Here is a 144,179-nt window from a genome sequence, read left to right as displayed (position 1 = left end):
CATAAACTCCACATATAAACCAATACATTTACACATGAAAACCAAGGGAATGAATTTATCATTAATGAATGCAAAAACCGACCAGATATGGGATTACCACATTCCACCCGACCACAGATTAGCTGAGCCAAGTCTCTCTTCAGCCAATCACCCCTGTGCCATATTCCAATGATGAATGTGGGACTCATAACCAACCGAAAAGAACCAAACAAGCATGGATGCTACCAGAGTTCTCCACCTACACCGTGAGGAATTTGAGTGCCTCCTAGTCTCTTAGGATTTACCGTAATCCACAGTTTGATCCAAGGATCACTAGGCCCTACACCGAGACCCACTCTCCAAGCTTTACCATACATCCCATCCTAGGACTACTAGGCCCAACAAACTGCAATCCACCTCTTGGCTTTACTGTATATCTCGCCATTCATCGGCAAGGATTCCTAGGCCCACCAAGGCACACAATCCTGGCTTTACCGCAACCCACAGTCTGGCTCAGGGGTTACTAAGCTAGTGGCTTTACCGTGATCCACAGTTCGGTTCAAGGACCACTAGGCCATGTGTTTGTCATTTCAGAGATCCACCCCACTCAACTTTGAATCCATCTGGAAATCCAGCTCAACCAAAGTATGAGAACCCATCTCATCAAGGCTATCAGGAAATGACAAGGCTAGGCAAAAGAACATTGTCACACCTGGCAAAACCCATGCCATGACAGAAAACAACCACATGCAACACCATGCATGCCAAATCTAGCAAGGAAAATACACATGCAAATCGATACCTGCAATTAATCATATTGTAGTTGCTTGATCATGCCTTACCCTGCTTGATCTTTGCTTCCTCTTTCCTTCTTTTCCTTTCTTGCTCCAATTTCAAAGTGCTCAAAGAAAACTCCAAGTGACCAAGAGTGAGAGAGAGAGAGAGAGAGAGAGAATAATGGGAGAGCTTCAAAACTAAATTGACAAAAGGTTCCTAACTGATCCTCATAAGCCTTTTTATTAATGAGGCCTCTATTTTCTTCATTTTCCTTCAATTTCCGCCTCACATGCAACCTGTGACCTTTCACCTCCTTTTTCTCCTAATTTCCATTATTTTCATAAATAAATGTGGCAAAAATGTCATTTTTGCTTTCCAAAACCTTAGCAATTGCCTTTTCCAATTTCCTTAGCCATAAACAACCAAATGAACACCCCCTAGGATGTCTTGCCCAACATTCAGCTTGGAATGAGTGTCCCATCAACCATGGTTCTTATTTTTTTTTTTAACTTTTATTACAAGGAATTTTCACCAGGGTTGTTACACTGATACCTTAATGTGTCTCAGGGGAGGCTATCTTGTCTACATAAGCAATCTAGTTTAGCACAATATAACTTCACGACATATCAACTCAAAAATAAATAAGGTCATGCTATCCATAATAGTCACTAGCTAACATGTTCACATCATAAACTCATAAACATTTGCCATTTATGCATAGCAATCACATATGTACGATCAATCTATATTAATACAACACAATGTCACAAATAAGTCGACTCATACCTGAATCTCATAACCCTAACCATCTGCATAGGCTAATCCAATTTAGCATGGTACATATAACATCAAGATCTTAATGTAATAACCCTAATAATTAAGTTACTAACATATAACAACAAGAAGTTAACATATAACATACTCATCAACAACATATAGCATAATCATCAAGTTATGTAACATAAAACAACGAGCAATGCATACAACCATAAGTTACTACCACTCATGACTATCTGACACAAGTGCATATGACTACACTGGTCAACTAGCATCTATCATGTATGTAACCATAACATCAATAGACATGAAAGGCTTACATATAACCATAATGAATACAACAATCCTTAACCTACATACCTGCATGCCCAACATACAAACCTATATGACGATATGCTCTTGCCTCGAGGTCCAATGCTGCAACTTCACTTTAATGATCTGCATCTCCTGCCCTATCTCAGCCAACACATCAACATCATAAAACTAGCATAATCATGATGACCTAATTGTATACAATGATCTCACAATGCATGTATGACCTACCATACATGCATAACAAATGCATATACAACCATACACTCATGACGACACATCCCACAACAATGCCCTCAACCTTCATATGGTGACATCACTACAACCATGATCAACACCATGTAAATGCAACACACACATGGACTACAAGCATAATATAAGAACCAATACTAATCTATTAGCGACCACCCGACAATACTCAGCTATGTGAGGTGCTCTATGTGAGATGCAGTAGGAACCAACCATTGTTCCATGTGAATAACCCTATAGGGCCCATCTAAGTCGAGTAAGTATATAAAGCCATATATTTCTCTTATTCAGTGGGTTAATTAAGCCATCAAGCAGAAAGCAAGAGAGAGCAGGTAGGCTTGGGAATGAACATATAATATTATTTTCTAGTACTGACTTAACTTCTTTCGTTCAAGAGTGAGCCGTAAGGGTAAGCTTTACACCTCAATGGGGATGTCTTCCCTCCTTTGTAAGAAGCATGGATCAACTGCCCCTACATTCGTTAGCAACCCAACCGACATGAATGCATGACCAACACACTGCCCATCCAGTCTGAGGGGCGAACCATGCTCTGATACCACTTTGTGGTATTAGATATGACCCAAAGAGAGCACAACCCGCTCTAATACCACTCTGTAACACCCTCCTCCCATATCTACCCAAGTAACTGGCTAACCAGGGTAAACATGTGGCAAGGGGCTACTATGATATGATTCAACCTCCTAGGTGTCCTTAAGGAATTGGAATCGACGGAAACACATCAAACGTACATTCCACATCATAAACAACACTCCCAGGAACCATCCTAATCACACAGGTATCATGCCCCTGGGTCCCACTGAGTTTTTAAGCTATTAAACCTCTGGACGCTCTCATGCTATGGGAATGCCAGCGTCCAGAGAGCTTTGGATGCTCCCACAAACCTGCATGCCTACGTCCAGGGACTATTTCCAGCAGACCTGCGCCACAGTGCGCGGGATTTAAGGCACTTTTCAAGCCTAGAATTCCAGCCACTACCCAGAACTTGTTGTAACTTTCAGAATCCATTAAACACGCGATGATAAGACTAATAAACCAAAAACTAACTCCAGGACTAGGCCTGACCATCCCCAATTGGGACTGACATTCTATCAAACACTTGGAATCAATGCAATATACAAGTCTAGGATACAAGAGAGAGCATGAATGACTGAAAAATCTTATGAAACATGACAATAAGGATCACCACCTTCTCCCTTGAATTGTTATGACATCAATTACGTCTTGCATACATTGTCCTTCCAGTTACAAGTAAATACATGAAATAACCATGACAATAACCAGTCATATAACCATGCTTATAACCATCATTAAACCATGAAAATAACAGTGAGATAGAAGCCATTAAATCCACATATAAATAAGTACAAAAGCAAGATAACTTAGCTTTTATTAAGCATAGGTAAATCCAACCAGGTTCGGGACATCCACATACCACCCGACTGTAGATATGGCTAAACCAAATCTTTCTTTTAGCTAGTCACCCTCGTGCCATATTCCACGCAGGAATGTGTGATCTCATGGAAAAACAATCCAAAAACAACCAAGGGAATCCAAAGGTTAAACCACCTCCACTCTCACCAATTTGTGATCAAACCAAAACCAGTGCTTTGATCACAAAATCGAACCGAACTTGGAATTCCATCGGGAATCCATCACTATCCTTGAGGAATTTTTTGTCTCCTTGTCTCTCAAGCTTTACCGCAATTCAATCCCAAATAACTAGGCCCTAAACCAAGACACATCCCTCAGGCTTTATGGTGTATTCCACGAAAACCGGTCAAGGGATTCCTAGCCCTTTTTTAATGAACCTTGAGACCACCTCTGCCCCGAAATCCGAAATCCATTAGGCAATTCCAAAGCTCAAAACTGATATCAACATCCCAACACACCATGGAATTCGGAAAAAGGTAAGGCTAGGTTGAAAACCATTGTCATAACCTTGCAAAACCATACCACCAACAACAATAGAACCATACACCAACATGCAAATCCATGCATGTCAAAACCAGATAGGAAATCACACATGCAATATGTTACCTGCAAGTATTCCTGATGAAGCTGGTTGATCCTGCTCTTCCTTGCTTGATCCTTGCTTTCCTTCCTTTCCCTTTGCTTTCTTTTCCTTCTTTGCTCCATAACTAGAGTGCTCCAAGAAAATTCTAAGTGTCAAAGAGTGAGAGAGAGAAAGAGAATAGTGAGAGAGCTCCAAAATTGAACCGACCAAGCTTACACTAACCAAAAGCTTAAATATGACAAAAGGTTCCAAACTAATCCTCATAAGCCTTTTTTATCAATGAGGCCTTTATTTTCTTCAATTTCCATTATTTTCCTTTGATTTCCTCCTCACATTCAACCTGTGACATTTCACTTCACTTTTCTCCTATTTTCCTTTATTTTTGTAAATAAATGTGCAAAAAATGCCTTTTTGCCTTTTTAATGCCTTTTCCATTGCCTTTTTCAATTTCCTTTAGTCATAAACACTTCTCATGATGCCCACTAGGATATCTTTGCCTAACATTCAGCCTGGAATAAGTGTCCCTTAACCGTTGTCTTATTTTTCCTTTATTAACTTTTATTACATTGAATTTTCACGAGGGCTGTTACACTTCTGATGTGAGGAAACCTTAGCAAGAGATGGATTGTCGGGAAAGGGGATGTCGAGGAACTTGGAAGGTGAGTGACTGCATAGAAGGGGGTTACTAGATTGCCTAAGGTACTGTGTAGCAGAGAAGGGAAGGTCAGGGAATGGATTTGTTTTGGTCATTAACATTTCCAAATGGAATTAGATGCACATTGAGAGTGTGCCTTGGAACAATGAGTTGATAGTTGTTCACTAAGAGAGCAAGTAGCGCAAGGATTGTAGTGTTGGACATTGGATGCAAACTTTGATTTTAACAGTGGATTCTCGACTTCCTGGGAAGGAGGTGAATCCTGGTACTACTTTTGAGGGTGGAGGTGTGAGCCTTTGGATTCCCTTGTTACTGATGCATGCTATGTATCCTTCATTGTTTTCTGGTTAAGGAAAAGCATTTTTTGTATATGTACATATTCAGGTATGATTGTTATTGTAAATATAGTAATGAGTTGTGTTATAAAGCTCCAGTAAACGCTATGATTGTCATGTTTTTCAGCCAGATGTCATTGTAAATACTGGAACGAGTTAAGTTATAAAGCTCCATAGGTAGTATGTTTTGTTGGTCATAGGTGTCATTGAACACCGAGGACGGTGTTCCCCTTAGGGAGAGGGGTTTGTAACAACCTCGTGTTAAAAGTTAATGTAATAAAGTTAATAAAGGCAAAATAAGACCAAGGTCATGGGACATGTATTCCAAGCTGAATGTTGGGAAAGAAATTCTAGTGTGTGTTCATTTGGTTTATTATGGCTAAGGAAATTGGCAAAGACATTGAAAAGGAAAAAATGCTTTTATTGGCACTTTATTTATGAAAATAATGGAAAATAGGAGAAAAGGAAAGTGAAAGGTCACAGGTTTGTATGTGAAGGGGAAATTGAAGGAAAAATGAAGGAAAATGAAGAAATTAGAGGCCTCAATGATAAAAATGCTTCTGAGGGTTGGTTCATTGTCTTTTCAAAGGTTGGAACTCTCTTTATCCTCTCGTACTCTTGCACACTTAGAGAATTCTTGGGGCACTCTAGCATTAGAGGAAGGAAGATAAAGGAAGGAAAAGGAAGCAAAGGGAAGAAAAGATCAAGCAAGGAAGATTTGGATTATCAAGTTGCATGTATGGTTTCCTTGCTAGTTTTGGCATGCATGTGTGTATTTTGTTCTCTTGTTGTCATTGGCATGGGTTTTTCCAATTGTGATAGTGGTTCCATCCTTGCCTTGCCATTTCCGGATAGCCATGGTGTGTTGGGGTTCTTTCATTTGGTTGAGTTGGATTGTCGGATGGTTTTGGAACCAGGTAAGGTGGTCTTAGGAAAATTCCCAAGGGCCTAGGAATCCCTTGACCAGTAAAGGTTGGATGGATACACAGTAAAGCCTAAGGGTGGAGACAAGAAAATTCCTCGAGGTATTAGTGGAGAAATTCGGAGGCATCCATGCTCGTTTAAGACTAGTGATCCCTTGACCGATAATGATGGGATTATGGTAAACCCTGGTAGTGTGTGTTCTTTGTTTGGGCCTATGAATCCCTTGACTGGTAATGGCAGGATACATGGTAAATCCTGGTTGTATATATGAGGGTTCAGGCCAAGAAATCCCTAGACTGGTAATGACAATATACACAGTAAAGCTTGGTTGTATAGATGAGGGTTTCGGGCCTACAAATCCCTTAACCGGTAATGGCGGGATATGTGATAAACCGCAAGGAAGCCTTGTTTATTTTTGTTGTGAGTCCGACGTTCATGCTTGGAATATGGAATGGGGATGATTGGCTAAAAGAAAGATTTGGTTCAACCCAATCTATGATCGGGTGGTATGTGGAAGTCGTTGACTTGGTTGGATTTTGCATATGTTAATAAGAGATCTTTTCCTCTTGTATTTTATGAGTAAATGTACTTGTTATTATGTGGATTTAATGATTGTTCTATCATTGTTATTTATCTAGTTATAAGCATGGTTTATGACAAATTCAAGGTATGGCTCTTATCATGTTTTTACTTGTAAATGACTGATTAATGAATGTATGACCTAATATATGATAATGCAACTATCGAGAGAAGGCATCATACCTTCCTAATGATTCTTAGATAAGTATGAGACCCCTATGTTTAGTTACGTAATTATGACTTGTAGATTACATGTTCGTGATGTGTTTGACGTAATTCCTATCATGGTCAGGCCTAGTTACTTCAAGTCCTTGATTAAGTTTTGTGTTAGAGGGTTTGTCCTTGTTTCATTTATCATTCTGGAAAGTTTCATTAAGTTTTAGGTAGTGCTTTGGAGACTAGTCCTAAAAAAGTGCCTCAGATCTCATGGTCGCTAGTACAAAATTGGGTGAAAAAGATTGCAGTCTCTTCGTTGCACGCTTATGCATACCACTGGAGGGTTATAATCAAATTTTTGTAGTTTTGTGCCAGTGTTTGGGAGTCCAGGATATTGAAAAAGAGGCTTAACTCAGGGTTTGGGTACATGGAAGGATGGTTTAGCCCTTGGGGGTCCTGTAGCACTTGAGGAAAGTTAGTAAGGTTTTGGTTTTGTTGATTCCACTTCCTTAAGGTAATCTAGGAGGTTGAGTCATATCATAGTAACTCTTTATCACATATTTACCCCAGTGGACCAATGAACTTGAGTAAGTGTGGGAGGAGGGTGTTACATATAACCAGGATGCGTCTGTCACAAACCGGTCATAAAATCAACATAATAACCTACTATGATGATCTAGAGAAACGTGTGGTTTCTGAACCAATTGAGATGACCCAAGAATTCAGCTATTTTGGTTTTGCTAGTCCTTGGGAACAAATGGCGCGTAATGATGAATCATATAATGAATAATATAAGGAAATACATGTGTTCATTAATCACAATAAGAAAATAATTCATATTAACATATGCAAATGCCAACCAAGTCAGGGACTTTCGTGTACCACCTGACCATAGATTGAGCTAAACCAAATCTCTCGTTTAGCTAATCACCCCTGTGCCATATTCTAAGCATGAATGTCGGATATCATGGGATAAATCAAACTAGAACCAGCCAGGGCTTCTAGAGGTCAAACCACCTCAACCCTCAACCATAGTGATTTCACCTAAACTAGTTCATAAATCACTAACACCAAACAATCTTGGATGCCTCTAACTTTCTTCACCATACCCAAGGAAATTTTCTTGTCTCCACCAATTTTTCAAGAGTTCCAGGAGAAATCCCATCTCCACCCTTGACCCTTGGGAATTTCCCGAGACCACCTCATTAGGATCCAAAGTCTATTAGTCATCCAAAGCTTAAACCAAAACAAGGAACCCACAACACCATGGCTATCCAAGAAATGGCAAGGCAAGATTGAAAACAACTATTAATCCAAGCAAATCCCATGCCAATGACAACAAAGCAACCAAATAACCAAATACATGTACCATGCATCCAAATCTCAACAATGAAATCACACATGCAACCTATTACTTGCAATGTCTTCCTGTTGTAGCTACTCTTCCAACCCTTCCTTGTGCTCCCTTTCTTTCCTTTGGTTACTTGTTTGCTTGTGTCCAAGTGCTTCCTCTCTCTTCTCCTAGAGTTCTCTGAAAGTGATCAAAAGCTAAAACTAACAAAGGTTGTCAACTGTTTCTTAGGTGCCTTTTTATCATTGATGTTCGGTGTGTCTTCCTTTTCTTTTCCTCTTTTATTCCCTTTTTCTTATTTTCTCTCTAATTTCCCTTGCATGCATACTCTTATCCCTTCATCTTCCTTTTCTCCTAATTTCATTTATTAAATTTCCATTTATTGCCATTGATAATATCAATTTCCATAGCTATTAATTAACCGCAAGTGACCCACAATGTGATGTTTTCCTCCCCATTCAGCTTGGAATACATGTCCCATGACCTTGGTTGATTTTTTTCCTTTTTACATGGAAATATAACCCAGGGTTGCTACAAAAAAGTATTGAATGCATGTCATCAAATGACATAGAATGTCTAAAATGAGGCAAAAATAATTTGCACCTACAATTTCCTCTTTGTAGTGTAGAATTCCTGCAGAAACTCCGATAGATCTAGAATTCTAGTTCAATTAAACATAAGTAATTTGTTGATATTCAAGAGAGGAGAGAAAGAATTTGCTCCATAAAATCAATGTATTAAATTAATGAACAATAGTAATACATGAGCAACCAAACCTCTAATCCCAAAGGGAGGTGGTTATATAGAAATTGCCAAATCTAGAAAACTAGGAAAAAACTAGAAAAGGCTAAGAAAAGCTAAAGGTAGGCCTAAAATAGCAACAATGACTCAAGACAACCTATGCCAACTATCAGCCATGAGGAAAGCATGAGGAGGGGCGCATTTCCCAAGGAAGGCAACTTTAAACATGCTAAAATGGTCTGGGGAACCAAATCCCTTGATTTAAGGGGGAATCTTCATGTGGGGCGCCAATCCTCAAATAACTCAAGTGGATGAGGTGTGGTTAGGTGTGAACATGCACTTAGATGTCTAAATGGTTTAGGAAAGTGGTTGGACCAATATTTCCATAATATTAAGCCTTTAAAGGAAAAAAAACAAGGGAAAGTTGGTCCACCGAGCTAGTTTACCAAAAACCAAGTGTGAACATGATTTTTGGTTCATGTGGCTAAGTCAAGGATACAAAGGGTCTACTCAGCTGTCTCCACCACTCCAAGCATAGCTCTCAGTTCTGAAAATTTCTTTTCAGTGAAACACTTGGTGAAGATGTCTGCAACCTGCTACTCAGTGGGGCAGTACTGTTGTAATATGACTCGGTCACATATAAGCTCGCGGATGTAATGCATGTGAATCTCGATGTGCTTGGTCCTTTGCCTCTGAATTGGATCAATCGATATCTGAATGGACCCTTGATTGTCACAAAATATGACAGTCGGAAGTGGATACTGAATACCAAACTCGGAGAGAAGCCCCTGCAACCAAACAGCTTGTGTAGCTGCATTCACTACACCTCTATACTCTGCCTCGGCTGTAGATAAAGAAATCGTGGATTGCTTCTTGATAGACCAACAAAAAGGCCCTGAACCAAAGTTGAAAACATAACCAGAGGTGGACTTGTGGTCTGTACCATCGCCAACCCAATCAAAATCTGTGTACCCAATCAATGAAAGTGGGCAATCTGCAACATAAAAGATACCAAAACTGGAAGTACCTTTCACATATCTAAGGATTCTCTTTGCAGCTTTCCAGTGAAGCTCATGGGGCTCTTGCATATATCTGGAACAAACTCCTACTACAAAAGATATATTAGGTCAGGTGTGAGTAAGATACAACAAACTCCCAACCAATTGTCGATACAGTGTACTGTCCACCAAAGGTGTAGTACCCGCATCCTCAAATCTGATCCCCGAAAGAAAGGGAGATGTTATTGGCTTGCATTCTGTCATCTGAAAGTGGACAAGTAGATCTGATGCATACTTAGACTGTGCCATCTTGATCCCTGAAGTAGACTAAGAAACTTCAAGACCAAGAAAGTAGTGCAACAGTCCCAAATCTGTCATGGAAAATTGATCATGCAATGTTGATTTTGCCAAATCAATAGCTGAGGTAAGGTTCCTTGTCATCTGTAAAACATCTGCATAAAGTACTATCAGCAAAAGAGAATCATCTTGTTGCAGTAAATAAACATTCGGATTAGATTTGCATCGAATGAATCCAATGGAAAGCAGGAAAGAATCCATCTTTGCATACCAGGCTCTGGGAGCCTGTTTTAGGCCATACAAAGATTTCTTTAATCTGCAAACGAGGGAAGAGTTATGAATGTATCCCTATGGCTGCTCCATATATATCTCCTCCTTGAGATCTCCATGAAGAAATGCACTCTTCACATCCATGTGATGAACTTCCCATCTGCGAGAAGCAGCAATGGCTAAAACTAGTCGAATGGAGTCCATTTTTGCAATAGGTGCAAATGTCTCTGTGTAGTTTATGCCATGTACCTATGAGTATCCTTTTGCAACAAGTCGAGCTTTGTACTTGTTGATCTCACCATCTATAGCAATCTTTGTTCGATAGATCCATCGGCATCGAACAAGCTTTCTTCCTTTCGGAAGTGGAACCAAGTCCCATGTGTTGTTTTCCATGAGAGCAGAGTACTCTTCATCCATGGCAGCCTCCCAAAGCAGGTTTCCAGTAGCCTTAGAGTGTGACTGTGGATCTGAACCAAGTGTCATATAGCAATGTATGGGAAGCAATGGTTCGGTGGCAGCCAGGGCTTGAGGAGCCCCAAAAAACTGTGATCTAGTCCTTCTCGCATCCGCAGGATCACCAACTAGTTCACCCACATCTTGCAGGGTTTTCTCTGCCCAAGTTGGCAGCTGAGTTGGAGTAGCCATGACCTACTCCTCATCCTCTGAATCAGACCTAAGAGGCTTCTTTGATGGCTGCTCTGAAGTGCTTGAAGAAGTTTCGGACTCCTCCTCATCAGTGGCAACAAGCGGTTCCTCAACAGGGTCTGCTAAAAAACATGCAATGATTCTTCTTCAAACTTCACACTTCGAGCTACAAGGAACTTTTCAGTGTGAGAGTCCAACAATCTATATCCTTTGACACTATTAGGATATCCAACAAAGATACATTCAACACTTTGAGGCTCCAAAGCCTTCCTCTTATCTGTTGGAATGTGAGCCCATGCTCGTGAACCAAAAATGCGAAAGTGCAACACTTTTGGTTTCTTACCAGTCCAACATTCAAATGGAGTGGTGCCTTTGAGTGCTTTGTGAGGAATGTGGTTCTAAATGTATGCTGCACAATTAATAGCTTCAGCCCATAGATTAGGAGCTAATGATTTGGACTGTAGCATACAATTGGCCATCTCTTTTAACGACCGATTTTTCCTCTCCGCGACACCATTCTGTTGTGGTGTATATGGCATTGTGTGTTGTAGTTGTATACCTGCATCAATACAAAGTTGTTGCACATCTTTGTTGACATACTCCCCCCCCCCATTATTAGTACGGAGTATCTTAATATTACACCTAGACTCATTCTCAGCATGTTCTTTAAATTCTATAAAGCATTCAAATACTTCCGATTTTAATTTTAGAAAAAATACCCAAGTAAAGCGAGAGAAATCATCTATGAACGTGAGTACATACCAAGCCTTATTGATTGAAGGTTGTGGGAATGGGCCCGTGATGTCACTGTGAATCAGCCCAAGAGGTGAAGAAGCTCTCTGTGCCTTCCCTTTGTCAAACTTTTTCTCCGGATGCTTGCCAAGAATGCATCCTTGACATACACCGCTTGTGAATTTAATAGTGGGCAATCCTTCTACCATGTTTTCCTTGTTGAGTTGATGCAAGTACTTATAGTTTAGATGGCCAAATATTTCATGCCATAACCTACTGATATCATTAGATTGTGACAGAAATACAGTGCTAATAGATTTAGGAACAAAGTGGGAGAAGAAATACAAACGAGAACTGTGATCTGCAATTCCATGTGCAAGCTGTGAGCCCGTGGAAATGTCGGTAATCACTGCAGAGTTCGGAGTGAACTCCACCTTCCTTCTAGAGCCGGAATGAGTGATCTGATATATCGAGAGAAGATTTGTGGACAGAGAGGGAACATGAAGCACATTTGTGAAGCAGCCCCCTTCAAGGTCTACAATTCCTTCTCCACACACCTTTGCGAGTGTGGCATCTCCCAAGTAAATTGGGGATTTGGTGCTTTCTTCGATGGAGGAAAATTCATCTTTTGATGCAGCCATATGGTTCAATGCACCTGAATCAAGGATCCAAGCTGATGGAGTGGATGTGACAACCATTAAAGCATGACCATCTCGTGCTCTCCCTCTCCCATCTCCCGTTCTATTATCATCCTTCTTCTTTGCATTCTCGGGCATGGTGAGATTGTGCTGCTGCAATTGCTTAGCCATCTCATCGATTGTTTTCCTCATGCAATTTTCTTCAGGATGAAAACCTTTGGAACAATAGCTGCAAAGTGTTCTTTCCTTCTTCTTCTTACCCTTAGGCAAAGAAGAGCTCTCTGAAGATTGTACGGGTCTCTCCTTCTTCGATTCATTAAATTTACCCTTCCCTTTTTGCTTGTCTCTTCCATTGCTCTTTGGAGCATCAGTAGCCGCAAGTGCTTGGTTCTTTGAACGCTTGATGGCACCCATTTGGACTAACTTAGCTTGTTCTTGAGTCAATGCTGCAATGAAGTTATTCAATGGAGGCATTTTCCATTTTTCCTGAGTCAATTTAGATGCTTGAACGACGATACAAATATGCAATATTCAGGGCCTAATTTCGATAGAATTGAAAGGATGAGTTGATCTTCCTCTTTCTTGACTCCACATGCATCAAGTTCAACGAGGAGGGATTTAAAATTGGTGAAGTATTCTTGCAGGTTGTTGAAATGAGTTGGACTGAGGGATATGAGTTCATTCTCCAATTGATGCACTCTCATTTCATCCTGCTTGTCGAATAGTCCTTCCAATGTGGTCCAGACCACATTGGGAGTAGTGGCTCCGCTGACATGAAAGAGGAGTTCTCTGGAAATTGATAGGCATATCAGCCCAATTGCTTCATCTAATTTATTGAAATACTTGATCTTCTCCGCTGCAGAAGTCGGTTCAGTCTCCATTCCCATTGTTACCCTGTAAAGCCCTTTGCTTCGGAGGAGCAGAGTGATCTCTGTCTTCCATTCAAAGTAATTGAAAGGATTTAGAACGAGTTTTGTGGGCTGAGAGAGATGATCCATTGCTTCTTGCTGCGCCTCCTGATGATCTATACCTGCAAATAAAACCGTGTACAATCCACTAGATTCGAACTAGCTCTAATACCATGTAGAATTCCTGCAGAAACTCCGATAGATCTAGAATTCTAGTTAAATTAAACACAAGTAATTTGCTGATATTCAAGAGAGGAGAGAAAGAATTTGCTCCATAAAATCAATGTATTAAATTAATGAACAATAGTAATACATGAGCAACCAAACCTCTAATCCCAAAGGGAGGTGGTTATATAGAAATTGTCGAATCTAGAAAACTAGGAGAAAACTAGTAAAACTAGAAAAGGCTAAGAAAAGCTAAAGGGAGGCCTAAAATAGCAACAATGACTCAAGACAACCTATGCCAACTATCAGCGACGAGGAAAGCATGAGGAGGGGCGCATTTCCTAAGGAAGGCAACTTTAAATATGCTAAAATGGTCCGGGGGACCAAATCCCTTGATTTAAGGGGGAATCTTCATGTGGGGCGCCAATCCTAAAATAACTCAAGTGGATGAGGTGTGGTTAGGTGTGAACATGAACTTAGATGTCTAGATGGTTTAGGAAAGTGGTTGGACCAATATTTCCATAATATTAAGCCTTTAAAGGCAAAAAACAAGGGAAAGTTGGTCCACCGAGCTAGTTTACCAAAAACGAAGTGTGAACATGATTTTTAGTGCATGTGGCTAAGTCAGGGATACTTAGGTTAAAAAATAAATGTAGACGTTAGGATTATATTCCAACATGTAGAAATTTCCCATTCTAGAAAATCAATATTTCTTCACAATAGTTTTAAATCTTTCATTGATAAAACAAGTGGTAAACTATATCTCGGTCAACCTTGATCATTTCAATATTTCAATTATAATTTTTATGTCGTGAGGCGTTCCCTCTAAGAAGAACTCCCTAGGTTTCCAGTTTGCACTCTTATGTACCGTTAGATTTATTGTTAGACAGTTGAGAGTCCTTCCATTGTTTGATCTCACTGTTTTAATTGTCAACCGAATCTTAATTTGTGCAACCGTATGAATTCTCAAGAACATAAGATTTATAATCATTTTATGGGTAACCATAAGAAATCCCTTGCCAGCAAGAAGGTAGTTTAATTACACTGTAAGGCATTTCCTTTGAGAAGAACTCCCCAAGTTGCCGCTTTTCACTCTTATGTAGCATTAGATTTATTGTTAGACGATTGAAAGTTCTTCCATTGTTAGATCTCATTATTTTAACTGTCAATTGAATCTTGATTTTTGCAACCATATGGCTTCTCAAGAAACATAAGATTTATAATCATTTTATGGGTAACCATAAGAATTCCCTTACTAGTAATTGCATTTGCTACACTCGTGTCGTTGCTATATCTCACAATTAAAGCACTTTCATGGCTGGGTTCGTAACTGCGAATTCAAGAACATTGATGTAGTGATGTTATTGTTGCTTGTGCGACCAGATAAGCATCGAGAAAATGGAACTCTGCTTACCCTATTGATATTGGCCTTTCGATTTGCTACAACATCCGTATACAATGATAATTAATGCAAAACTTAATTTCTTTGGTTATGGATTTACATGCATTATACATTAATTTGTTTTCAATATTTGTTGCAGATCCATGCATTGAAGTATCCTTGGGTGATTGATATTTCTGCAATCTAGAATCTCTGATCAATGTTGTTGCAGGGATGAGTGGTCTCTTAACACTCCTCTCGTGTGTTGCCACATCAACATGGTCTCAATCAAGGGAAGGCAAGGGATATGTTTTAGATTTAAGTCTCTCAACGAACCTGTCAACAATTTTGTGTTTCTTGAAGCACAAACTTGGTCACTCTGTCTGCTCAGAAGAGAAACATTTTGTTTGTGAATAGTAGTACACAACTGTGTGAGCACACCTTTTCCATTGGGAAATATTTTTTTTAAATAGTATAATTTTTATATATAAACATTTCAATAAAGAAAATAAAAATAATATGTATTCATCTATGTGATGGTTGACATAATTATATATTTATCACGTGCTTCTGTTGTACTAAACCATATTCATCTTCCTTTGTCCAAACATATCGTCATGCTCTTGAACAATTATTTACATTGTGTTAATGGTTGGGAAAAACAACTCAGCCAAAAATTGCAACAAGGCGTCTACAACGAATATATATCTATATATATATATATATATATATATATATATATATATATGAGATGTTTAATATATTACTATGCATCACAATTTTCATTATTCCTTGTCTAATTATATCAAAGATATCATTATGTTGTTGATGAGAATTATTAATCCCGTCAGATGAAGAATATTTATGTTATGTTGATGGTTAGGAAAAAAACTCATTGAAAAAAATTCAATAACTTCAAATAAGCACTTTTTACATAAATCACTTCTTTAATCTTAATATTTATAAAAGAGAAAGAGAGGTTATTTTTCATTTTGTAATTTAAATCTAAAATATAATTAAAATTGATTAACAAAAATAAATTTAATGTAGATATCTATTTAATAATACTATATAGGCAATTATATAATGATGATTATTAATTCCCGCCAAGACCCATATGTCTATGGTACCTTCAAAGGTAAGAGATTAATTCTTTAATATTTTGTTTTTATACTAAAAAACAGTTATGAAAGTGTTCAAAATTACCACAAATTTTCCAATTTAAAAGGAATTTTTGTCTAATCATAGTTAATTAGTAGATTTAAGTCTCTGAACGAACTTGTCAACAATTCGTGTTTCTTGAAGCGCAGACTTGTCACTCTATATGCTCGGAAAATAAACATTTTGTTTGTGAATGTGTAGTATATAAACATTTCAACCTTTGTGTTAATGGTTGGGAAAAATATCTCAACCAAAAATTGCAAAAAGGCAACCCCTTGGATGAATTATTTTTGTTATGTTAATGGTTAGGAAAAACAATTCAGTTAAAAAAAAATCAATTACCTCAAATAAACACTCTTTACAAAAATTACTCTTTCAATCTTAATATTTATTAAAAAAGAGAAATTATTTTTCATTTTGTAGTTTCACATTTTGTGGTTTATTTTGCATATTCATCTTTGAAATTAAAATTTCAACATTTTTCATAAAGTTTATTTAAATTTTAATTATTAGGGTATTTTTAAATTTCAATTAAATAATTCTCTTATAAAATATACTTGTTAGACAATAATTTTCATTTAAATCAATATGATATGGAAATACACTCAAATGTATATGATATTCTTTTAATTTTTTCAAACATTACAAAATTAATAAAAAAAGCAGTGGATCCGGATACTCTATCCCCTGCAATCCTCGGCGGATACCTTTCTTTATCACTGGAAACAAATAGGTCACTATCAGGGTATTTTTATATTTTCCCATTTTCTTTCTATTGTTTCGTATGTGTTATATGTACACATATATATCTCCCACGCATGGGTTGGATGCAACGAGTGTTTAGATTAGAAGCACAAAAGTGAGTGATGGTCTTTGGTTCGTTTGAAATTTTGTAGCAGAATATATATAATAAATGTGGAATGGTGATTTGTATAAAGTCACTGTTCAGATTCGAAATACAAAAAGTAAGGTTACAGATGGTTGCTACAGGCCATCATCTAATAGATTTGAGTATTGTTGTTGAAGAGTGTTTGTTTCTTTTGTCTTGACCCATATGAACAGAAAACATGTCTTCAGAAGCAAGGGAACATGTCTACAGATGGTTGCTACAGGCCATCATCTAATAGATTTGAGTATTGTTGTTGAAGAGTGTTTGTTTCTTTTGTCTTGACCCATATGAACAGAAAACATGTCTTCAGAAAGTTTTGAACCCAGGTCTAAGCATTGCTATTGTTTTGATCTAACCAGCTGACCACAACCTGCTTGACATAGTGTGTTTTATATTTAGTGATAAATTCCTTGATTTAATCTTTCTTCAAGATCTTTATCACTGGAAACAAATAGGTCACTATCAGGGTATTTTTATATTTTCCCATTTTCTTTCTATTGTTTCGTATGTGTTATATGTACACATATATATCTCCCACGCATGGGCTGGATGCAACAAGTGTTTAGATTAGAAGCACAAAAGTGAGTGATGGTCTTTGGTTTGTTTGAAATTTTGTAGCAGAATATATATAATAAATGTGGACTGGTGATTTGTATAAAGTCACTGTTCAGATTCGAAATACAAAAGTAAGGTTATATGGTCTCTGTATATTGGGGGTGAGAGACAGAAATAGTGATTTGTATAAATTCGTTTCCATGGCCATAGGTTTGCACTATTCAAGGTAATTTTGAAGGGTATTAGCATTTTTGGTGTCGTTCAACATTTAGATAAAAATATTAGCCAGTATATTTGATATAGCAGTGAACTGGGAGTGCTCCACCGATTGTCATGAAGAGAGTCATAAGATACACCAATATTATATCACCCAATGTCAAGGGTAAATTATGTCTGCTTGTAGGAGTTTAATTAGGTGAGGTTTAGGGATCTGGTTTTGTGACTGTAGGGGCGAATGAATCAACAAAGGAGTTTGTCTTTGTAGTTTAAGACAAACTGACTATTTATTGTTTTTTATTTTGCCAGACATTTCACTGTAGGCATGGGAAGGCATATCTCTTTAATACTATGCTGCTGAATCACACAATTGTGATTAATAAAGGTTGATGATCAAAATGTGTATCGCGTTTGAACTTGACATTTTTATAAACTTAAATTATGTCCCCATCAATATGATAGTACGTGTCATTCTTGATCAACGACATCTATTTCTTATGCCTACTATTCCCTCCGAAAGCTGCCATAGAAAGTCCTAATGTTCAAGTTGATAGATTGATTTTAACATTTTCGATGTCTTCCGTGCTTTTCTAGGCAAGGACGGAACGAGCCTTAGCAAGTGATCTGGCATTTTGTGAAGAAATAATTGTAATTAACATCAACGTATTGCTAAATCAACCTGAGATGCAGCGTTGCATATGCATTAAGATTTCAGCTAATACACATTGTTGTTTTATGTGGGTGTGATAATAAACATTTCAAGCTTGCGGATTGCAATTTTGCCATACGTGTATTTTTTTTCCTGTTTTTGTCTGTAGTTTAAGACAAACTGACTATTTATTGTTTTTTATTTTGCCAGACATTTCACTGTAGGCATGGGAAGGCATATCTCTTTAATACTATGTTGTTGAATCACACAATTGTGATTAATAAAGGTTGATGATCAAAATGTGTATCGCGTTTGAACTTGACATTTTTATAAACTTAAATTATGTCCCCATCAATATGATAGTACATGTCATTCTTGATCAACGACATCTATTTTTTATGCCTACCATTCCCTCCGAAAGCTGCCATAGAAAGTCCTAATGTTCAAGTTGATAGATTGATTTTAACATTTTCGATGTCTTCCGTGCTTTTCTAGGCAAGGATGGAATGAGCCTTAGCAAGTGATCTGGCATTTTGTGAAGAAATAATTGTAATTAACATCAACGTATTGCTAAATCAACGTGAGATGCAGCGTTGCATATGCATTAAGATTTCAGCTAATACACATTGTTGTTTTATGTGGGTGTGATAATAAACATTTCAAGCTTGCGAATTGCAATTTTGCCATACGTGAATTTTTTTTCCTGTTTTTGTCTGTAGTTTAAGACAAACTCACTATTTATTGTTTTTTATTTTGCCAGACATTTCACTGTAGGCATGGGAAGGCATATCTCTTTAATACTATGTTGTTGAATCACACAATTGTGATTAATAAAGGTTGATGATCAAAATGTGTATCGTGTTTGAACTTGACAATTTTATAAACTTAAATTATGTCCCCATCAATATGATAGTGCATGTCATTCTTGATCAACGACATCTATTTTTTATTTTATTTTTTCAATATATATTTATGTAATGAATGGGATCCATCCAACTTGTATCTTTTACCATTTTACTAATTCATCATCAGAATCAATGATATTAGTACAAACACTTGTGATATGAGTACGTATTCACTATATATTCACTATGAAGAGATCCTTTTTCACTCATATTTAATCCTACCTCTAAATAATATGGTTTGTAAGTTCAGATTATATATATTTTTAAGTTTCAAAGTTTCAGTTTTCGTGCTCTGAGTTTTTTTTAGTTTTGAAAAAAAATCAGACTTCAAGTTTAGGTTCATGACATTTTATGATGCTCTTGAGGCAAGGATTCAGTGTATAAAAACGTGTTGCTATTGCTAGAATACCCAATACCTCCCTCGCTGGGATTCTCAATACTAATGGTCTTGGACTAAGACATGATAAAGTTTAATATTCCTCAGTATCATGTTTGGCTTTCGAGCTTCTTTAGTTAACGTCACAATCGTTCTTTTGTGCAAGAATCATCTTGGAGCCGGTCAGGAGGAGTTCTTCTTACCGCACAGAGATCCCCAAGCGAATCTAGAAAGCACCAAAGGTGATCCTTTCTACACTTCCTGTCAATATATGTCAAATAGATGAACATGTGTGTAATAGGTACCTTTTTTAGATAACCTTACGGTTTGTAAATGCTTTAGTTTTTCTCTCATAAAAGAAATTCTTGTTGAAAGAAAAGCTGATAAACTGTATATCTCCTTCTGTCAAAATAGTTGTAGGTTGCTTTGTTTTGGTTCAATAGTTGTTAGGGAATATTGAGAAAATGAACTTTCAGTTGTGCGTTAGTGACCCATTTCCATGTTTTTCAAGTGACTTTGCGGACCAAAAGGGGGGGGAACTTGTCCCAAGGGCTAAATTAGGATACGCAACATTATTATGCTAACAAATTTGATGTCTTAAAATTTATTTTTTAAGAAAATGCTTTAGTTTTTCTCTCATAAAAGAATTTTTTGTTGAAAGAAAAGCTGATAAATTGTATATCTTCTTCTGTCGAAATAGTTGTAGGCTGCTTTGTTTTGGTTCAATAGTTGTTAGGGAATATTGAGAAAAGGAACTTTCGGCTATGCAAAGTGTTGAATGACTTTATATGCACTGATGAATACATGAATATGTGAAATAATACATGTGTAGAATAAGACTTGTTTGCATAAGAAATTGAAATTTTTTTATAGCATTGTTCTGCACGGTTTAATGAGTCGAGAGTCTCATCATATTCATACGTCAATACCCCCTCCGAAGACAAATAAGAAAGTACACTAAAATTTACACTAAAATCAATCAGATACTCTTTTTTAGAGCAAACCAACATTAGATATATTAGGACCTTGGGATAAGAGAGTGAGTCAACTACCCAAGGTTGCAAATCAAACTAGTGTCGTTAAAGAGTGAAAAATCCTTCTGCACTCATATTACCAGGACCACTCCACTCACAACGGAGCGAAATACGAGACAACATTGGATTGTAATTGAAGGTAGCCCGCCTTCTTTTACAGCTCCTTTGGGCATTCTGTGTAATGGGGGTCCCTTCGAGGATTTCGGAACTGAGTCGGGGACTCAGGTATCCTGCCCACACAGCGTGCTGTCTACGACTATGTCCCCCCTGGTAATGTCTGTGATTTGAGGTATCTCTAGTGGCCAATACTTCTAGGTACTTACCTAAGGTGACTGGGACGGGCTGTCCTGGTACCTCAAACGGACGGACCTACTTTGTCTTCATTTTTTGGGAGGGTGCTCGTCTTCACGAGAGTACTTGGCCCCTTAATCTGAGGTTCGGGCGAAGCTCAAAAGTAACTGTAACCGTACATTTGGCCATCCTTCTCTGTTACTCATTGAGAGACTGGGTTTCATCTCCAGTAATTGGTGTTTATCAGACAAGGTAATTTCACTTTGTTTGCTGATTGTCATTTTTAGTGTATTTTTTCTTTTTTAGTACCTGAGTGCTATCATTTTTGAGACTTAAAGAATATCACCTTAAAATTTATCTGATAAAATATACCAGTCATTGTGACTACATTCGTCCCTCACCGTCAATCCAGATGGTTGTTAGGACTTCCTCCACTCACTGTGGAGAATCTGCCGAGATCCACTGACTCAGATTCTTCATCTTCGAGGAATCAGTCTCCTAAATTGCACACGGGATCTATGTGGACAACCAACGATTTGTTTATTTGATTCAACAACGGCTCTGTTTCAAATCTTATCAGAATTGATGGAAGCAATAGGTGTTACTATTGAAAAAACAGATGAGTCCAAATTAATATCACATGGATCTTTTGATGCATTAGTACTTCTACCTAAGCTAACATTAACTGACAACACCTACAAGGTCATCTCATCTTTAATAGTGTTGTGAATGACAATTTACTCTCAAACCTTCAGCCCTTATTATTGTTTCACCATCGAAAGTTAGCCTTGCTAGATTAGTTCCCTCATTCACATCACATTATTCTTTACATGACTTTTGTGCTATGGTGATTTGATGAATTATAGGTAGTACTATCATAGAAATAGAATCCCTCTATTAATATTATGGAGCCAGCATTGACTACAAATGCCATTCCTCTGCTGTTGAATGGTTCCACTGATATTCAACCACTGCTCCAGATAATCGATATTGGTTCTGTTACATCATTAAAAACAACATCCTCGCACTTTTGCATTACTTTATCTGATGGAACACATAAACACAAGACTTTGCTACCATCAACATATAGCCAACAAGTTGCATCTGAAGACATTCAAATTGGCTCAATAATTCTGCTTAAAAAAGTCGCTTGCACGGTGCTTCAAAACTCCTCGTAAGGCCCAACTTTTGAATTTACCCTTTTCTATTTTTTGTCTTCTATACGCTTCCTGCATTACACAAAAAAAAATAAAAAAAAATCTTCATTAATTCATTTCTCATTTGTTTACATAAGGTCCATCCGAGTGGTTGAGCTTGAAGTTGTGATGCGTTCAACAACATTGACGAAGGACTTATCAACACTACTACATGCAAAAGCAGGTACATCCCAAGTTAGCTCTTCATCAACAGAAGATACGTTGCCCTCTGTAGTTACTCCACCAATTACGGCAACAACTACAACAATTCCATTCACGGCACTCAATCCTGCTCGAAAATATTGGTCAATCCAAGGTAGAGCATCTGCAAAAACATCATTGAAGACTTACAACAATGTGAGAGGATCAGGAAAAGTTTTTGGGTTTGACCTTATCAATCGTGATAAGGAAGAGATCCACCTTTCTGCATTTGCTGAATTGGCTGAATCTCTTTACAGTCTAATTCAAGTTGGGCAGCTATACATTGTTTCAAATGGCACAATTAAAGAAGCAAATCCAAACTACAACCACCTCAAGAACAAATGGGAAATTTACTTGTTTGCTGCTTCCACTATCAATCCATGTCCCATAGATGATCCAACGTTTCCTTACCAGAGCTTTCACTTCAAGACTATTGCTGAAATAAAAAGTGCAAGTCCAAATACGAATGTGGATGTCATTGGTGTTGTTACTTCCACCTCACCTGCATCAACAATTCGACGAAAAGACGGAAGTGAGACATTAAGGAGAACACTCATATTAAAAGACAAGTTGGGTTTTAGCATTGATGTAACATTATGGGGAGACCATTGTGACTCTATAGGACAAAACCTTGCTGAATTATACTCTTTCGACAACCCACCAATCCTTGCAATCAAAGGAGGTCGTGTATCTGAATTTAATGGCACCACAATAGGGACGATATCAACAAGCACTCTCATCATAAATCCACAAGTTGAAGAAACTCATCAACTACATGCATGGTTCCATGAAACAGGTTATAGCTCTTCTTCTCCATCTTTGAGTAGAAACTATGGTGTTGCTTCGAAACATGCCCTACCATGAAAGATGTTCCATGAAATTGCTGGCATGCAAACCTCCGCTAAAGCAATATGGGTTTCAGTTCGTGCAACAATAACTGCTCTTCACATGGACAACTTCTACTTTCTAGCATGTCCATTAGATTTCAATGGAAAACAATGCATGAAGAAGGTTGTGGAGCATTCTAACAATCTTTGGCATTGTACAAAATGTAACGGCGACTTCCCAGAATGTGACTACCGTTACAAACTTAAAATTGAGCTACATGACCACATCAGGCATCTGCAGAATGTCACAGCGTTCAATGATGCAGGAAACGAGCTCATGGGCATCACGACAAAAGACCTGTTCCTTCTTTCTATCGAACCAACTAATCTGCAGGAAATTTGTGGCCGAATTTCAGGACGCCACTTCCTGCTAACACTTTCCATTAAAGCAGATTACTTCAATGGTGTTCAACGCTTACAACCAATACTGATAAATTCAGAAGAAATTCAATATGCCTCTGCATGCAAAGAAGCCCTCAATGACATTCAAGCAATGTCCACTTCAAAACGACCTGTTGTTCGCCGCCTTTGAAAAGTTTTTTTGGGTCTCTTCAAACACTGTTGTTTTTACATAAACAAACGTTTCTGCACAACTCATTGTTTCATATTGTTGTAAATTACACCCATGTTATTGTGATGCACACTGTTGCTGCAAATACTCTCTTCCAGTTATTCCAAAATATGTATGTTTACCACTTTTCATTTTACATAATATAGATATCAACATTTGAAAAGACTTACTACATAATTTTCCCGTTCGCTGTTTACATGTCTATACATTGATCTCTTGCTTGCTAATCTATTCATGCTATTGTTCAAACTTGAAAAAAAAGAAAAGAAGAAGGAAGCAAAATCTTGGTTATCTTGCTCCTCTCCTCTCAATAATAGATGCCATAATAACATATGATTTTATAGTACTCCTAATTGCATGTTTTCCCTTCTACCTAATCTACCTACATTCACTGATGTTCAAGTAAGAAAAAAAATTTCTAGAACTTGTAATACATTCTCCAAACATGCAATACTTGTTTATGAAAGTAACACTAATTTTTTGTACTTGTTTAGATATGCCAAAAAACAATCAAAATGCGGACAAACACGAGCGGCGACGTCTTCTTTATGCACAGCAAAAGGATACAATAAATGCACGGCGGCGACTACTTTATAAAAACCGCAACAACCCTACTACTTCCTCTACATCCCTTCCCACCTCAAATGCTCTCCCAACTATACAAACCAACCCATCTCACCTTCATCAAATCCAATATAACCCTCCCCTTAATGAAGAACACCGTCGTTTTCGAGAAAGGATTGATGAACTTTCTAGCATGCATGTTTGCACAATATGCAAAGAAGCATACTCAGGAATGAAAACAAAGCTTTTACACGGTAGACTTTCTTGTTTTCGTTGTGCATCATCTAAATCTACCAATCGTTTTTCTGAACTAAACAACATGAACCCTGGTGAACAACCCTATGTCCTTCAACAGTTAACACAAGTTGAAGAAATGCTCATTGCACGTGTAAACCCCATTCTACAAGTCACTCATGCTTGTGGTGGTCAATACAAATATAGTGGCCATACAATTAGCTTCCCTCAAAACATCACCACTATTGCCAAATACTTACCCCGAATGATTTCTGACTTAGACATCCTCATTGTGAAAAGGCAAAATCCATCTGAAAAGGCTTATGAATTCTTCGTTTGCAAATCACGTGTCCTTGCAGCGCTTGAATACAAAACAAAAAATGACCCTTACTACTGTGATGTTCAATTCAATTCATCTGCTATTTCTGCACCACCAGATCACCCTACCGATATTTCTTCTCTTCTCCATAATGTAACCACCTCCTCTTTTGAACCCCATCAAACCAATATTGATTCTACTTATGATACTGATGTCATGCTACCTCCATTATAAATCCAACCCTCTTCTTTCGTTCCAATACTCCCAAATTCAAGTACTGAGCTTGAGCACATTTGTAATTATTTGCACTTGACCCATTCAAATTCAACAAGCTCTATCAATTGGCCTCCAATATCTTTAACAGCGATGAATGAATACAACACCATAGGCCTCTTTGCCATGGCATTCCCCACACTCTTCCCTACAGGCATTGCCATGATCATGCAACCAAGAGTTACAAAAGTTGAGATGCATGAATATGCTTTACACTTGCTGCACTACCATGATAACCGATTTGGCCAACACCCAAGATTCTGCTACTATCTTTATAACATTCTGATGCGCCATCGTAGCCAAACTACTGCTAGTGTTTTTGTGAAAAAGTACATTGAGAACAACTTGCCAACAATGGTTTCAGACCTACGACAGTGTCTTCGTGACTCTCCAGATTCAAGATTGCCAGAGCAAATAATGCGGTTCGGTTCAGCCATACGAGGAACACGATCTTTCTGGAACAGACGACGATCTGAGCTGACTGACATGATCACGCAAATAGGAAGTCCTACATTCTTTTTCACTCTCAGTGCAGCTGATACTAAATGGCATGACTTGCACATGATCATGCCTGCCAGTGTTCCTTCCAATTCAGTCAACCACTTCCAATGGAAAATCCAAAACATAATTAAGAACCCACATCTAACAGCCCAATATATGCATTGCAGATTTACAATTTTTCTCGAAGAAATCCTGCAAAAAGGCCTCCATGCAGTAGACTATTGGTGCAGGTATTTTTTAATATCCATTTTCTTCTACATTAATTTTCTACATTTCATATATATGTTTTAACGAGATTTTACCTTCATATTATATTCAGATACGAATGGAAACATAGAGGATCCGCACACATTCATGGCTTCCTCTGGCTGCAAAATGCACCAAACATGGACACAATTGACTGGAACAATGCATTAGAAATTGCTAATGCACAGAAATATTTCGACCACTACGTAACTGCCTGGAATCCACGTCAAGCAGAGCACTGAAATATTCCGCTTCAGCAATCAACAATTCATAACCCATGTCTTCTTGACACAGCATCAATATTCACATCCAATCAGTTTGAAGACTATACAGAGCTTGTCAACTGCATTCAACGTCATACAAAGTGTCATGAGTCTTCTTGTCTTCGCAAGAAAGACAATGTACTTAGCTGCCGGTATGGAGTACCATGGGAGTTGAAGTCCACATCTTCACTTTTCATTGATGATAAAGGTCATAAAACCTATGTCCCTGCACGCAATGATGAAAGATTGAATATTCACAATGCCGATCTCCTCTATATTTGGAGAGCAAATGTTGATTGCCAACCATTCCTTTCTCGCCATGCTGTGTTAAAATATATTTCAAAATATGCAGCAAAATCAGAAACAAGATCTGAGAGCTACCGTCAAATGCTATCACGGCTATCACAAAGTGCCATTCCAGAAGCACCTACAATTGTTGTTATCCGAAAACTCCTTACAGAAACCATTGCAGATAGAGACATTGGAGCACAAGAAATATGCCATATGTTACAAAAGCTACCTCTTTCTCTCAGCAGCCGTACATTTCGGTCTTTGAATGTCAACAAGTCTGTTTTCAAACGCGTTTCACAAGATACTGAGAACCCTGGTTTGACACCAAACTTTATCCTTGCATACATGAACAGGCATGTCTCATTGGAATGACTGCCCCTCCTTGAAGCTTCACGCTCATGGTCATATTCTTCCCAGTGGAAAAAAACCAATGGAAACACATATTCCCACCAATGATTGTACATGTATTGCCCCGTTACAATGTCATTCCTTCCTCTGATGATCCTTCTTATGCCACTTTTTGCTGGAGTGAATTACTATTGTATTTCCCCTTCCGAACACTCCCCAATGATATTGGTTCAACTGATGTAGAAATTATTGCACGTTGGGAACAAAAAAAGGGTACATATACACCATGGCATGTCCATCAAGAAATTGAAAACCCACAAATCCCACATACTGAAGATCAAACTACCCCCGACATCCCTCCTGATTCCATGCAAATGAACGAATGGCAAATCCTCTCTCAGCTGCACCTAGGTTACAATATTGCAATTGATGACCTTGACATGATTGGCTACCGCGACTTCGATGCCAACCACAATTGGTCACATAATACTATCCCTCCCCACTTGCAAGAAACTGCCATAAATTTCGTTGAATTCAACCGCTCAACGATTCAAAACAAACATCATTCTTTTTGCAACCTTCCCCAATATCACACATTATCTCCTACCCAAAACATAGCCTTCACCACTATTTTTTCACACTTTAAAACCCCTTCGCCAAAACCCCCACGCAAAATCATCATACAAGGAACAGCTGGGACAGGAAAATCCCATTTGATTAAATGTCTGCACCATGCATTTGTGGAAAACTCACCAGCAAACAAAAACCCTTTGTTGTTACTTGCACCAACAGGCGTTGCAGCTTTCAACATAAATGCCCTCACAATTCACTCCGCCCTTCGTATCCCTATCCAAACAATGCATCCTCTTGAAGGCCAACCACTCCTACAACTGCAAGAGCAACTCCGTCATGTAGAGTACATTCTCATTGATGAAATGAGCTTCATTGGTCCAAAAATGCTTACTCGCATTGATGATCGTCTAAGAGAGGCATTCCCTCTTCATCAAAATGCACCATTTGGTAATCGCTCAATTATCCTTGTCGGAGATTTAGGCCAGCTACCACTTGTAAAAGACATTCCTTTATACGCTGGGACATCGCGTGGCACTGCACTTTGGCGCAGCTTCGACATATTCATAACACTTTCAACCATTTTTCGTCAACAAGGAGCTAGCCCGTCCCAAGTTGCTTTCCGGCAAATACTCACAAATCTCAGAAATGGAATATCTACACTTGAAGATTGGCAACACCTAATGTCAAGAATAAGTTCGTCTCTTACACATGAAGAGCAACGCGCATTTGAAGAATCCATGCACCTATATGCAATAAACAACTCAGTTGTTTTGCATAATAAGAAAATGCTTAAAAAATTGAACATCCCAGTAGCGCTTTGCTCTGCAGAACAACAAAGGCAGAGAAATCCTACTACAACAGAAGATGAGCATTTGCCTACAAAAGTGCTCTTATGCAATGAACAAAAAGTTATGCTCACCAGCAACTTATGGGTACATGCAGGCCTCGTCAATGGCGCACTTGGGAAGGTCATCTCAATATTTTATTCTATTGGTTCAAAGCCCCCAGAATTACCATCCTTCGTGGTTGTCGACTTTATACAATACAAAGGAACACCATGGGACATTTCACACCCAACATATGTACCCATTTCTCCCATCACAAGGGGTGCACGCCGTTAGATACCACTTCAAATGGCATGGGCTTTAACGATACACAAGTCACAAGGAATGACATTAGACAAAGCAACAATAGACATCGGCACCAAAGAACGAAAAGGGCTAACGTTCACTGCAATTTCAAGAGTGCGTTCATTGGCAGACATTCAAATCAATCTAGCATTCCCATTCTCACGCATTGCAGAAATGCACAAGAATCCATATCTTAAGCGTAGACAACAAGAGGAATCATTGCTTGCATCAAAATCTATGCAGGAGAATATACTCTAGCCAATCATACAACCTATTTTCCAGAATTACCCACATGGTAAACACCACTTGCTGCAATAACCAAATTTCACATACATTTGCTTTCTATTACATTTAACCTCATATGATTTTATATTAGTTTGAAATCATTTATTTTATTTCAAATATTCAAACAAAATATTTCCCGCCAAGAACAACAAGGTCTAGCATTCACTGCAATTTAGAAATTTCTTTAAAAAATTATTTATTTTACTTCAGCGCTTTAAAAAACATGCTTTCGTCAAACACATCCATTGTCACTTACAATATTTTATTTTTGGATGGAAACAGGTATGGATACAGGCTATTTATGATTGTTGTATGAGTATTGCCAAGAAATTCAGCATCCTGCCCCAGCAAACATTGCCTCTTTACCGTTTGCATCCAACCATTGAATTGTTAAAGAAGGTAAAAGAAATACTCAAGATAACAATTCACATCCATGAAAGTGACACACACAGAAAAATGCAGCGTCAATTGCAGGAACAACTCTGTTGCCGATGCCATGCCCCATCATGCATATATGATTACCTGCTCATTGTCAATTACATCTATATGTAATAAAATGCTCTTATTGTACATATGTTTAGAAGCCAAATAATACTTTCATTGTATATATGTTTAGTTATTAGCTACCAAACATGTCTCTATGTGTAGACCATATGTAAAATTTCAAAAAATACATTGCAAAGCATGTAACTATCTCCTGTATAATTGCTTGTGATAAACACACAATACCAAGTAAAATATTTAGAAGTATTCAAGTGTAATAAGTCTACTATGTTCCACCAAACATGATGCATAGTTATGGAGTGTCATAAGTTTTTTTGTACCTACAATTTTAATAAAAACTCAGTGTACATAGATTTGGCCTTTTGAGTGTGGTTTCTATTGTTCATGGAATGCTAGATGTTATGCTACTCATGTTAAGTTATCTTTGTTTTTGTTTTCAAAAAAGTTATATAGGAATATGTATACCTTACATGGGCTTCTGCAATGACATTTATAGAGTGGTTAATTATTTGTTTTTAAAATAAAATACATTTACATGAAATTTTCTAATTCTCTTCTTTTTTGTTTCAGTCATGTCAGCATTTTTAAATACATGTGAATGAATAGAAAGTCTTGTGGTTTTCTTTAAGTATTTCTGCTTTGACATGCTGCTTTGTTCTCTTTTTCACTTCCAGTATAAAGATCAAGATCTTACATTCCAAGTCTGTTCTGTCTCCTATATCTTTTACTCTATTTCATATTTAATAAACTGTACAATATCAATAGCAGCGGAGAAGGTGGCCCGACCTTTTATAAAAATTCAACAATTCCAACTTCATAAATCTATCGGCCTCTCTTTGTACCTTTTGGTACAATTGCTAGTATTATTACTACCCTTCTTTCACCTTCTCAATTCTATCACATTATTTAAAAATGTCTTCTTCGTCATGCATTGAATTAAAGAATTAAATAAGATTAATATAAATTAAATAGAGTTAAAGTATTTTCAAGCTTAAGAGAAATGTTAGTTTATAGAAATCTAAACAATAATTAAGAATGATTAACAAAAATGAATGCAATGTAGATATCTATTTAATAATACTATATAGTCAATTATATAATGATGATGATGATGATTATTATTATTATTAATGCCCACGAAGACTACTCATAATTCTTTAACATTTTGTTTTTATGCTCAAAAATCATTATGAGAGTGTTCAAGATTACCGTAGTTTTGCCAATTTAAAGGGAATTTTAGTTTAATCATCATTAGTTATTACATGGATGGTATGGATTTGACCTCCATGGAATATTCTAAAATATTTATATTAGTATACACAAATCAAATATTGAGATTTATCTACAAAGCAGTTGTGCCCTTTTAGCCCTATTAATTAAATTGATTAATTTAAAAAAAATTATCATATGAACAAGTGTCATATGAAGTGAGTTATGGTTTTTTGAGCATGTTGTTGACAAGTCATGGTATTAGCCCATATTATTGTAACAAACCCTATTTAGAGATTAAGAATCTCTATTGTAAATTGGGGCTAAGTGTTTTGATACTTGTTATGGATTGGTACATTTCGACAATTACCTAATCACTTTAATTGAGAGGGTAGAAACAACATAAATAATTTTTAGATAAATCCAAACCTTTGATTTCTGACCAATACTATGAATATTCTAGAATTATTCAATGGAGGTTAAATCCCTACCATCTACTCAATTATTATTGACAATTAAATTAAAATAACAACTCTACTCTAAAATAGACATGTATGTGACAAATAATTAATCCAAGTCGAACATAAACAAGCCTATCATCTTAACAATAATTACGTCATAAGGCGTTCCTTTGGGAAGAACTCCCCTAGATGCCACTCTGCACCCCTCTACATCGTCAGATTCTTTGTTAGACAATTAAATAATTGTCTATCATTGGATTGATTGCTTATGGGCAGGCAAAGTATTTGTTAATAACATTATTGTTAACCTTAACAGAGCCTAAATATTGTTAACCTTAACATAGCGACTGAGTATTTGTTAACAATGTTATTGTTAACCTTAAAAAAGCCTAAATATTGTTATTGGTCCCTGTTCACTCTTGCATCCATTGTGTTAGGAAGCCCTTGCGGAAAAAACCTTGGTCTTCTCCATCTCTTCTGCACCCTTTTGAGGGGCATATCTAGTCTGCATGGCATATCCCATCTGCATGCATGTAAATGGCCTCTTGAATCTCTACGAAGGGTTCTTTGATTCTCCATTTCTACACCATCCAAGCACTCAGTTGGGATTTAGGGTTTGCAAGGTGCCTCACTTTGATGAAATTCCTTTGATTTTTAGAGCTTGGAAGGAGAAAGAAATGCACAGAAGAAAGGTATTCAATTTCCTTCATTTTGCATGACAAGAATGACGATAGTGCCCCTCACTTTTAGGGATTTTTGGAGCAAATACTCATGCAACAGAAGGTCCATTTGTCTGTGATCAATACTAGGAAAAAATAAATTATATGGCACAAAACATATATTGTTGTGGAGCAGGAACTACGGGTGATATGGAAGCACTGACAGATATAATCAACTCCCAACTGTTCCAGATGCTTTGTATGATGTTATAGATAAAGGCCTAGTAACAAGAAATTCGTTGTGCTTCGCTATGCCTTAAGCAACCCCTTCCTTGCCCTTGCATTTGTTTGTGGCGTGATATATTAGAAACTTTGAAGGAAGTCCTATCTTGGGCTAGATGGTGATGTTTCTTGTCACATATTGGTGTTTGGATTAGTGTGCATTTTATCACAATGAGCTGGTATTCCTGGTGAGCAGGTTCCCTTGGCCCTTGTGGGGTAAGTGTTTTAGTTTATAGTTGCACATTTATTTCTAAGTAAATTTATTGGTCCTTGAAACTTTGATAAACTTGGGGTGAGTAGTTCATTGGTGTTTCAATATTATTTCTTCACTATAATACGATTGCTCACTTTTTTGAAATCAATGAAGAACAACATTACTCATTTTGCGTCTGTCAATCTTGCTTCATACTTTTATTGTTAAATTACTTGGATTGTAGATTGTTATTGCTTCTTTGTTTTATTATTCCTTGTTTCAGACGCATGTTTCTCTCATGGAAACCTTATATCAAGTTGTATCCATGGGGATGTCCGATTTGGAGAAGGGAACGATACTGGAAATCTACGATTCTTTGGAAAAGTTATGTAGGATCACTGGGTACCTGCCGAATGTGAAATTAGTTCAGTTAATAGGATATGGAGGAATAGTTTTTGTTGATGGTTTATGTTATTGTCTCATGGATATTTCTATTTCAAGGTGTAATATTTTGGGTTTCAACATGCAAGAGGGCTCGTTCTTCTTTACATCATTCTTGCCTGAGGATTTTGTGTTTCAAGAGCTCTTCACCTGCGGATCTAGGGTTATATTTTTGGGGGTAGTGATAATGGATAATTTGGACGAGGAGGTGTGGGGGAGGTGATTATGTGGGAGCTTCAGAAGGACTCAAATTCCTCTTCATGGTGGAAATAAATAACAAGGATGTCGCCGAAATTGTTCCATCATTTGACTGCAATGTTAGCATCTTATCCATTGTTTCAGTGTATGGGTATGGGGGACTGCATATATTTCAAAGATTGGGACACTTTGGTCTACTAGGACACATAAAATACAAATGTTGTACACTACAAATCAATCACACAGTAGTCAAATTTTAATAATTAGGGTTTGATAATAACTTACACACGACTACAATTTGTTGATGAAGGTGACAGATGATGTTACACTCAGATGTTTCCTATGTGCGTGAGATTTAAATGTGGAAAAATATTCTCATCTTTTCTTGAAATATCTGAAATGGAGGCAGGATCTTGTACCCCTTGGTTATATTCCAGAGTCAGAGATCTCCAACGAACTTGGGAAGAAAACGATTTGTATTCAAGGGTTTGACAAACAAAGGCACCCTATTGAAGTGATTCTTGCTGCAAGGCATTATACCTCTGACAGGGATCTAGAGGAGTTCAAATGTAGGTGGCATGGCTAAACAATTGCATTCCCTATAAATGAATTATTTGAGTCGTAAATTTCTAAATCATAATTTTTTCTAAATGCTTTGGACTCATTGACACTTTAGGAGACATTAACTTGCTATTTAATAGTTCACAATCTTATTGATCTTTTAATCTCTTTTTGCAGGACTAGTTGTCTATGGTTTTGAAAAATTATGTGCCAAGTAATCCCTGAAAGAGACAATTTTTTTTAACTACATTAGTGAGTTTTGTATTATTATAGGGATTGTCCATAGTCTAAATATTCTTACACTATTGCCTTTGATATCAGACCACCAAGGAAAAACTCAAAAGATGATTGCACATGGAATAATGCTTATTCAATCTTTGCAGCATGCCAACAAGACAGGAGACATTTGTCATCATAGTAGATTTTGAGGGTTGGGGGTATAGTAATACAGATACCGTGTCTATCTTGCAACACTTGAAATTTTGCAGGCGAGCTTTATTTGCAAAAAGTGAAAGACAGGTCCCTGATTAGTCTTTATGTTAATATTTTCAAATTTCAACCAATTTAGGAACATTCGTTAATATTTTCACCACATATTTCATTCTTTCTAGTGTGTTAGACTCAACTCAGTTTAATGTATGGCTATGCCTAAAGAAGCATCCATGATATTGATGCTCTTAGAAGCTACAAAGTGTTACAATATTCTACTTCCTTGTTCCCTTCACTAAAATCCAATTCATGTTAGACATGGACCAGATAGTTCTCCATAGCAGATCTAGTAAAACTAGGCTTTCACTCTCTACTTATATTGCAGCTCTCTTCATCATCATGCATGATAAATACATAATTTCAATGCCTTTTTTGGGATTTACAAAAGCATAGAATGAAATGATAAACAATAATACAATTTATTGTTGTCTCTTGTCAATCATTCCTGAAACGTTGGCTTAACCATTGGCCAAGATTAAGCTTTTTTGGTTGTGTAGAAGGCATAATCCTATTGTGAGAAAGACTATTATTTATGTTATCTTCTATTATGTGCTTGAAAGTATAAAGTAAATTTATGTATTCGCCAACAACAAGAGCACTATTATCTTAATTTTATGTCAAGGTATGATGCATCGATGAGGACATATGTTATGCCGTGACAATATATTGTATTATAATCGGTCTCAAGTTTATTTAGTTGTCAGTCCAAGGTACATTAGTTAGATTTTCATTTAAATTGATATTTCCACGGGTCTAAACTAGGTGCAATATATTTGAGGTTGTAAAATTATTTAAAATGTTGTTGTATAAAGTTTTGTTCATTTGAACAGGAGGCAGAGTTGTCTCTTTGATTTATGGCATTGCCATTATTATGTTTTGCGCCTTTGCTTTTCTTCTTTGGCTTTCCATATTATTGGTATTAAATAATTGAGGTCTGGGATCAAAGGTTCTTTTCCTCAAAGTTTTTCCTCCTGAAAGGAAGCCTGCTTAACAGATACATACTGAAAACAATTTTCTTACGTTTGTTCACAAACAAGTATGCCCTTTTACTTTAATGCAAATGTAATCTTGGGATAACTCCATTAGATTAAGTCACATTACCCGAGCGATAAGAACTATGTACATGCAATGATGAATTTGTAGGCAAAGCTCAGGGAGACTTGTATTAGAAATACCCAAGGATCTACCATCCATCTTGCTTCACACATATAAATCTCATGATAGCTTGAGTTTTATCTCTATTCTTCCACGCACTTTGTTCAATCCCTTTGCTCAAGTGAGTGATTTGTTGCAGGAATCTAATTTGTATCTCTGCTCAATTGTTTTCATTTCTTAACTACAACACTGATTCTATTTGGAAATCACAGCTCATTCTCATTTAGTTCATTTGGCTTGTTTCTCAGGTAAGAATTTTGTAGAAATCCATGGAAATTTCAATCATTGACTCATTCTTTTAATTGCTTTGCTACAATCCATTAATATGGAATTACAACACTACGTTGAGAGTTGATAAATTGGAAGTATGTGATTGGTGGGGAAGATTTAATGAAGTCATGGAATGTGGAAATTTTTATGCTATTTTTTAATGCATATATTTATGAAATTGATGGTGATGTTTCTTGTCACAGATTGGTGTTTGGATTAGTGTGCATTTTATCACAATGAGCTTGTATGTTCAATGTGATATTTTAGATAGAGAGAAAACTTTAGAAAAGATCTCAATGTTGAAGGATGCCACCCATCTCTTTTGGGTTGTTTGCGTTAGCAGAGAGACAAAGGAGCATAACTGTGTGGACAATGGAAGAATGTTGAGTAATGTGTTAGATTACCTCCTACCTAATGGAGATAATTTACAACATATTTATCTTCAGACTGGGGGAAACATTACATTGGTCCATTTGATGAAGTGGCAAAGAATCGTAAATATCAACCCCATGAGGCACCCTTTAATGAAGAGCTTCCTAGACTATTGTGCCCAATTTTTACTACACTCTTGAGGATATTGTATTTGAGGCTGCAAAGAAGAAAGAAGGTTTAACTTGGTCCATTCAACGTTTGACACACATATTTCGCTTCTCTCCTTGGAGCTTGATGAATGTTTTAGGTACACCGTGTGTTGCAAACATGAGGGGTTTCCTTTCAAGTAACCAAGGAACAATATTTTGTGGGAACAATTTATGGATGCATCTGATGCAGAATTGATTGCAGAATAAGAAATTTGGGCTACCACAAATCCTTATGCAAAGAATCAGGCCTTTAATTATGCTAGTGGAGACGTGTATAAATGAAAACACCTTTGGATACTCACAGAGAAATTTTATTTGGAACCATTACCATATGAGGGTGAAGACCGACGTGATAAAAGACAAAGGTCCGGTCTGAGATGTAATTGTCAATGAAAATAAGCTCTTGGATTGAGCACTTGGGAAGGAAGCTGCACATGCCTCTATTTTGAGTAGATTGTTTGATTGCATTACATTTAACATTAAGAATTTATTATTATTATTATTATTTTTTTTTTTTTCACTCAAATTGAGTTATAGTTAGATCACATAACATATCACATCTTTTTCATCTATACTCTTCTTACATATGTGCTACTAACTTACGGCGCTTCTTTTGCAACATTTAGGGCAAATACTAATATTTCTATATTACCAACTTAATGCAAATACTCTAAACAATCTAAATTTAATGCAACAAATATTATTTCAAACCAAAGTACAACTTTTTTAATTTAACAATTTTTTACAATAACTCAAATACTCTAAACAATCTAAATTTAATTCAACAATTATTATTTCAAACAAAATACAACTTTTTCAATTTAACAATTCCAATTAATCTCACCACCAGTAAAATTTAAAAAACTTTAAAAATCTTATAGTAGCATGTAGCACGAGTATTAAACTTGTAAATACATTCGCGGCCGCGTATTTTTCCATCGGCCATCCAATTTGATCGTAGTTATCCCATAACGAGCTACGCTAAATTTCTTTCTTTTCTGTCATTTGTCAAAACACAACATAAACACGAAGACTGATTTCTTCGATCAGGTTTCCGTCAACGTCACCCAAAACCACCGTCGGACGTTGCAGTAGCTATATAAAAGAGCAAAAAGATAATGCGAAGAAATAATTTTTTTATTTGTGGATCGTAAAATCTACCCTCGATGTGAAAACTGTTCCTTCTCAAAACAGGACGGAGTCTGTGTTTTACCTTTTAATCGTAGGCGGGGTCCGTGCTGCTACGTAGCTGGTTGCCTGGTGTCTATTCAACCAGACGCTGTGGCTGCCTCCAGTGCTTAAGAAAGGCCGGGTCACACCATTGTCGATCTGAAGGTACGGTGGACTTCGCTGATATTAGATTTAATTCAGGTCTTGCTAATTTGCCGTTTCTGTGGTCAATTGTTTCGGGCTGTTAGGGTTGATTTTGGAATTATTTGGGCTGGTTTCGGTCCTGTGCCTGCCAAGAAAACACATTTCTGTGGAAAGTTGTGATTTCTCGGAAATGAAGTTTGCAACTCGCTAGATTTGCCCGCAGCCCAAAGGAATTGAAGCTTTTTGTGCGGGCGAGTTATTGTCAAGATGAATTTTGGGTGTTCTTGATTTGCTTGCAGACGCTCAAAAACGCTTCTTTGAGTAAAAAGAAATTACCTTGTATGCGGCTATACATAAACCCTGTGAACTCGTTTTGCTCGCATCTGCTTAAGATATAGACCCCCAGAATTCCCTTGGCATGCATTTATGGGTCATAATTTAGTTGGATTTATCAAAAACCAAGGTGGAGTTTGTCGTGAATTTTTGCACATGTTTCTTTTAGTATGCATTCGGAGAATTTGTTTACATTGTGTGTTTTGAACTTTTGCCGTCCTCCAAACGCTGCCTGAAATGGCTTACTCTGTACAACAGTCCCTTTTGTAGTTAGAAATGACTAGAAATCCCATTCTTTTCTCTCAATTGTTTAGATATGCTTCTGGAATTGATAATTACAGTGCAACTCTTAATTGGATTTTGCCGAAAATTGATTCATTTCACTGTGTGGTAGGTGCTAAAATTCTACTTTCTCTGATGTCTTGCTTTGGAATTTTCAATTGGGTCAGTTCAGTTATGATGAAAATTGTTCATTTTAGTAAATTATTTCTCCTTTGAATGTGTAATTGGTTAGATTGTCTAAAGAATTGTTTGCTTCCTCCGTACTTATAATTATAAATCTTTTTGTCATTGTACAAAGTCAAGCTGTCGAGCTTTCTTTCAATTGCATGCCAAAAAGGTGTCGAGAATGAGTATTCATTTTTGATTATTAAAGCACAGTTTCGTGTGCTAGGACGAGTGGAATTTACACTGCACGGTCCTTTTGTCATCTTTAATTTCGTTTCCAGATAAAACGACTCTTTTGAAAACCATTTAGTAGTAGATTTGTGTTTTAAATAGCTTCATGGCAAGCTGTATCACATTCAGTTCCTTATTTATGGTAATATTAAGATTCGTTTTGAGTTTTAACTTATAATAATTCTGGTTATGGTTCTTATATTTTGTGAATTATATCCCAGAAACTATAAAATGATTTTGCAATCATAATTTTACAATCGAGATTAACTTAGAGATAAGATTAACTTTTCTCTTCTTAAAAGTGCGAGGAATTAAAGTTCAATCCCACATCCTAGGATCATACTTAATTTAATTACAATAAAGTTTATCTTGTAAAACACCTCTATCAAACATCACAATAGGTGCGAAAGTTTGAAAGCTGCATACTGAACCTAGCCTATCTCTGTCAGTTCTGAAACAGATCCTTTAATGGACAGATCAAGATATCAGATCAGAAGCGATCGAAGAGCTTGATGGATGTAATTCTTCTTTTGGACAAGATAGACTGTGACACACTGCTTGTTAGCCATCCCTAAGAACCAGAAAATAAATACATGCAGAGAGGGAGCTTAGAAAGAAGATGTTGGAATTGAAACAATTGAAAGAAGACCAAAAGAGCTTATGTTGCACAACTGTCTCCTGAATTTTGCAGGAAGGGAAGAAAAGCTCGAGACTTGACCTTTATTACAGATACCAAGTTAAGATCTCAATGGAGAGAAAATGATTTACTGTGTAAGAATCAGCCATATATACATTTACAAAATTGAAAATTTTACCAGAGGAGTTGTGTGAAAGACTGACAACTAATCAGTTAGGGGATGAGAAATTCATGATGAATTGGAAGGGGTCAAGGATGAAATGGTACAAATTCCTCAAAGGCCTCTCTTTAGATAACTACTTTGGCTAATCTTTCTTTCCATATTACTTTACTTTTTTAGAAGATAACTTCTTCCTCCAACTTGGTCTCTTGGAGCAACATGATTTGTGGTTTATCCATTATGATAAAATTATTTATTGATGTCCTCCTTTTTTCTTCACTCCCCAAACCTTTGTAGTTCGAGGAGATGGCCTTTATCATTTACTATTTTCATTAGAGGCTACCCTCGATGGGGGAACATTGTTATTCTGGTTCTTTGAACCTCTAGGCTCTAGTGCTTATATTGTATAAACCTTCTATGGTGCTGTGTGCTCCCATTCCTTTGTCCCTATTTGCATGCCCCTCCCTTATTTCTTTGTTATGTTTTCTTCCTCTCCTAGATGATCTACTTACTAAATCTGTTATTGCTTCTTCTTGAGATTTCTCTCTTGTGATGCTACTCCGGGGAAGAGTAGTCCCAATTAAAAGGGGGGAAGAGAGGATCCTCATCCCAGGATGGGAATTCCCATGTTCTTGGTGATGAATGGGATAATTGCTTGGGAGGGTACACCTTCAAATAGGGCATATTTCTCTTTCGTTCACTTCATCTAATAAGGATTCAATGTTTTTAGATCAAGACAATACCTATTATATAGATCCTTGAGGGATATGGATGTTCCCCTTATTTTCTTGTTGAGGGTTTTGTAGGGGAGGCTTACAAGAGGAGGGATCTTCATGGGACAAAGAATTGGGGGTTGAAGAAGGGGTTCTTTGGATGAATTATCTCAATGGTTGTTGCCACACTTCCTTTTAGGTTATTGCCACCGATATCCTTAGTAACTATGCATGTACTTTGAAGTAGATTTTGGGAAATTCCTAGCAAAATTACCATACTCACAACAACTTTGAAACTTAAATGGGATTTGTCATATTCCAGAATCCAACTATTGGATAAAGCTCCAATTTTCCATTGAGAGTTTTTTTACTTCCTAAATCCCATTTTCCAAATCAACTTCTACACATGATATCCTCGCACATGCAAACATTCCTTCCCTAGGTTCTACACTGTCATTGTATTTTTCCTAGAGCATTGTTTTTGTTATTTAGGGTTTATTCATTCCAATTGTGGAAGGATACAGGGAAGCTTAAATTAGGCTAGAATCATGGAGGGTATGTTATTTTCTAGGTTAAGTTCTTGGTCACATCTATTTAAATAAATCCCTTGGACTTCCAAGAAGTATGGTCAGCTCCTAAATATCAAGTCTCTATCCTCCTTTGCCCCAAAAGAGAAATGTGAAAAAGCATATTCCATAAAAGGAGAGGGAACGTTTACTTTTGATTAATTAACACCAATTCTTGTCAACCTAAGTTGCTAGAGTGTAAGGTGATGGTTAAATGCTATTGAATATTTTGATTAGATCTCGATTAGCTAAACACAGAGCCATGTAACACAATTGCTAGGAACAAACAAGGAATTTTGGAATTTCCTCTAATAATTTTACGACTCAGAACTATTGTTTCCTTGTAGATTTTGTATCGTTGGCGAGTAGCAATGTGAAAGAAGCAATGTCAAAGGGAAGTGGGGGAGGAGGCAAAACTCCTCTAGAATGATAAAACATTCAAGTGATTGTTTCAGTAGAAAAAATGGCACAAGGAAATGTAGAAGTTAATAGTAACACCTATGGAATAGTCTTTAAATTCCCAATTTCATTCAAATATATGTTCTTATTCAATATAAAATATCATATATTTTAAAAACAATTAAAATATTATTAACACTTCTTAATTTTACTTTGAATTCAGCTAAAAATTACTATTAGTTATAATGAAAAACATATATACGTGTGCAATATGGAATAAAACATTTTTGGATTTAAAATCACAAAAATAAAGATTAAAAAGAAGGAGAGAGATAAAAGACAAAAACAATTATATAATTGCACCAAGAGGCCCTCTATAGCCCAGTATAGGGGAGGTGTGTAGGCATAATGCAAAAATAAAGTATGTCAACATTTATAATGCAAGAATAAAGTATGTCAACATTTTCCAAATGTTGAGAAAAATATATAAAAAAGAAAAAAAAGTTAAATTAAATGTCGGTTTTAAATTAAAACATATATAAATATAAAATGTAAAATGAGTTGGTCAAATTAAAATATAATATAAATAAATATTATCATTTTAATTTGATCACTATCATTATACTAGTTCACATACTATTCTTTATTTGTCTTTAAGATGTTCATGTGGTTTGGGTAAACTTGGCTCAATCAAGTTGCTGGTGGTTTTGGAGATCCAAGTTTATAAGAACCCATGGTTTTTCCCATGGTATTCATGTGAATATAACATATTTAAATGCAGAAAAGTTTGTGATCAAACAAAATTCCTATTATCTTATTTTTGGTAAGTATATAATATCATAGGGCAAAAACTCACTACAGAATTTGAAAGAAAAAAAATAGAAGAGAATGAATTTAAATTAGTTACTTATTTAGAAGAGAATGGATTTAAATTAGTTACTTATTTTGGTATCCAATTTATGATATTTGATTGTTTTAAATTTGTAAAAATTATTAATCGATATATTACCTAAGTTCATCTTTGAAGTTCTAAGTTGCAATCAAATTGTGTTATTTTCTCATGGAAAAACATCAATGGCTTTTAATTGTCAGGTTAATCAAGTTTCTTAATAAGTGCAGGATTGAGAGGACAAATGACAATGCTAGTGTAAAATTCGATTAGGATAATTAAATTGTTGGTGAAGTGACTCTTGGTTTTACCACTAGATATATCTTAACCTCTACAGACATCTTTAAGATTGGATACATTTCTTTAGTGTAAAATTCGATTAGGATAATTAAATTGTTGGTGAAGTACTCTTGGTTTTACCACTGGATATATCTTAACCTCTACAAACATCTTTAAGATTGGATACATTTCTTTAGTAAAGTCCCACCGCATTTCAATATGTTAATTCATTGAGAAATAATTGAGTGCTTCTCAGGAATATTTGCACTTTTAGGTATGTGTGTGTATGTGTGTTTTGTAGGATTTACTTTTAGGTTATGTGTGTGTGTGTGTGTGTTTGGTAATATGGAATATAATAGAATTTGAATAATTCAAATTGTAACAAAAAATATTAGAAGGAAACATTTGTAATAATAAATTTGACTAATGCTCCAAGAATGCCCTAAATGTCCAACAATATGAGAGAGAGTAGAGAGAGAGCTCCCAAAACTGAACTGACAAAAGCTAACATTGAAAAAAAGCCATGAACTAATACTCAGAAGCCTTTTTATCAATGAGGCTTCTATTTTCTTCATTTTCCATTATTTTCCATCATTTTCCTCCTCACATGCAACTTGTGACCTTTCATCTTCCTTTTCTCCTAATTTCCATTATTTTCATAAATAAAATGCCAATTAATACCTCATACCTTTCCAAAGCCTTTACCTTTGCCAATTTCCTTAGCCATAATAAACCAAATGAACACCCACACTAGGATGTTTTGCCCAACATTCAGCTCATAATACGTGTTCCATGACCTTGGTTATTATTTTGCCTTTATTAACTTTATTACATGGAATTTTGACCAGGGCTGTTATAGAACCCTCCCCCTTGGGGGAACACCGTCCTCGATGTTCAATGACATCTACAACCAACAAGACTGTTGAAAGAAAAACATACTGCCCATGGAGCTTTATAACTTACCTCGTTGCAGTATTTATAATGATCATCCTGCTGAGAAACAAACCAACATGACAACCATAATGACATGACACCCATACCGCTTATTGTAGCTTTATAACACACAATGTTACTTGGGAGCGGGAGTGGGAGCGACCATTTTCAGAAGCTCCCGTTTGGGAGCGACCATTTTCAGAAGCTCCCGGTTTGGGAGCGAATCGGGGAGCGATTTTTTAAAAATATATATATTTTTTATATTTTTTAATTTTTGATACATATATGTCAACAAAAACATGTAGAATGATGAAATAGACATAAAAAACATAAAAAAACATAAATTGATCATTGAACCATATCACATCAATCATCTAGAAATTATAATCGTCATCAACCATGTCCACAAGTTAGTAAAATACATATTACAACTGCAACATATTGAGTCTTATAAATCATGATTCATCAAATTCAATATTAAAGTTTCAACTTCAAGCTTTCAGAATTGAAAATTCAATAACATTTATCATCATTGATCACCAAAGTAACAAGTTGTACTTGTAAGCCAAGTTTAACCATTACAAGAAGTAATATCGAAGATATTTCTAAGTCCTAACTTCTAACTGTTAACATGATATGAAATGTTAAAAATTTATAAAATGAAACATGAATAATGAGATGAAATGAAACAACTTTAGTCTTTCACAAAGCATCATATTCATAATTCACAATCATTACCAATGAGTTATAATTGCCAAGGCCCAACTTCAAACTTCAAATTTTCATTGTCACAGTGATATAATGTTTACAAAAAATATCATAATGTCATAATGATATGAAAGAGTCAAGAGTCAAGAGTCAAGGACTCAAAACTCAACAGTTATGAAAACTAAAGTCTAATAGAAACTAAATCTACAAGTGGCCCTTGCCATGAGAGTCTCCAGGAGTATAAGTAGGTCGTGGTGGTCTTTTAGGAGTCTCCCGCACAGACCGACGACCAGAACTAGAGCCTCCACGCGAGGGTGTCGATGGAGGTGGCGACAGCAATGGAACAAGACTCGGGCCCCGAGAACTGCTACTGGATGGTGGAGGTGGAGGTGGCATGGCTGTTGCAGCTGCTTCATTTTCATCCCGTACAAGCTCCTCTTCTAGTTCTTCCATATGTACAATGCCATCCTCCAAATTGTCGTCCTCAGGGTGATTGTCCCAAATTTTATATGTGGGATCTTCATTAGCCCGATCACAGTAATGGCTCAACAACCTCAAGTTGTAGTGCACATAAACCAAGCTTTCTGCTCGGTTTTCGTTGAGCCTGTTTCTTTTCACATTATGTATATAACTGTAGGTGCTCCAACACCTCTCTGCAGAAGAAGAATTTACAACCTGTGAAAGAACTTTTTTTGCCAATTTTGGCAAAAGTCCGTGGCCGCCATATGTTTCCCACCATGTGAGAGAATCAAATTTATTATTGTCGTCCATTACATGGAAGTTACCATACAAACCACTGCCACTGAAGTATCTGCCTATTTCAAGGCGCACAGCTGCACATTCCTCCCTGTCAGGCACCAACTTTTCTAATGCTTCCAGATATCCTCTAGTTACCTCTTGATCTAAATGGGTTTGGTCCTAACACCACCCCCTGCTGCAGGTTTGCCCAACCAAGATTCTGAGTAGTATTTTGGCGTAAGGATATACGCCAAGCAATGTAGTGGAAGGTTAAGCCTATTCCACCGTTCACACACACAATCATGAATCAGTTTGTACAAGTTGGATCTTTATTATGAACAATGTCTTTTATTTCCCCCAACATGGTATCCATTTGCTCATACACCTCGCCAATCACTGGTTTGTCTGTATCTGCAAACCGAATCATGTTATAAATTGGCTTGGTGAAATCCAATACCTGTCTCACAGTTGTCCAAAACTGCCCATCAAGAGCGGCCTCCTCCACCGTTTCAAAACCTGCCATGTCAGCTACATTTGTAGCCCTTTCCTTTAACACCTGCCAATGTGGACTTGATACCATGCTAGCTAATGCCTCTCTTACCTTCAAAAGGCGCCTGAAGGTGAGGTAATAGCTACCAAATCTAGTCCTCGCAATCTTCAGCAACTCCAATCTCGAGTGACTGCGGAAAAGGCCATGGGTATTGCTATGATTTGTAATAAATTTTATCATTTTTTTTCCTTTCTTGTACAAATCACCAATCCATTGGTATTGTTCATTTTTGTTTTTGACAATATCATGCAACAGAAGGTTCAATGTGTGAACCAAACATCCAGACCAAAATATGTTCGGGTATTTATCCTCAATAATTGCTCCCGCTGCCTTACAATTAGGAGCATTATCAGTGATGACTTGGATGACATTGTATGGGCCAATACACTCAATTGTTTCAAGCAATGCTTCTGCAATGTTGATAGCGGTCTTGAACTTGTCTGAGTAATCATGTGCAGCTAGAAAGATGGGACCACTTCGGGACACAGCAAGAACACTTATCAATGGCTTGCCTTTTACATTTGTCCATCCATCAGATACAATGGATACCCCATTGTCAGTCCAAGAACTTGTCATTTTATTCAAAGAATGTGATATTTTTGCTTTTTCATGATCAAGGCCAACAGTTCTTGCCTTGTCATACCCAGGGCTCTTGTATCCTTTAGGGGCATCATTTATGGCAGAAACCATTTCGTGCCAATAAGGTGAGCGTAGAACATTGAATGGTATCCCACATGCATAGAGGAACCTGTAAACTTTTGAATCCACATCATTCCTACACCCCCCATCAAGGAAATCTGATATGGTTCTACGCCTTAAAGATGATGACCCTGTGCCTCCATGTCCATATCCACTGCCTTGGGAGGATGCTGAAGGAGTTCTTTGTGATGGTGAGATTGGTTCAAAGAAACCCCTTGATCTTTTTGTTCTGTATTGAGCGTCCTCCTCTTCCTTTATGTATTTGGCTCTATCTGCTGTTGACACCGCTGCACAAGTTTTGATTCCTATTTGTTTGTCTCCATCCCATGGCCTTTTCCCGCAGAGGTGTCTTCTAGCACGGGTGTATGAGCCTGTGTAATCAGTGTTGCAATGGGGGCAATGAAATTTAGTGGTTCCACCCCCTCTCCCTGTTTCAGCCCTGTGAACATATTTCCACAATGGAGTTTGGTCTTGTTTAGTTTTTTGAGGGTCATGTTCACCCTCCTCCACCTCCTCCTCACTGGGGTTTTCACCCATTTGACTTCCTCCGGCTTCTTCATCCACCTCTTCAGTTTCAGGCCCCCTCCGTTTCCTACTCTCCACCACCATAATAACCATAAAAGGGACCAGGAAGAGGAAAATGCCAATAAATATCCCCAGGTCCATGGTGTTTGATGTTTGTAGGGTTTGAGTCTTGAATCTGCAAATTAATTTAGTTTATTGGGATTAATTCATTTAATTTATTAATTTAATTTAAATACATGATCTTTAAACTCAAACAGGTAAATTAAACTAACCAAATTAACTACCTAACCAGCTAAACTAACTAAATGATTAAGTTACTTACCTCTGCAGGCTTGCTCCTCGCTCCTTGGCACTTGCTCCTCGCTCCTCAGCTCTGGCTCCTTGCTCCTCAGCTCTTGCTCCTTGCTCCTTTGCTCTTGCTCCAGCTCTCAATCTCTTGCTCAATGAAGTTGAAATGAAATTTTTTGGCCCATTGGGCTTATAAAATAATTTTTTTTTTCTAAAATTTTTAGAAATTTCGGGTCCGGCGGATTCTTTTTTTTTTTTTTTTTTTTTTTTCTTATATTCTTTATATTTATATCCGCCGAACTGCTCCCGGCCCGTCTAAAATCGCTCCCGAGCGTTTTTTAATGCCCGGGAGCGATCAGGGAGCGATCGCTCCCGGCATTAAAAAACGCTCCGGGAGCGCGGGAGCGATCGCTCCCTGAATCGCTCCCTCACAGACCAGGGAGCGCAAATTTTTTTACGGGAGCGATTTTGGGAGCGCGCTCCCGAGCCGCTCCCGCCCGGAGCGCGCTTCGGGAGCGGGTTCGAGTCCGGGAGCGATTTTGGGAGCGCGCTCCCGAGCCGCTCCCGCCCGGAGCGCGCTTTGGGAGCGGGTTCGAAGGGGGGGGGGGGGGCGCTCCCCCGCAACACTGATAACACAGCTCATGGTGGTATTTACATCCACATACATAAGTACATATACCAAAATACCACACCAAAACATATACCAAAGACATTCACTCACCCAACGAATAGAGAAGGATACATAGCCCGCATATGATCCACCATCTCCCATGTAGCTTCATCAGGCCCAAAGTGCTTCCACTGCACTTTAACCTGCTCGATTGCTCGGTTCCAGAGCATGAGCATCTTTTTTTGCAATATACACTGAGGTTCCGCTTGGATTCTCCATCTGGATTCACCTACAATACAAACCAATGAATCATATGTTCAACTTCTTTAACATACTTCTTAAGCAATGACACATGGAAAACATAATGGAATTTCACTGTCGGAGGCAGTGCAAGTCGATAGGCTATTGGTTCAATCCTTTCAAGAATCTTGGAAGGTCCACAAAATCGAGTTGCTAGCTTGGCACATGATCCGATCCTCAAGGATCTCTTCTTCGGCTTGATGCGCAAATACACCTGTTCCCCAACCTGAAACTCCTTAAACAACCTGTTCTGATCTGCATAAATTTTCTGTTTGTCTTGTGCTGCCTTTAGATTCTTCTTGATTACCTGCATTTCCTGTTCCATCTCTGCCAACATGTCCGGTCCTATCAACACCTTGTTAACTGGATCACTCCAACTGATGGAAGTATTACAACTCCGCCCATAGAGTATGTCAAACAGACTCATCCTCACTGACTCCTGATACTCATTATTATAAGCGAACTCAACCAATGGAAGGTAATCCTCCCATCTCCTCCGCTGATGCATCACATACATCCTCAACATGTCCTCCAATATCTTGTTGACCCTCTCTGTCTGTGGATGATAAGCTGCGTTGAAAGCCAACTTTGTCCCCAAACTTGCAAACAACTCCTTCCAAAACTTGGAAGTGAACTTAGCATTCTTGTCTGACACAATCTTTCTTGGAACGCCACGCAACCTCACTACATCTCTGATGAATACCTGTGACCACTATTGAAATTACTTACGGTGATAAGAAAAACAAATTTGGAGATCATAAAACAATATTCAATTTTGATCTTAGTCTAGCCCATGCAAAACCAAAACAAAAAGATGAAAGGTGATTCGAATTAGAGATATTGAAAGGCCAAAGAATGCTTATTTGCAAATTAGAGTTATTCCCTGATCCAAGTGGAATTGAAGTCTCGTTGTTGGGGAGAGCACGCTACAGGTATGGGAACAACTAGAATATTTCCACCTTTCCTGCGAGGGAAGCGGGAAAGCCCTGCATTTCTTGCCTCGAGCTGCTGCTGATTGCATAGTTTTAAAAACTAGAATGGGGTTTTGAACCAGGCCACCTATTAGATTGAGGTTCAAGTTTGAGCCAAATTCAATGAACTGAAATTGAAAAAATACATAAAATAATTATTTTTTAATGACAATTTATTTTTAAGATTTCAAAGTATAGTTCCAAACCACCAGAGACAAAATATGCAAAGTTTTTTCATCCATATAATCATGTAAGGGTGCATTTATCAAAATGGCACCAAGTGCAATACATATCATCAACAAAATACACAATCAAGGAGGCTCTCAATGGTCTCTAGAGTCCAGAAACAGTGCTACAAGCCACTGGCCCACTATAAATCACTAATCAACATAATCACTAATCAAACTCATCGCCACTACTAGACATGGGATCATCACCAGGAGTTACATAAACATTATTTGACTTAGAGTAGGACTTAGAATCCTCTACAACCTCAGTAGCAGCAACAACAAAATTAGGCCTAACAAAACTAGAAGCACGAGTTGGCTGAGTTACACGACTGTGCTTTCATTACCATGGGCCATGCTTGGTGGTTTGCTTCCTTTAGCTCCTGGTTCGACTACCAAATCTGCATTGAGTTCAACACTTGCCCACTCCCCCTCCAAAACAAAACTCCATGGCATCAATATCAAAATCATGATTAAATTCAACTTGTTGAGTCTCCTCCTCCCATTCTGAAGTTGGATCAATATCATCCAACATAATGGGATTTGTATCCTTTCTGTTGTTCAACAACTAGTTGCGACTTAGTTGAAGGTTGTATTGCACGAAGATGAGATCATTTAACTGTTTTTGATCCAAATGGTTTGTCTTCTTTGTGTGAATCTGCTCCAAAATAGACCATTTGCGCTCACACCCAAAAGCACTACAACTTTGGCTAAGAACTCTAATTGCAAACTTTTGCAATTGAGGACATTGGCTGCGAAATGACTCCCACCAATGAGTTGTAAAGGCAGAGTAAATTTAGTTCATTATTCAACAATTTAGATTGTAAGTTTGACTAAAAAGGCAAGTATTTACAATTTGAATTCTAAGCAATTGAGCTTTAAAAACAAATTGGGATTATTTACCTAGTTGATCCACATCTTTTTACGAAAGGTACATGTGGCCCTAGTGAAACAATTTATCTATCGTATTTCCATCTACTTGGACTCATAAGGGACCATGCACTCCAAGCACTTGTACAACCCATCTTTGATTTGCCCAATCTCATCATCTCCTAACCAAGCTCTATATTGATACCTTAAGCTTTGGAAATACTCAGTTGCTTGTATAGGACGATGGAGTTGATTGTTCCATTTGTTATAAATGATCTCCCAAATAGGCTCATATTCACCTAGTCTATCCTTGTGTTGAAAATGCCGCAAAAATTTCTCAATTTGATTTTGCCTTGATTAAATTGAGAAAATTCGAATTTCCACATCAACAAACAAACTTGGATGCAATTAACTTGTGTGACATGGCTTGTGTCACTCGGTTTACTCAGTAAATTCGAGTTGGAAGAGTTAGAGTTTAGTTAAGCGTGTATAATTGCTAATTTGTAGCAATTAAGGTTAGTTAGTTCAAGTTGTTTTCAGTTAAACTAGTTCCAACTGTTGGAGGAACTAGTGGAAGATTAGTTGTGCAGTGAGACTTCAATCTAACTTAGTGATTGTCCAATTAAATGATCAATCAACCCAAAATAGCTAGTGCATGCAGAGAATTCAAGTTCCCCAACTATGGTGGAGATTCCAAGGCAGTGTAACATCAATTGTAGACTAGTATTGAGTGTACAAGTGTTGCATGCAGTCAGATGATCAACCTTGGGAATTGCGCAATCCATTTTGGAGAAATTCCTAAATAATAGGGGCTTAATTTCTCAAGAATTATGCAAGGAAATAGGGGCTCAAGCAGAGGCAGAAATTGACTAAGTCTGGGTCAGAGCTTCTCAGTGAGCAGAGAGAGGTTATTCACTTGCAGGTTGTGCTCAGTTGAGCAAAGCAATTGTAATACATCTCTATTCATCAGATTAATGCAAGCAGACATTGGGGTTTTTAGCAGATTGCTTTCCCTAGGAAAATATTGTGTGCATGTGTGTCATTTCTTATTGCACGTCTGAAATTTTTGTTCTAAATTGTGATTAACTTCTGTAGAGCAATAGAGTAGGTTGTCATTATTTTGATTAAAATTTCATGAGCAGTTGCAAATCTACACCATAATTTCTACACCTTGTAGGCTGCCTGTATTTGCTCCGTTGTCTAATCCATAGCCTCATAGATGTAGCCCGTCTCCAATTTTTCCCCATCTGCCAAAAACAACACCTTAAAAAGGGCCTTGCCATTTTTCACAAGCTTCATTGCTTTTTTCCAAAAATTGTTGTAAAAGACTTTCTTTTTGGTGTCTTTTACATTTTGTCTGCAAGCCCATTGAGATGAATTCCAATCATCACTAGAAAGCCTTTAATGCAAGTTTTGTCACTGGGAAGTGAGTTGCAATCTTGTGATAACAGGGCTAACAAGCTCCTTTTCCCTAGTGTTTTTCCTCATTAGGCTCAATACCCATGAGTGCATGCTCTACAATGTTCTTTACTCACTCCACTTTGCCTATGTCCTCAAGCATGAGGTCTATGCAATGTGCAACACATGTGGTCCAAAAACAATGCAAAGAAGTTGCTTTTCATGGTTGGAATCTAGCATCTTTCCAGCAAGAACATGGTTTAAGGCATTATCTTCCTCATTGTCCTAACCATCTCATCCAAAAGCTCAAATAAGAGGTTTGCATCTTTCAACCTATTAGATGTATCAACTTATTTAAAAAACATGGTTCGTTGAGGACAAGAGACAAGGAAATGTATGATAGTGTGGTTTTTTCTATAAGTCCATCCATTTGACATGATGGAACAAGTTGTTTTGGTCCATGACTCTTGAAACCCATTCAAATATTCTTCAATGGAGAAAACCTCTTTTTGCAAAAGAGATCCCTCAAGTCATGCATACTAGGGCCTTTGAAGCCCCTTCTTGTAGATATAACAGAGTCCCACATAGCTTGGTAATAAGGTGAGCAGGTAGCATTAAAGGGGATATTTGCATCATACCACCATTTAGCAATGTATTGAAAATAAACTTCTTTTTATTTCTTTTTCTAATGGGTATCCAAAGTGGGTTGAGTTAGACTTCGTTTGGAGGTAGTGGCATTAGTAGAGGCAGAGGTGGGGGAAGGTGTGAAATAACTCTTGATGTTCATCCTCTTTTTATCTTTAGCTTGACTCTGAGACCCAAGAGGGGAGGAACATAACGAAAGTAGTCATGGACATTGGTGGAAAGGATATAAGAGGAGTCTTGAAGGTCAAAATCATCACATCCACTTATGCCTTTCATAGCTTTTGCGAGTTCCTTCTTCCTTGCAATTTTTGCTATTATAGCCTTTTCCCTAGCCTTCTCCTCCTCAAACTTCTCAAAATTTTCAAGTTATTCTGCCCTAGTAGGCCCTATCACTACATTTGGTGCTTCACATGGCCAAGTGTTGGTTCAATGTATAAATACACCCCTTCCATTAGGTGCCTGCAATATTTGCAAAAATTATTCCATCAATATCATTTCAACAAACCCATGCAACAATTTTTGCTTTTGGGGCCATGGTGGATGACGTAATTTCAACTTTGAAGGCAAATAAATACACATATAGAAAAAAATGCAATTAAGTAAAATGCAAAACCTATTGTAAATTTGAAAACAAAAGAGAGGCAGATATATCCTATAAAGAGGGGTTGTTTTTTAGTTGAAAGAGGGAAAAAATTTAAAACAAGGACAACAATCAAATTTGAATTTTTTTTAGGAGAGAAAGCATACCTGGGAATGAAAACCAGTTGCCAAGTCTCCTCCCAAAAATTTCAACCCCACCGGGCAACTTCAAACCTAAGTTGCAGGAAACGCAGGGGTAGGGTCCGTTTCCGTACGGAAACGAAACGGAAACGCGTTTCCGCGTACCGTACGGCCTGGAAACGCGTTTCCGGCCGTACGGGCACGTTTCCCGAAATGGAAACGTGCCCGTACGGCCGGAAACGCGTTTCCAGGCCGTACGGGCCCCGTTTCCTCCAAAAAATCACTTGTTTTTTTTTTTTTTTTTTTTTTTTTTTTTTTTTTTTTTTTTATCTAAAAAGTTTGTAAATTTTTTTAGGGTTTCTAAGCTGTTCTAGAAACCATTTAATCTTAATCTTAATGTTAAAATGTTTAAGTAAATGTATCATTAATGCTTTATGATTGCACATATATATATTAATAATTTTTAAATGTTTTTAATATATATATATATATATTATTATATATATTCGCGTTTCCCCGTTTCCAAAATTTGGGGAGGTCGCGTTTCGTTTCGCTTCCCCGTTTCCCCGTTTCGTGCAACTTAGCTTCAAACCAATTCCAAACTAGCTCCAAGATGACAAACAACCTCCAAACTTGTTGTTGTTAGACTGCTACAACAAAATTTAGGACTGTTGTAGAACTCTCTAAGCTCACATATCGTCACAAAAACACGAAATGAGAGGTGTGAGGCAAATAGGAGGGGAAAGTTGCTTTTATAGGTTAAGGAGGGTTGTTTTTGGATGGAACAACCTTTGGTTTCCTTAGAAACCACTCGGATAAATGCCATTGGTTTGTTGAAATATGTAACTAGGTTCAGTCTTCATAATATTGATTTTATGGATTTGATGTAAAGAGAAAGAAAATTTAGTATTATTATTTAAAGCATGGGTTTCATGCTTATGGTCAATTATTTTATAGGTCAAGCACCCATTGTATGTTTCTAGAGTTTGTCATAGAGTCAAGAAGTCTAAAGAGTCATTGTCATATGTAATAGACCCTTTTGGGCATTTTGTATTAAGTCAAAAGAATTTATTGTAAGTTCCCTCCAAGACCAAGTCGGCCTACAAGAGAAGAAGTCGGCCTGCAGAAGACAAGTCTGCTCATAAAGGATAATTTGTACCCCTTGGAAGCCTATATATAAAGGAACTCGACCTCATTTGAAGAACTAATCCAAGCAAGTTTGATCACAAGGAAGAAGAAGCAAGACAAGAAGAAAAGAATAAGGAGAAAGAGCGAAAAAGCTAGGAGAGATAAAATCGAAGTTTTGGGCATCTATCTCTCACACATGCGAAAACTAGGGCATTTTTTTGTTGCAGGAAGATTGAATTGAAGCCATCTCAAGAAGCCGAAGTTTGGTGTCAAGAAGATCAATTTTCAAAGCCAAATACCTAAGTAGATAGAAGCACCCTAAGCGAAGGAGAGAGAAGGTCTATTTTATCATATTGTCCCCACACGTGCGAATTAGGGTTTTTTTAGTAAGGCTGAAATCTGTAGTTAAAAGTTACAGGTCCGAAATTGTGATCAGAAGAGAAGTTGCAGCAGTTTTGGAGAAGCTTGACTTGGGTTGACTTAGTGAAAGATCAATTTTCGAAGCCAAATACCTAAGTAGATCTATAGGAAGGTTAACTTGGTCTTGGTCTTGGGTCTAAAGGTCCTAGAATTCGTCATTTGAAGATTCTATAAGAAGAGAAGAATTCTTATGGGTTTTACTCTCTAGGAGAGGTTTTGCCCTTGGCTAGCAGCCTATATCTTGTGTCCATTTGTGTTATTGTTCTTCATAGTTTGGTTGTTGTTTGATGATAATAACACTATAATAATCAAAAGAAGGAGAAGCTAATTATAAATACTACAAGTTGAAGTAAAGAACATCACAAGCAATTATCAAATTAAAGAGAAATCACCCTAATTTAGCTGCCATAGATTTCTCAACACGAAATTAGAGCTAAGGTGACAAGGAAAGGCAACTTGAAGATCATTCAAGAAGAATACATGAGGACCCACGGGGTATAGAATAAACGATGATGGGGTGTACTGTTAAGTCACTTTGTGATGTGAAGGTCACCGGTTCGAAACTCTGTGGGCAAAGTTCCAACCATGTTAAGGGTTCGTGTGGCCCAAGCTGGGTGCGATCCCTGAGTGATTTTGACGGCTTAGATGCCCTTGGGTCGCGGTTTCTTAAGCCACAAGTCAAGCCTGAAGAACTCAGACCACTTGACCAAAAAAAAGAAGAATACATAAGGGTTGAGCATAAGAAGAGCACCAAGGAGATCTAAAGACCCTATCATATTGAAAGAACTCTTGGAAGAAGAAGAAGACCTCAAGGACCCTACCTCCACTCAAAGAAAGGACTCTACACACTTGAAGTATTCTTGGAAACCTCCTCATTCTACATTATCAACAAAAGGAAGCAAGAAGATCACTTCATCATCATCAAAGGAAACAAAGTGATCTCCCTCACATTGAAGAAAGGATCACATCTCAAAGACATCTCCCCTTATCTTGAAGAAGAAGCATTGTCATTCTTGAAGAAGGAAGATCATCATCAAGAAAGGCATCTAGTGGAAGACATCATCATCAAAGGAGCATCTTCATTTGACAAGTAAGTACTTTATATTTATGTCTCAATCTACAAACCAAATGACTTCTTTCTGCAAGGAGAACAATAAACTTGTTGGGACATCGAACTACCTTGCATGGAAGAAGAGAATAGATTTAATTCTCATAGAGAATGAAGTTATTGAATATGTCAAGGGCTCAATCTCCAAACCTCCACAAGAGCAATCTCAAGCACTATCAAAGTATATGAAAGGAGAAATAAGGGCTCAAAGAATCCTCATTGAATCAATCAAGGATTCTCTCATTCCCTATGTAGCAAAGTTGAAGACATCAAAAGAAATCTATGACAAGTTGGTAGAATTGTTCTTTGTAAGTACTGCAGGGGAAATAATATCTTTAAGAACCGAACTATACAAGATGAAAGTATCAAAGGAAGAAGGGGTAGCCTCATATCTCATGAAGGTATCTCAAATAAGAGATCAACTACAAGAGCTAGGAGAAACAATGTCAGATCTAGAGATGACCACTCTTGTACTCAATGCATTACTAGATGAATGGGGCAACTTTGTATCAAGCATCTATGGAAAGAAGGAAGCCACTCCATTTAGTGATCTGTGGTCATGATGCAAAAATGAAGAAACCAAATTAAAGGTAAAGAATAATGTTGGATCAAATGAGCAAACACAAGCATATGCAACTATGACAATGAGGAAAGGGAAGTTTGGAAAGAAAGAGCCTCGAAAGAAATTTCAAAAGAAAATTGACATGTCTAAAATTCAATGTTATGAATGTAATGAATATGGGCATGTCAAGAGGAATTTCCCTAAACTCAAGAAAGGCAACAAGAAAAGAAAGGAAAGAAGTGAAGCCCATGTGACCGAAGAAGTAGAAGAACTAGAAGAAAAGAAGTCAAAGAAGGAAGAAGTAAAAGAACTCTACTATTAAAAGGTCTCTCACACATTTAGTTTATTTTCAGTATATAGAAGTTAGCAAGTCATGGTAGGAAGCATTACAATCATGATAAGATGCAGTATAGCAGTATTGAGATGACATCATAAAAGCATGAAAGGATAGCCGAAGTAGCAGTTTGAATGGTTAAAGCAAGTCATCTAGCAAGAGAAGACTATCATCACACCTCATCATCATTAGGAAGAAGCATTTGCAGAATAAGGATCATCAAGATCCTCCATTGGAATCTTTGTTAAAAGGTTCACCTCTACTTAGAAGAAGCAAGTGTCACATAGATAGTCTACATTCCACCTAGTGTGGGATCCACAATTTAGAAGGATGAAGGTATGGTGACAAAGAAGTGCAACATGACAATTTAGTTGAAGCATTTTCATCTTCAAGCAAAGGAAAGTGAAGCTATTGAACGAGGCCTAGATGATCACATGAAGGAAGTGGTATGCATATATTTGTTAGCTTTGGTAGATGGATAAAGCCATGTCATCACTTAATGGCAGATAGAATGGTTAGAAGAGGCATGATTAAAGAAGAAGGGACTCTTCCTTATGGATGATATATGAAGGCATAAATACAATATGCCTTGAACTCTTTTCTACATGATAACATGATGGAATCAACATTACATGACCTCATGAAGAATGTGAGGTGGTTGGCAACGATTGTTCCTATGATGTAGGAACTATGTATTGGGATCTTGAGGAAGCAATATATGATGAAGCTGGAAGAAGAGTTCGTAAAGATGTACCTATAGTCACTTGAGATAAGATGAGTAATCAACATTTGATAACAAAAAGGATTAGCTATGACATCTCTATGAATAAGGTAAGAGACCTTGATATATACGATGAAGAAGGAAAACCTTGATAGTAGATGTCTTGGAGATGGGTTTGAATAGTACGTAGGATGTTGATATTGCAGAAGTTGATATTACGGCGAAAGGCCATCATGAAGAGGTAATTATATTTTTGAAGTTCACTTTTTTGATTTTTGAAAGCAAGCATCTGGTTGGGTTGGAACAGGGCTATCGAAAGAGCATTGTAGAAATTCACCTACAACTAGTACAGATAGACCTGGATAGAAAACTCTGGAAGAAAAATGACTTGGAAAGAGGTAGCAGTATGAAGGATACCCAGATGATGACGGAGAAGGTCACTTTTCGATGAAAAGAAGGATGACATTACGAGCATTACTTGGTTAAATACTATGAAAAGGAAAGGGAAAGTGATGTAGAAGATGGCCGAAGCCCTACAAAGAAGTTGGTTCCATGATATAGAAGTTGAAGTTCATCCATGACATGATGATGCAGAAAGGAAGGAGCCCTACAAGCAGCTGATAGTACCATGATCTACACCAAAGAGCAAATAGTTGTTGTTGGAAACAAGTCCCTAGGTAAGAGGGAGCTTGGGTAGATTCCTTTTATAGGAATGAGTAAATCCTCCCTAGTTGAGAGGGAGAGGTAGACACATCATTCTTGTCTTCACATCATGAAGAAAGAATGGGGGATTGGGTAAGCATCTGAGATTGATACCGATAGTCTTTGACGATGAGGTATGGCATCGAATAGGTAAGATTAGTCGAAGAGGAAATTCCTTGAGGATGTGTAAATCCAAGACAGGAATGGTCCTAAAAGGACATACCTTGTGAACATCCAGATGGGGTATTTTCCTTGAGAGACAATGATGATGGTGTCTATAAATCATTATCTCCCCAACATTGTGCTCTAAGCTAGTGGAGAGATAGAGTTGTTGGTCAAGGCCTTGCTATATGGCAATGTTGGTTGATATGATGAGATGCACTGATATAAGCTGAAAAGATAACTTATGAGATGGCTTACCAATCCGACTCTTCTTATGAAAATTCTTTAGTATGAGAATGTCCAAGTACCATCTATGTATTATGAATACCTCCCTAGTTAAGAGGGATTGCTGAAATACGTAACTAGGTTTGGTATTCATAATATTGATTTTATGTATTTGATGTAAAGAGAGAAAATTTATTATTATTATTTAAAGCATGGGTTTCATGCTCAAGGTCAATTTCTTTATAGGTCAAGCACCCATTGTGTGCTTCTAGGGTTTGTCATAGAGTCAAGAAGTCAAAAGAGTCATTGTCATATGTAATAGACCATATTGGGCATTTTGTATCAAGTCAAAAGAATTTATTGTAAGTCAAAAGTGTCATAGTCTCCCTCCAAGACCAAGTCAGCCTACAAGAGAAGAAGTCGGCCTGCAGAAGACAAGTCAGCCTGATAAAGGATAATTCATACCCCTTGGAAGCCTATATATAAAGGAAGTCAACCTCATTTGAAGAACTAATCCAAGCAAGTTCAATCACAAGGAAGAAGAAGCAAGACAAGAAGAAAAGAACAAGGAGAGAGCGAAAAAGCTAGGAGAGATAAAATTGAAGTTTTGGGCCTCTATCTCTAACACGTGCGAAAACTAGGGCATCAGTTTGTTGCAGCAAGACTGAATTGCAACCATCTCAAGAAGCCGAATTTTAGTGTCAAGAAGATCAATTTTGGAAGTCGAATACCTAAGGAGATAGAAGCATCCTAAGCGAAAGAGAGAGGAGGTTTATTTTACCATCTTTTCCCTACACGTGCGAATCAGGGTTTCTGTAGTAAGGCCGAAATTTGCAGTAAAAATTTGTAGGTCTGAACTTGTAAGCAGAAGAGAAGCTGCAGTAGTTTTGGAGAACCTTGACCTGGGTTGACTTAGTGAAAGAGAAGTTCATCTACAGAAGGTTAACTTGGTCTTAGAGGGGTCTTGGTCTTGGTCTTGGGTCTAAAGGTCTTGGAATTCGTCATTTGAAGATTCTATAAGAAGAGAAGAATTCTTGTGGGTTTTCCTCTCTAAGAAAGGGTTTGGCCCTTGCTAGCAGCCTATATCTTGTGTGCATTTGTGTTATTGATTTTCATAGTTTGGTAGCTGTTTGATGATAAGAACACTATAATAATCAAAAGAAGAAGCTATTCTAAATACTACAAGTTGAAGTAAAGAACATCACAAGCAATTATCAAAGTAATGAGAGATCACCCTAATCTAGCTGCGATAGATTTCTCAACATGGTCTCCCCAACTTGCCACATGCGCCAAAGTATAGGTCGAACCAATTTGGAGCAGACCTGGCTCGTTTGGGTTGGTTGGTACTAGTTAGGTACCAAACAAGCTGGTTTGGTATCTAATTGGTACCAGCTAGTCCTTAAACCAGATTTTACTCCCATGTCGTTAGTTAAAGGTTGGTTTGATCGGTTACTGGTTTAAACTAATTGGTTTTTAAACCTAATGTTGTAGATGATGTTCATTTTTTATGTGTGGTGTGATTGTACATATAACACAAAACAAGACGGGAGAGCTATTAGTAGAGTCATGAACCAAGATGACTCTCGGGAAGATGATCTGTAAACTATTGTGGATATTCCACTGGACAGTTCGTCATAATAGATATGATAATATTATATTTAAAATATGAAATTCTACACTATTACAATTTTATTAGATTTTTGGATTTGTAGATTTACTGTTAATAGTGCATGCATGCAAATTAAAATTATGCAAAAAATAGAGAGCGACAAAATAAATGCTCACACACACATTTGACTCAAGATATGCTTTGGGAAACCCTTTTGGGAGAAAAACCCGGATGGAAGGTGAGGCTGCTCTGCTCTCTTTCTTTGAATGGAAATACAGTTGCGAGTACAAAGAAATATGGGCAGTGGCCCGTGGGCTGCTATAGTGCACAAATCCTCTTTGTGTGCTCTACCTCCTATCTCTCTTGGCTATTTTTTTGCTTAGATATGGAACAAATGCGCTCGAAAGAATGGAACCCCCTTTTGCTCTTAGTGGCCCGGTTATAACATAGCCCGATAGCCTACTAGTGGTTAGGTTTGACTACCTCAACTCTTAACTAGACTTAACTCTTCTAGAGTTTTCTACATCACATGGCTAGCCTCTTTTCCATGAATATTGGGGCCTGATGTGGCATTCTCTCGAATTATGGTGGTGAAAACAGGAAGGTCAACTTCTGAGTGGCATAACTTTTGCATACGGACTCCGTCTAACGCGATTCTTGCACCATTGGAAAGGTCTCTTTGTAGAATAACATGAAAAGGTGTGGCACTAAAGTAACAAAGTTTTACCCCAAAAAAAGTCGTTTGATGCCTCAAAATGCTCCTGGAAGGTTTCAGACCTTATTTTGCCAAATTGGGTCCCGACGGTAAAAAACTATCCCATGAGATGATTCCTCCACTTTGTCCACTCTGAAAGCATCGAGATGGATGAAAAACATTATAATGATCCAATCCAGATTAGAAGAAGTGAGGTAAGTGTGCACAATCTTTGAACCTTTGGTAAAGTTCTTTGCTTGGTTTATGTTGAAGAGCTTATAATGGGCTACTAGTATTGGGCCATGGATAGGGCCAAAGAAGCTATTGATTTTTTCTACGAGGAAAGCTTCTTGGGGACTATGGATTTGACAAGCACATTATGCCATGGAGGCGATTTGACCATAGATGGAATGAGATGTTCCGTCCTTTGATTCATGCAATAGTACTTGTCTTTAACCTTGCATTTTCTTATCCATGTAGTTTTGATTTCAATGGCAAGGTAATGAAAGGTTTCATAAATGTCTTCACATTATGGCTCCCCTTGAAAATGATTGCATAGTCGTTAATAAAGAAATGTAGTTGTATGGGAGTGCCACTAGACAATTTGGCTTTGACATTGCTATCAAAGAAATGAATCCTTTAATGAGAAGTAAGCAATTTTAACTTTGAATTTAATTATTGCGTTTATTTGTTTTGTCACTTGTGTTTTGTTTTTATTGGATTGAAATGTAATTTAAGTATTTTCTCTTTTTTTCTTATTTGTTTTAGATGTTTGGTGGATAAATATTGTTGGAAAAGCACCACATTTATATAAACTTGCAATTTAGGTGCTTAGGTAAACTTGTAGTGCTTCAAATTGCATGCAATTGGAGTTTATTTGAAAAAAGACACATAAAGAGGTTATTGATTACAAATTTTATAATCTATGACCCTTCAACTTTCCTTTTGGGCCTCAGACTTATTAAATTTGTTATGACCCCCTTATAGGTTAGAGTATTAGGGCCTCATTGATTTGGCTTATGTTGATTACAACCTTTGATTATGGGTGATGTAGCATGAGCACCCCCTTGACACAGACACCATTTTCTTAGAAAACATTGAAACCTTGACTTAATGGGGGTGGAATCTAAAAGGGCTATTATGGAGGAAGCACCTTTGTGGTTAGAGGTAGAGGACGAGCAACTTGAGCATGTGCTTGCGATATGGGAGGATCTCAATAACCCATCCTCGTTGGGGGCAAGGAGTTGCTCAAGTAGTAGTGTATTGGGATTGAGAAGGTAACACCATCACCAATCTATACATAGATTCAAACTTGGGCACCTAGTAGTGGATGTTAAAATAATGTTGCAGAGGGCCTTCTAGTGGTAGATGGCCCCTTAACCTTTTCACTAAAATGGCAAGAAGGAATTGATGGCTAGTTGCTAGATTGATCTTTGTAGATGATATATCTATATATATATATATATATATAGATATATATATATATAAGATGTTTTGTATAGATTTTTCAGTTTTGTGTCCTTGATTGGACAACTATAAAGATTCAATATCGACTTTGATGTATCATTTGGCATCAAATACATCTGTTTTTCCTATATTTATGTGGCAATGCGATTATTTGTTGTTTTTGTTAGTTTATATTAAAAAACACAATATTTTTGTATTTTTTAATGCTTGTCTTTTTTGGGACCCTTGTTATTAATCTCTGATTACAATTATTTTATCTATGCTATGGATAGCATAATAGTGACCATAAGGAATCTTTTGATGAAGTGACAGTTCTTGGAAAATGTTGAAGCTAGTTACCTAACTAGTAAAATTCAACAATCTAGGGGCATACAGGAAGCACAATATTTTTTTTATCATACATTTGAAACGCAATGCCATGTAGCCACATGGGATAGATGTTAGAGGGTTAAATGTCATTAATACATTATGTTGTATTAGTTTATCCTAATATTATCTAATGCTAATGTGGTTTTTCAAGTACACATTTATCCTAAGTTACACGAAATGTGGACACTTGTATGGTTTCAAAACGGGAAAACTGAGAAATGTGACACCCCCAAAATGGGTATATATATTTATTTTATTTTATTTTTATTTTTCAATGATACATTCTTTTGCAAGAAAATAAGAATGATACACACAAATGACATCTTAGAAAGTAACCCATGTCTATATTAACTCCCATGGATGATTACATGATGCAAAATGCAAAAATATCCTTCATAGATTAAGCTATACTGTGAAAATTTCATCTATCACAGCAACTGGAATTTTTTTTCTTTCTAATTGTTAATTTATTTAACAATTTATCTGTTGTATGCTATGACAAATGTCAAATAATTCACACTGTGACTTTCACAAATAAATACTGCAGGAGAAAAATAGCGTTGAAAATTGAGAAAATTTAGCAGACACACACATATATTTTACATAGTTATTTTTGGACAAATGTCCCTGGAAAAACCCAACTTGGGAAAACTGGTGCAACAAATGAGAGTTATTATTATTAAGCAACAGTGAAATTTGAGTACAATCTGGATGCCTGAAACTAGCAATCCATAATAAGAAAATCTGGCTGAAATTATCTAAGGGAATTTCCCTTCCTCCACAAGCAACCCCGAGTCCCGACAACTCGTGTTGCTTGCACTCGCACGACTGCCTGTACTCATGCTTCTGCCCGTGCTCGCGCTGCTACCTGTACTTGGGCTTCTGCCTGTACTCGCGCGACTGCCTGTACTCGGGCTTCTGCCTGTACTTGTGCGACTGCCCGTACTCGGGCTTCTTCCTGCACTCGCGCTGCCTGCACTGGGAATAACTCAGCCTCTTGTTGCTGCCTCTCTGGATCCAGAAATCTTCCTTCAGATCACTGTCCCTGCCCCTCATCGAATTCTCCAAGTGTCTTTGGTATGTTCTCCCCATCGACTTCTTATAATCCTTTGTTGGAGAACCAACGACCAAGATTAAAACTTAATCAAGGGCTAGGATCATCTTGAAGTCGATCCATGTGAGTTTCTAGACTATTCTCACCTCCACTTAATTAATTATGATTAATTAACCAGTTTTCCTAAGTTTAGACTTATGAAACATTAAAAAATAGGTTAATAATCTAATTAAGTCATTTCTAGATGGAATTTCCAGAAACGATTTCTGGGTTTTGGAGATCTCATATATTCTAGCCTCTCCACCAAATTTCCTGGTTAGAACACATCCGATGCTACAAAAATTAACATATACATCTAAATTAGTGTTCATATATGAGGCCATATGCATCGAACAAAAAATGAGCTAAAACCTATACATACCCATCTCATCTTCATTAACATTGGTAAAAATATAATAAGATGTTTGTGTAGTAGAACTATAGCATGGATTGGAAGAAGAGGGATCTCCACTTCCACCTACATCACTACCAATATCAAGAATGAGGAAGAGTTCCAAGTTTGAGCATTTTAGATCCACATCATAGACATAAGAGCATGAGCTTGATTTCACATGGAAAATACTCTCATCCTTATGTGATCCCAACTTCTTGTACTTCATAAAATGATTGAAACCATAGGTGCTCTGACTTCTTTATGCTAATGAAGAGCTTGACACTTGTGATAGAATACACGTGACAAGGTTTTGCAAAGATATACCATTTGCCACATGAAAAGTCCACTATTTAATTGGGTCCATGGTTCTCTTAGCGAAAATGATATATTGGAAAAATCTTCCAATCTAGCAGGAAAGCAAGAAAATTCCTCCCTCATCTTGATTTGATTAAAGACTAGAAACAACCTCCAGAAGGTTTTCTTCACTCCATTGGCCACCTCCCTCTCCTTACATAGGGCATTTCTCTTCCCATCTTTTTGAGCAATGAGCTCTTGATCATCAAATTGTGGATTCAAAGCATGTGCTAAAGTGTATCGAGCTTTTTAAGATCAACATCAACAAAAAAAAGAGTGGGAGCCTCTTGTGTAATAATTTCCATTATTTCTCAACTAGGGCATCCATGCCATCATAATCTCTCCTAAGAAAGGTTTGTCCATGCCTGCCTATTGTAGAAGTTCAAATGCAGGGGATGGAAACTTGAGCAAGAAGTCTATATCTTTCTCCACTGATCCTCGTCAATCAACAACTTGCGTACCATAGTTCCCCTATCTGAATTTTCCTTTCTCCACTCAGTGCAAGTCACACTCACTACCATACTCATTAATGTAGATATGACCTCAGCAATGCGATGCAACATCATGAAGTTCGAGGCATATATTGTCTTGGCAACTCCAATTTAGAATATTCTCGATATATTGCTTGAGACTGGTCATGGTTGGTGATGAATTTTATGATCTCCCTAGCTTGCCTTGTGACCTCCTTATTCCATTGGATTTAAATTATGGACAATGCAAGGAGTCCAAAAAATGTGATTATATTTTTCCTCAACGATCATGTCCACAACTTTGCAAATAGGTGCATTATTTGTGATAACTTGCACCACATTGGTTGGGTGTACTTGTTCAATAACAACAATTAAAATTTCAACAATGAAATTACTATCTTTTTACCTCACCTAAACATTTTTCCTTTTGGTATGTCACAATGACATTGATCAATTGCCTACAACTTGAACCCATTGATGTTAGCTTTCTTGAACCCATATTAGATTTAATGTTCAATAAAATTTCTTAGAACATAAATAAAATTAATTTCCTCATATTTGAAATTTTATAACAAGAAATACTCTGGGTTCCTAACTCAGTATGCACAACAGAAATAAACAAACAGTAAACCAGGCAAATAAAAATATTTGACATAGTTTTTACCTTGGAAACCCCAATGTGGGGAAAACCAGCAAACTTGGGCTCTTTATTCAGCTTCAGAAAATTGATTACAGCAAATATTTTCTTAGGAATTTACAATAGAAATTTACCCATAAATTTTCAGCCCTTTGACCCAGCAAATTAGCTGTACGACCCGGTGGAATTTGCCTTGTATGGACCAACCAAATCGATCTATACAACTCACTGGAAATTGGCTTGTACGGTCAGTGAAATCGACTCCCTTTAGCCCAATTGATTTGCCCAAATCGATCTTGTCAAATCGATTTGTTTTTGCTCCTCTAAATTGACCCCTACGGCTTGGATAAGTCGGCCTCACCAAACCTACTTGCTACCCCTGAAATTTGCCTCTGTGCTGATCACACTTTGCTATAACTTCGACTTCCTGTCTCTGCTGAATGCCCAACTCTTGTGCCAAATCAAACTGATCTCTCCAACAACCCATTTCCCTCTTATAATTTTCTAACCTAATCTCCAAAGTGATGGAGGGTTGAGATTGCACCTCCAGACTTGAGATCAATAATCACAATATAATATTTTGTTGACCTCTTAACTTTATAAAAAAATGGCCAATAAATTCAATAATTAAATTATTGTTTCTATGCCAAGGTCCAGCCTTAGGAAATGTTTAATTAATTCTGCTGTGAGAGAGTTTTGATTCACTGCATGTCATGGCACTTGACCAATGCAAAATTACCTTCCAAGCTACATTTTCAACAATTGAGCTATGAATTGGTCTTAAAAATCATCAAGAAGCTGCATCTCTTTGAGTAAAACTATTTGAACTTTTTCTTAGTTTGGCCCCTTGAAATCTTAAGGGCTTGTGTTAATTTACCCAACCAAATCCTGCCAACATGGAGGGTGAATCACATTAAGAGGGATATCACAAGCATGGGTGGTCCTTCCCACTCTTATCTCAACTTCTCTCTTGTGAATATTGAGCATGTTCACCATTCCATTTTCTTGACTTGTGGTGGGAGGTTATGGTGACTTTTCTTCAACTAGTGTCGTCCTTCTCTTCCTTGCTTCATGGATAATCCTTTGCACGCTGCTAGCAACCAAGAAAATATTGCTATCAATATTGTTGCTCTTTCAACTTTTAAATATCATTATGCTCTCTCTTAAATTTGGTCCTCATCTCCACATTTTTGGTATGTGTACAAACATCAACACCCGTTACCCCTTCATGCAAAATATGAATCTTCACTCTTGTGTAAGAGACATTGTAGATCTTGTCATTTTTGAATAAATTACACCTCCATTCACATGAACCCGCACTGCCCATTTATTGAGTTTGGTAACATACTTCCAAAGAGTATAGCATTCTTGTTGTAGGCTCACTTTAGTAGGTCTAGGGATTATTACCGTAAAATTTAGTAGCCTAGTTCAAAACCTTGCTAGGCACCCTAGGTTAAGGGCAACAATGAGATCAGCCACCATTGTCACCTTAATGGTTGTTCCTTTGCTGTTATGTGGATAGGATGTTATCCCCACAAGGGAGGCTTCCCCAATAGGTCCCGGAGATCAAGTAACCTAAGGATCCCTGGGCTAAATACCTTCTAAAGACTTTGTTAATTAGACACTCCAAAATAATATTCAATAATCTAGGGCTCCAAGTGAGGCGAGGTAGTGAGTTCAAGGAACCTATGGGCCATGGCTAGGTCTAGAGGGCTGAGATAAGTCTCAGAGATGCTCAGACAGATTCCAAACACATCCTCTTAAGTTTAATGATTGCTGTTATAAATTAGGGTTTTAAATATTTACAACATGCAAAATTTATGACAGAAACAACAAAACAAGCCCACAATTAATGATAATCAATAAATAATCAAAGGCTATTTAATAATGAAATAAGGGAAAAGACTACAACTTTTCAATGGCTGAAAATGCACTAAACAGCTCCTCAATCCTAGACATCAACCTTGAATTACCGGTGAAAAATGCAATAAAATGATAAATTTCCTTTTTCAATTTAAGAGATACAAAGCCTAACCCTAGGACTATGTTTTTAAGGTACTTTATGCTATTTTATGCGGATTTTACTATAAACTTACCCTAGTTTACCATGAAAAAGAAGAAAAAGATTAAAATCTTAAAAGATTGATACACAAAGACTAGTGCCTTTATCAATCTCAGGTATATTATGTCCAAAAAGGGCGAGGTCAAATGTGCAAGGCCTTTATTGGAGTGAGGGTGAGAAAACCCCTCAATCAATCAAACCCTAGTGACTTTCAATCAATTGGATATTTAAGGCCAATGAATGCCATTCTAAGTTTCCTTGATGGATATTAGGTGACAAATCTTGCAAAGGAGATTTTAGAGCCATAAAATATTCACCATATCTAGAAAACTTCATAGAAACTCTAACTATACAACATTGCAAAATGGAAAAGATGTGAAGATAAAATAGCACAATTCACAATAGCATTACTTCATCAATCCAAGAGAAATTCCCTCCAAGCAATTTTTCCTCCCTAAGACGATTTGCTATCTTTAGTGATCCATTGTGTCCAAGAGATAAGAAGCACTAGTGCACACTATCTCATAAAAGAAATAATGTGTGTGACAAGGATCCTCCTAAATCGATTTCCCTCTATTTGGGAAACCAAGTCGAATTAGGGAAAAAATTAGACTAGAAACCCCAAAAGTAATTTTTTAAGTGTTTACAAGTTAAGTAGGTCACAAAATGAGTCATGACCTTAAAGATAGCTATCACATTGATAAAACATAACAAAAGGCCTACTTTTAGCCCACATTTGTGAGCAAAAGGCTCTCTAAGGGTGATGTCATCCTCCAATAGTGAAGATTTCCATCGAAAAGGTGCTAAGGATGGGTCAAAAGAGTGCTTCACACTCCAAGCCATCTCTTGATCAACAAGTGTGCATTAATCAAAATCCTCATCATCATGTAGCCATCAATCAAGCCCATGTCATCACTGTAGGCCTCACGGGGCGATGTCACAAACCTAGTGTTGATTTTGGTAGCATCATATGTGCTCTAAGTCTCAAATTTTACAGGGAGGCTTGGGCACATGTATTCCAAAGAACCCAGAAAGCGTTTTGGGAAATTCCACCCAGAGACAATTTTATTAAAATAATTAATTATTTTTAATGGGTTCCTAAGTCTAAATTTAGGAAATTAAAATAACTAATGGGTATTAATCTAAATGTGGGTGTAACTTCTAGAAGAAGACGAGGATCAAGCAGAAATGATCTTAGCCATTGATTAGCTTTTAATTTGGGCTGTTGAATGTCAACGAGAAGATTATTTAAGGAGGCTTGAGGGTCATTTGGAAGACACACAGAGAGTTGATCAGCCAGATCGAATTGCTGAAGCTAGAGCAGCGCAATGATTTTGTAGTGATCATGCAGAGGGGCAAAGAGAGTTTTGGCTAGGGTATCTTCTCCAGAGCCAAGAATACTCAACAGAGAGGCAAAGAGACGCAGAGGAGGTAGCGCAGTGCTCAGTGAGGCTGAAGCAGAGGCAGGAAGGGCTCATGCAGAGCAGCGCAGAGCCTTCCACGCAGAGGTTCGAAATTTGCTGGGGGTTTGACGTTTTGAGCTGGGAGGGCTGAGGTCAGCTCCTGAGAGCAAATTGATCCAACAAAGAGGTGACACAATGCCTTAGAGGCTGTGAAGTAGGCCCATGCAGTGACTGCGTAGGTGCAGCGCAGAAGTAGCCAGGGACTCATTAGTTCAGCTTCCAGATCAACAGAGACTTGTAGTGTAGAGTGAGGTAATCTCACTAATTTCTTCTGCTGAGTGATATTCTCTATACTGGATTACCAGCAAGGCATCCAGAGGTTGTATTTAGAAATAACTTCTGCTTAATAATAAAAACCCTCAGATCTGCTGCACCGGTTTTCCCGCATTGGGTTTTTCCGGGGACGTTTGTCCAAAACCATATGTGTCATTTGTGTTGTATCTTTCTCTTGTTCAATGTCTTGTTTAGGCATATTATTTTAAATAGTGAATGCTGCAGTTGTATTTACTTCGATATTTACCGTAGAACATAGTAAATAACTTGTATGGATTAACGAGTAGGAGAAGTAACATCAGGTTGTTGCAGTAGGGATTCTGGGTTTAGGAATTTTCACATGGTATCAGAGCAGTGCAGGTGAAGCAAGAAGAGTAGTGCCAGAGAACCAAGCGCTGAGCAGAGAAGAAGATCGAATAGCTGCAGGAGGCAACAATTCAAATTCCAAGAGGGATTGTGTAGTCTAAGCCAGGAGGGTTGAATTTTCGAGGAAAGTCTCTCTCTGAGTGAGTCGACAGAGAGGAAGGGCTTCCAGATCGAAATCTTGTCGTGCCAGAGGGAGCAATGTAGAGCCTCAGCGTGAGGAAGAGCTGGTGGGACGCAATTTTTTCAGTAGGCAGATTGTTGGGTTGCAAGACGTCAGAAGAGAAAGGAGAAGCACAGTGAGGGAATTTTTTCCTCAGTAGACTTCCCGCCAAGAAGTTCGTTTCCTTATTGGCTGAGCAACAACAATAAGCAATAGAGGAGCAGTTCGAAATTTTCGTGGTAGAGATGGCGACCAGTGGGTTGAGAGATCTGGAAGGCAAGGATGTCGTTCCTTCTAGATGAGCATTCTTTCAAGGCCTATGTCGATAGTGTGGTGGCTGATCCTGCAGATGCAGACCTGCTGAAGAAGTACAAAGCAGAAATGGCGAAGGCCAAGAGGATGATCCTTGATGGAGTAAAGGATCACGTGGTTTGTCACATTGCTAGCAGAGGGACAACTAAGGAGATGTGGGATGCCTTGGCAACGCTGTATCAAGGATCTTCCGAGCAGTGAAAGATGTACTTAGCGCAGAAACTGAGATCTCCGCAGATGTAGAAGGGGGAGCATATAGATCCGTTCCTCACGAAGCTTCAGGAGACCCTGGACAAGTTAACAACTGTGGGGTCTACAACTTAAGGTTTCGAGATGGTGAGACTGACCCTACACTCAGTCTCAGAAGAGTGGCAAGTCTTTGTCTAGAGCACCCTAAGCATGGCAACTTTGCCAGACTGGGATAATATGTGGGAAAATCTCAAGCAGGAAGAGCTAAGGAGAGATCTAGTCAAGTGTAAGCTTGACGAAAGCAGCAACAACAGTGGTTGAAGCCCAAGGAGGAGGAAGAGAATGCAACCCTTGCATCCAAGGGGCTACAGGAGCAACAGAGGCGGAAGAAGGACGTCTCGAAGATAAAATGCTTAACGTGTGGTGAAATGGGTCACTACGCAACACAATGTCCTCTTAAGAAGAAGGACAAAGATGAGAAGCACGATACGAAGGCTGCACCTGCAAAGATTGAGGAGGAGTTTTCCATGACAACTGAGATACCTCCAGGAGGGAGGTGGGCTGATTTAGAGCTGTAGTTCGAAAGAGCTACAGATGGGCAAGATCCTTGAGGAGCCCACCTCTCGGATCAATTCCTTGCTACGGGAGCCCAGATCAGAAGTAGTAGGATGGACCAATGTCAGTTGGTGTAGAGGAGTGTTGGAGCGACAGATGCAGTGGCTAGAACGCCAAGTCTGAGCAGCATAGTGCAGAGTTGCAGTAGTGCAGGGAGGCACAATGCAGTAGCAACAACAACGCCGTGGCTTCAGAGGGATATCATCGGACTAGCTGCAGTCAGATCTTCAGCATTGAGATGCATCTATGATGAACACTTGTTTAGTAATTTGGGATGTTTTTCCATTGCTGATGCAGTAGCAACAGCAATTTACAGTGCAGGGGCAGTTGGCAATGGCAGTGGCAACATCAACACAGATGCAGAAATTCAGAGGGAGCTGTAGTATGGATGCAGTGTTGACAGTGGCAGGGTCAGCAATAGTACAGTTGCAGCATAAGCGCAATAGTTGGTGGACAGCATGTCAGCCATTAGCAGCGCAGAGGACGATGATATAAAGTCAGGGTGATGCTTCAGTGGGAGGCATTGCTAGAGTAGATTCCTCGCTAAGAGGGAGTGTTGATTTTGGTAGCATCGGATGTGCTCTAAGTCTCAAATTTTGCAGGAAGGCTTGGGCACATGTATTCCAAAGAACTCAGAAAGCGTTTTGGGAAATTCCACCTGGAGACAGTTTTATTAATTATTTTTAATGGGTCCCTAAGTGTAAACTTAGGAAATTAAAATAATTAATGGGTATTAATCTAACTGTGGGTGTAACTTCTAGAAGAAGACGAGGATCAAGCAGAAATGATCTTAGCCATTGATTAGCTTCTAATCTGGGCTGTTGAATGTCAACGAGAAGATTATTTAAGGAGGTTTGAGGGTCATTTGGAAGACACACAGAGAGTTGATCAGTCAGATCAAATTGCTGAAGCTAGAGCAACACAGTGATTTCGTAGTGATCATGCAGAGAGGGGCAGAGAGAGTTTTGGCTTGAGTATCTTCTCCGGAGCCAAGAATACTCATCAAAGAGGCAGAGAGACACCTAGAGGAGGCAACACAGGGCCCAGTGAAGCTGAAGCAGAGGCAGAAGGGCCCACACAGAGCAGTGTAGAGCCTTCCACGCAAAGGTCTGAAATTTGTTGGGGGTTTGACGTTCTGAGCCGGGAGGTTTGGAGTTAGCTCCTGAGAGCAAATCGATCCAGTAAAGAGGTGACGCAGTGCCTTAGAGGCTGTAACATAGGCCCACGCGATGATTGCGTAGGGGCGACGCAGAAGTAGCCGGGGACTCGTTGGTTCAGTTGCCGAATCAGCCGGGACTTGTAGTGTAGAGTGAGGTAATCTCACTAATTTCTTTTGCCGAGTGATATTCTCTGTACTAGATTGCCATCAAGGCATCCAGAGTTTGTATTCAGAGATAACTTCTGCTTAATAATAAAAACCCTCATATCTGTTGCACCGGTTTTCCCGCATTGGGTTTTTTTGGGGATATTTGTCCAAAAACAACTGTGTCATTTGTGTTGTATCTTTCTCTTGTTCAGTTTCTTGTTTCGGCATATTATTTTAAATAGTGAATGTTGCAGTCGTATTTACTTAGACATTTACCGTAGAACATAGTAAATAACTTGTATGGATTAACAAGTAGGAGAAGTAACATCAGGTTGTTGCAGTAGGGATTCCGGGTTTAGGAATTTTCACACCTAGGGCATGCCATCATCATCCCAAATGGTGTACCATCCCTTCCAAAGGGATCTCAAGTCGTCATCATCATTAAGCTAGTCCAGGAACTGGGCAATGTCCATCAAAAAGGTGCAATGCTAGTCTGGGGGCATCTTGTGGTCTGTAGGGTACATCTTCTTTCTAGGCAACATCCTAGCCTCGATGAACAATGTTTTAGGCTCTAGAGGGAGAGGAGAATGTCATCATCAATATTGGATACATCCCAAGTTTATTGCTCTTCCCAAAGTGGTCAACATCTTGACTAAAATGTCCTAAAGTGTCATCAAGTGGGGCATGACCTCCTCTGTGAAGTGTTAGACAAGTTAATCAACTGTCAAGGGATGATAGTTGTAACTAGGGGTTTGCGTCTTGAACATACCCTCAAAATCAAGTGAGATCATCATCATAGGGTAAAGTAACCATAAAAGTATCAAAGTGGGTCGTATCTAATGCAAAAGGCACCAAAGTGCTTCACACAAGCATCATCTTCAAATGTCATTCTGGCTTAGGGTTTGTAAATCAACTGTCAAGGGATGATAGTTGTAACTAGGGGTTTGCATCTTGAACATACCCTCAAAATCAAGTGAGATCATCATCATAGGTAAAGTAACCATAAAAGTATCAGTGGGCCATATCTAATGCAAAAGGCACCAAAGTACTTCACACAAGCATCATCTTCAAATGTCTTTCTAGCTTAGGGTTTGTAAACAAGTTACCATGCTTAGATATGGGAGGGTTATCCAGAGGCCCTATTAGGTGCTTCCAACCCTAAGGCAGGAACAGTTCATAGGCTGACACATCAATCAACAGTGCAAGTGGATAGTGGTATGGTGGGGGTTTACTTCATGGAAGATGCCATTATCTGTGTATCAGATATAAAATACCATCATTATTGAGCAGTATAATGTGAACAGGGACTAATTGTGGGACTTGAGTTACCCCTTTCCTCAACCTATTTTTACCACCCCTCTTGTGCGCCTTTTTCTTTAGTGATTTTCTTTTTCTTGCTTAACTTGGGTCACAAGCTTTTATTTTTGTGTTAATTACCCCTTAAAGATGAAGTGATTTATTGTTCATGAGGGTTGGGATATTAAGGTTCCTTTCATTATAATTTGCTCATGCATTAGCTAGGAACTAGGTGAGGGCTAATGAAGGGAGTAGAGATCAGGCTACGCTTTTGTCCACGTACTTTATTATATTCCAGCCATTTTTTTGCATTTTATAATCACGACTCATGCTTTTTCTTTTCTTTCCGCTGCATCAAATTCTTACTACTTAGGGTAAAGTGTTCAGGTCCCTACTCAATAATGAGGAAAATAGGGAACCAATATTGGTGACAGATAGCAATCAATGCGAAGATGAGATGTGGATATAGGGGACAGATGAAAAGTGTTATGTACGGTTTTCCAGGGCATGCAACATCAATTAGTGCCTCCTATTCATGCCTCTCTTGGATAGTGGAAAGAAAAGCCCGAAGGAAGATTACACTGGACTAGCGGTAGGGGATAACCACCATGGTGAAGCACAAGAACAAGAATACAACCGAAAGCGGTGAATCACCCGCTTCAACCTGTGATCTAATTCCACACTAGAATGCTGTTAAACATGGTTAATGTACCATATAACGTACCACTTGAAGCACTTGATTAGAAAATGGTTAATGTACCATATAACGTATGACCCACCTTCATCTGATAAGTAAGCTAGATGTCATGAACCACTGACTGAACCGTAGATGTAAGGCCTTTGAGGCTAGCTATCCACAGGTCACAGAGGGCTGCTGGCTGGCAAGCTGATCAGAATCGGAGAAAAATTCCCCCCCCAGAGGGTTAACCACTGGGGTGGGTAACAGGGATGAGAAATGCCACTTTCAGAAGCAGTGAATGCTGCAAAAATAGTAAAGAAATATGCTCACCAAAGATAAGGATACCCACAATCTTCTTGCTGCCCACAACTGTACTTTGCTGGAAATGTACCAGAGCTTGCTCACAATGCTCCAAAACACATGTGGAATGCTTGCTGATTCTGTAGGAAGCTCTTCTTGCTGAAGATAGCATGAAAAATGAGTGAGATGAAGTGGATATAGGAAACGAGAGGTTGTTAAGGTTTCTAGAGATTTCTATTTTGTTAAATGAATGTAAAAATTAAATAAGAAAATGAATGTAAAAATTAAATAAGTAGGTTTAGAACCTAATTAGATGTTATTGTGTCTTTACCAGTCACAGGTTAAGGATTTTTAGGCTCCTTATGGGTCCCACACCTTTACATGGACACCTGGGTGGGCTTGAACAACCAAACAATTGCACCGGAATGCCATACAAACACTGAAACAGCGCAGAAACAGCCTCAGATCTACTGTATGGCATTTTTAAATTGAGAAACACTCTGTGGTATGTCTGAGGCTGTTTCCAAGCTTCTACGTGCTCATTTTGGCATTTCTGTGTGGTTTCTTGTAGGAAATGATAATTTGTGAAGTTTTTTAGAGATTTATATTTTATTTAAATGAATATAAAAATCAAATAAGTAGGTTTAGAAACTAATTAGTTGCTATTGTGTCTTCATAAGTCACAGATTAAGGGTTTTTAACTTTTTATGCTCCCTATGGGTCCCACACCCCTCATGGATGCTTCTGTGATCCTGGACAACTCAGAAAATACACCAGAATGCCAGACAAACATGCCAAAACAGCTCAGAAACGGCCTCAGCTCTACTGTATGGTGTTTCCAAATTGTGAAATGTTGTATGGTATGGTTGAGGCTCTTTCCAAGCTGCTTTATACCCATTTTGGTGTTTCCTTGTGGGTTGGGTACTGGAACATGGGCTGGAAAAGCATTTCTGCAACTTAGATCTACTCACACATAACACAGTGTGTATAACAAATGAAAAAGGAAGGTTGAAGGATGTCAATGGAGAAGAGCAGATCCAGAGATCTTAGGATTGTTGGAAGCCATGACAAAGGCTGCTCAATGAAATTCCTGCTTAAATTAATAAAAAGCATTTTAGATCTGAATATTCCATCTCTCATGTGATTCAGTTTGTGAATATTTTTACTTTAATTGTTTGTACAACATTTGTCTATTGAAGAATGTGTCATTCAACTACACAATTAACCCAGAGTTTGTGTATCTTGATATTCATGGGAAAAATCGAATAACACATAGGTTTATTGGCAGGAGAAGACTTAGGGAATTGTCTACATATAGCTCAGTTGCATAGGCATTCATGACATATGGACTATCTGACATTCATCTATTTAAGAATGTATCATTTAACTACATGTTTAACCCAGAGTTTGTCTATCCTGATATTCATGAGAAAAATAGAATAAACATTGGTAGGAGAAGAATTGGGTAATTGTTTAAAGTTTACCTATTACTGAGTTGCATGTGTGTTTGACATATGGACTATGCAATTTTTGACTGGACACTTTAGGTTTGTCCTTTCACCGACAAATTATATGGGAATATTGCTATTTTGTATAAGCCTATGTAAATTGTTTCTGAATACATTCATATACAATTCTATTTTTTATTAACATCATGGGAGACTTATTTCCTTCTTGTGGTTGTAAGGCTGATACTATGATGTGACTGCATAAGCAAAATTTATTTACAGCAATGACTTTTATTTTTGTTTTTTCCACATGAAAAAGCTGTAATTTTCATTACTTAGAGAAAGATGCAAAATTACATTCCGTATTTGCACCCCAGGTGTACTGCTGTTTCTCCACCAGTTTGAGAACCTATTGCCATTTTCCATCTAGAGATGCTACATTTTTGGTCAGAACAAAATGCTGTCATATACCAGCGCATATATCAATGATTAACTATGAGACAACAAAAAGACATAGCCGGGCCAGTCTCGAGATTACTCCTGCACATAAATGCATATCCCTCCCATACACTGAAGTGTCTCAAAATTTCTCTCGTCGTACATAAAAACAACAGGTAAATAACACAAAAAGCTCGGCAGATTCAGCTACTAAAGGCCTGTTCTGAAAAAGGCCCATGGTAGTATTCTTGAGTAGAGCCTTCAGTTTGATCCAGAATGTGCCACTGATCTCTAGCCATGTCTAGACCTGCTTTGGATAGCCTATCGGCCATCTCATTCCTCTCCCTGTAAATATGAGAACATACAAAGAACATGAATGAGTCTTTGAGTTGCCATAAATATTCTATTATTGGTCTTGAGATGAGATTCCTGCACTCTTGGACCCTATTTAACCAATCAACTACAAGCATGGAGTCCCCATAGCTTTGTAACTGTGTGCAACCTTTTTCTTTGGCAAAGACCAATAAATTGTTGCATGCTTTTGCTTCAGCCTCATTATTTGTTCCCGGCCCAAAGCCCATTTTGGATTGAAATGAATGGGTATTGGTTATGTGAAGGACAAAGCCTCCTCCATTCCTATTCACATCATCACTAGAGGCATCGTCAAAGTAAGCCCACGACATCGATGGATCTGGGGATTCATTTATAATTATCCTTGGAGGGGCTGTTCCTTTTTCTTGCGGCTAATGAGCCAAAATTGCCATCTGTTCAGCAGCTACGCACTCAGGCACAAACCCCTTATCCTGGGAAATCCTTCTGTTGCGTGCCAGCCATAAACCCTAAAAGATGATAAGAGGGAAAAGCTCTAAAAGCGCGAGTTACAGGATCAGAATGCCATCCCCTCCATACAGATGCCAGATTGTCCCCAACCCATCTGTGATTTAAACCCATCACAGATTTACAGACTTCCCAAACATTAATGAAAAAAGTGCAGTACATGAAGAGATGATTAATTGTCTCCTCAGCTCCCTTTCAAAGAGAGCACCAACCTGGACCAATGGAAAAACGCTTTTGGAGAGTATCCCAAGTGGGAACCTTCTGTTCCATAATGTGCCAGGTGAGTAATTTGGCTTTGGAGGGGCACTTGGATTTCCATAGAGCATGCCACCACTATTTGGGATCTTCTTGAGCTGCATCAATGCTCACAGCCATGTTGAATGGTGTTGTCCTTGATGCCAACTTTGGTTATTGAACGCTCTTAATATTTGTTTGGATTGCATTGATCGAAGCGACAATGGTTAGGAAGCCCTGGGAAACCCTAGAAGCTTCTCACTTGTTGAAGCTTTTGAGGATGAAGATCAGTAAATTTTCTTTGGATACCTTCATCAGTTGATGCTCCTCATCATGATGATTCTAATGGTATGTGGCACAACACAAGGCTCCTCAAGGTTTGAGAGATATGCCAAATCAAAGTTTGAAGCCTTCTTCTTGTGGTCAAAGTCCCCATAATGAGATGATGTGGCAACTTATCATTGCTCAAATCATGAAGCCAAGAGGGACTTTCATTAAAGAATTAAATCAAATATTTTGTGAAGTTCAAAATTCAAATTCAAATCAAATCGCAGGTGTAAGTCAACCTCAATTACATGTGGGGCTTTTAGCTCCAACGAATTTAAAATTTAAATCTCCCTCCAAAAGGCAAGTCGACCTCCCTCCTAAATGGCCTCCACTATTTGTATATATACAAGGCACTTTAGCCTTCCAAAGTGAACTTATGCGTTGAATAATATCTGATTATCTGTGGCCCTTGAGTAGTCCTGAAAATCTTGAGAGGTCAAATTTCTGAAGAAGTCTTGGGCTTATGGTTACATTTTGAGTTATGGTTTTGGCAAGGAGTTTTTGTGTTTCCTGAGGCATTTCGTCCTCTCTTGAAGGACAAATCTGAAGGATTTTTGGGCTACAAAATTCACTGCCTCCTGAGATCAATCTGAGCTCAAATTTAAAGGGTATTCTGAGGTGTTAAAAAACTGATCTTTGATGATTTTCGGCTCCCAAGGGCACACATCTATAATGCAAAGTGAAGAAGAAATCATTGTTGCAGGACTGAAGCAATCAATCTTCAAAGTTTGAAGATTGTCTTCATTTGGGCATAAGGGTTAACCCTTTTATTTGGCTTTTTGGTTTTCGCTGGGGTTTTGAACATATTCACAGATGCTTGTGGCATTTTCCCGAGGAAAAAATTCATGGAAGTACTGCAACATTCTTGGCCTCTTCTGAACATCTGCTGTTATCATTCGGATGCCCTTAGGAAGCTATAATTGTGTATTTTCTAAAGTAGCTTGTGGTGCAAAATTAAACAATTTGTGAAGCCAAAGATCTGGTTACATCATCTGAAGTTTTTGGCCCTCCTAGGGCACAACTAGTGGTTTGGTTTGGCATATCACTAGGCCTCTCTTGGATTCAATCTGGGAAAAGATATGACATTTTCTTAAAGCTTTCATTAAGGTTCTTCAATACAATCTAATATGTTCTTCAGAGTCCAGACCTCAAGACTTGTGGCAAATACACAACAATCTTTGTAGACCATAGTATTCAAAACTGGTTGGTTCATTAGCACAGGCCATCGAACCGGTTGAAAAGCCGGGTTATTTGAGTGGGCCCACCAGTTTTTTTTGTCTGACCAGGCATAAATTGACCAGTTTTTGATGAAACTGAGCAGTTTGTGACGGAACTGGCCGATTTTCCCAGAAACTGACCGGTCCTGTCATAAACTGGTCGGTTTATTGCCAGGCCGGCCGCAGACCGTACAAAAGGTGGTTTTGTGCTTTTTGAAGCGGTTTTGAGGGAAACTAAGGGTTGTTTCCCTCCAAAAACAACCCCTCCAAGCCTTTTATAAGCATGTCTGCTCTCTCATTTGCCTCACATCTCAACGCTAGCAATGTTGGCAATTAATGGTAATGTTAAATTCTTAAAGTAAAAGTGGCATTTCTTTTATTTTTCATTTTCATCCTTTTACTTAAATTTTTGACATTACCAAGAAATGTCGTAGGATGTTTGAGAGTAGTTTCGACCTCATTGGATTTCATATGGAGAAACTAGAATTTTAGATCTCACTCAAAATCCAACAAACTTAATAATGTTTAGGATTTCGGGGATTAAAACGTTTCCATTTGATTTTGTCATGCGTGAGGGTATGAGATTGGCATTTGATCAAGAGCATGAAACCCTTTAAGTACATTGATGTTGGTGGTATTGTTTGTTGAACTCCTCTACCATAGTTTTAACAAAAATGCACCCTTCACTAGAAGGAAAATAATTGGTGAGACATTGTTAATTTTATGGTATGTTCTATGCTTGCAACAATTACTTCAATGCCTTATTAGTCCAATAACAATTCCACTTCAGATTCCAATTTAGCAGTAACTTTAAATCATCATTGACAATAACTGTAGATAGAACATCATCAACAGTATGCACAAGAAGACAAACCAAGACAATGAACACAAAGATTTAGGCTAATGCCAGTGCAAAACCCCACAAGGGGGAAAACCCAACCAATCCTTCTTATTGATTAATATCAAATGTTCAACAGAGAGAGAAAATCCAATTTAGTACAATGATAAGAAGCCAAAAGTAATCTTGTCAAAGTCTGCAATTATGTAATTGTCAACAACAGGCAATGTGTCTTAACCAGTGAAATCAACAGCGGTCAAATGCCAGTCAAACAACCTCCAAAATTCTCGGTCAAGGCAGCAAGGAACTCGACCTCTAGAATAGGTCAAAGTCAACCCAAAACAATGAAGAAAAACCAGTCGAACTCGGTCAACGTTTTGTGGTCCAGCTTGTAGTCAACCTGCCCAGAAGACCTCAGAATCGGTGCCAGAAGATGTGGCCTGCCCAAACAGAGAATATTCCACAAAAATCACAGTCAAACAGTCCTAAAGTCACATAAGTCAACACTGGTCAAAGTCAGCTATAGAAAGTCAACGCAGAGAAAACAAAGCTACTAAGAAACCCTTCGCACGTGTGGAGAGAAGATGCTGCCTTAGGCTGTACGAACCAATCAGAACATGAGAGAGAAGATGTGTGAGTGAGATGCCAAAATGAGGAGGCCTTTAGGTGAATTTATAGTGGTTAACGTGGGGTCAAAAGACATGTCTGTTCACCTAATGGGCCGACTTGAAGAGGGGCAAACTTGTGGAGATGAGGCCGACTTGAAAATGAGGCATTTGTAGGTGTCCAAAAATTCTGATTTTTGAGGTGAAGGAGGATGCCATCAAGGGTAGTCTAATGGAGTGATGAGCCATCAAAGGAGGGGCTTCTAGGAAGGGGAATTAGCCCCTAGTTGCACTCTTTAACACTCCCTCTCAACTAGGGAGTAATTCCAACAGTAAATGTCCATCCACTGCTATGCCATCATGATCATCATGTGCCATCCCTGCAATTTGTCTCGCCTTTGCTGAAGATTGTTATCATAGACAAATAAGAAAGGATCGAAAGAGGGTGGGTCACAAGACCCTGCCACCCTCGCCAAAGTGACAGAGGCAAGACCTCATGTCTAGGGTACAAAACCCCTACCAGGATTGATCCTTAATGATCGAGCTGTTGAACATCATTCATCCTAGTCATAGGGAATAAACTATATAGTAGTACCTGACACGTCTGTCGGTAGTACTAATTAACCCTAACCACCTTTTCCCAACTCATTGGCCAAATGAGAGGTACTTCCCAAGAGTCCCAAACTGTAAGGGTAGGATGTATGTTGGGGTATCCACAAGGGAAGGTGAACCACTCACCTTGTTCTCATATAGCGTACTCCATAGGGGAAGGTGAACCACTCACCCTATGCTCACATGTTGGGGTATGTACTCCACAGGGGAAGGTGAACCACTCACCCTGTGCTCATATAGCTCCAAGAAGTACCCCAGGCCCCCAGGAGCTCCCAAAGCTCAATGTCTAACTCAAGCGGACCCTCATGGGAGGGTCTTTCCATGACTCCAAGTCTCTCTCTAAAGGCTAAGAACTTAGCCTTCCCCAAGGGCTTCGTGAGGATGTCAGCAACTTGTTCATCCATCCTGATGTGTTGGAGCCTTATTGCTCCCTGTTGTACCATATTCTAGATAAAGTGGAACCTGATATCGATATGTTTGGATTGGTCATGGAACATGGGATTCTCTGAAAGACGAATCCCACTTTGGGTATCGCAATAAATGTCTGTGGTATCCAACGCGTGCTCAAATAGCTCACTGAAGAACTTTCTAAACCAAATGGGTTCACAACAAGCCATACTAGATGCAATATATTCAGCCTCAGTGGTGCTTAGTGCAACAAATTTTTCTTTCCGACTCATCCATGAGATTGAAGTAGACCCCAAAGAGAAACAACACCCAGATGTGCTTTTTCTATCCACCACACTGCTAGCCCAGTCACCATCAATATATCCATGTAGTCTCAGATTTGCGACAGTGTACCTCAGTCCATGGTTGATAGTATCATGAAGATATCTCAGAAGATTCTTTGCAGCAACCCGATGTATATGATGAGGTTCAACCATAAATTGACTTAATGTAATAATGACAAAGCATATGTCGAGTTGGGTGTTCACCAAGAACATCAATGCTCCCATAAGTTTGTATTCGATAAGATTTTCCAAATCCGGACCAGCAACACTTCCACATAGCTTCTTGAAATTTAGTTCCATTGGTGTAGTCACTGAATTGCATTCCACCATGCCACATCTCTCTAGCAACTTCACAATATATTTTCTTGAGAAAGGAAAATCTCACTTGGCTTTTGCCAGACTTCCAAGCCTAGGAAGTAGTGCATCAATCCTAGGTCCTTCATCTCAAATTCGGAAGTCAACTCCATCTTACATTGATAATTGAGAGGGTTTGTGCTGGTCAGAAATAGATCATCAACATACAAGACCAAAATAAGTGGCATGTCCTTTTCAACCTTGAAGTATAAGTTCAGATCAACATAGCTCCTTGTAAATCCTAGATTCATAAGATAGCTATCAATCCTCTCATACCAAACCCTAGAAACTTGCTTTAACCCATAAAGGGCATTCTTTAACTTGTATACATGTGTCCTTCTATCCTACTCTTCAAACCCCTGAGGTTGTTCCAAGTAGACTTCCTCCTTAAGTGATCCATGTAAGAATGCGGTCTTGACATCCATTTGATGTAGGCTCCATCCTTGATTTGCAGCAAGGGCAATTATGGATCGTATAGTGGTGTATGGAGAAACTGGTGCAAAAATCTCATCATACTTAACTCCTTCCTTTTGAGGAAAGCCACAAGCCATGAACCTTGCCTTGTATTTTCCAACACTTCCATCAGCTCCATGTTTAATTTTGCAGATCCATTTTGAAGTGACCATGGACTTGCCCTTGGGTCTAGGCACCACTTCCCAGACATTGTTATTCATGATTGACTCATATTCCTCAACCATAACATCTTTCCATACCTGGTGCTTTACAACTTCTTCGAAGGTGCAAGGTTTGATTTGAATGCTAGTACTCATGGCAGCCAAGTATCCTTGATACCTGGTGGGCTTCTCACTTTCCCGAACTGCCCCTCTTGGAGCAACATGATTTTCAGCATCTTGAAGTGTATCCTGGAGCCATAGTGGTCTTTTCTTTAAGGTAGAGGGATCACAAGGAGGTGGATCAAGAGGATCCATCGGGCCATCAACATTGGGAATAGGTTCATCCATTGGAGGTTCTTCTTGTTTCAACATCATCATCATCCTTGTGATAGGGAGATCCCTTGCTTTTCCCAGGGCAGTGTCTTCATCAAAAGTAACATCTCTACTCACTTCCACATCCCTTTGACCAGGTACATAAATTCTATACGCCTTTGAGTCTTCACTACATCGAACAAATACACCTTTCTTCCCAGAGGCTTCCAACTTATTCCTTTTCTCTTTTGGTACATGAAAATATACAGGACAACTAAAGATTCTATAATGAGCAACATCAAGTTTCTTACCAGTGAAGACTTTTTTGGGTGTCTTGAAATCCAAGCTTTGATTAGGGCTCTATTTTGAATGTGCACAATGGTGTTCGTAGCTTCTCCCCATAAAAACTTCGGTAGATCTTGATCATAAATCATGGCACAGGTGGCTTCCATAATAGTTCGATTCTTTCTCTCGGCAACTCCATTTTGTTATTATATGGAACAATTGTCTACCTCTTAATACTTGCCTCTCAGCAAAAGTCATTGAATTCATTTGATTCATACTCGGTTCCATTATCAATTCCTAATGTCTTGATCTTTTTTTTTTTGTTAATCTTCTTTGTTCTGTATGATTCTCTACCAAGGATTTGAAAAAACGAAACCATCTAAATACTTCATCCCTCTTTAGAAAATAAATCCAAGTCTTGTGGGAGAAGTCATCCACAAATATCACATAGTATAGTATCTTCCCAATGAAGTCACAGGCAAAGGAGAACTATGTCAGAATGGACCAATTGAAGAATATCAGATGTCTTGCTCTCACTAGAAGGGAATGGTCCCTTTGTATGTTTTCCAGCTGCACAACCTTGGCAAACTCCTTCATGATTCATATGAAACTCTGGCATCGTTGTAACCATCTTCCTTATGCCAAGTAAGGCTTTGTAATGTAAGTGAGCAAATCTCTGGTGCCATAGCTCACATTGAATAGAGGTGTCATTTGCCAAAGCTCCCAAAGGACTTCCACCAACTTGATAAAGACCATCAACCCTAAACCCAAGAGTAAAAGCATCTTTAAAGTTCTTATTCCATGCACGTACCTTTCCATCATTGAACACTACCTTGAAACCTTTGTTTTCCATCGCAGTAATAAACACCAAATTCTTCTTCAAATCAGGCACATATAAAACATCTTGAATATGTATGGTTTGACCATAGTTCAAGTGAAGAGTAACAATTCCTATCCCTTTCATGGGGTAGGTGGCATTATCTCCAAGAATAATATTTAGATTAGTCTTCCTCTTAGCTAAATTCGAGAGAACCTCCTTATATCTAGTGAAGTGCCTTGAGGCTCCACCAATGAAATCTTGTTTTTCAACAACATTATTTTCATCATACTTGGCATTTCTTGTCCTCTTGGGAGGTCGATTATTTCCTTCTCAAGCAGTAAGAGCATTCCTTTTTCCTTTGTTGTTAGACTTGTTGTTTCTTTGATTGTTGTTGTTGTCCCTTGGAGGATTTTTCTTGTTAGGACATTCTCTAGCATAGTGTCCAAACTTGTTGCAATTGTAGCATCTTCCTTTGCCTTTTCCTTTGAATCCCTTCTTAGATCCTTGACCCTGCCTTCTTGAATTAGATGGACCAGCATCATTCCTCCTTTTAGCATGAGTAGAGAAAGCAGTAGGTTCACTTCCATTGAAAGACTTATCTCTCTCCATCATCCTTATTTCCTCTTGAGTGCATCTAGCCAATAGTTCATCAAAACCAAGTATCCTGTCATTGTTGAGAATGGTGGTGACAAATGTTTCCCACGGCCTGGAAGACCTCCAAGTGCAATGAGGGTGAGTTCCCTGTCAGCAGTAACTTCTCCAATAGATAACAAATCATTCTTTACTTGAGTTACTCTCATGGAGTAAGCTTGTATAGATTCCCCCTTGTCCATTTTGATATCTCTCAACTTGTTTTTGGGAAAGGGGATTTGATTTGCATTGTTGACTTTGAACATCCCTATTAACTTATCATACATCTCCTTGGAAGTTCGCAGATCAGAAATAGAAGAGATTAAATGCTTTTGAATGGAGTCAACTAAGATTTTCTTAGCCTTGACCTCACCTTTTCTATATTTTGTTCTAGCAGCAACAGGTGCATTTGAAGGAGGCTCCACCACTTTCCCTTGCACATAATCCAACACTTCATGTTCCTCCAAGGTCAAATCAAGTGTCATCTTCCAAGCATGATAATCTAAGTCACCCTGACACGGGGATTCGGGACACGTAGATTCGGGATTCGTGGTGTCGGATTCGGGACACGCTGACCCCCCGGAACAGGACACGTTATATATTATTTTATTAATATATATATATATATATATATATATATATATATATATAAAATATATATATATATATATATATATATATATATATAATATATATATATATATATAATAAAAATTAGATATTATCATATTTCTTACACAAATTTTAATTAATGATACAAATTTAATTACACTGACAACACTTAATGAAAACATAGAAAAAAATTGCAAGCACATAATTACATGTCTTAAGCTGGTAACTGCAGCCCTGTTATTTATAGACAAGAAGGGCAGCTTCACCATAGATGTTGAATTCAAAGATATCACTCACAGACTTCATTACTTAGCTAGAAAGTTGCAACCATGATCTCGATGATAACAGGTGTCTCAAGGCCTAATGAAAAAGTACATTAGGTGTAACTCCATTTTGTTAATGAGGCAGATTAAGTGCAGAATCCAGATAACACGTTTAGAGAACAAAACAATAACAGGTCTAGAACAGAAGTTTTGAAGGGTGTGAACTGCTATGAGGGAACACATGTTCTCATTTCTGAATTTCATGAAACACCATCCAAAATGATTCTATCTTGTCAAATTGTGCAATGACGAGAACAATAAACTGTAAAACCTTACCACACTTGAAAATCACCCCAATGTATGCATAGAGAGTCGAGACTTTAGATGCAAACTAGACTAAGAAAATCTAAAAATTAGTGTGCAAGCCCACATTGCAGGAAGAGGAACCTTGATGGAAATTATGCCATATAATATACACTTAGTGGTGTCAGAGGATTGAAGTTCCTCTTACAAAGGGACGAGTTGCATACAAAATAGAAGGCCGAGTTTTTTCCCTTCCTTTAGCCGAGTTCACACCATAAAGAGGCTGAGTTTGTGACCATAAGGAGGGCCACATTCTTCCTGTGTATAGCTGGGTGAACGCACTTCAGTATGGGACTGAGTTGAAGAGTTGCCTAGTGTATTTGGACATAGAACAAGGAGACACATTTCTGTGCATAATGTCAGTCCATTGTCTCTCACTATTTTTTGATCTGCGTGGGTTCTGAAGAGCCAGTATAACCACTGATACAAAGAGATAGGACGCTGGAGCCTTCGTTGCTGGTAAAACTCAGAGATTTGGGTTCATTCAAAGGACTGTGTTATAATTTAGAAACTCACTGTGTTATCTGGTGGACCACTTACCTCAGACCTGGCGGACTGTGGATGTTTGGTGGTCGATTCTCCTTGCTGAGAGTCCGCTCCTCGCTGCAACAGCACAATCCCTTGCCAACTGAATTGCAAAATGAGCCGTCAACCGAGCAGACACGCCCCTTTAACCTAGCAACTAGAAACGAGTCCTGGAAACGAGTCCCAAAAATAGGACACGTCCCAAAAATCGCGACACGCACTGCAAATTCGGGACACGTTATAGGACACGACGTGTCATAAAAGGACACGACGTGTCATGAAGTTTGGACACGAATCCGCAGAGAATCGTGTCAGATTCGCGATTCGACAGGGCTTTTGGACGAATCCGGTATCTTAGATGATAATCTGATTTGTCATTGCATATATCCTCAGTCTTGAAATAAGAGGTAGTAACCGTGGAGACTTGTTCAACAGTCCTTGTTCAACAGCAGCAAGTATTCCCACAATGATTGCTTACTTCTTCCTTGGGCTTTGTCTTCACCTTGGCTCTGATACCATGTTAATTTTATGTTATGTTCTATGCTTGCAACAATTACTTCAATTTCTTATTAGCCCAATAACAATTCCACTTCAGATTCCAATTTTGTAGTAACTTTAAATCATCATTGACAGTAACTGTAGATAGAACATCATCAACAATATTCACAAGAAGACAAGCCAAGACAATGAACACAGAGATTTAGGCTAATGCCAGGGCAAAACCCCACAAGGGGAAAACCCAACCAATCCTTCTTATTGATCAATACCAAATGTTCAGCAGAGAGAGAAAATCCAACTTAGTACAATGATAAGAAGCCAAATTGATCCTGTCAAAGTCTGCAATTCTGTAATTGTTAACAACAGGCAATGTGTCCTAACCAGTCAAATCAAGTGGTCATACCAGTCAAACAGCCTCCAAATTCTCGGTCAAGGCAGCAAGGAACTCAGCCTCTAGAACAGATCAAAGTCAACCCAAAACAGTGAAGAAAAGCCAGTCAAACTTGGTCAACGTTCTGCGGTCAAAATCTGTGATCCAGCCTGCAGTTAACACTAGTCAACCTGCCCAGAAAACCTTGGAATCTGTGCCAGAAGATGTGGCCTGCCCAAACAGAGAATATTCCACAAAAATCACAGTCAAACAGTGCCAAAATCACCTCAGTCAACACTGGTCAAAGTCAGCTGCAGAAAGTCAACACAGAGAAAACAGAACTGCCAAGAAACCCCTGACACATTTGGAGAGAAGATGCTGCCTCTTGTTGATGATCCCATTTCTAATGGTGCTGAATCAATGATGAGTTTTATGAGTGATCATGTTGATCTATGATTTGTAGCTTTGCTGCTACTAGTTCCACTACTACTGAGGTTGCAGGGGAGTTTGAGGAATCCTCAGACTCTAAGCCGATGGTGTTTATATAGCTCATGTTGATGATCCCATGTCTAGTAGTGGTGATGAGTTTCATCATGATGAGCAGTGATCAAGTTAGTCACTGATATGTAGACTTGTAGTAGTCCAATGGCCCCGTAGCTTGTAGCATTTTTTTTTGTATTCTAGAGACCATTTAGAACCCCATTGATTGTGTATTTTCAATTTTGTTGCTGATATGTATTGGACTCAGTGCCATTTTGATATATTCACCTTTATATGGTATATAAATGAGCAAACTTTGCATATTTTGTTTCTATTGGTTTGGAATCAGGGTTTTAAATCTTAAAAATACTTGTGTTTAATTAAAAATTAATCATTTCATGTATTTTTTTTAAAGACCGGTTCATTGAGATCTGGCCAGTCCCAGTTTGACTGATTCCGGATTGAAACCCGGATTGATAGGTAGACCGGTCCGGTCACCGGTTCCGATTTTGAATACTTTTGTTGATGAATGTAACCCTTCTGGAGGAGGAACCAAGCTCAGACAGAGATCATCTTTCAACTCACATCTGAATGGCATTTCGATGCTCTATCAAGACAATGATTGAGACCTATGCACCAGTCCGTGAGCATCAGTTGTATAACATACAACTGAGGGTACAAGGCAGAATTGATTGAAGGTAAATTCAGATCATCTCTGTGGTACAACTTCTAAAGAAGCAGACCTTGTTGAAACAAAACCCTAATCTGGGGTATTTCTGAAGTCTATTGCAAAGGTCAAAATCCTGCTAAATATATCTATTATTCCACTGTGGATGAGGTTAACTCAGATTTCATAGGCATACATCTTGCTCTGGTATTTTGAAGTTCTGTGACCTATTTAGCCTTGAGATCTATTCTGAAGTAATAGCTCTGAAGCATATATGAAATCTGCTAAGGGTTGTTGACATTATTTGAAGTTTGATCCTGCTGGCACTTCAGATTTCTTTAGAGTATCTCTTGGACAATTTTCAGTGTGATTGAGGTCTGTTCTTGTGGTATTGGAGATCTTATGATATGGAGAAATACTTGAGGATCTACAGGTTGAGGTAACTCGTTTTTTTGTGTGAAAGATCTGGAGTACATTCATAATATAATTTTGGTTGATTGGCACTGTAATACTCAGTAGCGTTTTCTATAAGCCTTAATCAGATCCATCTTTGTTAAAGTAAGTCTGAAGCATTTTCAGTACTGTGCTATGTTAGCAAGACCTTAGTTGGATTTGATGCAGTCAGCAGTATATCCTTGGGGAGATGTCCAAGGATCAAGGACTGAAGGCAATTTCAAGATTCAAGAACTGTATAGGGTTAAATTGTGAAAGTCTTGAGGTAATGCTTGTTGTTGAGCTAGGTTTACAACTGCAGAAGTTTTATGACAGCAGTAGCATTGAAAACTAGGATTTCACAGAAGCATATGAAGCTAGGGTTTGATGCACATATCAAGCAGAAGCAGTTTTGATTGAACAGAGTCCTTAGTAATGCACACTTATGATAGGCCTAGGCAGAACTTAGAAGTGATTATGACAGTGGACTTGACAGACTTTATGCTGCTAGGGTTTGATCATTCTAATGGTGAGTAGGGTTTGTATTTTTAGAGATTAGACAGGATTGAACTGTGTAATGGCAGAGAAGGTTTGTTTGTGTAAGGCCTTGAGAGTATATTGCTCGTGTGCCAGTATGCTATGGCTATAGTCCAAGTGTGTATGGATGATGCAGATGCCATTCATTACTGATGTATTTTTGTACAAGCCTTGTATATGCTAATGTTGCAGGGACTGAAAAGTATTGGTAGATTAAGAGCTTATGTGTATAATGCCACTAGTATTTTATATGGTTGAGAGAGGTTGCCAATGAGATGTTGTTGTAGTGGATATATTGCTGGGGATGAGATGTTGAATGTGGTCAATAACAGTAGCAGATCTGAGTGTTAAGCAGAGATTGTATTGCGGTTGTTCTTGTTGATATTGAGCAGAGGAAGTTGTTGTTGCTGCTGATGACCTTGTGCCAGTGCAAGGCTATTTGTGAGCGGGAGCGGAAGCAGGAGTTGGTGTTGATTTCTGGTAGCATCAGATGTGCTCTAAGCCTCAAAATTTGCAGGGAGGCTAAGGCACATGTATTCATAATACTCAGAAATCGTTTTGGGAAATTCCACCTGGAGATAGTTTTATTAAAATAATTAATTATTTTTAATGGATGCCTAAGTATAAACATAGGAAATTAAAATGATAATTAAAGGGTATTAATAAAACTAGGTGTGAATCTTCTAGAAGAAGACGGAGATAGAGTCAATATGATCTGAGCCATTGATTAGAATTTAATCTGGGCCATTGATTACTCAACAAGAAGATTATAAGGACTTCAATGGGCATTTGGAAGACACATTGAGTGGGATCAAGAGATCGATTTCTCAAGAGAGCAGCCAGAGAGATCATCGAGGAGATTCTTGTAGTGAGGGGTAGGGATAGTTTTCTGGAGGAAGTTTTTTTGATCTGGAGAGTGTAAGGCAGAGATTAGTCCGGAGAGGCAGCGCAGTGCCATGCAGAGGCAGTGCAGAGCTTCAGAGGGAGTCCATATTTCTGCTGAGGAATAGTCGGGATTTAGTGTCGGAGCCGGGGTGTGAGATTGGGAGGCTAGAGGGCCGAAGTTTCTAGCTAGTAGGAGATCAAGAGGAGGTGCAACGCAGTCCCAACAACAATGATGCAGAAACTGCGTAGGTGTGGCGCAGTGCTACACAATGACTGCGCAGAGGCTCATCTCCAGTGCAGATCAATGCCAGCTTTTCCAATGACAGGGTGAAATCATCTCACTATATTTTGTCTATTTATATCTCTGTATAGGATTGCCAGTTTGGGCATCCGAAGAATTGTATTCAGAAACTACTGCATAATAATACAAACCCTCAGCTGCTGCACCAGTTTTCTCGCATTGGGTTTTTCTGGGGACATTTGTCCAAAAACAATGGTGTCACTTGTGTGTGTGTTATTTCTTCTTGCTCAGTTCTTGTTTCCGCATATAATTTAATTAGTGAAGGCTGCTGTCATATTTACTTCGATATTTACAGTGTAAATAACTTGCATGAATTAAGAAGTAGGAGAAATAATATCAGTATGTTGCAGTAGGGAATTTGGTTATCCAAATTCTCACATTGTATCAAAGCACAAGTGAAGCAAGAGAGCAGATCGGAAAAGCCCAACGTTGAAGAGAAGGAGGGAGATCGAAGTGCTGCTTAGGCAACAGATCGAATCCCCAAAGGGATTGCACAGTCCAGGCCAGGAGGGCAAGATTCTCGAGGAAAATCTTTCTGAGTGAGTTGATAGAGAGGTAAGATTTCCAGTTCGTGATTTGTCAGTGGTAGAGGGAGTAGCACAGCAGTAGATTCAGCGCAAAGCAGTCTACAAGTGGGACGCAGTTTTTTGCAGCGTTTGCTGGTCAGAAAAGTGACATAAGAAGTAAGAAGACACCTTTTGAGGGAATTTCTTCCTCAGTGAATTCCGAGCCAAGGAATTCTATTTCTTAGTTGCTAAGCAGCAGTAGCAAGGAGCAGATCTACTAACTCCAGCAGAGAGTGTGTAGGCCAGCCTAGCAGTTGCGTAGTGGAGAGAGGGAGCAATTCGACCTTTTGTTGGCAGAGATGGCAGCTAATGGGCTGAGAGATCAAGAACGATTGGATAGAGCATCCAACTATGTGATCTGGAAGGCTCGGATTTCCTGCCTTCTAGATGAGCATGATATCAAAGCCTATGTTGATAGTGTGGTAACTGTACTCGCCGATGCAGATCCGCTCAAGAAGTACAAGGCTGAGATGGCGAAGGCCAAGCGGTTGATCCTCAACGGAGTGAGGGATCACGTTGTATGTCACATCGCTGGCAGAGGGATGGCCAAAGAGATGTGGGATGCCTTGGCTACGTTATATCAAGGATCTTTCGAGCAGCGAAAATGTACTTGGAGGAGAAAATAAGATCCGTGAGGATGTAGAAGGGGGAACACATTGATTCGTTCCTATCGAAGCTTCAAGAAGTCCGGGATTAGTTGGCAGTTGTAGGATCATCACCTCAGCCTACAGAGATGGTGAGGTTGGCTTGAATCCAGTCTTAGAAGAATGGCAAGTATTTGTCCAAAGTATCTTGGGCAGAGAGAAATTGCTGGATTGGGAAGGGATGTGGGCCGTTCTTCAACAGGAAGAGATGAGGCGAGACTTAGTCAAGTGCAAACTTGATGGCAGTAGCAGCAGTGGGACGAAGCCCAATGAGGAGGAGGAGAATGCAACCCTTGCATCAAAGGGGCAGCAGGAGCAACAAAGGAAGAAGGACGTTTCTAAGATCAAATGTTTTTGGTGTGGTGATTTTGGTCACTACGCTATGCATTGTCCTCTCAAGAAGAGGGACAAGGACAAGAAACATGATCCGCAGGCTGCAAATGCAAGGATCGAGGAGTTTACCATGATTGCCTAAATACCTCTACGAGAGAGGTGGGGTGATCTAGTACTGTAGTTTGAAAGAACTGCAAATGGGTAGTGTCCATTGAGGAGTCCACCTCATGGATTAATACCTTGCTACGGGAGCCCATATCAAAAGTAGTAGGATGGAACAATGTTAATTGGTGCAGAGGAATGTCAGAGTGATAGTTGTAGTGGCTAGGAGTGCCAAAGACTGAGCAATGCAGAGCAGAGTTGGCAGCAGTGCAGTTGGCACAGTGCAGAGTCAGCAGCAACCTAGAGACTTCAGAGCGTCAGCGCAATGACTAGTAGTAGTTAGAACTCCAACAACAGATGCATCATGCTGAACACCTTTAGTTCAGTGTTTTGGATGGTGTCTCAGTTGAAACAGATGAGAGGGAGTTACAGTGTAGATGCAGTTGGCAGCAACATCCAGAGTCAACAACAATACAGATGCATCATTTGCGCGGTAGTTAGTGGGCAGTGATGTTCGACATCAGCAGCGCAGAGGGAGATGTTACAGAGTCATGGTGATGCTTCAGCAGGTTGCATTACTAGAGCACATTCCTCACTAAGAGGGAGTGTTGATTTATGGTAGCATCGGATGTGCTCTAGGCCTCAAAATTGGCAGGGAGGCTAGAACACTTGTATTCCAGAATACCTAGAAATCGTTTTGGGAAATTCCACCCAGAGACAGTTTCATTAAAATAATTAATTGTTTTTAATGGATGCCTAAGTATAAACTTAGGAAGTTAAAATAATTAAAGGGTATTAATAAAATTAGGTGTGAATCTTTTAGAAGAAGACAGAGATCGAGTCAATATGATCTGATTCATTGATTAGAATTTAATCTGGGCCGTTGATTACTCAACGAGAAGGTTATAAGGACTTTGATGGGAAATTTGGAAGACACATCGAGTGGGATCAAGAGATTGATTTCTCAAGAGAGCAGTGCAGAGCAGCCAGAGAGATCATCAAGGAGATTATTGCAGTGAGGGTAGGGATAGTTTTCCGGAGGAAGTTTTTCTAATCTAGAGAGTGCAAGGCAGAGAGGGTACAGAGTAGTCCGGAGAGGCAACACAGTGCCACACAGAGGCAGTGCAGAGTTACGCTGTGGTAGGGCAGAGCTTTAGAGGGAGTCCGTATTTCTATTGGGGACCAGTCGGGATCTAGTGCCGGAGCCGGGGTGTGAGATCGGGAGGCCAAAGGGCCGAAGTTTCAAGCTAGCAGGAGATTAAGAGGAGGTGCAACGCAGTCCTAACAGCAGTGACGCAGTAACTGCGTAGGTGTGACACAGTGCTTTGCAGTGATTGCGCAGAGGCTCATCTCTAGTGCAGACTAGTGCCGAATTTTCCATTGGCAGGGTGAGATCATCTCACTATCTTTTGTCCAGTTAGATCTCTATATAGGATTGCCAGTTTGGGCATCCGAAGAATTGTATTTAGAAACTACTGCATAATAATACAAACCCTCAGTTGCTGCACTGGTTTTCCTGCATTTTTTCATGGACATTTGTCCAAAAATAACGGTGTCACTTGTGTGTGTGTTATTTCTTCTTTCTCAGTTCTTGTTTCCGCATATAATTTAATTAGTGAAGGCTGCAGTCGTATTTACTTCAATATTTACAATGTAAATAACTTGCATGAATTAACAAAGGAGAAGTAATATCAGTGTGCTGTAGTAGGGGTTTTGGTTCTCCAAATTCTCACAAGTTGGAAGCGATATTTTCAAAAATTCTCAGATCGGGAGCAAATTTTTATCTAATATATATTTTTATATATTTTGATGCATATATGTCAACAAAAGCATGTAGAATGATGAATTAGATATAAAAAGCATAAAACAATGGATTGAACCATATAACATCAATCATCTAGAAGTTATAATCTTCATCAACCACGTCCATGAGTTAGTAACATACAACATATCGAGTCTCATGATTCATCAATCTTAAAGTTTCAAGCTTTCAAAATTCAATGCATAACATTTATCATCATTGATCACTAAAGTTGTGCTTGTAACCATTACCATTACCAAATAACCAAACTATAACAAAGAATATCTAACATGAAATGAAATGTTTCAACTTTCACGAAGCATCATATTTGATAATTCATTACCAATGAGTTATAATTGCCAACTTCAAATATCAAACTTAAATAGTCATATATTGTTTACAAAAAATAGCATAATAAATATGAAAGAGTCAATAGTTATAAAAACTACTAGAAATTAGAAAAGACAAGTAAATCTATTATCTATTGCTTCCTCTAGCTTTTGCCATGAGAAATGTCTAATTTTTGAGAAGGTCGTTGTGGTCTACTGGAAGTCTCCTTCCTGTATAGTCAGATGACCATGTCCAAAACCAAAACCAGAAGGCACATGACCTACACGTGAGGATGTAGATGGAGGTGGTGGCAATAAAGGAAAAGCTTGTGGGAGCTCAAACACTGCTACTGGATGATGGGGGTGGCATGGCTATTGCTGTTACATCATCAACATCTTTCAAAAGTTCTGTTCCCAATTCTTCTAGATGTAGAGCTCCATCCTCCAAATTATCTTCCTCTAGGTTGTTGTTGTTAAACTTTGGGTACCAGAGGACAAGTGGTTCCCTAAGGCTTTGATCTTTGGCCTAGGCAAAAGTGTCCAAATTTATTTGTACTTTTCTCCTAAAGTGACTTTATAAGTGGTTAAGTCAATTTAATTTAAAAGTGACTTTATAAGTGGTAAAGTTACATTCTAATTTAAAGGTGACTTTATTAAAGTCAATGAAGAATTAGAAAGTGGAAAAGTGACTATGGAAATAAAAGGCTAAGTGGGTCTTTATTTAAGTGGGTGAATTAAAAAATAGAAAGTGAGAATTAAATGCACATTTATTCTCATCCCTAGGTCTAAATGAATCTCAACCATTAGATCTTCGGGTAACCCAAGAGGTCATTTAAATTTTAGAGAGTAAAAGGAGAAGAGAAGAGGAAAATATCATTCATTGTTTCATGAGCATTTGAGAGAAAGAGAAGAGAGAGCAAGGAGAAAATTTTTGAGCAGTGAGGAAGTGAAGGAGAGTAGCAAGAAGACATTTCAGCAAATTTGGGCAACAACATTTATTGACACGCATCCCAAGGCAAAACCGTACAATAGGAGAAAGGCACATAAATCGAGGACGAGGGACAACAGCAAGGGCTCGAATTTCGAGGCAGATTTGGGCACAATTTTCGAGGCAACCGTATTGCTAAAATCCATACGGTTTGTACAGTCTGTACAACAAGTTATGGGCATGTTTTTTAAGGCATGCCATACAACATTTAATGTTGTTTTATTGTTAGAAAATTTCTTTTTTTGCTGTTTTCTAATTGGCACAATTTTCGAGGTGGAGTTCAAGCACGGAAATCGAGATAAATTGTAATTTGTGGTTGCTGGAATTTTACTGTGTATTTCAGTTTCTCTGTAAAAGCATTTTCAGAAATAAAGAAGAGCTCTCAAATTGGTTTTCCCCGAGAGTTGTAGGGGGGTTTTCCAGGGTCACATTGACAAAAAATCACTGTGTTATTTTCTGTGTGTGGCTGTCATAATTTTGTTGTGTTTTATTTCTGAAATTTCAGTAGTGGGAAATCTCTAAATTTGTGTTTTTAGAAAAATATTGTCATTTCCAAATTTTAGAACTTTTATCATGTTTGGATTTAAAACTAAATGCATGGAGTGATAAGGAAAATTGATAACGGAGTGGGGGTTGAAATTTCTTCAGTTGTCCCAAGTATCATATAATGTACCATCATGAGCCTAGCCACAATAATGTGTCAACAAGCTCAAGTTGTAGTGCACAAAAAGCAAGCTTTTTGCCCTGTTTTCATTGAGGTTGTTTCTTCTCACATTATGGATGAAGCTATAGGTGCTCGAACACCTCTCTACAGAAGAAGTATTTACAACTTGTGAAAGCACTTCTTTTGCCAATTTTCCCAAAAGTCTCTAGCCGCCATACATGCCCCACCATGTGACAACATCCAATCTGTCCCTATTTTCCATTGCATGCAAAGAACCAAACAGTCTAGTGCTAGTGAAGTATTTGCCTAATTCAAGACGCAATCTAGCACACTCCTCCCTGTTAGGGACCAACTTGTCTAATGCTATGATATAACCATTTTGTATCTTTGGATATGTATGGGGTTTGGTCCTAACCCCACCCGCAGTTGCAGGTTTTCCAAACCAAGATGGAGAATAGTAATTTGGCATAAGGATATATGCCAAAGCATGCAGTGGAACATTAAGTTTATCCTACGACGCACACACAAAATTGTAAATAATATCATACAAGTTGGGATTTTTTTGCTGAACAATATCTTTTATTTGCCCAAACATGGTATCCATCTGCTCATACACCTCCCCAATCACTGGTGCATCTATATCTACAAAGCGACTCATGTTATAAATGGGTTTGGTGTATTGCAAAACATCCCTCACACGTGCCCAAAACAAACCATCAAGAGCGGTCTTCTCCGCCTCTTGAAAACCTTCCCTGTCAAGTGCGGTTGGAGCCTTGCCCTTTAATACCTGCCAATGTTGACTTGATACCATGCTAGCCAATGACTCTCTTTCCTTCAAAAGGCGCATGAAGGTGAGGTAATAGCTAGCAAATCTAGTCTTTGCAATCTTCAACAACTCCAACCTTGAGTGACTGTGGAAAAGCCCATGGGTATTGCTATGATTGTTAATAAATTTTATCATTATTTTGCCTCTCTTCTACAAATCACTAATCCATTTGTATTGAGGTTGTTTGCTCTTAATAATGTTGTGCATCAAAAGGTCCATTGTGTGAACCAAACACCCAAACCAAAATATGTTGGGGTATTTATCCTCAATGATTGCTTCCACTAACTTACAATTAGAAGCATTATCAGTGATGACTTGGATGACATAGTATGGCCCAATACTTTCAATTGTTTGAAGTAAGGTTTCTGCAATGTTGATGGCGGTCTTGAACTTTTCTGAGTAATCATATACTGAAAGGAAGATTGTACCACTAGTAGACACACCAAGAACACTTATCAATGGCTTGCCTTTTACATTTGTCCAACCATCAGATACAATGGATACCCCATAGTCATTCAAGGAATTTGTCAATTTACCAAAGGTATGTGTTATTTTGGCTTTTTCATGATCAAGTCCCATGGTTCTAGCCCTATTATACCTAGGGCTCTTGTATCCTTTAGGGGCATCATTGATGGTGCCAACCATTTCATGTCAATAAGGTGAGCGAAGAACATTGAATGGCATCTCACATGCATAGAGAAACTGGAAAATTTTTGCATCCACATCATCCTACATCCTTGATCAAAGAAATCTGATATGGTTCTACACCTTAAAGGGATGTCTGTACCTGTGCCTCTATATCCACTACCATGGGTGGATGTTTATGGAGTTCTTAGTCTATGTGATTGTGGGCTAGTGGTGTCATGTTCAAAGTCACCCTTTGATCTTTTAGATTTGTATTGGGCTTCCTCCTCTTCCCTTATGTATTTGGTTCTTTGTTGTTGTGACACACTTCCACAAGTTTTGATTCCTATTTGTTTATTTCCATCCCATGCCATTTTCCCATAGAGATGCTTTCTGGCACGGGTGTATGAACTTGTGTAAGTGATTTTGCAATGGGTGCATGTAAATTTAGCGGTTCCACCCCCTTTCCCTTCTGAAAGCCTAGTAACATATTTCTACTTTGGTTTTTTTGCCCTCATCATTTCCACTCTCATTAGCCTCGTCCTCTTCCTCTTGGTGCTCCTCCTCTCCAGGTTTTCAAATCCACCACTACCCACTTCTTCATCCTCTTCATCACTCTTCTTTTGCTCCCCAACACCATCATAACAAAAAAAGGAACCAACATCAAGAGAATGCCAAGCCATATAGCCATGATGTTTGAAGTTTTGAACTTTGGTGGAGTTATAGTTTCTTTCCTGCAATAAAATGGAGGAATGGGAATGGGAAAGAGAGAAGAAAACATCTTTCATTTAACAATGAACATATAAAAAACACAAATGCTAGATTAGAGTCTAGACCCTACCTCTTTGGCTCTCCAATGGTGCCTTCAATCCCAAGCTCCAATCTCCCTTGCAAGCTCCTCAAGCTCCCAAGCAACCCTCTCAATCTTCCTCCTCAACTCAAGCTCCAATTCCAAAAGCCCTCTCTTGCTCTCTCAATATGCAAATGGTGCATTGTGGGAGGGGAGGAGGCCTTTTATTTCTTTTGGCCCCTCCCCTCCCTCCAAAATCTGACTGCGCGATTTTTGCCCATGAGGAGCGATTCAACTTAAAAAATCGCTTTGGGAGCGAATGAGAGTTGTCAGGGAGCGATCGCTCTCTGACAGCTCCAGCATTCGCTCCTGAAAAACAGAGTGTAAATTTCTTTCGAGATTGCTACGGATCCACTCCCGAGCGAAGCGCGCTTTGGGAGCAGATTTGGGGGGAAGGGTGGGGAGGGCGGGGCACTCCCTCGCATCCCTGTGCTAGTGTTCCAAATCGACAAAGTCAATAGAATATTTTGATGTTATATATTTTGATGTTAAGCACAAGCGGATCTAGTTTGAAAATTGTGAAACGTTGTCTACTTGTTGAATAGGGTGGCAGGGTAGGTTGGAGCCTGCACAGGGCGTTCGAGCATCCTTCTAGTTGGAGCTTGTAAATCACAACGTTGAATCGTCCTTCAGGTTGGAGCCTCTAAACCAGGGTGTTCGATCGTCCTTCTAGTTGGAGCTGGTAAAACAAGGCGTCAGAGCATCCTTCAGGTTGGAGCCTCCTTTAGTTGGAGCTGATAAATCTTGGAAGTTGGAGCTTCCTAATTGATGTAAATTTTGAAGACTTATATGAAGAAGCGTTCAATGGTTTTTCTCCCATAAGGGTTTCCACCTAAAAATCTCGTCTACTATCTTGGATGTTGTTCATTCTTGAATGATGTTATTATCTGTTCATGTGGTGTGATGATAACTTATGTCTTTATGCTAATGCTAATTAATGCTTTGAAGATCAACAAAATTAACTAATTGAAGTGAAATACTGATTCACCCCCCTCTCAGTGTTTCCAACAGATGATGTATCCAAGCTTCGAAGTGTAGAATCCCGTGGGGGATGTAGTCCAAAGCAATTTATCCTCCCGATCTGTGACCCTGATATGGCTGTTGGATAAAGCAGATAGATAGTCATTCCATGCCTCCAGATATTGCTCCTCGATTCGTAACTCTGTTGCTGATTTCCAGCCTTGCCTCTAGATAGTGGTGTTTCTGGGATTGGCTGTGTGCATTGTGGACAAGCGTTGAAACGCCCCTGTCCCTTAATGTTACAGTTAGGGGCTGAGGGAGTACGTGAGTATTTCTACTTCCAGGCCATGGGTCCATCCCGATTTTGACTTTCTTGCCATTCCCAACCCTCCAGGCAAGCCCATTACCAATGACATCAAAGGAATTGAGGATAGCTCACCATATGACTGAGATATTGCCCCTCGGTTTGTCCTCCCTTCTGATCCATTCCTCAAGGGAGCTTGGAGCAATGTATTTATGCGTGACTACCGAGGTCCATAAATTCTGATTGGTGATAAGTCTCAAGCTGCTTTTTGCTGCCAGAGCTTTTGCAAACATGAAGATAACTTTCAATCCCCAGCCACCCAGTAATTTGGGGAAAGCCAGCTTCTTCCAACGGACCCAAGGAAGAACACTTTTTTCCTGATTCCTGGACCACAGGAATTTAAAGCATATCCTTCTCACCTTTTCCAATATAGATTTGGGGATCCAGGCTAATGGCATCCAATAGATTGGAATAGTTTCTAGTATTGCTTTATTCAGTAGTAGGTGCATTTACAGCAATGACTTGATTCAAAGTACATCGTAAAACTCAGTCTGTGTACAGACTGACAGGCCTGGCCATTTATGGCTATTGTCGTTGCTATCATTCATTTGTATAATTAAATTATAAAATTTGGTTAAATCAACTTCCTTCCCATACCATTTTGGCCATTACTGTCCATATTTACTGTCCTTTTTTCCATGGAAAAAACTTTATATTCGACATTTCAAAGGCTGAAATCAGAGTATACATATAACTGTCTATTTGACACCTATTGAGTCACAAGGACTCTACGCCTAAACAGACATTTAGTTTTTCATCTGTTCCTGTTAATTACACTCTTCATGGCTCAATTAAATTCCCTGATTGTGCAATTAAGCACCACAAATACATACACGAGGCTTTTATGTTTTCCATCATCAGCAACTTTCAATATTCATAATACAAAAAAATACATCTCTGAAGAATTTAATTTGGTAAATGAACAGCTTCCTACCGTTGTTGCCCATCCTTGAACTTCTGCTCTGAAAGAGTTCCTTCCTGCAGTGAGAGAGCTTCCTTAGATAACCTATCAGCTTCAGAATTGAATTCTCTGCGAATTTGAGAGAAAAAATATCTATTTATTTGTTTTTACCTCAAGAGTCCTCTTTAGGAATGGAACAAGAGCCAAACTCTTAATAAAACAATTACTATTTGTCCAGTCACTAGCATCTTTGAGTCTCCAAAAAGCTGACCGGAATCCAGACCTTTGTCCACTGCACATTTCATGATTAACCACAGAGCCAGACACTCAGCTCTGTTGTTTGTACCGTGCCCACTGTCATACTTTACAAGAAAATAATTATTTGCTGACAAATATAAAATACCCCTAGAGCCACACATACTTGGAGTTCCTTGACAGGCTCCATCAAAGAAACCCCATGCTTTTGAATAGATAATTTCAGGCATTCTGAGTACTTTCTCTGACATTATCTTTTGAGGCTTCCAGGTGCAACTGACGGGAATCTGATTTGATGGGCAATCTGGATTCTGACTAGTAGCTTTGTTCTCTCCTTGAACTGTTAATCATTCCTTGAAATAAAGTCCCCAGATAACAAAGCAAGGGAGTGTGCTCTGTGCAGCTACAGATTTTTCAAGAAACCAGCTTTTAAAACATTCTAGGAATCTAACAGGAAATCTTGTCCCCATCTGCTGTTTCAATTCGCTCCCTGAAAGACTTCATTCTGTTGAATTTTCTAAGTCTATCCGTTAGAAAATTACTCTGTATTTTGCTGGTTTATTTTTTCTACTTGTTTAAAATCGAACAAGTTATTTAATACATTAAATACTGAAATAAACACATTACAATCACAATATCTACAGATTATCAATTGAAAGAAAACAAGCACACAACTTACAAGTGACACCATTATTTTTGGACCAATGTCCCCAGAAAAACCCAATGCGGGAAAACCGGTGCAGCTATTAAGAGGGTTATATTATTATGTAGTCTATCTGAGTACAACTGGGTGCCTAATCGGCTCACCCAACAGAGAAAAATACACAACAGCAATACCTCTATATCTGGAAACATGTATTCAGAAAACCTGTCCCACGAAACCCTCTCCGACACAATTGAAGCTCAACGCTGACCCTTCTGGCCTCTGCGTCAGCCCCAGGACCCTCTGCATGCGTCAGCCCCAGGACCCTCTGCATCAGCCCTCTGAGGCACTGCACAGCCTCTAGAAGCCTCTGCTTCACTCCCTTTGCCCTCTGCGTGGATGACGCAGTTTCTCTAGGCTCTGCGTTGCCTCTGCTAGGCTTTGCGTAGCCTAGATTGACTGTTGCTCTCGCTCTCTCTACTTCTGTGTTGGTCTCCCAGTATTGTCCCTGCCTCTTTGCCTCGTACTCACTGCCCCTAGCTATTGATCACTGGTTCAACTTTGCTTAGCAACCCTGCTCTAGCAAAATGAATGAACGATCACTCTGGTGTTTTTTCCAAGTGACTCTCAAGCCTCCTCTTATACTTTTCTCATTGACAAATCAACGGTCGAGATTAAGTCCCTAATCGACGGCTAAGATTAGATCTGGATTGATCCATGTTTTTTGGACCATTCTAACACATTTTATATTAATTCACATTAATATTTTAATTTCCCTAAGTTTAGACTTAGGGACTTCATTAAAAATATTAATTATATTAATATCTTCTAAACTGTTTAGAATCTGCTCAAACCCTTTCTGGGTATTGGAGATCTCATGTGCCCTAATCTCTCCACCAAATTTCGTGGCTAGAGCACATCTAATGCTACCCCAAATCAACACTCCCTCTTAGTGAGGACTGTGCTCTAGCAATACTCCTCACTGAGTATTACCCTGATCATCCGGCATCGGTCCCTGTGCTGATGCTAGGCCTGCTGCCCAACATCCTCTGCACTGCTGCATCCTGTGCTGCTGCTCAACATCCTCGTACGCACTGCCTCTCGCTGTTGATCACTGATTCAACTTTGCTTAGCAACCCCGCTCTAGCAAAATGAATGACTGATCACTCTGGTGTATTCTTCAAGTGACCCTCAAGCCTCATCTTATACTTTTCTTGTTGACAAATCAATGGTCGATATTAAGTCCCTAATCGACGGCTAAGATTAGATCTGGCTTGATCCATGTCTTTTGGACCATTCTAACACAATTTTATATTAACTCACATTAATATTTTAATTTCCCTAAGTTTAGACTTAGGGACTCCATTAAAAATATTAATTATTTTAATATCTCCTAAATTGTTTAGAATCTGCCCAAACCCTTTCTGGTTATTGGAGATCTCATGTGCCCTAATCTCTCCACCAAATTTTGTGGCTAGAGCACATCCGATGCTACCCCAAATCAACACTCGCTCTCAGTGAGGACTGTGCTCTAGCAATACTCCTCACTAAGTATTACCCTGATCATCCGACATTGGTCCCTGTGCTGATACTAGGCCTGTTGTCCAACATCCTCTGCATTGCTGCATCCTGCACTGCTGCCCATAGCTCTGCCATTGCCATTGTGGCTTCTGTACGATAGCTCCCTCTGCATCTGTGCTGCTACCCATGGCCCTGCCACTGCCACTGTTGCGTCTGCATTGCATCTCCTCTCATCATGCTGCCCATAGCACTACCACTGCTAATCGCTGCACTGCAACTCACTTACTGAGAAATAAGTCACTAATCTCCCAACTTTGACCTCTCTGTCAGGCTAGAGTACTCCTGATGCTGAAGCTACCTCTGCCACTGAAAAGTGCTCCCTCTTTGACCTCTGCATTGCTGCAAAAACTCCCTGCATCTCGCACCGTTGCAACTTCTAGCCATTCTGCATCGTGCAACACTCCCGTGCCTCTCGCATTGTTGCAACTTGCTAGCCTCGAGCTGTCCGGGGACTCTTGCACTGTAGCACTCTCTGTCGCTCCATCTACATCCATCTCTATCGACATCCGCCAGTCCTGCTACTCCTCTTGGGGCTCTCGTAGCAAGGTATAATCCAAGAGGTTGGGTACCTCAAGGATCTTGCCCCTCATCGCTTGTAGTCGTCTTGACTACAGCTCTATGTCTCCCCACTTCTTCTCAAGTGGAACATGAGCACTCATGGCACAATCATCATCCTCCTCAATTTCTTTCTCCGACTTCGCTGGCGTTGCCTTCGAGTCAGAAGCCTCTCCCTTACTCTTCTTCCTCAGACACTGGTTCGCAAAATGACCCAGTTCCCTGCAATGGAAGCACTTGACCTTGGAGAGGTCCTTCTTCTTCCTCTTTCATTCTTTCCTCCTTGATCCTGACCCCTTTGCCGCTACTCCTCGCCTTGGTCAGTTGTCTGATCTCTTCTTGACGAAGAGCCGCCCACAATTCTTCCCAATCCGGAAGACTCGTCCTGCCCAGTATGCTCTGGACAAATACCTCCCAATCCTCGGAGACTGCGTTAAGTGCGGTCCTCACCATCAATTCCTCATCCGGTGTGGCCCCTATGGAAGTTCGCTAGTCATGGATCTCCTTCAACCGACTGAGGAAGACATCTATCTGCGCACCCTTCTGCATCTGGTATGCCCTTAGCTAATTCTCTAGGAGCATCTTCCTCTGTACGGAAGTATGCTGGTACAATGTCTTCAAAGTGTCCCACATCAATATGTGGTACCACATGATCCTTGACCCCATCAAGGATGATGCACTTTGCCTTAACCATTGCCTCCTCGTACCTTTCATTAGCTACCGGGTCAACTGGGATAGCTATCACTCTCGAGACGAAGCCCTTGATGTGATGTCTATCTAGAATGGACAAGATCCTGGCCTTCCAGACCACAAAGTTGGACGCTCCGTCCAGCCTGTCCTGATCTCTTAGCCCATTCACGACCATCTCGCTGCTCTTCTGTTGACTCCTGCTGAGTCTCTCTACTTCCCATCTGGAAGTTCTCTTTTGGACTCCCTCTGAGTCCTGATTTCCCTCCTGGAAATCCTTCTGCCAACGTCAAGTTGCCCCTCTCTGATCGTCTGTGCAACTGCAACACTGATCCAAATTCCTTGGCTAGAAATCCACCTCAGTAGCAACTCCCTCTACCTTGGTCTTGCCCTGTTAGGTACTGTTCTGACCACAATACCCCACCAGCTTCGCTCCGCAAACTACCCATAGCCTCCTATGCCCCAACAACTGAAGGATTAAGCCACTTGGCTCTATGCAATCCTGGCACCAGCAAATCAGCTCCCTCAGCCAACTGTGTCAGCCCTCCTAGCCTCTGTGTGGCTCTGTGTGAGCCTGATTCTGCCTCCCTCAGCCTCTATGCTGGCCTCTCTCTGGCCCAGACTGATGACGCAATCCCTTTGCGTCACTCCTTCCTCTGTCGCCTTCTGCAAGGATCAGCTCTGTCACTCGGGACAACTGAATCTGCTGCAAATGCTCTGCTCGGTTGATGCCTTCATTTTTCTTGTGATCTGCAACCACGCTCTGATACCATGTTGGATTTTCTAAGTCTATCTGTGAGAAAATTAATCTGTATTTTGCTGGGTTATTTCTTCTACTTGTTTAAAATCGAACAAGTTATTTAATACATTATACCAAAATAAATACAATATAGTCAAAACATCTACAGATCATCAACTGAAAGAAAACAAGCACACAAGTGACACCGTTATTTTTGGACCAATGTCCCTAGAAAAACCCAATGCGGGAACATCGATGCAACTATTCAGAGGGTTGTATTATTATGCAGTCTTTCTGAGTACAACTGGGTGCCTAACCAGCTCACCCGACAGAAAAAAATACACGGCAGCAATACCTCTATATCTGAAAACAGGTATTCAGAAAACTTGTCCCACGAAGCCCTCTCCAACACAACTGAAGCTTAGTGCTGGCCCTTTTGGCCTCTGCGTCAACCTCTGGGGCACTGCGCAACCTCTAGAAGCCTCTTCGTCACTCCCTCCGCCCTCTGCGTGGATGACGCAGTCTCTCTGGGCTCTGTGTTGCCTCTGCTGGGCTTTGCGTAGCCTGGATTGATTGCTGCTCTCGCTCTCTCTGCTTCTGTGCTAGTCTCCCAGTATTGTCCCTACCTCTCTACCTCGTACTCACTGCCCCTCGCTGCTGATCACTGATTCAACTTTGCTTAGCAACCCCGCTCTAGCAAAATGAATGACTGATCACTCTGGTGTATTCTCCAAGTGACCCTCAAGCCTCCTCTTATACTTTTCTCGTTGACAAAACAACAGCCGAGATTAAGTCTCTAATCGACGGCTAAGATTAGATTTGGCTTGATCCATGTCTTTTGGACCATTCTAACATAGTTTTATATTAATTCCAATGTTGCATTAATCGTTATCGGGATAATATCGGCACGAGGAAAAAATTTGAAAAAATCATAATTATCGGGAAATAATCGTTTGGTACAAAAATATTCATTTTTTTTCAATTTTTTTAATATCTAAACCATCTACAACATAAAATAAATACATTGACACATAAATATGATAAAAGAACTAATATATAAGATGTTTAAGATCATTTCTAGTGCTAAAATCACACATAACATTGAATCATGTCCTTAATAGTAAGTCCTGACTCCTGAGTCCCAACTCAGCGTCAAAATATCAACAAAAAATATAATAACGTACCTCATCATGTCATAATGTCATATACAATAAAATGAAGAAAATAACTAAAGTCTAATCCTATTGATTTCCTCTGCCCCTCTTGTGAGAAACTGCCACAACTTTCCCTTTCCCTCTAGATGTAGATGCTGGTGCCCGTGCTGGTGGAGATGGCAATGGAGTCTAATGTGCTCTAGAAGCTGAAGAACTAGAAGTAGGAGCTATAGGAGGTAGACCACATCCTCTACTGGTGGCAGGGGTAGCCTGGGCAAGTGGTGTCACCTCCTCCTCCTGTTCTGCCTCCTCCTCCTCCCCCTCCACTACATCCTGCACTAACCAATCATCAACAGACTCCATGAGAGGCCTCTCGGTCTCAACCCTCCATGCAGCGGTGGTGTCAATCTGATCCAATGAGATGGCCCCCACATCAGGTGTCCTCTCAAGCCCCACCCACAATCGAAGATTGTAGTAGACGTAGACCATGTCATTAAGTCGCTGGGACTCCAACCTGTACAAAGATCATGAAATAATAATTGATAATTAAAAAAAAAATATTGTTTAATGAATTCAAAAATTTATTTGGAAATTTGCAATATTTTAAATGTTTAAGTGTTAACCTGTTGCGCTTCTTGTTGTGTATTTTTTTCAAATACACTTCAGTTGCGCTCACATCCTGAGGAGCTACATGTTTGGCTGAGGATGCGAATGACAAGCTTTTGCAAAAGGGGTACCCTGCCACCATACATTCTCCACCATGCATCTACAACAAAATTACAAATAAAATTTTAAATAAGCATAAGAAAAAAATGGAATTTGAAGAGACAATGAAATTTGAAACAAAATTACAAACTAAAAAATACCTGGCATTTTAATTGTCCTATCAATGACAGCCATCTCAAAGCCAAATGTGCCACCTGCCATCCTATATGTCTCAATTTCTTTAGAGATCTCTATACGTTGTTCTGGAGATCACACCATCTTCTGGACACAGGCTAAGAATCCATCCATGATCTCAGCATCAAATGCAAACCCACATGCGTAAGAAAATGCGGGGTTCAGGAAAAGCCCATCAACATGAATGGGACGATGGAGTGTGTTGTTCCATCGCTCATCAATTACTCCCCATAGGAGGAGTTGTCTCTGAAACCCATCATCTCCCTTATCGTCATAGTAGGCCCAAATGGCTTCTTTGGCCCTGTCTATTGCCTCATACAAATAGCCCATTGCGGGCTTTTCACCATCAACCAACCGAAGAACCTTTACCAAAGGTTCAGTAACGGTGCACACCTCTTGCACTCCCGCCCAGAAGTCTTCCTGGTATGAAACTAGTCTGCATACGGCCTCTCCCTCTGGTTTGCGGTTCAATGGCAAAGCACGCCGCTCCTCTGAAAGAAACATTCTCTTCACATCCCACATAGAATTCAAGAGGGATTGAAGAGATATGAAACTGGTGGCAAACCGTGTAATGGCGGGGCACACCAACTCTTTGTTGTTGGTGAATCTTCTCATCAAGCTAAGCACAGATGTATGGTTATATATAAATTTTGTAATGCTTTTGGATGAATCAACAATATCTTTGACAAAGGGAATTTTCCCTATGTGCTCCAACATCAAATCAATATAGTGTGTAGCACAAGGTGTCCAAAATAAAGTAGGATGCTTGTCCATAAGCATCCTGCCAGCAACAACATAATTTGCAGCATTGTCCGTTATGACTTGGACAACATTTTTTGCACCCACCTCCAAAATAAACACATCTAGCAAATCACATAAAGTTCTTGCATCTTTGATTTGTGCAGATGCATCAACAGACTTGATAAACATAGTCCCCTTGGGATAACTAACCAAGAAGTTTATAAGGGTTCTCCCCTTTTGGTTAGTCCAACCATCTGACATAACAATGCATCCTGTTTGTGCCCATGATGCCCTAAAATCCTCTAATCTTTGGGTGCAGTCAAACTTTTCATTTTGAAGAATCTGGCCTTTGAAATCATGATAAGAAGGGATTTTGTACCCTGGGCCAACACTTGTAATAGCATCAACAACATGTTGGAAAAATGGATTATTCCTTACAATGCTGAAAGGAATATCACTCCATAGGAGAAATTTTGCCAGCAACTTGTCAGCTTGTTCTTTCTCAGTTCTTTTTAGCAGTGAACTGATAGATGGTTGTGAACCAGGTGTGATTCGAGGAACAAAAAATGATGTGGCAGCTACCGGATTGGTTGATGCTGCAGTAGAACCAGTGCCACTTGCTTCAGCTGACCTTTTTAGTTGCCTTTTGATTTCTTCTTTGGCCTCTCTAGTCTGGTCTAAAACTTCCAATGCTTTCATGGCTCTTTGGATGAGTTCAGGATTTGTATTTGAACAAGGCCCCACATCATTTCCAGGGATTTGTGCAAGGTGAAACTTCAACCTGTACACCCCCCCGGACATAGGGTGGCCACACAACTTGCAAGTCAAGTTTAGTCTATCATTCGGAGCTTTAGGTTCACCATATTCCCAGAAAGGATCCAATTTCCTTGGCATGTTTGTTTTTGAACTTTGAAGTTGCAAACTTGAATGGTGTTTCAGTGAAGTTGTGAACCTATGGGAAAATAAGGATTACAATTTAGTATTTACAAGTTACAAATTTACAATTTAGTATTTTAATTTTTAATTTTTACATTGTACAGTGAAAACCCAAGTTACCCAACCATTCCAAGAATCCAAGATTCCAAACCCAAGTTACCCAACCAAAAACAATGAAAAAAACATAAACAATGTTTAAAAACAATGAAAACAAAAAAAAATTGGTGCCCATAGTCAGACCAAGTTACCCAACCAAAAACAATGAAAATAAAAATAAAAATTGGTGCCCATACCAAGTTATCCAACCAAAAACAATGAAAAAATACAAAAACAATGTTTAAAAACAATGAAAACAAAAAAAATTGATCCCCATACCGTTTCTATGGAGAAATTGGTCTCCTCCTCTTGATTTTCTCCTCTAAGCACTTGCAAAAGCTTCAAACCCTCTCCAACAATGTCTCCCACACCTCTCCAATGCTCCTCTGCCCTCCGCGCGCGTGACTGTGCAAATGAATTCACAAAAAACCCAAAAAATCGTTATAAAACCTCGTTGCCGCGAACTCCCGCTATAATTTCTGATTTTATCGCGATAATTTCCAAAAAATCGCGATAATTTGAAAAACTCACGATAATTTCCAAAAAATCAGACCAAAAAAATACCCGCGATAAATTCGAATAAAACTCACGATATTTTTGTTTTGTTGAAAAAATTACGATAAAATGATAAAATCGCGATAATATCGCGATTTTCACAACACTAAATTTAATTTACATTAATATTTTAATTGCCCTAAGTTTAGACTTAGGGACTCCATTAAAAATATTAATTATTTTAATATCTCCTAAATTGTTTAGAATATGCCCAAACCCTTTCTGGGTATTGGAGATCTCATGTGCCCTAACTCTCCACCAAATTTCGTGCTAGAGCACATCCGATGCTACCCCAAATCAACATATTCCAAATGTCTTTTGAAAAAGGGCATTTGACAAAGAGATGGTGAAACAGTTTTTAAATTTACTTTACACAAAATAGATCGACTGGGTCCTTGCCAATATCTTTTTTGCTTTTTATCCAAGGTTAGAATTTTGTTTGATAATGCTAACCATAAAAAGATTCTCATTTTTAGGGGGATTAAGCTTTCAAACGACCTTCCAATACCATTTAATTTCTCCCACTTCAACGTTTTTTATTTATTTTGGCGTCATATCTTATTTTGGCAATATAAATTCTTTATCCTTTATTTTTGACCCAAGTTATTTCATCCTAATTTTCGGTCAACTTTACAGCACTATGTTTAAGCCGAAGTATAAATTTGGTCCAAACCTCCTCTAGATCGTTATTCAAGTTTAAATCCCTAGCTGTTTTCCAGCCTTGTTTCCAATCCTGTGTCTCAGAATTATAGGCTGCATCCTCTACAGTATAAATACCTGAATCATGTAATGTATCGATAAGGGGACAAGATCATCTGAAGTTTCCCATTCACCATAGCCAGGGATATTTTTCCAATTTGAACCTTGTTTCCCCAGTTTTCCAGACTAATCACTTACTTATCAGAGGGAAAGCATTGACCAAAGCTGTCCATATAATAGGTGAATATATTGTGGATTTCTTGTCTTGCCTTGTACACTTCAAACTGTCATCACCGATATATTTCTTCTTAGTCAATTTCCTCAATAGTCCTTTATTGTTTGATAGTCTCCACATGCTTTTTGCTTATAGTGGTTGGTAAAAAATGAGATATTCTTCAAACCTCAGCCTCCTGTTTCCTTTTGATTAATTTTTAATTGTCTTCAAGAAATGATTATGAGGAGATAAATTTGATGCCAAACTGTATGTTTTAGAATAATCATGGAAAAATGAATTTGATGCTCTCTCATGTTGTTTTATCGCAATTGTATTTATTTTTTGGATGTGCAGGGATAACTTTGATGCAAAAGAATCAGGCATTTAGAGGAGATATATGATGCAATTTCTATTGTCTGGTAGTCTATAAAGTTGCAGGAAAGGATGATAATTTGTGTTGCAGTAGTTGGTCTGCAGGTCAGTGTATTCTTTTTGAAGTCAATCAATTAGGGCCATGACATTTTAGTTCTTTGTCAGGAAGGTTTTAATTTTGTTCTATGGTGATTGCAGAATAATCCTCTGTACATACAAAGTTTCACTGATGGTGATGATGCCTTGAAGCTACACTACATTGTGCATTGTTCTCTGGATGTAATTGATGAAAGAGGTGAGGTCCAAAACTATGTGCATCAGAAATCTTTATGTCCCACACGTGTTGGTCTTCTATTCCCTTTGCACTGACTTACATCTCTGACAAAAGGAGTATTTTTCATAATACAAGGGCTTGGAAATTTGTCAAAGCACCTTAAGATTTACATAAAGGATGAACAAAACCACCATAGTTCATTCAAATATAATTGCACTTGTCACTGATCAAATTGCTAGTATGATAGGAGATTGCTGCTGAACTTCACCTCAGATGTCCATTCACTTTTGCATAAAACTTTTGTTGTAAATTTAACTCACACAGTGTGATCTTGAAACAATCTTATTTAGATTAAGTTGTAAGATGAATGGGAATCTAGAAAGAGTAACAGAATGCTAATTTTTTAATATCTGTTTCAGTAAATAATCCGAAGAAGATTGGGTCAACTTTGAATGAAACATATCTTGGACTTCTTTATCCAAGTGAAAACTATAAAGTGTAAGTTTTGTATTCTAGTTTGGAGAAAACATTTATTTTTGTTTTCGTTGAAGCATATATTATTTGCAAACGCAAGGTTACATTGTGGTTGGCAAGGAGATGTTAATTGAGTTTTTATTTATTCTATGACATTTGCAGGTATGGATATTTGACAAACACTAAGGTGAAATTCATTTTGGTCACAACAGATGAGGACCTGAAAGATGCAGATATTAGGAGTGTAGGTTTCCTTATCCTTTTGGGAGCATGTTATTTTTACTTCAAAGTGGTTTTCCTTTTTCTAGCAATAAATTTCCCTGAGATCTAATATGCAAATTAATAGTCTTATTGTAGTCAGAAATAGAATTTATGGATTTGTACCAAGAACTAAAGCTTGTGCATTCAATCATACTGTTGTCAATTCGACTATCCATCGTAGCATCATACTAATTTTTACTTCGAAAGAACTTCATCTGTCAAAGTAATGATCATGATCATGTGCAAATGTGTAATTATTTTTATGAAGAAAGAGTGGATATATAAAGAATCATTTCCAAGATCTATCTTCCCTGCTGTCTCCATGGAACTCTCCCTTTTAAAGAAAGCTCAGGTATAACTGATAACCTATAATTATAATGTTTGATTTGGATAATGCTGGATAAGGCAGACAAGGCAAATGTACTTCTGAGAGATTGTCTTGCTCTCTTGGGCTAGCTTCACTGAACTGGCTCAGAAATATTTGTTTTACTGGCAAACTGCTTCATCCTTGTGCTTTTCCCCCCTTTTTCTATGGTCTTCACTTTCAAAATAAAATTAAATCTTAACAATACCAGCGTTCCTGCTATACATAGCAAAAATTAAACTTGAATTCAGTTCAATCACTCAAGTAATGGCAAAATAGTCTAGGAACAATTTGTCTCTTTAGGCAAAATGAGTATGCATATTACCTGAAAAATACAAGCAGATTCTCACTTTCTAGTGTAATTTTCCAGGTTGAGATATGTCATAAAATAGCATATCAAAATGTCCTATCTGGTATTCTGATGTGTCATCTCATGCCAACGTTTTTATCCAAGAATATTCAGATCATATCTACTGATTCAGGCTGTCTGCAAACAATAGGACAACTGTGCATGCTCAAATCCGCTTAAGCAGCCTACCAATGTCTTTCACATTGTTCTCCCAGATGCAGGGAGAGCTGCAGGCAGTGCCTGATTTCTTTTTTTGATTGCTTAAAGCATTGTCTATTGTTAAAGGAACTCAAGGTATAATTCCAGGTCTGATTCATGTTCCTTGGTTTGATTTAGTTATCATTGTAGATCTACATACATTCACTCTACTTAATTTTGTATGGTCTCCACAGTTGATGGATCTTCCCAAAATATTCATCATAGGATCCAAATATCCTATCTGGGAAGATAATCTGATGGTAACCCCTAATTTGTCCATCAACCCTCTTGCAGGATTATATTTTGGCATGGGAAAAAGATTAGTGTCCTTGCATTGATTTTTATTCACTACCATTCATGTAAAGGAAATACCTCATGAAATTTTAATGCTGCTCCATTTTGCTTAAGATTTATCTTGTGAGTTTTCCCAAGGAATGAGAAAAACAGAGAATATAATGGAATATAATAGAATAAAATTTTATTATATGTCCACGAGATGATGTATGTTAAGTTTCCTTGAGCTTAGCACCTGATAGTAAATCTCAAACAAACCCTTACACGATTTATTAATTTATGCATAGCTAGGTTCATAACGAAAAATGCACAGTGGAAACGCACACAAATCATCATTACATATTGGACACACGATATATCCTAGAAAACCCACAAAGGGGAAAAACCAACAAACTTGTTCTATTAAGAACTTGGGCTCCTATACCAGAGATAATGGCCCATTAGAGGAAAAAAATACAAACAGTTGGAGCAGCCTTACTCCCTAACTGCCCCTTGCTTCCTTTCTTCAAGCTCTTGCCTGACCTGCACACTTGGGTGAAATCCCTCCACTCAAACAATGTACATGGTCTCTTCACCTCTCCCTCAGATTCCTTTTTATAACTTATTGATGACTAAAAACCCTAACTCTAGGTCTCAATGGCCAAGATTAAATCTTAATCACTTGAGATCAATGGTCACGACATAATCTCTCGTAGAGATCACTTAAATCACTTAAGTGACTCAACTTTATAATAAAGTCACTTTTAATCATTAAATACAAAAGGTACTTTATAAAATCACTTTACAAAGTTTATCATCTAGAGAGGCAATCTTCCACATGCTAAGACACCAAGCCAATGTGGAAGTCCTATCGAGCTACACAATCCAACACTCCCTCTTAGCGAGGAAGGTACTTCGATAACTCAGATTTGTCTCCAAGCTCATCACATCCATTGTAGCTACTCCCTCTGACACAACAACTTTTACCATTTCCTGACATGGAACTCGAGCCGAGAACCATGCTCCTAGAAGCCTCTCGCTCCTGAGCCATCTTGCATGGCTATCTTGACCATGTCTTCCTTGCATGGCCATCTCGATCCATGACTTCCAGAGGTTGCTGACTCTCCCTTGAGCCTCAATGTTTAATTTCCATGAAATTCTGCAACTTCTTGAATGAATAATATGAAATTAATGGAAACTACAATTTGAAAGCAAAAATTCTTTTCACCAAGACACATATTTCTCAACACACCTAAGCAGCGGAATAATCACAGAGATAAAAACAGAGTCACACAATAACACATTAATTTTTCTTGGGAAACCCAACTAGGAAAACCCTCTCCTTGCTGTAGAATTTTATTGATAGAGTTTTGAGCAATCTGATCTCTTACAGGGCAATTTATCACATTGATAAATAAATTGATCCTCACACTATACTAGCCGGACACACCTTGCAAAACCTTGACCTTTGCTCCTACTTCCTTGCGTCTTGCCAAGCCCTATTTCCTTGCATTGGTTCCTCCTATTTCCTAGCGCATTCTTGGCCCCTATTATTTAGGAAAAACCTCCTAAATCCTAGCGCAAATATGGGAGCAAGAAGTCTCTCTATCATAGCGTATTGGCTCCTACAAGGTACGCTCTCACAACAAGGATCTCTCACTCTCTCACAAAACTCGTGAGCTTGCTTTGTCTCACAACCTTGTGCACAAAACAATTGATTAAATTTGTGCCTTCTCCTTTTATTGATTAGATATATGCTAAATTTGGTGAGTACAAATTTAGAACACGAGCTGAGATTGACTAGTTAACGAAGTCAACTGCTTGTTTAACTTGTCCATGCTTCAATCAAGATCGAAGCTCCTAGTTCGTTCTCTTCCAAACTCGAACTGCCACTTGGAGATCCACTTAACTGTTCCTCCAGGCTCCAACTCCATGCATGAGTTTACAATCTCCATGAATTCATCAATCTCCATGAACTTGTCCATGGTAAAAGAAAATACAAACTCAGTGTTTCTAGGTAAGGCACCAGCCATAAGACATTCTCTTGCTGCAATTTTCAACACTCCTTCTTAGTGAGGAAGGTGCTTCTAGAAGAACATCGTCCACCTGGATCTGTCTCCAACTCTGCCACGTTTTTTGTTGCTGCAGCTACTCCCACTAAACTAGAAGACTTCCCTGATTGCTTCTACGGAATTTGATCTGAAGACTTGTTCTTTCCAACCATTCTTTGCGAGTCTATCACTTCAGTCATAAGTGCCATGTACCCTATGTACCTCTGTGGCTGCTTCCTCTAGCTAAAGGTGACAATGGAAGATGCAACTATCTTTTGCTTACTTGGCTCAAACTCTCCCTGTACTGGGAGTCACTGACTGAGTGGTTGCCTCCACTTACCCTGGGCTATGCTCCTCATCATCCTGTTGGTCGGCCCAACTGCCAACTAGTAGAGGCTCAAACTGAGATACTGGTTGAGGCTCCATCTTGAGAGCTCTATCCTACTCTCGCTTATCCATCACTTCTCTACTCTGAGAGCTTCCTGCCTTGCTGCTCAAGGCTGCACTTGTCTCAACTTGCAGTAAGTACAAATTCTTCTTCCTCACACCTATCTGCTTCTTATATCCAGAAGCAAAGTGTTGGAGGTAAGCCTTACCTTTATTGAAGATGACATCATAACCCTTGTCCTCAAGGGTAGCTACCGAAACAAGATTCCGCTTAAGGCTTGGAACATAGAGGACATCTTTGAGATGAAGAGGATTACTTGACTCTCTCTGAAAGCTGACAGTACCAACTCCTCTAGCTACATACATACCATCATATCCTAACTTGATTTGAAACTTCATGTCCTCCTTTAGGTGGCTGAAATACTTCTTGTTCCTAGTCATGTGGAAGGATGCTCATGAATCAATATACCATACACTACTGTCTACTAAGCTTGCCATGCAAGCAATCAATGAGAAATATTTTTCAAACTAGGCAAAAAATGCATCTACCTCCGCTGATGCAGCTACATGATCCTTCCTAAACTCCTTCTTCCGATTAGGACACATAGTGGCATAGTGCCCGAACTCATGGAAATGTAAGCACTTGATCTTGCTCAGATCCTTCTTCATTTTCTCGCCCTTCTGACTGTACTCGGCTTCTCTTTGGCCCTTCTTGCCCTTGGCTCTGCTGCCTTGGCCTACGCGGGCAAAGTTCTCCTCGTCCTATGTCTTCATCGATATACCATCTCTAGTCCCTCGCCAAATTTCTTCTTGAACGCAATTACTCCATAACATTTCCCAACTGGGAGAATTTTCTCTGCTACTCACTACATCCTGGAAGCCATACCAAGAATTATGGAGTCCCAGAAGTGCAAGACTCATAGTATCGTTTTCTGCTATTGTCTCGCCCACACCACCTAGCTCATCTCGAACTTGAGTGAACTTTGAAAGATATGTGATGTTGGGCTCATCTTTGCTCATCCAGATGCTTCTTAGATTCTCTTTGAGAGCTAGCTTCCTGGCATCACTAGAACCCTGATACAGATCTAAGATGGCTTTAAACATCTCATATGCTATCTTCTTCTCATGGAGATGATGAATAATATGGTCTCTGACCCCCTCTAGAATGATCCTCTTTGCCTTGGTGTCATTCTTAGTACGCTAGGCTAGCTGTTGGGGATCTTGAGGTGGAGCTATTTGATTCTTGATAAACTCCTCCACCCCATTATCTTCCAAAACTATTGTGATTCGCTCCTTCCATGCACAAAAATTTGAGGCTCCCTCTGAACTGTGATCTGACCTCAGTCCTACGAATGCCATACTGCTATCCAAGGAACTGTTCTGCTCTGCTTTTCAAACTCTGATCTGCACCTTCAAAAAACTCTTATGCACAGAGATAATCCTTGCTGGGTTCAAGCAGCTCGGATTTGGTACAGACTTCCTCCTCTTAGAGACACCTTAGGCTCCTCACACTGCTCTTTACTCTTTGTTTGCTTGAGTAGAATTGCATTTGTGGATATCACAAACTGCTGCCCTAAAAATCCTTTAGGACAGACATATTCCACCAGAAATGGAGCAGATCTGGAAGTGTTATCAGTTGATTTTATAACCAGTCTTTTGGCATTCTCTATTATTTTTAACAGGCTGAGTTTATTCCCATTCTGTGTGGCCATTCACTGGAGGAGACAGGCTGATAATAGTGGGCCGTGTTCATACCTTTCAAGAGGCCGAGTTCCTTCTCTCATATCAGGTCAAGGGCTTATCTTCTTTGCATGCCGAGTTTGATCCAGCTCAAGGCAGAGTTCCTTCTCTGGTTAGCACGTCGAAAGTATTCCATCTAGGAGGGCTGAGAACAGTCTTTATGAAGGGGCCAAATGCCATTCTTGCTGGCTGAGTTTACTGTCAAGAATTATCCCTGTTCTATGGGGTTGAGTTTACCTTTTGAGGGCTGAGTACTATGTCTATGGGAGCTGAATGTTACTACTGTGTATGGGAGATAAAATTCTGAGTTGTGCATACCGGATTCGAAGGCTGAATCTGTGCTGTCATCAATTCTGAAGGTAGCCATTTATTGCTGATACTTTTCTGAGTTTTTTTCAGAAGGGAAATAGGAGGTTTTTTTTTACGAGGAGAATCCGGGCAGGTCCGCTCGAAGGGATCACATCCTGCCGGCCAAACTAATCAGAGACGAATCCCAAGGGTGTCGAGGAGAATTGACCCCGTGGCCTCCCAATGTTGAGGTGCTCTAGCAATGGGAGCTCAACCAATTGAGCTAACCCTCGTGGCTAAAAATAGGTGTTATATTGCTGTTGCAAGTGTATTTCAGTGGTATGTACATTTCTGGGTTTAATACAAATTATATACTGTTGTTTTGAAGTGTCTTTTGGTATCTATTTGACACTACATTATTTGTTTTAAATAAACTACACAAAGAATGCACCTACAACCATGTTCATGCAAACTGTTTGACGAAACACCTTAGTGACAAACTTTAACAAACTCAGAATTTTTGGTGGGATTTTTTGAGATATTCCAAGAGGGGTATCATACACAATTGTAGATATCGGCAGCCAAACTATTGTGAAATCCACCCCAATTATTGTTTATTGATAATTTTGTTCAATTTGTGTGTGCATCAGACGTCGTAAACACAACTTAGGCACAACTTAAAGGTAACAATGTTTACAAAAATTAATAAAAATAAATAAAAGCGTAGGCACTGTTATTACTGTCACATATAGTATTCAGGCACTGCTTAGAAATGTGTCAATTGTGTTGAGAAAAATGGTACCAAGGAAGTGTTTCCTAGGCATTTTTCCTTTTGGCCTAGGGAGACACTTTAATCACCTTTTGTCTAAGTGACATTATGAGATTATTAATGTCAAGGGGGGCTAAAGTATTTTTTATGTGGAGTTGTACCATGTATTTTAAATTATTAAAGTCACATGTGTCTAAAAGTGACTTTATGGGTAAAGTACTAAAGTTCACTTTATAATATTAAAGTGACTTATGTTTTAAAAGTTACTTTATGTGAAAAAGTGCACCAAGGTACAAAACATTAAAAGTACTAAGTCAAAAAGATGGGGACCACAGGTATCAGGGGTCAAGTGGGGGATTGATCCTAGCAATTGATCTAATGGCTCGAGATTAAATCTCAGCCATTAGATCTTAGGGATAGGGTTTCCATTTTTTCATAAGAGGCAAAAGTGAAAAAGGAAGGATTATTCTATTCATTCTTCTCGAAGGAAGGAGGAGAGCATATGGGAGCAAGGAGAAAGGAGGTAAGCTTTGTGAAGGAAATATACTACAGGAGGAAAGCAAGGAGCCATTCCTACAACAGTTTGACCCTCCTACCAGGGCCGAGTTTAATGCTTCAAGGGGAGCTCGAATATCAAGGGAAAGGGCAGAGGTAAGTTGCTACAGTTTTGGGCTACCTTTAGGGTCATTTCCAGCGTTCAGGGGGCTGTGCTTTTACCCACAGTTAGCCATAGTTTTTCTCCCAAATTTTTCAGGTCAGTGAGCATATAATTTTGGCCAGTCTGTAACTCCAGTGAAAATTTCGGGTAGGGTTCAGCAAGTGTTTCTGAGTGTGAATTGGCTCAGATTCTGAGTAAAGAATGCCTTCAACTTTCAAGAGACCTGTGCAAAGACTGTACATTAACCTGAGTTTAAGGAGCAAAGAAGAGACATTCAGAGGTTCGATTCCTGTGTAAAAGGAAGCTGTGACTGAGGCAGAGTTTTAGAGAAATAGTGACTGATATGTAGCTCAAATCCCTGTGCAAGAGGAGCAGTTCAGAGGTTGAGATGTTCGCTGGTCAGAGAGATGACTGTGTGAAGCTTTATCAGTTCATTGTTTCAGTGCAAAGAGGACATCAGAACAGCTACTCAAGGGAAGATATAAGTAATCTCTTACTGTTCTTTTTGTTGTAAAAATTTCCAAAGAAGCAAAATAAAATCTCCTTTCACTGTTCAGAACTGGTTTTCCCCAAGAGGCAGTGAGGTTTTTCCAGGGCCAAGTTTGACCAAAAATAATTGTGTATTGTGTATTTAATGTGGTGGTGCTTGTTTATTCAACTTTCATATCAACTGAAAAAATATAATGGTAGAGGTAGCTAGTAAATGGTTCAAATAAATTGCATTTGAAAGTTTTATATCAGATCTACCAGATTTGGGACTGTGGGTAACAATCTTATGCAAGAACTTGAAACCTGAGTAGGCTGCTAGGAAACTAAAATTTCTATAAATTGAGGGTCTTGAATACATGATTTGTGATAAATATAATGATGCTTTGTTAAAATTGGCAACTAAGGCCAAACTCCACATGGGTCATCTTATTTATAACAGCTGATATTTTTCTTGGATTCCTTTCTCCGAGAGGTGTAGGATTGATCTAAATATCATCCGATTCTGACATGTACAAATAAAGTTATGAATTTATTTTGATTATGGACAAATTGTCAAGGTCGGCCAACAAACTCATGTAGGCTCAGAAGCCCAACAGTCACGTCTATTCATCCTTAACGTTAGCCTATAAATACATGATGCCTCATCCTCATTTGGACATCACTCATCTTCACACATCTCTCTCTCTCATCTGATTGGGTACGGATTTCTGGGCAGCTTCTCTCTCCATACGTGTGAAGGAAAGGAAGGACATTTTCTGTTTTAGCGTTGACCAGGTTTGACCGAATTTCCAGAAGGCTGTTTTGGGCTGTGTTGACCAAGTGTTTACCTGTTTGACTGCGTTTTTGTGAGGATTATCTCTGATTGGGCAGGCCGCATTTCTGGGCACAGAAATCAAGGCAATCCGTTGACTGTTTGACCAGCATTGACTATGGTTAGGGCTGACCGCAGGTTGACTGTTTGACCAGACTTTGACTGGGCTGCATTTGACAGTTTTGGGGGCTGTTTCATCTTGCTGTTTGAAGGCCGAAGTTGACTGAAGTTGACTGAATCTTTGAGGGTCAAATCTGCCCTGTTGACCATGCCTGTAGTCACAAACTGGTGGAAGGTGGACTCTAGCAAGTAGCAGATGAATTGGTGTTTCAAGTTGCCCTATTGAATTCCAAGTAAGACAATTAACTTACACAAACATATGACACACCCTTGTCATTAATAATCATTTTTTAGGATAGATCACTCCTCCCGCAAGCCCATGAGCATGCCCGTAGTCACAAAATGGAGGAAGGTGGACACTAGCAGAACAAAGTGAGTAGATGCTACATTGTACAGGAAGCTCATCGGGTCGTTGATGTACTTAGTCAACACACAACCTGACATATGTTTTGCATTGAACTAGTTCATGATGGATCCTACCAAAGTTTATTGGGTTGTTGCGAAGCATGTTTTGAGATATCTCAGAGGCACGACAAATTATGGATTATGGTACTGATATCTGTGTGATATGGCTAGTTGGGCGACTATTGAAAGGACATTATCAAAAATAGTGACACTATCATCTTTGCCTTAAATTTTTTGGTTTTTAAAAAGAGTAATTCAAAAACCGCTGCATTAAATAATTTAGTTTTAACCAAGTTATCTTGTCACCCTAGAAAATTTGTTTATCACATCAATTTTATCCCACTCCAATCAATCCCAACTACTACCTGCAAACTTTTTTAATTTTTAGGGATTGCACACACTCAATAAATGATAGAAGTGGAGAAATGAAGTGAGATGGAATCATATTAATGTCCACAAGTTACCAAAGTAGGTCAGTGGGACATTAAACTACAGGTAATAAGAACAATGAAGTGTTTTAGCCATCTCCAAATACAAGAAATAAAGAAAGATCAAAATCAAAATGTAGAAAATTGTAGGCCCAACCCAGTTTCAGTTTTAGGAATCACATCAGTTTAATGCCTAACCCAACATAGATTTTTGCTATTGTTTTTAAACATGAATATTTGCTAAAACATGAAACACATAAGCCTACTCTACTCTTTCATTTTCTCTGAGAATAAATGCAGCCGTCACACAAATTTAACACTAATTTTTGGTCCAAAGACCCTGGAAAAACCCCAAATGGAAAACCAGTTAGTGTGAGAAATTTTATTTCTTATCAGAGAATTTTACAGCATAAAATAACAGCAATTAAATCCACTTATCTCCTTTGAAATTTGTGCCCATAATTTCCTCGGAGAAAGTGTTGTAGCTGTTCCTTGAATTCCTGAATTGACCGCCTTAATTTTCATGCCCTTCACACTCAGAAAATCAACAGTTTACTCCTAGAAATTTGTGCCCACAGGCTGCCTTGAATTTCGAGCCTCAAACTGCCTCAAAAATTGAGCTTTAACGGCCTTAAAAAGCAGTGCTCAGCCACCCTTGAACAGCATTAGATTTCATGCCTCTGCAACAAATGCAACCCAGCTGCCTCGAAAATAACGTTGTCCTTGCCTCGAATTCTGTGCCTATATTTGTTGAATTTTGTAGCTATGGTTGGTCTTTGTAATTTGTATTTTAGTCTTTGAAATATATAATGAAATTGTAAGACATGTTTTTCGTGCCATTTTCATTGTTTAGCCCTTGAAAGAATTATTATAAGACATGTTCTCCATGTCGGTATTAAAAGAGAAAATTTCGAAATTTGAATTTTGAATTTTTGGCTCCAAACTTGTCAAGTCGGCACCAGTGAAGAGAGACACCCATTCGGACAAGTAGAACACTATATATAGAACAAGGCACCATTCAACCTCTCACACAAGATGACATATTTTGGGCATTGTTACCCACCATTTTGTGGGTGACATCCCTAGGAGAAAATTTTCTCCAAGATGGTTCTTAGTCGGCAGCCAACAGTCCCTTACAGCCACCAACTAGCTCGTTGTGCTACTTCTTTGCCACCTAAGCCAGCCATGTGGTCCCTCGCCCATCTGTCATGATCGTATGTTTGAAGGTGGGCTTTCCAAACCTAAAGGTATGCCTTGTCATTTGGTAATTGAGTATTGTAGTTTACTTATCATGGAGACTTTTGGGCATGAATTAATGGGGGGATTCAGTGGAAAGAGTAGGCTAGGTCTATGCTCTTGTCGCCTAGACCTCTTTTGGATGTTACCCTTGGACCCTAGTCCCGTGGGATCTCTTTTATTGACCTTTAGGCTCTTGGGATGGTGCTTCATGGGAAACCCCAATTTTAGTTGCCTGGTCTCGCTTCCTCTTCCACATACATTACTCCCCCTCTGCTCATCATAACCCCATTCATCATTTCTCTCACTGGGGTCCACATTCCACCATTGGGTCCACATAGGGTTAGCCTCCCCTTCCCCTTGTCCGCACCTTGGGTCGGGCCTAGAACGATGCCCCGATGGTTGATGCAGCTGAAAAGAAAAGTAAAAGCATAATTGGCCACATTAACAGGAAAATGTACCACAAAATGCAAAAGATGGTCGAGACCAATACATTTATCGCGTGGGCAAAAGCCAATGCATGAGCTCTACCCCATTCTCATGGCCGTCACCTTGGTTCCTAGAGGCCCTAGATGAACCTCATTTATCATTCAGGAACCCATGATTGTCCCAAGCCCTGGTGAGCAATGAACCACCCCACCTCAAAAGGGGTATCCACTGCTATATTTTACATATCATGCTCTTACTCTTTGAGCTCCGAGTAGTTAACCAAAGAAAAATCATAAAAGGAAAAATTAACAGGAAAATGTACCACAAAATGCAAAAGATGGTCGAGATAAACACATTTAGCACGTGGGCAAAAGCCGATGCATGAGCTCTACCCCATTCTCATGGCCATCACCTTGGTTCCTTTAGACCCTAGATGAGCCTCATTTATCATTTAGGAACCCATGATTATCCCAACCCCTGGTGGGCAATGAACCACCCCACCTCAAAAGGGGTATCCACTGCTATATTTTACATATCATAAAAGGCAAAAGACAAATGAAAAAGGGTGGAAAAATCAAGGCTGAGGTGACTCATGTACCATAATTGCTCCCTCGTATACATTATATACCCAAGTGTGGGCTTCGCCTTTATTAGCTACCCTTGACTCAGGATTGCCCCCTCCATCCCCTACTCCGTACCATCACTTTATCACATGCCACCAACATTTGAAGGATGCACCTTGGACATATCATCCCCTTTAAAAGTAGAAGCCACCTAAGAGGGCACTTGGCTAACCCCCCCCTTGGAGCTTGGAGACATTAGCACATGCCAAAGCCCACTATGGAAGGGCATGCCATTATGAAGTGCTCACTGTTGTCCATCGTTTGTAATCTATTTAACTTGATTTCTTTAAATGATTTGTTGTACTGGAAGGCAAGGAGATGCATTGGATCTTATGTAGGATTGCAAATGGTCTCCATTTTGGGTTTGGTCTTCCTCTATGTGGTCCTAACTCTCCAAAGAGCTACATTGACACATGTAGGGTGTGTGTAGAGAGCCATGGGCCTCCACAGCAGTAGGCAACACTCCATGGATCCCCAGAGATGTTCAATGATTGCTTGAGATTCACCTATTGGACGAGGAAGATGCATCTGGTTCACCATGCCCAACTGGTCCCACAGTTGTACCATGCACTTCGCAGATGACCCAGGACTTGTATGTTGATGTGACATCACTTACACCATCATTTGAGCCCTTATAGATGGTCTACAAGCATCTTCGATCTACTTGGAGATCCATGAGGTTATTTCTGTGTCCCTACACCCATTGGGAGCACGACAGGTTTACTATTTGGAGACAAAGGGGCCAACCCCTTCTCCACTACTTTTGGGAGTCCTGTTCATCATTATGGCACTTATGGACTTCATTAGGCTTTTAGAAGGCCCAACGACATGTATTATTGATCATTCAATCTCTTAAGAGGTTTATTCTTTTGTTTATGAGCTAGTTTGGTGGGTTTGTCACCCAAAGTTAGTTATTTTGCACATTATTTAATTTTAGGGGCTAATGTAGGCCTAATTAGCTAAATCAAACTCATTAGAGGTGTATAAATAGAAGTGACGAGGATTCATTTTAGCATCATCACTTGGATTGGACTTGCATCTCTCTTGAGAATTTTGCTATCTTTCTTGGAGGACAAATTTTGGAGCATGGAATGAATTTTGATGTTTGGATTATTTTCTCTTGTCTTGGAGCTTCTTGATTGACAAATTCTTGATGGTTGGATATACTCTTAATACATGTAAGTACAATTTAATTCTATTTTCTTTTCTATTCTTGTCACATACATTGTTGGTCATGGAAAATTTTAGGGGCGAATTTTCGCCCTTGGGCGAAATTAAGGGGTTTTATATTTTTATTGGGTGAATATTTTGTATCATAGTGCATTGTTACAAATCGTCTCAAATTTATTTTATAAAAAAAATTAGGTATGGAGGTTAGCCCACCTTATTTTAAGGGAGAGAGTAAAAAAAGTAAATTTAGCCCTTGAAATTAGGAGTTACAACCTTCCATTCGCCTTAATTTTCAAGAATAGGTATTTATGATAGTTATTTCACCCTCCACATTTGGTGTAAAAAAGGTTTTTTTCTTTTATTTTCCCGTATTTCATGGTATTGGGGTTAATTTCGAGAAAATGACCTTATTTTTTGGAACAAATGGTCACAAAAGAATAATTCATTTTATTTAAAAATTCAAGTCTCTTATTTTCATGTTTATTTAAAGATTGAATAATGTTCTTGCCATATTCCAAGTTTGCATCTGTTTAGTCATAATCATATAAAGAATAATGGAAAACATTTTTTTATATTTACTCCATAAGTCACCTTATATTTACGTGTAAATAAATAAAAATATAAATAAAGTGGAGTATGGTAAATAAATAAAACCTTTTTTTATACTTACTCCAAAGGTATGGTAAATAAATATAAATATAAATAAACTAGAGGTTTGGTAAATAAATAAAACCTCTTTTTATATTTAGTCCATAACCCTCTTTGTATTTAAGAAGGCTCAAAAAAGAGGTTTTATTTAAGTGAATCCTATGGGCCAAATACTATATTTATAAAAGAGGTATGGTAAATTAATAAAAATATAAATAAATGAGAGGTATGGTAAATAAATAAATAAATAAAACATTTTTTTATATTTACTCAAGAAGTCACATTATATTTAAGAACACTCAAAAAATGTGTTATATTTAGGTGAAGCCTATGGGCCAAACACTATGGGCCAAATACCATGGGCCAAATTATTATTAATACCATGCAAAAAAACCATTATTAACCCATTATTAACCCTAATAATAGTATTAATAAAAAAAAGATGGCACATGGTATTGACCCATGGTATTCACGTGGAATGTAGGCTATTTAAAGGGGGGAATTAAACCAGCATATATCCATCTTTACTCTGGATCTACTAAGCCCCGACAGGAATCAAATATCGTGATATGCAAACTAGCATAGAGTGAAAAATATTTGATCCTCGGGCTTGGTAGATCAAGGGTAAAAATGGATCTTGTAATTTAATGTCACTTAAACATTTTAATTTGGTTAAAATAAAAAAATAAAATAAAAATCAATTATTAATTTTATTAATTTTTATAAATTACTAATAGTAGTTTTTAAGCTCCAGGTTTACGATAACCCATAGTAATATCATGGTATTCATGTGAGCATAGACTATTTAAAGGGGAAATTCTATCAGCTGAGATCCATCTTAATTCCGAGTCTACCAAGTGCTGAGAGGGATAAATAGATTTCATCCCTCGAAGAGTGGTAGAAGTGGAGTTAAGATGGATATATGTTGGTTTTTATGATAATGAATATATTAAATAGACTTAGCAAATTATATTATAAAAAACATATTAAGGTGAATGGTTAAAGCTACATTTAGTCACTTCACAAAATTTAGTAAAAAATACCAATATCTCCATTAATATTGGTTTTTTGATTTAACAAAAAAAAATTCAAAACAGTGAAATCTTATCACTCTTTCCGCATCACCCTCGCAGAAGAGAGATAGTCAGTGCCCAAATTTCCCACCATTTTTCAAACGTTCTCAATATGATATCTTCATGAAAAAGTTAAGGTACTGATGTTGGATTAGTTGTTTGAAAAATACGCTGGTTTGTACAACCTTTCATCTTCTCTGTTATTCTTAATTTGTCGTAATGATCTATAGGGGTTGGGCTAGTGCTTGGAAAAAATGTTGGTTTGTACAACCTTTCATCTTCTCTGTTTTTCTTAATTTGTCGTAATGATCTGTAGGGGTTGGGCCAATGCACCATATTGTCCTAAAAGGCGGAGATTGTGCACCAAAAAGGAAATTAATCCACATGTTACAACGTTGTTAAAAAATGGAAGACGTATGAAGGTAGTGAATTATGCTAATAAGCAATTTAGATTGGGAGAGATGTAATTAAATTTTATTATTTAATTGAAGATTTCCAATTAAAATAATAATAAATCTATATGTATATATTAATATATTGATTGGAAGGCTTTTGACAACGGTCACTTCTTTCCATTAGATCCCCTTCAGGCCTTTGGGATACCTACTACTTTCTTATATTATATAGTTGGGGCTTGCTACTTGTTGGCGTGTTGGGGTAAACAAAATGTGTTTTTTTATCTCGCAGTTGGAGTCTATGGAATAAGAAAGAAATTTGATAGCTTGACAAAAGTGGTACAAAATATGTTTTTTTTAATCTTGTAGTTGGACTCTATGGAACAAGAAAGAAATTTGATAGCTTGACAAAAGTGGTAGAGAAAAGATTAATCTCTCCTACCTTGACAAAACTGGTGGTCAAGATCAACACCTACAAGAACTTTGTTGTGGAATATTATCAAAACTAATAGAAGGATATGAAAGAGTGTACAGTGAGAACCTTGACAAACATGGCCACTGAAACTTGCAACATTGTTTGTAGGAAGAGAAAATTATGTTTCTTTTTTCCAAACATGTATGTTAGTATATTACAATTTAATGAATATGTTTTCCTATTATCATATATGGTTTCATGCTTTAACAAAACATTTGCCAAGACTTCACTTTTTATTATTCAGTGAAAGATTTGCCAAGATCTTACAAGATTTTATAATTTAGTGATAGATTCGCCATGACTTTACAAGATAATATAATCCGGTGAGAGATTTGCCAAAAGAATTATATATACATATTATATTTTTGATAAAATTGCCTCCCATTTTTCCTATGTGTCATGGGGATTCGCCCATTTATTATACATATAAATTTAGGGTGGTTCTTAAAATTTTCCCTGTTGTTGGTGGGATTTTGCTATACTAGGGCTAATTTACTGCATCCATTTATGCGAAGTTGTGGAAATTCGGTTTCTAGATAGTGATGCTTCATGTATGGGCCATGTATTGTGAATGAATGTTCCTAGAGATGTTTCTTCATTGAAATTCATCTTGATAAGCCATCAATCTTGCAAATGAAGTATAAAGTTCTTGAAGCTGCTTTTGTTGCTTCCCTAATGCTATGTGAAGTTGTCTTTGAGGCCTCCTTGACATAGAAAATTCAATGTCCATAGTCATAATTACTCTTGACTCCAAATCTCCCCAAAGGATTAGGCACTGGCCCACCATAAGGTGATCACCTTAAACCTATTTTCCTTCTCCCCTCTCCTCCTCTTTAGTGTTGAGATTTGTAGCTTGGGGAGGTACTCTAAACCCTAGGCTTGAGGGTTGTGGAGGTGTTGGCGCACAAGTGTGGCTTATGGGCTTGAAACCCAAGCTTGGGGTTTTGTACCCATCGATGATGTGGCCAAAACCATGAGGAGATTTCTACATGTGATGGATGGAGATGATAGAGGATGCTTAGACAAATCGGACGTAACGAAAATCTTCGAAATCCGAGTTGTAGAAATGAAGATATTAATTTTTGAAGTCAATATGTGGGTTTGGTCAAGGTTGGCTAGGCATTTAGAGACCTTGTGACAAGTTGTCAAGCCCACACATGTGATTTGATGGAGCCCTTGTATTGTGTATAAATATAAGGTGGAGGAGAGTCATTTAACACATCCAAGAAGCATCTTTCATAGTCTACACATCAAGAAAAACAGCTCGAGTGCAGGGAGCTTGAGTGCGGGTAACTCGAGTGCAGGAAAGCGCGAGTGTAGGGACGCGCGAGTGCAAGAACACGCGAGTGTAGGAACGCACGAGTGCAGGAAAGCGCGAGTGCAGGAAAGCGCGAGTCCAGGAATGCACGAGTCCAGGAACACGCGAGTGCAGGAATGCGAGAGTGCAGGAACGCGAGAGTGCAAGAATGCGAGTGCAGTCAATGCGAGTGAGGGTTGAGCATGTAGCAGACTGCACCAGGGTGATGTAGAAGTTGCAGGGCTAGGTATGTATTGTATTGATGTGTTAAGGTTGAATTGATGCTAGTTGATGGTGTCCTAGGAGAGGACAGTTTGGAAGTCTTTGAGCAGTCAAGAGGAAGGGTTTCCTAGGTGTTTGGATGCCTTAACCAAGAGCAGATGCTACAACAACGATTGGTCACTTTTGGTTTGTTGGAGGGCAATGTGAGAGTGGACCAAGTGTGGACAGTGGATTGGGCATTTATGATTTGTTAGAGGACAACGTGATAGTGCCTAAGTTGGAGCCCGGTGTGCATCATCTTCATGGACCTAGATGGTTGCTAGAGTGGCAGTTGTTGAGCTCATAGGTCTGATAAACTAGGAGCAGTTTGTGCAACCCTTGACTTGTGTGTGGAGAAGGACATCTACAGCAGATGATGGACAGTTCTACTAACCTGTGTTTATTGTGGGAGATGGACATCTTGCAGTGATAGGTGGCAACCCTCTGTGCCCTATGTTGGTCTTCATTGGAGCAACGCAGGAAGACCATAGTGGGTTGAAGTCCCTAAGTAGCTGAGGAGCAGTAGTGGGTAGTTGAGAGTTGTGAACAACTCGACAAGAGTCTCGATGTGTTGTGCCCTTGATGGACTAAGGCACAACTAGTGAGCAAATTAGGCAGTCGAGGTTCAATGGCCAAAAGGATTTGGAGCATTGATAGAGGCAAGAGTTGTAGATCGGGAGTCGAAGGACTGGGCAGGTACAAGGTACGACCGAGGGGAGCTAAGAGAGTCGACTACATCAGCCAGATGGTCAGAGTATCTTGTTGAGGGTAGATTGGTTGTCGATGGACTGACACCAAGCCCCAGTTTTGTATTCTTGTACTAGTGGATGTATGAGGGCCATTATCCCTAGTATGGGAGCCCTAGAATGTTGTATTATATGTTGATTTAGTATATCGACTTGCAGGTAGTTGGATGTACTCTTGGTGTTATAGTGGCAGCTACGAGGTTTGATCCTGGGTATCCCATAGATTAGGACTGACAGTTACTGATTCACCATGTGGTTATATATATATGTATATATATATATATATATATAATGAAATTGGGTTATTGTACAAAATTGTAAAAAGTTGTCCATATTTTGTGCACTAGTAGATTTACTGCTGTTTATATTCGGCTGTGCAAAGTAGTATTGTTGTGATTCTTGGTTTGGTAGTGTCAGAGATTCTAAGATTCTATCCTAGACCCAAGATCGTGGAAATTCAATTATCTCACAATCTAGCCATCCAAATACTTCGATTTTTGGTCCACAAGTGCGCTAGTGTGTCCTTAAGAAGTCCAAATTTCATGAGATTCCGACGGTGGGATCTTGAGATATCGCAAGCCCTAGCTCGATGACCAAATCTTGCCCTTGGTTTCCCTTAGGCTAGAAACCTCACTAGGATCCTTGCCTTGCCTTTCATTGAAAATTCATTCCTTGTTCCCTTTCCCCTCCCTAATTAGGTCAAGCATATCATTGGTTGCTAAATCCTATCCCCTTGATCTAACCACAGGTCCAGTTGGCCCCGTGTGGTCCCATACACTATCAAGGTTAATTCTTCAAAGATCACCTGGAACCCAAGTTTTCACAATAATTCTAGGGCTTAGGGATCTCCTTTATAAGAGACATACTCAAAACGTAACCCTCAAAATTCTCCCCAAGCCCTTCCATCTTGTCTTACAAGACAAGCAAGCCACATATTTGAGATCTTCAGTTGTATTTGTATATTATGAATACCTCCATAGTTAAGAGGGAGCGTTGGAAAATGTAACTTGTTTCGGTCTTCATAAATTTCTTTGAGTCATCATAAAATGTACTTGTCAAAAGAATAAAGAAAATAATTTTTATTATTGATCAATGACTTATTAAAGCACGGGTTTCATACTTGGGTCATCATTATATTAGTCAAAGTCCCCATTGTGGACTTCTAAGATTAATATTGAGTTTATAGAGTCATTGCACATTCAAAGAGACCCTTCTTGGGCTTTTGAATCATGTAAAACAGTTTACTATTGAGTCAAATATAATTTATGTAACCTCCACATCAAGTCGGCCTAAGGACACCAATTCAATTTCACTTGGAGCCTATAAATAGAAGCAAGTCGAATTCATTTGGAGCATCTCATCTCAAGCTAGTTCTATATCTCTAAGGAAGCTAGAGAAGTGTGAAGTGGGTCTAAGGAAGCAAAGGAAGTGCGAGTTGGGTGAAGTCTAAGGAGAAGAATAAAATCGAACTTTTGGTGCCTCTCTCTCTCTGTTTCGTGCCCTAGTTTGGGAGATCGAAGTCTTCCAAGTCATGCTGTTGCCTGATGCCAAAAGTTGTTGCATAGTCGAAGTTGCTGGGAAAGAACTATTGCTGGAAAGAGGTCGAAGATTTGGGAGGTTGACTTGGTGTGGAGGGAAGGTTTGGTCTTTGTCTAGGGTGAAGAGTCTCAAAGAATACTATTGAAAGGAAGATAATTTTTGACTGGGTTTTCCCCTCGAGGGGGTTTTGCCCTGGCATAGTGCCTACATCTTGTGTCTCTTGTTTTGTGATCTTCATACACAATATGGTAATTGCTTGATGAAAAATAAGATAATAAAGAAGTGAAAGAAACCAACATAACTCACAAGTAATTATGAAGTAAGGATAATCAAACCCTAATCTATTTGCATTGATTTTCCAACAGAAACAAGAGTGGAAAGGGCCATTCATGCTTGTGGTATCCATTTTAATGTGATTTGGTCCCCTTATTGGCAGGACATGGCAAGGGAAATTAACACAACTCTTCAAAGGTTCAAGGGGCCTAAGTATGTAAAACTTTGAATCGAACTGCTAAAAAAGGAGGAGCTTGTTGAGGGCATTTAATCACCTATTTGTTTTTCATGGAATCGCTCTATGGTTACCATTTTCTTGAATGGATGAATTGGTTCTACACGTAGGCCATTGATTAATATCATTGTTACTTCACCAAAAGGAGCAATGTTTTCGAAGGCCTAAGATTGTTTAGGTGAGGTAAAGGATGCTTAGTTCATTACTGATATTTTAATCAAAGCTATTGAGCAAATAAGGTCTATTAAGATGGTGCAATTTATCATGGATAATGCATTGGTTTGCAAAACTGCAGGTTTGATTGTTGAGAGCAAAAATGATCACATTTTTTGGATTCTTTGCATTGTCCATAATTTAAATTTGATCTTAGAAGAGATTGACACTAAAGTTCCATGGATTAAAGAACTCATAGGACAAACAAAGGAGATAGTCAAATTCATCACCAACCACCATTAGTCTTGAGCAATATTTCAAGAATACTCCAAATTAGAGTTGTTGAAAGTTGTTGAGACAAAATATGCCTCAAACTTCATCATGTTGGGTTACCTTGTTGAGGTAAAACAACCACTAATTTTTACGGTGGCGAGTCAACTTTGGGCTAAGTGGAGACATGCAGATTCAGAGTGGGGAGCTATGGTGCGTAGATTGTGTCTTGATGAGATGTGGTGGAGCAAGATAGATTTCTTGCTCAAGTTCACATCCCTTGCACTTGAGCTTCTTCAAAGTTTCAACATAGACAAGCCTTTCTTGAGAGTGGTTTATGATGGTGTGGATGCAATAGTTGAGAAAAATATTGAAATCATTTCACAAGAATCTCCTAGTTTTATTTGCTGATGCCCATTTTGCTGATACAATGAAGAAAATCATTGTTGAGAGGTGGAACTATTTTAACACTCCATTGCATACTAATGCATGCCCTAAACCAAAGATCTTATGATGAAGACCTTATTGCTCAAAGCAATGGGAAGAGGAAGGCACCACATAAGGATAGGGAAGGGGCAAATAGAATGGAAAGGGAGTTCTTATGAGAATATTTCCAACTCATCTGCATAGGGAGGTGAAGGAAGAATTTACCAGTTTTGCTGCTGGTTTGGATAAATATTCAGATATATCAACTTTGGATGAGAGGAGCACCATGAGTCTAGCTAGATGGTGGATTTGTCATGGAGCAAATTATGTACATCTGCAAAGCCTTGCCATTCATATTCTTTCTCAAGTGGCAAGTTTTTCATCTACAAAAAGAAATTGGAGCACCTATGGTTTTATCCATTCAGTGATGCACAATAGGTTGGGTTCATAGAAAGCTAATGATCTTGTTTATGCATTCCAACCTTCACCTTACATCTCATAGGGGTCCAAAATATGGCCTTCTAAAAAAAGTGGCGTGGATCCAAAATTCCTTGACTTGGACATCTCTTTTGTTGCACTGAATCTTGAGGAATCTAGAAGTGGAATTGGAAATATGTCCACCAATCCACATTCCTTTGTTGAACGTGCATCTTGTTCTGTTTTCCATGTTGAATATGAAGATGAGGATGATTACTATTATCCTTTAAGCTTTACTAGCTTAGCTGAAGCTCATGTTTTATATCTATCTTCACTATTCATAGTTCATAGGTGTAGCATTGTAGCTTCAAGGATCATATATAAAGTCTAATTTTGGATATATAGCCTCATTTATAAATAATAAAGGTTGTTTGTTTTTGGATATTATTGCTTGCATTATGTGTTAGTGATCACTTGTCCAATATATATATATATTCCCTGCATCCTAATTTTTGAGGGGTCTCATAAATATGTTTCTGTTTCGAATGCACATTTCCATTTCCCAGTATCATGCAACTTAGCATCAACACATTAATGAATTTCCCTCAGCACAAACCTTTCTGCAAAGAAGTAAAATTTAAAATGCATAGACTATTTGCTATTTCTTTCTTTCCACATTTGACACTCAGGAACTAATCACCATGTTGCCATCACCCTCAGGTATCCTCACCTTGCAGGTAAAATTCACCTAGATCTAGACAGCTATTCGTATTGCTCCATTATGTCGATGTTGCACTCGTATCAGGGGAGAATTTGTCCTCTTATGATGCAAAGCATAAAAGAATAGCGTCAATCTCAAGCATAAAAGAATTCCCACTAACAACACCATGCCTTTCTATGTTGTTATCTGGTTGAGCAAATTTTCAGTGGGGAAGTAGGGAAAATTTGCTAGCCTTTAACCTCATCGCTAATCACAAATTCAATTTGCAAGCAATGGGAATAGTATTGGGGGGACAATAGTATGTACTATTGATTATAGAATACAGAATATTTGGATATTTATCTGTTAATGGCAAATTGTTCTTACAATTTTCTCATCAAAGTTATGTTCTTATTTGGTTGGTTATCTTCTGAATATATGGTTAAAAAATGTATTTGACATATTAGTTGTAATTGCTTTTAACAAATCCATGAAAAGTAATTACCTTCAAGGAATTCCTTCTTCTGTATTATCATGAAAATATGTTTTGAGTTTATATTTACATCAGATCTAGGCCAAGTGATTGTCTTTTAGGAATTACTGCCACGGTTTCATCTATGCAATGTGATTCATTATGGATGTACATTTCTTGATTATCAGCAAAATTACTGTTGTAACTTGTAAAGGTCAGTGTGTTTTTTCCTCAAATGTTGGTGTTAAGTTTTATTTACTTTAGCCCACCGCAATTAAGAATGTATGTGTCTAACCTTTTTTTTTCTATGAGGCCAGTTCTTCAGACAGTTTCATGCTGCATATGTGGATGCTGTGTCAAATCCTTTCCATGTACCAGGAAAGAGAATCACCTCACGTGCTTTTGCTGAAAGAGTCAGTACGATAGTGAGATCGTTTGGGACATCAACAATCATATAGGCCGCTCTATCCATCCTATTTCATAAACAACAATATAGGCTGCCCTATCCGTCCTATTTGAGCTTCTCTCAAGTTTAGATGATTGGTTAAGGCATTTCAGCTTTATTGAATTTTAGCTTCTGTAGTGCCTTCACAATATTTTTCCTTGTCTGCACTATGGAGTGCATGCATAGTCTTCATAGTAAGACTGTCATCTGCTCTAAATTCACCACACGGGTAGGTTTCTATTGACGATTTTGAAATGTGAGCATCTTGAAACTAAAATATGTTTGAGATTTGTGGAGTTTAAATTTGATCATTGGTCATGGGATAGGAAGACTTCAGCACCTTGACTTTCTTTTGGCTGATGGTATAAATGTCATACGCAGACAGCCTAAATCTGTGTTCAATGGATTTGTATTATATGCTTATCAAAAGGCATGCGATGATATAAAATCTGTCAGCACAGTTTTTATTTGGATTGAATTGGCATATAGTATTTTAATTGATAAGTTGTGATTTTTTAAGCATACTTTCTGGTGTAACATGTAATATGTATTTGCATAATTAACAAAGAGATATGAGCCACGTTTTTATTGGCATGTACAATATGAACAAACTTCTGTTTAATTGACATTTGTGATTTTTATTTTTTGTTCGAGGTGACATGCACATTTTTTTTATCAATAGATAAAAACTTAAATCAGTGAACTATAATTTATCAATATATAAAACTCAAATCAGTGAACTATAAATCATAAATCCAACTGAAAGGTCATGCTCATTCAGTTTGCCATGACTAGCTAGAATCAGCTCTGTCAACTAAAATATAGTCAAATCTTTATAACCGTCATATGCACTTAACTATTTTTGCCCAACTACAATGTATTTAGTTAACTTTAGCTTCCTCAGATTGATTTCTGGCTGCACACTTTTAGAACTGAGATCCTTATTTTTATTCCTTTTTGTTTTGAACTCGTGGTTTCCAATCTCTGAACGGGTTTACACAGGCATCCATTGTGACAGGCGTCCCCAATTTTTCATAGGGGTAGTTGATCTTGCAAATCTGATTGTTACCATGTTAAACGATCCTCGTAACTGTAGTAAGGGGGTTCGAGATTCATAGAAACATGCATACCAGACAGTAACCACAAAATGCAAATCTGTAACATTTTTTTATGGGCTTGTCATCTTTTTAACAAGAGGATACAAGAGGAGAACGCCATTGGAAATTGGCAAGGCAGGAAACATGATTTGGATTCATAATACCCTTTATCCTCTTGCTTGAAAAGACCCAGGGTCTAGCGAAGGTTCTCCTAAGAAATGAAACCAATTGACGAATGATGCTGCATGTGTGATGGTGAGATCGACCTAGATGGGCTACAGAGCCAACAAATGAACAAGACACAGATATGAACTGAATTAAGAATAAGAAATATGATATGAGGAACCTTTAGTTGAAAAAATAAAAGGACAAGAATAAAGAGTTGGGGTACCTGTGAAAGCAAAAACTTTGGCTGAAGCCAGTAATTTTCATTTTTATTGGATAAATAGGACTTTGTCTGAGAAATTTGGAATGTTGCACTAAGGGAAGTGTGGAGTGGGGCAAGTCAATGTCAAGCTTTTTTGCATATTTGGAAGCATCTTCTATACCCGTATTCTTAAGGAGTTGCATATCTCGAAGCTGTCAGAGATTGTGGTTGAAGAGGTATTTTGTTTGGATACGGTGAGCAGTTGAAAGCCTGTCGACTTTGGTACTTAAAAAAAAAATCAGTTGTTGTTGTGCTTGATTAAGTATGCAACAAAGAGAAGTTTGTTGATGCGCAAGATATTATTGCTGTCAACACTCTTGAAAACCATGAATTCCCTGCATTAGAATCGGACTAAAGAGACTACTACGGTGCAAATGGCACCCAAGTGGGTTAGTGAGGACACTCAAGAGTTGGACACAAAACTTTGATATCTTCTGCTGTGAAAACTAAAAGGAAACAATTGGAGAGTGTTTAGAAGAGTAAGTACATACTAGAAGAAAATACAGTTATCAACTTAACAAGAACATTATTTGGTTCTCTTCTTTTAGGGGTTACTAAAGGTTACATTTCACATTTAATGGCGATTTTTACCTTCTTTTTGAAAAGTGGCTTGATTGCTAGCACTCCATTTTTTTTGGGCAATTTTTCACATTTTAATTTTATTTATTTAGTATCAACATTTCTTTTAAATATATATTTTTTGCAAGTGTTTTTCACAGGGTTGTGGGGGAGCGTCACCCCCACCCTCGAACCCTCTCCTGAATTGCGCTCCCTTTGGGAGTGACCAGGGGCGCGCTCCCGCATGGGAGCGAATTTCAGGAGCAAATCCGGGAGCGAAATTTTCGGTGCCTAGCATTTTTTGCAATTTTTTTTTTTTTTTGTATTAACATTCCAAATGCAATTGTTTTTCAAAGAAATAAATAATTTTTTAGTGGGGCAGCCTAATTATTAGGCATATGGCCCTAGTGTTGATAAGTGATTCATGGTAATGTTAAATTCTTAAAGTAAAAGGGTGAATGAAAATGAAGATTAAGGAGAATGTCACTTTTACAAGGATGAATGAAAATGAAGATTAAGGAGAATGCCACTTTAACTTGATTTTTTAACATTACCATGAAATGACTCAAGGATGTTTGAGAGTGGTTCCGACCTCATTGAATTTCACTTTGAGAAAGTAGAATTTTAAATCTCATTCAAAATCCAGCAGAGTTGTCAATTTTTCGGGATTCAAGATTGGGGGGATTTCAATGTTTCCATTGTATTTTGTCATGTATTAGGGTATGGAACTCGTATTTAATGAAGAGCACCAATCCCTATATGTACCTTGATGTTAGTGACATTGGTTGTCGAACTCTTCTATCATGACCGTAATAAAAATGTAACTATCACTCGAACAAAATCTTTACTTGACATACTATTTTTTTTCTATTTTATGTTAATGAGGGTGATATTAATGACACAGATTTTGATTTTCCAACAAGACTAAAAAATTAGACATTTCTCGCGGCGGCAAGAGACCTAAGCATTAGCAATTAATAATAGATTTACTTGTCTTTTCTAGTTTCTAGTAGTTTTTATAACGGTTGACTCTTTCATATTTATTATGATATTTTTTGTAAACAATATATGACAAAGTAAGTTTGAAGTTTGAAGTTGGCAATTATAACTTATTGGTAATGAATTATGAATATGATGTTGAAAGTTGTTTCATTTCATTTTATAACATTTAATTTCATGTAAGATATTATTTGTTTTAATGGTTACAATTAGTTTACAAGTACAACTTTGGTGATCAATAATGATAAATGTTATATATTGAATTTTGAAAGCTTGAAACTTTAAGAGTGATGAATCATGATTCATGAGACTCAATATGTTGTATGTTACTAAGATTATAACTTCTAGATGATTGTTGTTATATGGTTCAAGCTATGTTTTTTAATATCTAATTCATCATTCTACATGTTTTTGTTGACATATATGCATCGAAATATAAAATATATATATATATATATATATTATATAAAAAACGCTCCCGAGCTTAAATGTCGCTCTCGCTCCATGTAACCTTGGTTTCAATTGTTTTTTTTTATTATTTAAAATTACAAATTAATTGAAATTATGATTTTGAAAATTGATACTTTTAAAAATAAAAAAATACAAAATAAGCTTTAAAACTAAAAGCCGTAAAAAAATATAAAATCAATTTTTGTTTTTTAATAAATTACATTCAGAAGTAAAGAAAAAATTATAAATCTTTTGCTTTTTCCTGGGGAAAAACAAACAATTGCTTGGGAGGAAAAATTATAATTTTTTTTGCTTTTTCCCGGGGAAAAAACAAACAATTGCTTGGGAGGAAAAATTATAATTTTTTTGCTTTTTCCCTTTAAAGATGAAAGGGAAAAAGGGAAATACACAAACAATTGCCCAGGAGACCTGGGCCGTGGGTGAGAGGGTGACAGCATGGGCTTGGTGGGTGAGGATGGAAAGATGAAAGGGAAAAAGCTCAAACAATTGCTTGGGAGGACGTGGGTCGTGGGTGAGAGCATGGCCTAGGTGGTGGGAGGACCTGGGCCGTGGGTGAGAGGGCGACAACATGGGCTTGGTGGGTGAGGATGGAAATATGAAAGGGAAAAAGCTCAAACAATTGCTTGGGAGGACGTGGTTCGTGGGTGAGAGCATGGCCTAGGCGGTGAGTCAGGATGGAAAAGGGTTGCAACATCACCATTACCTCAATCTTTATATTATGTCTTCTTTCTTTCAATTATTTTATCTTTATAATATATTTAATTTTGAAATTATATTATTTAATTTTAAATTTTAGTTTTTATTTTTAAATTTTAGTTTTTAATGGAAATTTTGAATATTATAATTATTATTTTAAATTATTTTTACTATTTTATTTTTATTTGTAAATTCATTTTGATGAGTTAGTTTGTATCTTAAAGTTGTGGTTTGAAAATTTATGGTTTATGGACATTTGAGTCTCAAACATATTTATGTGGATTTGAGCTATATCAATTCAAAAATTTATGGTTCATGGACATCTAAGTCTGATACATATTTATATGGATTTGAGCTACATCAGTTCTCATACATATTTATATGGATTTGAGCTACATCAGTTCAATTCATATTCACGGTTAAATTGTGTTTATAGAATTTTTAACCACCTTTTCACCCTGAAATGTCTTATGGATTAGCAACTACTCTATATTTATGTTTTAATTATTTATTTATTTTGTAAAATCATTTAAAAAAATTAATTTGTTTATTTTTCTAAATATTTTTAATCACCAACTACTCCATATTTATGCTTTATTTTTTTTTTTTTTTAGTTTTTTTGGTTATTTAATATATATATATATATATATAAATTTAAAATTTCGGGTTTTTTAATTTAGTTTATTTATTGTGTAATATGTAGTCTTTTTAAAAGTATTTTTTTTCCAACTACTCTATATTTATGTTTTAATTAATTATTTATTTCGTAAAATCATTTAAAAAAATTAATTAATTTATTTTTAAAATATTTTTAATTAATTATTTATTTCGTAAAATCATTTAAAAAAATTAAATTAATTTATTTTTAAAATATTTTTTTTTATCACCAATTACTCCATATTTATGCTTTAATTTTTTAAATTTTTGTGTTAATTTTTAGTTTGTTTTAATTTTAATTTTTTTATTTAATTATTTATTTTGTAAAATCATTTAAAAAAATTAATTAGTTTATTTTTTTAAATATTTTTTTATCACCAACTACTCCATATTTATGCTTTAATTTTTTGTTTTTATTTTTAGTTAGTTTTTTTTTGTTTTGTTTTTTTGGTTATTTATAATTTTATTATATATATAGTTTTTTTAATTTAAAATTTGGCGTTTTTTAATCTTTTAATTTAGTTTATTTATTGTGTATTATGTAGTCTTTTTAAAAGGATTTATTTTTGTTTGTTTGTTCGATTTAGGAGCTATTATTATGTCTTTTATTTTGCAATGATATATGTAGTCAAGGTTATGGAGTCAATTAATTAATATTTGTAACTAAAGAAACGTGGACCACTAATTTTTGGATGGTTAATTTTGATTAATTTTCAGCAATGGTATTGGTTTTCAATATTACAATTTTGTCACTTTTTGATTTGAGAGTCAATGTTGGTTAATCTTCTACGACAATATTGATGATATTGATTTTGACGGGATGTTATTTCAAATAAGTTGTGATTTTAATCTCCATTTCAATAAGTAGTGCTATGCCACAATTTTGTCACTTTTTTATTTGAGAGTCAATTTTGGTCAATTTTCCACAATGGTATTGGCTTTGAGGGATGCAATTTCAAATATGTTGTCATTTTAATTCCCATTTCAATAAGTAGTGATATGGTATTGGTTTTCAATGCCACAATTTTGTCACTTTTTGATTTGAAAGTTAATTTTGGTTAATTTTCCACAATGGTATTGGTTTTTGAAGGATGCAATTTCAAATATGTCGTGCTTTTAATCCCCATTTCAAAAAGTGTTGCTACTTGTACTACCACTTTTGGAGATGGGGGTTGATTTTGTTTTTGACCAAAAAAATTGGTTTTTTATGTCATAATTCTCGTTTTGAGGTCAGTTTTTGCTAAGTCTAGTAGCACCACTTTTCGAAAAGGGGGTTGATTTTGGTGTTTTTACCCAAAACTAAAGGTGTTATGTGCAAGAGCTAGGGTTTTAGGTCAAAATTTTCATTAAGGCAATAACTATGGTAGAAGCAAGTGTTTTGTGGAGTCACCTTTAAATAGTTATGTATTGATGGTGGAAGTTTTTAGCATAGATGATATAAAAAACTATGAAGAGGCAATACAAAACATTGAGTGGCATGATGTTGCAATGTAAGATTGGTCTTATCAAGAAAACTAGAACTTGTAGTTTGGTTGAGTTACCATCAAATAAGAAGACAATGGGTTGTAGGTGGATTTTAAAAACAAAATATAAGTCTAATGGTATAGTTGACAAATATCAGGCGAAGTTAGAAGCCAAAGGTCATCCATAAAAGGAATGATTCAATTACGAGGAGACTTTTGCGCTTGTATCAAAGATGTCATCCATAAGGATTGTGCTAGCTATTGCATTTTATAGATGGATTGTTCATCAAATGGATGTCAAAAGTACTAATTTGAATTGTTGGATTGAAGATTAAGCTTTTGTGGAGCAAGGAATTTGGTCTCTAGAACTTGACAAGGAAATTTCTCTCTATTAGTTTTAGAAAGTGTTGTATGGCTTGAAATATCATTGAGAGCTTTCATATGTGTGGATAAATAAGCATTGCAAAGAAGGTAGATTTCAAAATTGTGACACATCCAAATATATATGTCAAGGCCTCCATGTGACTTGTAAATTGCCATGATTATTCGATTGGAAAATTTGTTACAACATAGCTTAATATGTTATTACAAATGCAATGAGGTTACACTCTACCATGTGATTATTACTTATGATCAAGTTATAATATTAGGAGCATATCACTTTTCAATATGGAAATTAATTGAGGAGATAAGAGAAAAGCTACAATAGTGAAACTAACACATCGTTAACACATTGAGCACATGATTTACAATGCAAACTATAAAGAAAGTTGCTACCTTATTATGGACTTTATGAACACCATGGATTACACAAGGGCTATAGAAAGAGTTCCTTCTTTGCATGCTTTGCTTTAATGTTGCACTCATTTGTCTTGCTCAAATATGAAACACTAAATCATCCCACTAGGAACAAAACCCCTTTCTTCTCGTGCAACTCAGTTTTTGGTTAGGGTTTTTGCATGCCCCAAAACTTGATTAGGGTTAGGTTTTTGGAGCCACAAGTGATTAGATTCACTTGTGTGAGTAATGGGTGTTAATGTGGCATCCACTTTGTATTTTGGCGATCAATGCATAGGTCAACTTGCTAGAGGCATGCCTCTACACAAAGTTTGATTGAGGTGCTCTTTGGACCATTGGAAAGTCCATAATGAGCAGTGGACCCATGGAGACACTTACTTCCCTTTTAGTACTTTTTGACCTTTTTATCCTTTGATTGCTTAGTGACCATATTCCATATTTCCTTTGATTACTTAATGACCAAAATTTGTGTATTGAAGGCATCATTCATTAGTCAATTGGGCTGTGAGAAACAAATAACGAATAACATTGGTGACATTGGAATTATGTTCACAATTTTGATTGCAAAATCACCACTTAATCTCTGAAATAAGCTTCAAAAGTTTTAGGACCCCAAATTACCAAATTGGGGTTGGCCCCTAGATCGGGTTTGACAAGTCCTTAAATTTGCTTTACCACACTAGAAAATACTTAGAATGATGACAATATTTAAGGATCCATTTTGGATCATCGCGTGTGAAGGCATTTTGACAATCATTTTTATATGTTGCTGCTTTGATTCTCATAAGTATTGTTGAAGCTTTCAAGTAGTGAAGGACTTACTATGTTGTTTTGAGATGGTGGACCATAGAGAGGGTTGTATCCTTATTTTAATATGGAGGTATGAAATGAATTGTAAGGAATTTTCTTGTCTTAGTCAAAGTATGCCAATGCCCCAATCAAAATATTTAGAATGGAGGACTATAATGTCTATGACACATTAATGGATTTTGGAGTAAGGCTACAAAGGATGATGCATTGAAAATAATGTGCACAACCCTATATGGGAAGTTGGTAAGTAGTTTGATCAATCTAACTATTTATAACCCCATTATATATTAGGTAATGAGTATAATGTCTAAATGCTTGGAAGATCCTAGAGAGCCACTCCAGAGCAACTAAAAGAACTTTGAGATACTTGAAGGGAACGATAAATTGGGGATTGAGATTTTTCAATTTAGAGAAAAATTGGATTTAGCTTGACATACAAATTATCACTAGGTCAAACAGGTAGATGATAAGAAGTCCACATTTAGCTTTATGCTTGGGAAGCAACACATGATTTCTTTATTTTCAATTTGCCTCTATTGGCATTATGATATAGGTGTTGTCCTTGATGGCAACTCAATCAGATGACAAATCATAGTGCAACAGGTTAATAATAAATAATTAATGATCAGAAAGAGGTATACGCAGGTTCACCGTGACAAAAGCGCGTATACATGCGGGTTAGCAGACCAAAAGAAGCGTATAACGTACACACGTGCTTTCACAGAAGGAAAGACGTGTACATGTTGGAAAACTAAGTTTTGGTCCGTGGTATTTGGTCCATGGTATTTTGATCCATGGTATTGGTCCATGGTATTTGGTCTGAGGTATTGCTCCCAGGTATTGGGTCCAAGGTATTGGTCCTACGTGGTTTTGGACCATGGTATTGAGAGAGGCCTAAACCTATATAAGGAGGAGAAGATCCTTAGGCCAGGGGGTGAAAGATGAGCAAATATTGAATAGCTGATGAAGTGTGAGATCCATCATGCAGGTTATGGGTTTGTGATGCTTTGCTAAGGATGCACCTATGTGGCGAATGAAGATTGATGGACCGGGATCATGAAGACTAAAATGCATTATCATTATATTGTATGAATTGACGTATGTTTTATCCTTTATGTATAATGATTTGGGTATGTCTAAAGTAGAAAATTGCAGCGAAGGTATAAGTAATTATTTTCAGATCTATACGTTGGTTGGATTTTGTAAAAGAGCGTATACACGCTGGTTTGGTTCATCAGAGTAGCGTATACATGATGAGATTTGATGTTTGAGGTTGTTGTTGGTTTTAGTGGTTATTGCAGAGTTTTGTGTTCTGCTCTATGTTCTGGTGACTATGTTTTGATGACAGGGTTTCAGTGATTCAGAGATTGATGATGCATGTGTAGTTAATGGTTGTATTGCAGTGGTGATTGATTTCGGGCTTCAATGTTGTTGATGGGTCCAGTATGAAAATTTATAAAACGTGGTCCCTGGAGGAAGAGTGAAGGTTGTAGCCTTCTGTAGGCTGGCGCCTACGTACTAGTAAATATATCGGCTAGTACAAGAGCCAGGGGGTTGTAGCTCCCTTCCAGTAGTAGCTGGAGAACGAGAGAAGGTTGTAGCCTTCTGCAGGTGGGTGCCTGCATACTGGTATGAGTCTGCGCCAGTACAAGATTGTAAACATGTTTTTCTTATATTAAAGGAAGACGATAGCAGGTGGTTTTTGTCTTGCATTGGGTTTCCACCTTACATCATGGTGTTCATGTGTGTTTCTTATGTGTGATGATTTGTTCTATTTTACTGCACCTGTTTACTGTTTATATGGTTAATGAAGTTCTGATGCATTAATTAAAGATCAACATATGATGGATTAACTGAATCATAAGTTTACTTGATATACGCTAGTTGCATTAAACACAGTTGCGTGTACACGCGGGTTCCCTTAACTGAAGTAGCGTATATGAATCAGAGTATGAAATGAAAAAGTTATATTGATTTGCTAATACTGATTCACCCCCCCCCCCCCCTCCCCTTCTCAGTATTATTTCCAACAATTGGTATCAGAGCAGGTCCTTCAGAAGAAGCTTGATCGCTTGAAGGAAGATCCATCATCATGAGTAATCAAGAAAGAGAGGGAGCCATCAGACTGCCAATCTTCAATGGGAGCAATTTTGTTTACTGGAAGTTAAGAACCACAACCTATCTACAATCGCTTGGAACAAATGTTTGAGAAATCGTGGAAGGAGGATATACATTTCCATCAGCAATTCCTATAAATACGGCAGGTAGAAAGCAATATGAAACCAATGCCAAAGCTGTTACTATTTTATTGGGAAGTCTGTCAAAATCAGAGTTTGTCAAGGTTATGCAGCACAAACCAGCCAAAGAAATATGGGACAAAATCATTCTGAGTTACGAAGGAGACTCTCAGGTAAAACGTGCTAAGCTTCAAACTCTCAGAATTCAGTATGAAACTCTTAAGATGCATAGTGATGAAAGCATAGCTAGTTACTTTCTACGTATAGATGAGGTTGTCAATTGTATGAAGAATCTGGGTGAAGAGATAAAGGAAGTTACCTTAGTTGAAAAAGTTTTAAGATCCTTATCTGCTAAATTTGAACCCAAAGTGTCTGCCATAGAAGAAAAACAAGATTTGCAGAATATCACTATGACGCAGCTTCACGGAATCCTAACTGCTTTTGAGATGAGAAAAGGAGGATCATCAGATATGAGAGAAGCCGCATTTAAAGCATCAACAAAGGGAAAAGAAAAACTCAATGAATCAGGATACATTTCAGAAAAT

The 144,179-nt window shown here is 38.2% G+C and overlaps 2 protein-coding genes across 2 annotated transcripts; both read left to right on the top strand.

Annotated features, from left to right (window-relative positions):
* Positions 1-26,978: 26,978 nt before the first annotated feature.
* On the top strand, positions 26,979-28,568 carry LOC149180238 (ATP-dependent DNA helicase PIF1-like). Its single transcript, XM_089413817.1, has one exon. The coding sequence runs from the start codon at positions 26,979-26,981 to the stop codon at positions 28,566-28,568; it is 1,590 nt and encodes a 529-aa protein (XP_089269943.1).
* Positions 28,569-36,930: 8,362 nt separating this feature from the next.
* On the top strand, positions 36,931-133,894 carry LOC149180237 (uncharacterized). The gene is made up of 6 exons (XM_089415980.1): positions 36,931-37,200; positions 109,782-109,904; positions 109,998-110,094; positions 110,493-110,571; positions 110,710-110,791; positions 133,294-133,894. Exons 2-6 carry the CDS (start codon positions 109,872-109,874, stop codon positions 133,432-133,434), a joined length of 432 nt encoding a protein of 143 aa, XP_089272106.1. The 5' UTR covers positions 36,931-37,200; positions 109,782-109,871; the 3' UTR covers positions 133,435-133,894.
* Positions 133,895-144,179: the final 10,285 nt, after the last annotated feature.

The sequence above is a fragment of the Pinus tabuliformis genome, chromosome 3_2, assembly GCF_031772625.1.
Source record: "Pinus tabuliformis cultivar Carrire ecotype Pingquan chromosome 3_2, CPIR1, whole genome shotgun sequence".
In the NCBI taxonomy this organism is placed as follows: Eukaryota; Viridiplantae; Streptophyta; class Pinopsida; order Pinales; family Pinaceae; genus Pinus; species Pinus tabuliformis.
This window is presented reverse-complemented; position numbering and strand designations above follow the sequence as displayed.

Excerpts from the sequence above, each read along its gene's own strand:
- LOC149180238 (XM_089413817.1), top strand. The coding sequence starts at position 26,979 with ATGATTGTACATGTATTGCCCCGTTACAATGTCATTCCTTCCTCTGAT.
- LOC149180237 (XM_089415980.1), top strand. The coding sequence starts at position 109,872 with ATGATAATTTGTGTTGCAGTAGTTGGTCTGCAG. Across the intron at positions 110,095-110,492 it reads GGATGTAATTGATGAAAGAG|TAAATAATCCGAAGAAGATT; the intron begins GTGAGGTCCAAA and ends TATCTGTTTCAG. Across the intron at positions 110,792-133,293 it reads AAGATGCAGATATTAGGAGT|TTCTTCAGACAGTTTCATGC; the intron begins GTAGGTTTCCTT and ends CTATGAGGCCAG.